The sequence below is a fragment of the Mytilus trossulus genome, chromosome 7 (genome assembly GCF_036588685.1).
Source record: "Mytilus trossulus isolate FHL-02 chromosome 7, PNRI_Mtr1.1.1.hap1, whole genome shotgun sequence".
Taxonomy (NCBI): domain Eukaryota; kingdom Metazoa; phylum Mollusca; class Bivalvia; order Mytilida; family Mytilidae; genus Mytilus; species Mytilus trossulus.
This window is the reverse complement of record NC_086379.1, coordinates 83,298,913-83,443,091: the sequence shown is the minus strand read 5'-3', so window position 1 is coordinate 83,443,091 and position 144,179 is coordinate 83,298,913. Positions and strand designations below refer to the sequence as shown.

General features: G+C 32.1%; 2 protein-coding genes across 4 annotated transcripts; both read right to left on the bottom strand.

Moving 5' to 3' along the window:
• Window positions 1-39,459: 39,459 nt before the first annotated feature.
• LOC134727295 (sialate:O-sulfotransferase 2-like) lies at window positions 39,460-49,797 on the bottom strand. The gene is made up of 6 exons (XM_063591672.1): window positions 49,749-49,797; window positions 46,100-46,131; window positions 45,000-45,143; window positions 43,554-43,678; window positions 40,459-40,597; window positions 39,460-39,838 (listed from the first exon to the last, which is right to left on the bottom strand). The coding sequence occupies exons 3-6, from the start codon at window positions 45,130-45,132 to the stop codon at window positions 39,828-39,830; spliced, it is 408 nt and encodes a 135-aa protein (XP_063447742.1). The 5' UTR covers window positions 45,133-45,143; window positions 46,100-46,131; window positions 49,749-49,797; the 3' UTR covers window positions 39,460-39,827.
• Window positions 49,798-78,084: 28,287 nt separating this feature from the next.
• Window positions 78,085-143,773, bottom strand: LOC134726016 (neuronal acetylcholine receptor subunit alpha-10-like). 3 transcript variants are annotated; one of them, XM_063590373.1, is made up of 8 exons: window positions 143,727-143,773; window positions 122,930-122,988; window positions 102,376-102,611; window positions 98,026-98,135; window positions 92,110-92,564; window positions 87,216-87,302; window positions 82,108-82,223; window positions 78,085-80,432 (listed from the first exon to the last, which is right to left on the bottom strand). In XM_063590373.1, the coding sequence occupies exons 2-8, from the start codon at window positions 122,985-122,987 to the stop codon at window positions 80,028-80,030; spliced, it is 1,467 nt and encodes a 488-aa protein (XP_063446443.1). In that variant the 5' UTR covers window position 122,988; window positions 143,727-143,773; the 3' UTR covers window positions 78,085-80,027. The 3 variants fall into 3 exon arrangements, with proteins under 3 accessions (XP_063446443.1, XP_063446442.1, XP_063446441.1); XM_063590372.1 differs by lacking the exons at window positions 87,216-87,302; window positions 143,727-143,773 and adding exons at window positions 87,358-87,444; window positions 130,490-131,248; XM_063590371.1 differs by lacking the exon at window positions 143,727-143,773 and adding an exon at window positions 130,490-131,248.
• Window positions 143,774-144,179: the final 406 nt, after the last annotated feature.

Here is a 144,179-nt window from a genome sequence, read left to right as displayed (position 1 = left end):
CAGTTCTCAGCTCAACTTGTTAACATAAATAAGTGGTAAAGTTGCATTATATCCAACCTTGTGTACTTGGTAGTGTGTACTTGTTTAGTTATTTTCTAAACTTTCCGACTTTCAGAAAGTGTACTTGTTAACTTCTTCTGAACAAGTTGACTTTGACAAAGTGAACAAAAAGTATAGACTCTCCTTGTGTGCATGGTCTTTGTTCACTTATACCATACAACTAGTGTGCTAGTAGCATTGCAACATATCTTGACAGTTTTGTATACTTCATTTTGTGTACTTGTTTAGTTGTTTTCTTAACTTTCCGACTTTCAGAAAGTGCACTTGTTAACTTCTTCTGAACAAGTTTATATCAACAAAGTAAACAAAATGTTTATTCTCATCTTGTGGTGTTGTTTTTGTTCACTTTCCTTGCTAATAATGTTTACTTGTCGAGTTGTCTCTCACCTTTCTCATTTACTAAAAGTATACTTGTTTTGTTTGTATCTAACTAAGTGTACTTTTCACAAATACACTTGCTTTGGAAATATTGCAAGTTTATTTGTTGAAAGTCAAGATCAAAGGTGACCATGCATGAATCCGTGTCTAATCAGGACAGGGCATATAAAATGTGCAGCGGGTTTAAACGTTTTGACCGGCGCGCCAACCTTCAACCTAACGCGAGACAGTGTTACTGTTAAAGTATAATTTTTTGTGTTAGATTCAGCGAATCCGGCAAAAAGCCATAAAGATTCAATTTTTGAATAAAGTGAACTATCAAACAAAGTTTAATTTTTGGACCCTTTTGACCTCAAAGTGGACCAATTTCAAACGGGGCCCAATATCATAATAAAAAAAAACCTTAGCAATTCGAGTCTTTAAACTAATTCCCATTGCATTTTTATTTTTCAATTGGTTGTTGCGCAATTTCGAGTAAATTAGATTTCAGAACCTTTTTAGGTACAATTTTAAAGAAAGCAATACACTTAAACATAGGGAACTGTCTGGAAACCCGAAAACTAATTTTCACCGCTTGAATGTCCCTCATTCCGAAACGGCAAGGACCCCAATAATTGAAGTGTATTACAATGATTTTTACTCCTTGAAATTTCTTAACAGATTTGTATTTATTTTCAATTTAAGATTTCTTGCAATTTCGCTAAAAACCATGAGGTTGCTCAATGACGTGCTGCTACGCAATACTGAGTAAATAAGTTTTTTATAATGATCAATACGAATTGTTGGAATTTAGATTACCTTATTATGAAAGTTTAATTTCATTTTTAGTTTAGTGTGAAAATTGAAAGGTATCCATATCAGATATGATTTGAATTATATATCCAAGACCACCCATTTCATGTTATGAGGATGAAATAAATTTAAAAGTTGCATTTTCCTTTATTTGAACCATTTCTATCGATTTGATGAGGTTAAAGCTTATTGAATGGGTTACTGATGTAAATAGCTTCATTTTTAAATGAGAACACGTACTGAAAAAACGATAACATGTTGTGCTTTACTTCAAAAATGTCCTCTTGGTACCTGGAAATCTCAAGACTGACCGTCTTTAGTCGACCCTCTGGTCAAATATTGAACTGTTTTCCACTATTTTTCGAGATGAATTTTAAGATTATATTCCAAAAAAAAAATTGTAAATATTAAAAGAATATGCATCAATGTAAACTTATGTATGTGTTGGTATGATTGCCAATGAATCAACACACCGTGCGTCCAAGACCTAAACGGTTAAATTATTAAATATAGGCAAATATAGTGCAAAGTACATATTAAAAGTGGAGCCTTGACTCGCACCTTTTTTCGTTTTTCGTTTTTTCGAGCATGCGACTTTTATCGCTTAAAGCTCGACTTAGGGAAAGTGATCCGGCATCGGCGTCTGCTACGGCGGCGGCGATGTAAGATAACTTTTCAAAAGCTATATATTTTAGGTGGAAAACTTGAGTGCTTCATACTTTGTATATAGATGCCTTATGTTACAAAGTTGCCGACTGTCACGTGTCCATTGTCCTTGACCTTTAATATTTTCATTGTTTTGTGACTACTTGAAAAAAAATTAAGATTTTTTGTAATGTTAATTTCTCTCTTGTTATGAGTAATACAGTAACTATATTTGGTATGCGAGTACCTTGCAAGGTCCTCATGCCCGTCACACAGTTTTCAGGGATCAGTGAACAAGGTTAAATTTTGGTGGTCAAGTCCATATCTCAGATACTATAAACAGTAGGTGTAGTATATTTGGTGTATGTAATGATTGTAAGGTGTCGTCTGACCTTGACCTGATTTTCATCGTTCAATGATTATAGTAAAGGTTTTGTGTTGTGGACTGTTTCTACTGTATGCAATAGTCTACTATATTTGGTGTATGGTTTGATTGTAAGGCGTACATGTCCAACTGACAGGTGTACCCTGACCTTGATCTTATTTTCGTGGTTCAGTGGTCAAAGTTATGTTTTTGATTGTTGGTCTATTTTTTATAATGCTACAGTTGGGTGCAGACCAAGCATTACATAAAGTAAACGCAAGTTGACGCCGCTTGCACATATTTCGTTAGTTCACTTCAAATCTCCCGTTTACTAGTAAACGCACGTTTACTATAATTACGTTAACGTGGCTGAAATGGAAATTTTGAATGTCTTCCTTAGTAAACGGGCGTTTACTATGTGTCCGTTTAGTCAGCAGTAAACGGGCGTTTACTTCAGAATTCTTCAAATTTATTTTTACGTGCACTTAAAAGTAAATTTTTAAACGGGCGTTTAGTACAGATTTTACAAGTATATTTTTACGTGCACTTGAAAGTAAACGCACGTTTACTTTTCGCGTTAACTGATTGGGTAAATTTAGAAATAAACTTGAAGTTCATTTGCACATTTATTCTATAAAAACGACCTTTAGTCTTAATATTTTACGTATATATGTTTCAAACCAGAACAATTCAAAAACTCTTTTAATTCGAAATATTAAATTACACAAACTCACTTTTATTAAGTCCATTAACTTTAATGATTGGCAGATTTTCTATATTTTTCTTCCAAAAGTTACATGTGCAAATATCGATACGAAAAGAACGGTTATTCGAGACATCGGGAGAATATTTGAATATGATGGGATGTAACATCATGGTTTACGTTGTTTCGTTCCCCATTCATAATTATCTCTTCCAATTCCTACTATAACTCGGGGTATTTAATACATTATTTTTAATCGAAATTCACCTTGTTTGCCTTGGATTTACATGATAAGGTTCTGTTTTGACAAATGATAAAAAAAGACGTTAATTGTACAGTGTATTTAAAGGAATATCAATAAAGGGTAATATAAGTATGTACATGTGTACCGGTCATCTCGTCAATTTAAATGTTCAAATTTTGCTATCTTTACATGGATAAAATAAACTAATTTACTATGCAGCTATATATAGTGCTTACATGGTCTGTTTTGGTTAAAATTCGAGTCTGAGGTTAGAAAACTACTGAAATTTGTTTCAATATTCAATATTTTGAATAAAAAAAGGACATGCTGGCCCTCTAAATTGATGCAAACAAATTTTTTTATTCATAATATTCAAATATTGCTACCTATTTTATTATACAATCAATCATTACATGAACATATAACTCATTTACTATGCGGCTATATAAATTTAAATACTAGAATGCTTATATGGTCAGTTTTGGTTGTTGAGGACAAATAATTTTATTATATGAGTCAGTCTGAGGTATGAAAACTACTGAATTTGGTTTACGATTCAATATTTTGAATAAAAAAGGGACATGCTGGCAACCTAAATTGATGCGAACAAATTTTTTTAGTCATAATATTCAAATATTGCTACCTATTTTATTATACAATCAATCCTTACATGAAAATATAACTCATTTACTATGAGGCTATATAGATATACATAATAAAATGCTTATATGGTCAGTTTTGGTTGTTGCGGACAAATAATTTTATTATATGAGTCAGTCTGAGATATGAAAACTTGAAATTTGTTTAGGATTCAATATTTTGAATAAAAAAAGGACATGCTGGCCCTCTAAATTGATGCGAACAAAATTTTTTATTCATAATATTCAAATATTGCTACCTATTTTATTATACAATCAATCATTACATGAAAATATAACTCATTTACTATGCGGCTATATAGATTTAAATACTAGAATGCTTATATGGTCAGTTTTGGTTGTTGTGGACAAATACTTTTTATTATATTAGTCAGTCTGAGGTATAAAAACTACTGAAATTTGTTGATGATTCAATACTTTGAATAACAAAGTACATGCTGGCCCTCTAAATTGATGCGAACAAAATTTCTTAGTCATAATATTCAAATATTGCTACTTATTTTATTATACAATCAATCATTACATGAAAATATAACTCATTTACTATGCGGCTATATAGATTTACATAATAAAATGCATATATGGTCAGTTTTGGTTGTTGCGGACAAATAATTTTATTATATGAGTCAGTCGGAGATATGAAAACTATTGAAACTTGTTTACGATTCAATATTCTGAATAAAGAAAGGACATGCTGTCACTCAAAACTGATGCAAACAAAATTTTTTAGTCATAATATTCAAATATTGCTACCTTTTTCATTATACAATCAATCCTTACATGAAAATATAACTTATTTACTATGCAGCTATATAGATTTACATAATAAAATGCTTATATGGTCAGTTTTGGTTGTTGTGGACAAATAATTTTATTATATGAGTCAGTCTGAGGTATAAAAACTACTGAAATTTGTTTACGATTCAATATATTGAATAAAAAAAAGACATGCAAACACTCTAAATGGATGTGAGTAAAAAAAAAATGTCATAATACTCAAATACTGCTATCTTTTTCATTATACAATCAATTCTTACATGAAAATATCACTCATTTACTATACGGCTATATAGATTTAAATACTTGAATGCTTATATGGTCAGTTTTGGTTGTTGCCGTCAAATAATATGAGTCAGTCTGAGGTATGAAAATTACTGAATTTTGTTTACGATTCAATATTTTGAATAAAAAAGTACATGCTGGCACTCTAAATTGATGTGAACAAAATGTTTTAGTCATAAATATTCAAATATTGCTACCTATTTTCTTATACAATCAATTCTTAAATGAAAATATATCTCATTTACTGTGTGGCTATATAGATTTACATAATGAAATGCTTATATGGTCAGTTTTGAGTGTTGCAGACAAATAATTTTATTATACGAGTCAGTCTAAGGTAAGAAAACTATTGAATTTTGTTTGCGATTCAATATTTTAAATGAAAAAGGACATGCTGTCACTCTAAATTGATGTAAACATTTTTTTTATGTCATTATATTCAAATATTGCTTCTTTTTTCATTATACAATCAATCTGTATATCAAAATATAACTCATTTACTATGCCGGCTATATAGATTTACATAATAAATTGCTTAATATATGGTCAGTTTTGGTTGCTGCGAACAAATAATTATATATTACGCGTTAGTCTGATGTATGAAAACTACTGAATTTTGTTTACTATTCAATATTTTAAATAAAAAGATGTCATGTCCGTCAGGCTGGTCCAAAAATTGCTGTCAATTGTATTATTTGTTCAATTATGGCATGAAAATATAACTGAATTACTTCTATGTAGAATAAGATAACTTGTTAAGAGGTAAATACTGTCAGTTTTGGTTAATGATATCAAATAATTTTGTTTACGAATCATTCTGTCTAAGATGAGAAAACTATTATTTGCGAAGAACAAGACATTTACTATAATTATTGTTCAATTAATTACAAATGTGTGATATTTTTAAATAACTTTAATCGTCAATATGTCAAGCAGAAATGAACGGTTGGTCAATTAATTTTGATGTTCCTTATCATTTCATATTCTAGGTCAGTGTATTCAGGTTACGATGACAATCTATGTTAACGGGCGTTTACTACAAACAGTAAACGCACGTTTACTTATTAGGAAAATAGAAGACGCGCATTTTTCCACGATAACGCGGAGGTAAACGGGAAAGTAAACGCCCGTTTACTCTTTACAAAATTAGAAGACGCGCCGTTTTTGCGTTAACGCAGAGATAAACGCGAAAGTAAACGCCCGTTTACTTTTAATGTCTACTGCAATTTCGGAGTTAACGCACAGTTAACGCGGCGTTTACATGAAGTGCATGCGAGTAAACGCTGCGTTAACTTTTTCGGCCCGTTTACATGTAATGCTTGGTCTGCACCCAACTGTATATGCAATTATAGGTCAACGATATTTGGTGCATGTAAGGATTTTAAGCTGTACATGTCTGTCTGGTTCTTCTGACCTAGACCTCATTTTCATGGTTCATTGGTCAATGTTTAGTTTTCTTAGTTAAGTCTGTTTCTAAGAAAATGTAAGCAATAGGTCAACTATGTTTAGTGTATTGATTGATTGTAAGGTGTACATGAATTTCTTGTTTGGTTTATATGGCCTTGACCTCATTTTTTTGAATCGTGTTAAGTTTACGTAATAGTTGTAGTAAGACTTTCTTGTTAGGACTATCAACATAATGTCAATGGCTGGTAAATAAGAATAGACATTTTTGTATGCACTTTTGTTGGTATAAATCTGGCCGTTGGTTGGTCCCGTCTCATATGTTTTACTCAAGTCATTTCGGGTCATTTTAGATGACTTCGCAGTGCGCCACTTTGAAAATCGTCTCATTGGCAATCCTATCATATCTTCGTATCTTTGTATCATCATTTTACACAAGAGTTAAAAAATATATCCTTTATAATATAATAATTTTTTATGTCATTATTATATACTACTAACACAAGAATGTCGTTAAATGTAATTGAATACCCTGCATTTATCATGTTTTCCAATAAAATGATGACAAAACTGCTGAAAGACCAGCCCCCTCATGCATTATAGAATTCTATCATTTACATTGATTATAATATTTAGGTATACATTAGATATACTAACTCGGGATAACAACGCCCTCAAAGTGTATCTAATACTCACAAACCGTCAATAAAATTGAGAATGGAAATGGGGAATGTGTCAAAGAGACAACAACCCGACCAAATAAAAAAACAACAACAGAAGGTCACCAACGTATATATAGCTAATTTCGGCAAATATTACCAGAGCAGAACGAAACGTTACCTCGATCTGTTACCCATCATAGTGGAATCGCATACCAAACATTGCCCAATATCTGGAGGCGTTTAGAAAAAAGTCTGGTTAACTGTTTTTTTCAATGTCCAAAGCCCAAAATTTCGGCAAAAATCAGAGGAGCACAACGAAATGTAACTCATCACAGTAGACTCACATACCAAAGATGAACTCTTTAACTTTAAAAAGGCGTTTAGAAAAAAATTAAAGAATGTTTCCATTGGCGACAGATGCCCCCGCCTGGAAATATATATATTTTTTTTATTATTTTTTTTATAAAAGAGGCATTACTCAGGAACAGTTTAATTGTGACCCCCAATTTTGAACTTGATCTGTGTTTTATGGTAATATTAAAGCATTTTATATACGTTTTATAAAATTTGGTTGAGGCAACTAAAGTTAGAGAATAGAAACGGCAGATTTAGCATTTGTTATGTTTATAAATGGCCATAACTCAAGAACGGTAACATAGACACTCCCAAATTTCGCACTTGATAATCTTTTTATGGTAACAGGCATAATGTTTAAGTTTCATAATACACATATTAAGTTTTAATTGATTTTTGGCCCATTTGAAATTGATCCATGTTGTGGTCAAAAGGATTCAAATTAGCTATGTTTGATAGCTTATTCAAAAATTAAATCTTTGTGGCTTTTTGCCGGATATGCTGAAAACAAAAATTTATACTTTAACAGTAACACTCTAAATTGCAGACGTTGAAGTTATATGCATTTCATTATGATATGTTATATTTTAAACTACTGTCTCGCGTTAGGATGAAGGTTGATCCGCCAGTCAAAAGGTTAAAACCCGCTGCACATTTTATATGCCCCTGTCCTGATTAAACATGGATTCATGCATGGTCACCTTTGATGAGGGGGGCAAGGGGGGTCCCCATAACAGCAAAACAGTGAATTGATTTTGTGAAAAACAGATAACAAGGAATTGAAAAGGGATAATAACAGATAACAGTAAATGAAATATGAAAATAAATCTGTCCAGGGCTAAACCAGTAGATGACTCGTAGATCTTATTATATAACTTGTGGTATGGACCTAGAAAATTGTTAATTGTGTAAACAAAGCGTTTCGGCCGTTGAGGCAGTTCTGCCTTGGTTGATTTTTTTCCGTAACTTGTACAATAACTGAATAAGTTATAGTATGCATGTTGAATTTTTCTAAAAGAAATTACTAGTTTTTGTTTTTGATATAGGGATATTTTTGATCTAGGGCATTTGAGGGATCAATTTTTAATGATTTAGTTTTTTTTTAATTTATTTTTTGAAAGTAGTACGTGCAGCCAGTGACACTTTATTATCAATTTGATTTCTTTTTTCTTCTGAAAAGCAATATATATACTTTACAAGTATTAAATAAAAAACATTGATGCACAATATTTTTTTTATTTAATGACCTCATGATAAAACTTACTTATTAAAAAAATACCCAGATCAGTGGAGACAGGACATGTAACTGAAACACGCATGCCAGTTATGCTTATTCTGATAATAAAAATTGACTCAAGTGACAATTCTGATAGTATAAAAGAAATTCATCGGGACCAAGTGAAAAAAAAGTGAATCACCAATCATGTATCGTATGTGAAATTATAGAATACGGAAAATTTGGTACAGCATTGGAGATCAAAGCTGTAGAATTTTAAAAAGGGTATTTGTCAAAAAATTAAACTGAAGAAGCATCTGTATTTGCATCAATGGTTTCTGAGCTTCAATGTTCGCCATGTGAAGCACATGAAGCAGTTAAAAAGCTTTTAAAAATATGGTGGTCATGGTTCTCTTTCACGTAAATGAAAAGAGAGGGAGTTGCACTTATAATATAAATGCTTAAAGAAAAAAGATGTTGTATAATTCCCAAAGCCATGATTCAAACCCATAAACTGTCTCATTTATCCACAAAATAGTGAACAAGAAACTTAGTAACACAGCAACAAACTACAACCACTGAGTCCTGGCTCCTGACTTGGAAATAGGCACATACAGAATGTGACTGCGTCAACCTTAGCATGCTAGTTGGTGTCAAATCCTCCCCTGTAATCAGGGACAGTGGTGTAATAGTACAACATCAAGATTATTATGTGGCCATTGAATAAAAAAAACAGATGCTCCGCAGGGCGCAGCTTTATACGATAGCAGAGGTGGAACCCTGGACGGTTGGGGCAATTATGGACACAACATTCAAGCTGAATCCAGCTCTAAATCTGGATTGTGATTAAATAGTTGACATAGCATAAGTTTCTGACACAGAATGAATGTGTTCTAATGAACTTTTTTTTTTTGTTTTCTCTTAGGGCTTCACTTTGCTGTTGAATATTAATCCTCTCAAAAAAATGTTTGAAGAATTTTTTTTTTATTTATGAAATTTCAAATGAGAAAAATTGAACCCAATTTTTTTTCTTCACACCCCCCTTTCCCTTATTCCAAAACTGATCTCAATTCAAATTTCTAACTACTCATTTTTAAATACATCATAAAATATTAAGATGTAAAAAAAACTGCTTGTTAACTAAATGGTAAAGATTGTTTTAATCTATCAGTTGGTAGCAAAAAGTGAATATACATTGTATATTGAATATAACAAAGATTTAAGTTGATTCTGGACAAAGAAAGATAACTCCAATTAAAACATTTCTTGCTATTGCACAATATTGTGCAATTAGATATTTCTTGCTTACTATTTTGGACAAAGAAAGATAACTCTAATGAAAAAAAATTTGCTATTTCACAATGTTTTGCAATTAGATATTTCTTGCTATTGCGCAATACTGTGCAATTGAAAAGACTTGCTATTGCACAATACTGTGCAATTGAAGATTTCTTGGTATAGCGCAATACTGTGCAATGGAAAATTTCTTGCTATTGCACAATACTTAATATAATAATTTTAGATCCTGATTTGGACCAACTTGAAAACTGGGCCCATAATTAAAAATCTAAGTTCATGTTTGGATTCAGCATATCAAAGAACCCCAAGAATCAATTTTTGCTAAAATCAAACTAAGTTTAATTTTGGACCCTTTGGACTTTAATGTAGACCAATTTGAAAACAGGACCAAAAATTAAGAATCTACATACACAGTTAGATTTGGCATATCAAAGAGCCCCATTTATTCAATTTTTGATGAAATCAAACAAAGTTTGATTTTGGACTACGATTTGGACCAAATTGAAAACTGGGCTAATAATCAAAAATCTAAGTTCATTTTAGATTCAGCATATCAAAAAACCCCAATGTTTCAATTTTTGTCAAATTAAAACTAAGTTTAATTTTGGACCCTTTGGACCTTAATGTAGACCAATTTGAAAATGGGACCGAAAATTAAGAATCTACATACACAGTTAGATTCGGCATATCAAAGAACCCCAATTATTCAATTTTTGATGAAATCAAACAAAGTTTAATTTTGGACCCTTTGGGCCCCTTATTCATAAACTGTTAGGACCAAAACTCCCAAAATACCAACCTTCTTTTTATGGTCCTAAACCTTGTGTTTAAATTTCTTAGATTTCTATTTACTTATACTAAAGTTATGGTGCTAAAACCAAGAAAAATGCTTATTTGGACCCCTTTTTGGCCCCTTATTCCTAGACTGTTCGGATAAAAACTCCCAAAACCAATACCAACCTTCCATATGTGGTCATAAACCTTGTGTTTAAATTTCATAGATTTCTATTTACTTACACTAAAGTTATGGTGCGAAAACCAATAAAAATGCTTATTTGGACCCCTTTTTGGCCCCTAATTCCTAAACTGTTAGAATCAAAACTCCCAAAATCAATCCCAACCTTCCTTTTGTGGTCATAAACCTTGTGTCAAAATTTCATAGATTTCTATTTACTTTTTGTCTTTTACTTAGGTTACTGTGTGAAAAACAAGAAAATGCTTATTTGGGCCCTTTTTGGGCCCTAATTCCTAAAATGTTGGGATCAAAACTCCCAAAATCAATCCCAACCTTCCTTTTGTGGTCATAAACCTTGTGTCGAAATTTCATAGATTTCTATTCACTTTTACTTTTAAAGTGAAAGTGCGAAAACTAAAAGTATTCGGACGACGACGACGACGACGCAGACGACGACGCCAACGTGATAGCAATATACGACGATTTTTTTTTTCAAATTTTGCGGTCGTATAAAAATCTATAGGGTGTACCATTGAATGCTTTTTTTATAACAAAATCCATACTATAAGTTATTGTAAAAGTAAATAGGTTTATTATAATTTGTACAAAATGCTACATGTTAACAGACAATGGAATTTCTTACAAAGGATAATGATAATATATACTGGAATGGTCCTGGGTCCAATTGATTTGATATGTTTATGTTACTGAAATTCTTCTGCAAATACAGGGCTACCCGATATCACCAGTAGAAATACCCCAATAGATATACATTGTAAGAAGATGTGGTAAGCGTGCCAATGGGACTATTAGCCATTCAAATCACAATTTTCAATTATCTTCAATTTCTACGGAAGATTGGCTGTCAAAATGCTAACATTCAAATTTTCAATAACAGTTAACAGCAAATAGATTCTCACAATAACAGAAAACAAAATAGAAAATAGTCCTATAACAGCTAACAAAGAATTAGACAATAACGGCTAACAGTAAATACATTTTCAGAATAACAGATAACAAAGAATTAAAATGCCCCATAACAGCCTAACAGTTAAACCCCATGCCCCCTCTTTGATCTTGACTTTCAACAAATAAACTTGCAATATTTCCAAAGCAAGTGTATTTGTGAAAAGTACACTTAGTTAGATACAAACAAAACAAGTATACTTTTAGTAAATGAGAAAGGTGAGAGACAACTCGACAAGTAAACATTATTAGCAAGGAAAGTGAACAAAAACAACACCACAAGATGAGAATAAACATTTTGTTTACTTTGTTGATATAAATTTGTTCAGAAGAAGTTAACAAGTGCACTTTCGGAAAGTTGGAAAGTTTAGAAAACAACTAAACAAGTACACAAAATAAAGTATACAAGATGTGTTACAAGGCTATTATCAGACTAGTTGTATGTTACAAGTGAACAAAGACCATGTACACAAGGCGAGTTTATAATTTTTGTTCACCTTGTCAAAGTCAACTTGTTCAGAAGAAGTTAACAAGTACACTTTCTGAAAGTCGGAAAGTTTAGAAAATAACTAAACAAGTACACACAATCAAGTTCACAAGGTTGGATATAATGCGACTTTACCACTTATATTTATGTCAACAAGTTGAGCTGAGAACTGTTCAACTCGTGACTATTATAAGCTTCCATAGTTATCAAAGAAGTTGACATGAAATAAAACGTGTTAGTTTATGATTAAAATAACTACCAAAAACACAATCAGGCAGGCAATAATGAATGACATGCTTAATGTCGGTTGTTTCTGTGTTATATATTTGTTTATCGATCATTTTTTTGTATACATAAATCAGGCCGTTAGTTTTCTCGTTTGAACTGTAAATACATTTTGTATCATTTCGGTGCCTTTTTACAGCTGACTTGGCGGTTTGGAATTTGTGCATAGTTGATGTATGTTCGGTGACATACAATTTTAAAAGTCTGTGTCATTCGGTCTCTTGTGAAAAGTTGCCTCATTTGCAATCATACCACATCTTCTTTTTTACAATTGATTACAGTTACTGACTTGGTAAGCAAATACTTTGAAATAAATCTGGTCTTCCATATTGTTAATTACTAAAATTTAATGGTAACTGTAGAAGCAAAATAACATTCCAGAAAAAATCTGTTGATAAGTTGGAAAGGTATTAGGAGAGCAACTACTGTAAATTTATAAAACATTACAAAATATAATACAGCTTCAATTCAAGAATACTGAAAATAATCACTATAAATTACACATTAATGTCTGTTAATGTTATTTCATTATTCCATTTTTTTGGTGCTCAATATGTATCAAAATTTCGTAAAATATAGATATTTGTCGATCAAAATAAAAACGTAAATTAGATGAAATATCATAAAATCAAAACTATATGTGAAAATACGGATATATTTATCGATATTTTGCATAACTAATACATTCGATTAATTTAAGCTATTAAACTATTTGTCAAGTATAGTAAATTAAAGTCTTGATAAAATGCAATCAACAAAAGAACTTAAGTTCAAATTATAATTACTATCTAAATGGTTTCACTCAGTCTTGTTTTTTGTTAAATGTTTTGCTTTAAACCTGACTTGTATCATACTTTACGATTTATATTATGGGGTTTGTTCATATAAGGCTGAATAATTCTCTATAGCTTCTGACACCCGGTTTCATTTGATTACCGGTGATATTTGTCTCATTAATCATTACTTTTATAAATAAAAATATGCTGCTAAAAGTAAAATTATAAAAAGATCGAGCTCTGGGGAAATTCGAAACGGACAGTCCCTAATCAAATTGCAAAATCAAAATCTCAAACACATTAAACGAATTGATAATAGCGGTCATGATCCTGACTTGGGTTAGACTTTTTTTAACTAGACTTGACTGAGCTTAACAAAAACCCAATCAAATAAACTAACAGGTTGATGAATAATCAAAGCTCTTACGTTGAAAAAAGAACGAGACACACAGAATGGAAAAGCAACAGTCCACAAAACACGTAATTAACAGATTTTGATACGCATTAAATTATTATAAATTTTTACATTCAAACGCATCAAAAATACTAGTCACTTTTTTATGTGTTTAGTTTAAATGTTTAAAATTTACAGCTAGTTGACAGAACATGGCAACATCAACTATAGTTCATTCCACCATGGAAGCTCTTACTAATTTGTTAGTATCTATCAAGAACTAAACGTACGATAGAAGGTGTGGCACTCAAACATCGATAAAAGAATTGCATAAAAAAAAACAATTGGTTACTTTATAGATTCATATCAAATCCACATTCTGTGCTTGAATCAAAACAAAAGAAGGCAAAATTAAGTAAAAAAATAAAAAAAATATGAAAATTACAAATGCATTATTTTTTGCCAGATATAAAAGACTTATATAGTCGACATCGTAGACGTGTTTTTATTTTGTACAATATGTGTTCCTATTAGAGCTTTCTTACAAACTGACGAAAGGTAGGCACGGACGTAAAGGGAGCACGTATTTCATTTCTACATTAACAGTTAAAAGAGTCTTTGTTTTATCCAGTAAAACAGATTTTTTTTCTAAATCAAGTTTATTTTAAAAAAAAAAAGATATCGCAAATTATACACAATTTTCATATAATCAAACAGAGAAAAATAGTGTCAAATTAGTTACGTCCGATACGTTACTTACGTTAACCACGAGTACACACATTTCCGCGGGAATTTTTTAAGCACGACTTTCACGATTAACATTTCAATGACATTATTGAAGTACGTTTGTCTAAATTTAACGACAAGATTCACATTTATTTTTAAGTGTTACTCTACACTTTAAGCAAATTGTCAAAGTGAAATATTGAGATTTGCTAAAAAAAAATGATGCTACAATGTTTTTAAAAAGTAATGTTGACTAAATCTAGAAAAAAACTTTGTTTATCAAGAAAATAAATCTACAATTTAGCACCATATATATTGTGGATTTTATAATGACTATTAACAGTAGACATGTTTGGAAGATAGACGCGAAGTTGTCTCTTATCGTCCAGTGGCTAATATTTCATGAATGTTCAGGACTACAGGCAAAACGCAGTAATACGCTTTAATAACCGTTCCATTGCTCCGGTGTATCATATTTACACATTTAGGGGGTCAATGAATATAACCATGGGGGAGGCGATGATTCAAAATTTATGAAACGAGCACCAGCATATGGCATAGTATGAAGATCTTTTTTTTTCTTCCGATCTCCATTTTATTATTTTGAGCGTTGCAAATTTTGAATCAAGGAAGTATTCTTCGTGTTTCTGATAGGGAAGAAGACAATGTATTTGCTTTGGCATTTTATTAGGTTAAACAGTGCAACATTGTTATATTGAAGAGTGGGGGAGGGGCCGGTTTTTAGTCCTCTAGGGGGCATTTTTTTCGTCTGACTACTCTGTATCTAGAATATTTTGTAGTGGTATCTCCCCTGACCTGGTGGTATCAATAATCATATCCTTACCTATCGTACCGAAAACCTAAATATATCTCCAGAAAAATCCAATTCAATAAGTTTCGTTGCATGCACGATATTTGTCCGAAGTTACACGACTATTATTTGAATATGTCAAAATAAAGGATCCCTAAAACGAGTCTTACGTATGATTCGTCAATCATACGTACCTTCCGTCAATTTGTAAGAAAGCTCTACTATACTGCTATCAGTTTGTAGGTTAGAACATTTGTCACGTAAATGTGTCACTTTACAAACGGTTGTGACAGTTCGATGGTTTAATTGTAAAACTTTTGGCGATGTAACATTTATATTTAGATTCAAAGTAGCTTTACAGCAATGTGACAGTCTTTTCTCTGATGTATCAGTTATTTACCAAATCAAGAGGATCGCTTGTGAAATACATAATACAGAAACAGTACAGAGATAAGTGTTAATAATTGTGTTTTAAAGGAGGGGCGAAAGATTCCAAAGGAACAGTCAAACTAGTAGATAAAAAATAAACTGACACCGCCATGGCTAAAAATGAAAAAGAAAGACAGACAACTAAAAGTACACAAGACACACCATAGAAAACTAAAGACTAAGCAACACAAACCCCATCAAAAACGGGAACTATTGAAGTCATTAATAAATAGGAAAAGTTGAACCAGGTCGTACATGAATACTAGTATGAAAATGTAAAAAAACAGTTATCAAAGCGTACATATATACTTTTAAAATGAATTTTAAAAATTACGATTTTGTTCTATTTTTTCCTTAAATGTGGATCTATTTTCTTTTTACATATATATTAGTTTTATAATTTTATTAGTGTTTCAATTTCGATGCGGTTGCAAATGATACTTTGATATAATAAATTGTTAATTTTTTATCTGAATAATCAAATATGAAAGTGTATTAAAAGTCGACATTGTTGTACTCTTATATCAATTTTATACCCAAGTTATGATAAAACTAACTCACCTGTCAGCAGATACAGCAGTAAAAAGATTTTCCTCATTTTAAATCTTTATTTAAGGTCCAGAAAAAGTTAATACTGAAACTCACACAATGCTGCTCTCACTTTATATATTGAGTATGGTAAGTCATATGCTATGAATATTCACTTTTTAAATGAATATTGAATTTTCAGGCGAACCAATAGCTCTCTTGTGCAAGTGATAATTAAGCCATCTCATTATTAAAACAAAATTTACAAGCATAGGAAACACATGTTGTAAATGTCAGTTACATTTGATTTTAATCACACTTTTCGAAATTAAAAAAATGATATTCAATTATTAAAGCACATTTGATTGGTGACTGTTAACTTTGTTCTTTATTTGGCCTTTAAAATTATTTAAATTCGAGCGTTCATGATTAGGCTGTTGTGAACGAAACGTGCATATGGCGTTTCTATGACGAGTGCATTACATTATATTACATTAGGCAACAAATAGCTGTCTAAATTTGTATTTACTTGTTGGAACAACTAGAAAAATGTTCACTAAAGAAAGCGAAATTATGATCAGTACAGGAAACACATAAAACAACAGCACAAAATAAGGTATAACTGGAAGTAATTTTTATGTATATTTCTGGCGTCCGACATCTTTGCAAGTTTAAATTCCGCTTGTCATGTTTAGTTTTACAAAAAGCATAAAATTGGAATATTTCAAGGTAGCAATCAAATAACTTCCCGTATATAGACAAATAGCAGATTTGCCACAAAGAAAGAACTGAAAAAAGCTTAAAGTTTACCAAGAATTTACAGATTTGTTTTTATTTTGTCTTCCTTCAAATATTCTTCATTGATATCAGTTTTTAATACAGACAAACTTCAAGCAAATATATTCTTGGTTTTTAGTATACGACATTGATAGCTTGATTTTCACTACTCAAAATTTAAATAATATGTTTTGTTTATTCGGTTTTCGTCAATTGTTGGTCCTTAATTTATGCATTTATTTAGGGAGCCAGGTTTTATTCGGATTTTATTTTGTACAAATCTATTTTGTTTTTCAATTTTTCATTAAATGATTTTGGATATTTTTCTTGTGAATAATCTCTATGCAAAATGAAATAAAATAGCAAAACAGCCATTTTCATCACTTATGTCATTTTTGGTTCGTTATTTTAATGTGTGTATGTCTCATTAACGATTACACTAAATCTCCTTTCAGAATCATACGCTTACAAATATACTACACTTAAAACACAATAACCCATAAACACATACATACATTTTTACATAACAAATATATATGTTAATGATTAGTTATTATACGAATCTCAGTATCAATCAGAATAAGTCACACTCATTGAACACTCACTGAACGTCACACCTTCGAAAGCCTTTATACCTAACTATCCATCTTATTTGAAATAAAAGTTCATCTAAAACAATTTTAAATTGAAAGTTAAATATAAAATGCACACCTTTTTAACTACAGTTAATCTCTCGAGTTTTAATGGGAACTATATAACAATCAGCTATAATTTTGTCAATTTGCACACACCGGAAAATTTTAATATTATTTTCTTGTCACAAATATATCAATTTAAAAAAATTTATTGGTTTTCTTTCGAAACACTATTGTTAAAATAGATAACAGCAAAATACTGAGTTGACCCTAAAAACGAAAAGCACGTCACGTTAATCAGTTTTAAAAAGAGTCCAAGATAAGAGAGATAATTACTCATTAATGTTGTTTATCGCTTTTTTGTGCATTTTTCCTTTGATCTTATTTTGTGATAATTTTCATATCATACTACTCGCTTTAGATGAACAATTATCGCTAGAAACTAAGCATACACGTGGCGTTGCTAACGAAATTGACATGAAATTGACAACGTCGTTATAGGTAAAATAGCGATAAAAGGATTATCATCGTTCATCTCAACTCGATCGCCTTTCTCGCTTTCGCCGTACCGGCTCAAGCGAGAAAATCAATCTCGTTGAGATGATCACCGATAATCTATAAATATCATATTTCAGAACCATCTTAGTTGTTGTTTATTTCTGTTTTCTGTTTTAATGAAATATATGTATACACAGTTTGGCCTGCTTGGTCCTCATTTTTGTCATATTAATTACATATGTCTGTTTGAGTTGATCACCTGCCTTTGTCAATTTAACGATACAATAAACAACTGTAATACAACTGGGAGGTATAGCTAGCTATAAAAACAGATTAAACTAACGATTTTCTTCTGGAAATACCGGAAATAAGCCAGGAATATGATAGAACTTTCCTTTTGTTCCGTTGTTTGATAAAGTCTAAGTTTGATTATAAAATTGTTATGGATTTCTCTCCTTTTCAATTCACCTTGATTACGCTACTTTTTAATTGTTTAATATTTTGTCTTAATTTATTTGAGAAAATACATTTCCCTGTCTAGAGCTTTATAGCTGAGGTTTATCCGCAAACTAGTTGCTTTGATTTAATTTCCTTAGTTTTTATATCAGAAGTGTATGCCGTTTGTAATAGAAATCGGTTGATAAATGAATATATTCAATATGAGCAATTAAGTACTGTAAATTCAGAAATAATTACGATGTTGTTATAATGGCGAAAAATGCAAAATATTTATAGTCACAATAATTTAAACCTTCTTTTTGAAATTTTTCATATGAACAACAGAGGATTTTTCTCAATATCGCAAAATAAAAATTGCTTTTTGGTCTAAAATGACAAAATCGCAATTATAATAAATGCACGCAATAATTTCTGAATGTACAGTAAATTGAGGCAAGGCTACTAAAAAACATCGCTCAAAAAATACACCCAAGCAATTTGTGGTCTAAAAAAGACAACCCTTATCAAAATGATGATTGAAATAACATAAGAGGTGCACATTGACATTATTTGATTATTATATATCAGAATATTTCAATAAATCTGATAGAAGGTTAAGGACGTAAAGGGGTTACAAATGAGAAATTTTACAAAATAGTAAAGTAAGTTTATAAGATAAGATCCAAATAATGCCATGGTTGACAAATAGTTGTTGAAATGAATGAGGGGATACAAGTATGTTGTAGTAAGTAAATTCTTATTCTTGAACTCCTAGTTCCAAATTTGACAAACATTTTGATGTTTGTTATATATTATTATCATGTCAATTTACGATTGTTAGAAAAGAGGGACGAAAGATACCAAAAGGACAGTCAAACTCATGAATTTAAAATGAATTAGAAAGCCTGTTCAAATTATAGCATTATACATTTTTCTCATAGACTACGAACCATAGGCATTTGTTTACTTGTATTTTGATGTGTTAAACTTTTTTGACGAATGTCATCAATGATCATTTATATCAGCTGTTCATTACGAGTACAAGAACATATCAACGTTAAAAAAAAAAGGGTGTCATGACAAGTTGTTTATCAAAATCATACAAAAAAGACCCAAATGCTTTGGCCGGTAGTTAAAAACTATACAAATATTTTCGATAGTCATGTATTCAAATTTCCTCTGGTCTGATCAATTTAACAGTTTGTTATTAAACCATACAATAAAAATAATACGGACAGCAGTATTCTTCATAGAACATCTGTCTGTGGAACCAAATATGTCAGCTGTAGGTTTCATCTCCGTGAATAATAAGCTAAGGTTTTTCCGACTCTCAATTATAGGAATTTCATAAACTATTGATATGTACTATGATATTTCACTGTGATATGATATAGATAATTGCTGAACTAGGTCAAGTGATCAGGATGAAATTTACGAAACACATAATTGATTTTCGCCATTTTTGAGACGTAATAAATTATAAATATGAGACATGATGAGTAGATGACCTTGTTGCACAATACCACAATAATCGAAAGACAAGGAGTTAATAATGATACGCATAAGACGCAGAGATAGTGACAACAACGAAAGTGAACCCTCCATTGTTTTTTCAATTCTTATAAATCTGTCATATGGAATGTAAATGTTAACTTTTTACAACAAAATATCGTTTATATTAAGAGCGAAAGGCAAATAAAGTTAACAGTAGTATACCGCTGTTCGAAACTCATAAATCGATAGAAAAAAGAAAAAAAATTAATCCGGTCCACAAACTAAAACTGAGGAAAACGCATCAAACCTATGAGGAGAACAACGAAACAACATTAAAATGCGACACACACAGAAACGAAATAAGCATTAGACAAACTCCGATAAGAATAACAAATATAACAAAACTTTTCTATTCTTTTACCTATGATATGACACTGCAATGTTCAAATACAATTACGAAACTCTGTTTAATTTAACGCCTCATGTATTCAGTAAATCTGTATTAATAATTTGGCACATCACATCAACACTGCGGTGAACAATACTATATATCCAATAGGCAATCTATTTAAAGTTAACGTAGATGATATATAATGTAAAACAAAAATAACAAATAACGTGTTTTGAACAGTTTTTCAGTTTCCATGACAGTAACTGTTATTCAAAGCAAGTGTTGAGTGCTTATAAAATCGCTGTTATCCCATATTCTGTTAATTTGCTTGCCCCAATTAATTAACTTTCTATTGAGGTTTTATAAAAAAAATCCTAATTTCTAATGTTGTTTTGTTTTACAAAGATTTTGATGTTGATAGTTATGAGACCTACCGAATTATACTATTTACTGGATTTGTTATCACATAAGCAACACGACGGGTGCCACATGTGGAGCAGGATTTGCTTACCCTTCCGTAGCACCTTAGATCACCCCTAGTTTTTGGTGGGATTCGTGTTGTTTATTCTTCAGTTTTCTATGTTGTGTCATGTGTACTATTGTTTATCTGTTTGTCTTTTTCTTTTTTAGCCATAGCGTTGTCAGTTTATATTAGATTTATTAGTTTGACTGTCCCTTTGGTATCTTTCGTCCCTCTTTTATCAAAGGTACCAGGATAATAACCAAACGTGCGTTTCGTCTACATAAGACTGATCAGTGACGCTCAGATCAAAATAGTTATAAACAAAGTTAAAGAGCATTGATGACCCAAAATTCCAAACAGTTGTGGAAAATACGGCTAAGTTAATCTATTACCAGTTCTTCATGTAAAATTTTGTGTTATTTTGTTCTGGACAATTGTCTCAAAAAGAAAATTTAGCAAAAATTCTTACATATGTATATAATGTACGTACAGAACAAAGACTAGTCTCTTATTTGTGTGGTAAGTGGTCTATTTCTTGTTTACAGATATATTTCGTGTATCACACTGCACGTTGTATGATACAAAAAGTGATACAAAAAAAACCCCGTAAATACGATTGGCTTAAACAGCATCATAAGACGATAGTACGCCAATTTCATTCGATATTCGATAAGTCAGTGATTGATTCCAAATGTAAAGTTGATGAACATTTTGTCCATGGCAACAAAGAAGTATAATTTTGTCAATTATATACACAAAAAAAAAATTTTCACCTGAAATTGCCAAGATCAATAATTCCACGGAATATTTAATTCTAAAGGTATAAGAGTGTTGACTCGAAGCAAAACATGTCATTATAAAAACCTCGTGATAATTGGATTCTGCTTGATATCAACTCTCAATATTAATTGAAAAAGGAATACTGAATATATTAAAATTAAATATCTCGATTTGATATCAAGCGTTTTCTACTTCGTTCTCGATTAAACCTTTGTATTTTACAATTTTTACCAAATTAAACAAAGATACAGTGTTCCCAAGTCAAGAGCCTCTGGCCTTTGGTAGTCTTGTATTATTTTTAATTTTAGTTTCTTGTGTACAATTTGGAGTTCAGTATGACGTTCATTATCAGTGAACTGGTATATATATTTGTTTGGGGGCCAGCTGAAGGACGCCGCCGGGTGCGTGAATGTCTCGCTGCATTGAAGACCTGTTGATGACCTTCTGCTGTTGTTGGTTCTATGGTCGTGTTGTTGTCTCTTTGATACATTCCCTATTTCCATTCTCAATTTTAAAAATATTGGTGATAATGACATATACATATGATTTTATATCAATGTGTCTACTGGCACAAAGTAACACTTTTTGGGGGCATTGGTTCAACTCTTATTTAGAGATGCAAAGTTTTAAGATGGCCAGTGAGACAAAAAAAACAGCGACGACAACAAGACAAAGATTGGAAAACCATAGGTCATCGTACGGCGTTCAAACATGAGGGACCTCTATGCCGTATACACGGACTTTCTAGCATAGAAAGTCCCTGGCCGTATAGTAAGCTATAAAGGGTACAGACTTGCAAATTGAAGAAAAAAAACCGAATTCAACCGATTATTTTTACATTAATAATGATTGATAGAAACAAATTTCTGAACTACAAGCTGCTAACTTGGGACTGGCACATACGTTGGCATGATCACACTTCTTTGCACGCGCTAAATCTCAACAGTGGTGTATCAGAAAATCATAAGAGATAAACTGCAAACGTCAGTTCATTAACTGAATACATACATATCCTATGAATTAAGTGTAGTTATAAATAGTCTGAGCAATATGACCATGTACAGTGCCAAAATATAAGTATCGACGTTTTGTCTGGCAGTAATTTTTCATTACGATATAGGAATTCATATTCAGTTGTTTTTTAAAATTAGAAAATTTAAAATCGATGCCGGTACCACTAACACGATAGTCAAATATTTTATTACAGTGTTAAACTCTTAACCTTTTAGAATATAATTATTTAAAAGTTTGATCAGTTTACAGCGAGTTTGTCTAAGTTTTAAGTATCTCATACATATTGTGTTATTTATTAAATAAAAGTTACATATATCTGGGGTAAAAGTACATACATATTAAATAATTTGCAACATCTGTTTCAACTAGAGGTATTAGAAATACCCAATTGTATTAGTTTGACTGTTTGAGAACACAGCGAAAGTTAATATAAAAATTGTAAATGCTTGCATGCTTTTATGGATCTTGTATTACGTAACTAAACATTTTTAGATCAATCGATTCGTGACATGGTCTCAACATTTACCCTGCAAGGAATTTGTGAAAGAACTGAAATCAATGCTAAAGCTAACAATATATGATAGAACCATAATACTGTTTAATAAAATGGACCACATCTCCTTTTTTATATACTTAACTGTTTTATAGATATACAAATTTGAAGTAGATGTTAATTATATTATAGGTATACAAATTGTGTTAAAGGGCTAAACCTGTGGCAAAGCAAAAGAAAAACTATTAGTTATTTTACATCTTCTTTTTTTAAAGTTTATTACGCAGTTTTTATCCGAATTTTTATATTTATTGTCTAATTACATGTTTGGCAAAAGAAACACGTAGAGAGAAAAAAGATGCATGTATTGAACAAACATTTAATTAGGAAATAACAATGCATCTGTTTTTGATAATGTCGATATCCATTGTACCTATTGTAAGCTGTGTACATACAACTGCCAATAACTATGATTACAATTGTTGGTTTTGTATCAAATATCCTGATCAAATCTTTAAATTATTGCTCAACGGACACCAAATTATTCAAAGATATCATTTAAAAAAAACGTGACTGGTAAATTATATTTAACACCTTTTCTCAATATGATTAATTATAAAAATGAAGATATGGTATAATTGCAAATGAGACAACTCTCTACAAGTGACCAAAATGACATAGAAATTTTACAACTTTAGGTCACCGTACCACCTTCAACAATGAGTAAAGCCCATACCGCATAGTCAGCTATAAAAGGCCAGGTTATCTTTGTGAACTTTCAATGTAGCAACATTCCAGCAGCGCCTGCATACGGAGTATATATCTCCGATTTCATGCAATTGATACGATATTCCCGGGCTTGTATTTCTTAATATGATTTCCTTTATAGAGGATTGCTACTCACAAGGAAGTTATTAAACCAAGAGTTCCAAATGGTGAAGTTGAAATCATCCCTTCGTAACTTTTACGGACGCCATCACGAGTTGGTTGACCGTTATGGAATAACCGTTTCACAGGTGATATCGGATATGTTCCTTTTGTCGTAACTACAATTCCTTTTCCCTTTTCAAGAATGTGACCTACCAAAATATACCATTTACCGGATTTGTAATAACATAATCAACACGAAGAGTGCCACATGTGGAGCAGGATCTGCTTACCCTTTCGGAGCACCTGAGATCACTCCAAGGTTGTGGTAGGGTTCGTGTTGCTAAGACTTTAGTTTTCTATGTTGTGTCTTCTGCACTGTCATTTGTCTGTTTGTCTTTTTATTTTTAGCCATGGCGTTGTCGTTGAATTTTCTATCTATGAGTTTGATCCTCCCTCTGGTATCTTTTGTCCCTCTTTTTTATCCTATTTCTAGTTTCATTATTACATTGACAGTAATTGGAAACAGCTTAATTTGATACTTAATATATTGAATGGGGAGTCTTGAATCGTTACAGCTTTAAACCACCATTATGATCAAGCTTTCGTTTAAGATAACCACAAATTTAAAGAAAACCTCTGTGCGGTACACCGGTTTTCAGAAGGACTGTTGTTTAAATTTAGTACACACAGATTAATGGCTCGTATAGTGAAATTGATTGTTGCATGTACCAAAATAATATTGCTTAACTTTTTTTAATCATATGCAATACTTTATGTAATTCATTTTTCTAATTCATATTTTGCAAGCCGATTAAAATTCTGCACCAATCTATTTGAGCTTCACACAGGGTCATGACATAGTACACCTGTTTATAACGTTGTCGTGTGAATTCTTCTCCACAGATAATTGAGATAATGTCATGATTTAATTTGAGCATTTGAAGAACTTTTAGATTTCTTTCCGTCCATGAATCCCTCATACCGTACCGTTTATTATAGTTAACATTACGCTTTTATTTTTATGTTCTGTTATTAGTGTAGGTTTGTAAATACTATTGGTTTTTCCATTGTATGAAATATCGAAGGAAGCATGTGTTCACAAAATATACAACAAAACATATTTTAAGAAGTCTCATTTTAGATGTATCCAAACCAGAAGACCAGCGTTCGGTTCTGTTAATGATATCTAGCTATATCATTACTGCATGGCAGAACTGATCAGCTGTAGCTGAATTTATTGAAATTTAGGTCGACATTATCGTAGTAAAAAGTAGCAAATGAAGGTATATTTTTTATTACATATTTGATTTAATCAGGCAAAAAACAGCCTATATGTAAATTGTCAGCAACATTTCAATATGGGAACAAAACTGTATCGTATGCCCTTAATATTGAAGGAACGGTTATAGAATTCATTCCACCTGAAACATTCGACTTCATGCCAGTTAACAGAGTCAGACAACATCTGGCTCTCGTTTTACAATCTATCCATGTGTATTTATACAAATCATTCAGAAGTAGACGTGATATGTTGTAGTTGACAACGAATTCTGCTATGTATCCATCCCCACCATAGGTAGAATGGGGCCAGAAGTTCCCAAATATATACAGACGACACAAAATTCCAGGTCGCATATGGCATGTGACCTCTGACACACGAGCGATACTCCCAGGCTACGCAATAGTTCCTATCCTCCTCTCCGGAAATAGAATATTCATCATAACAGGTAAGGTTATCCCATGACTGTGTCCTAAATGGCTATGAAAAAGTTAATAAGAATTTTTATATCAAATGATTTTCAATAAAAAAAAAATGTAAGGGTTCCGCGGAACCCAGTGTCTCGCCTATTTTTGCTGTAAATCGCAGGCTCAACAACATTGAGGAATAAAAAATAATAATAATATTCCTCTTGTTACTATTTGATGATTGTAAGAAAATCTAAGTCCATTTAAAAGTACAGAAAAAACGGAGTAATCTTTTTACAAACTTAACTTCTGGATACAATCTTATGATCATAAATAAGCTTCTGTCCAAGTTTGGTACAAACCCAGGATAGTCTAAGAAAGTTATTAAAATTCTAAAAACTTTAACCACAGAGTGATTGTTTTGTTTCCCCGCAGAAAAAACTAAGTCCATTTATAGTAAAATACGGAAAAATGGAATTTTATTTTTAAATAAATTTACTTCTGGATACTATCTTATGATCATAAACAAGCTTCTGTCCAAGTTTGGTACAAACCCAGGATAGTTGGAGAAAGTTATTAAAATTCAAATACTTTAACCACAGAGTGAATATTTGTTGACGCCGCCGACGACGACGGAATGTAGGATCGCGTAGTCTCACTTTTTCGACTAAAGTCGAAGGCTCGACAAAAATCACCTTTCTGATGCGAAAAGGACAACGACTAATAACATTGTAGAATCTCAGTTAAAATCCTTTGATGGCTTGCTTATTATACAAGTTTTGTCTTTTCGTATTCAAGTTGCGGCTTTTTTAAGTTGCTTTCTTAACTTCACTCTAGAATGATATAATGTATTTTGTGTTTAGACTGCCAATCTAGATGGTCATGTCTCGTTTTTCATATTCTTGAGTATATGTTAACGTTTGTATTTATTATGGCTTTCAAGTGTTTAGGTTATAGAATTCATGATAAAGTTAAAGCTGGTAAAGGCTTTAGATGCAACCAACTTATTCCATATTAGTTTTTTTTATCAGTTTTCGAACACGAATATTGTTGGAGTTAAATATTCGAAATCATTAAGGAACAGACACATCTACTACGATATTTGATGCTAGAGTAAGCTGCAATCTTGAATTTCATCAGTAGGAACTGGTAATTAATTCATCACAGTAGTAATACAAATAAAGATGTTTGTATAATTTACCTTGAACTGCTCTTAGTTGTCTTAGTCTCATTGGACCAACACGAACATTTACTTGATCGTGTACATATAATCTCCTATCGGCTTTCAGTTGATTTCCATTGGAATGGTATCGTGGAAGCAGAAATGGAATACGGTCTCATCGATCCATGTATATAAATTAGATGCAGTTGTAACCTGTAAAACATTCGAATAATATTACAGCTTTTACATTAATGCTAGCAAGAAAAATACTTGTTTGGCTTGCTTGCTTTGTTTGTATCAATGTTTGCTCAAGCATGGCAAATAAGATAGGCGGGGCTTCAGCTTGTATACATCATACTTAAATTTTATTGCACCTTACGTTTGAGGTTAAGGACACTAAATTTTAAAACATCACAGGATGAGAAATATAAAGCGCAATCGTAGAAATGGAAGCCAAAAACTTGTATTTTCTTTCTCCAAGATGTGCATTTTCATCATCCAACTTTAAAGACTGTCGATAAGTACATTTAGTAAAACAAAAAAGCTATTCGAACACACCTACTCGGAATTTGTGATTGATTACATAGGTATTTCATTTGACCCATACATTTTATCGTTTAGTGCTGTGATTTTTTTATATTATAAAGTCAACCTGTAGCTTTGCTATATAAATATGATAGAATCTGAAGCGAGATGATGTATCAAATATTCTTGCTTTGTACGTTTTCAAGACAAAATATTCAGCTCAAGCACACCCTCACATTAGAAGGTTCACTCGATTTTCTCTTTTTGATACAATTATTACCAATTTTTTGATTTTTTTCTTGAGGCACATAATGGAAGGCCAGACACGGAAATAACTGAACATATCGATTGATATGTTCTCCGTCCGTAGTAATTTAAATAAAAAATCGGTGGTTATGCATTTTCTTCATCCAACACGAACCTGATAGTTAACCATGTCGTCGACTTGATATCTGATTCTTCTGATTAACTATATAATAGATAAATTGAAAACTTAAACACTTCGTATTTGGGAAGAAAATTGTTATTTTATTTATTTCTATTCACTTTTAAAAAAATCTGTTACTACAGTAAACATAACAGAAAACATTTATCGCCTTCTCTATAAACAAAGAATAATCACTTTGAAGTAATGAAAATGGACATAATAAATAAAAGTAATGAATTTAGTCATCCCCCCTTCTTAAATTATCCCTTTTATTAGAAAATCAAGTGCAACTTCTTATGAGAGGGTGTGTTTGAGACGAATATTTTGTCTTGAAAACGTACAAAGCAAGAATATTTGATACATCTCGCTTCAGATTCTATCTTTTTTATATAGCAAAGCTACATGTTGCTTTTATAAATTAAAAACATTACAGTACTAAAAGATGAAATAGGCCTGTATGGGTCAAACTTTGAAATACCTGTGTAATGAATCACAAAATCAGAGTCGTCGGTTCGAATAGCTATTTTGGTTTACTAAAAATACTTGACGACAGTCTTTTAAGTTGGATGTAAAAATGCATATCTTCGAGGGAAAAAAATACAATTTTTTGGCTTCCATTTCTACGATTGCGCTTTATATTTCTCATCCTGTGATGTTTATTTAGTGTCCTTAACCTCAAACATAACGTCCAATACAATTTAAGTATGATGTAGTATACAAACTGAAGCCCCGCCTATCTAATTTCCATGCTTGAACAAACATTGATACAAGCAAAGCAAGCAAGCCAAACAAAGATTTGTCTTGCTAGCATTAATGTAAAGACATCTGACAACAGAAGTGTTCAGATTAGTTATATAATGTGTGTCTTTTTTACACATACTGAATTATAAATAAATAGCATAACCTACAGATGTATTTGGTTATTACCTAAAAGAAAGACTTTATTATTTAATTTGGATAGCATAAAGATAATAACAAGAAAAAAGAAAGATAAGAACCTACAATTTGTTTTCAATTTTTACAATTAAGAAGCTTTCAAATTAACCCTGAGAAAAGATCTATAACTCTTGCGTGATTACGTTCAAAATGGTAAAATTGAAAACTATGAGTACCAGGAAAAATATGTTTTCAGTTGACATATAATCTTAAACAGATTTTGACATCGTCTTAAAATGTTTTGTTTTAATGCTTTTCCATAATTCGACTGTTTTTAATTCAATATGACGGATCAGTCTTTTGTAGATTAAACGCCATTCTGCTCTGTGTCTAAAACTACACCGGCAAACATTGTTCGGACTCGATATTATCTAACATCCGGCACAATGACGGAACATCAATAGATAGAAAAAAGATAGGTTTCTCTTTATTTTTTTATTTTTTTTATGATATCGAAGAATACATAAACATATACAACTATTTTCTATTGTGTGATGCAATATTTTCTACATCCGTTCTATATTAAGGGAGAAATAAGTAAAAATGCTCGTCAAAATGACGAATTGAGTGAACATTGCCTCGAAATTGTTTAATTTATCGTTAAATTGTTCACATTGTACGGAGAGAAATGTACGGGAAGATAGTTACTGACACGGAGATTGCAAAACTTGTCATTATGAACATCTCAATAATTGTATTTCTGAGTATTGAACGAAAGAAATGGGTCATGTCAAATTAAAATACACTGGTTTTGTCAATGTTGTTTACTACACAATCACCCGGTTTCGTCTATATATATATCACCCGGTTTAAAAATAAATTGAAAACCAACAATTTATGAAAAGCAACGTTTACACGGATCTGAACATTGTCTTTGGAAAGAATTTGATTATATATTTATTATAAAACAGACTTGGCGTGTTTAAATTTAATTTAAACGGGCACTTTTGGATGTAGGTAATTATAGTTATACACATTTTACTGATGAAAGGCGTATCCCTTATTTCACTTATCTTCAAATTAATTTTAAATGGAATATAAATACTAAATAGCAAACACTGATATCTTATTATTTTAAAAATTATGATATTTGTTTATAAATGTTTTGAGATACATCGCAATATGTGCACTTCCCTTTTTTGAACATAAAAACTAAATAACGCTCAAACAAATTTTAAAACATCACCAAAAAGTATGCAGAAGTTAAGATTTATATAACTAAGAAGTGTGTAAAGTTTGATACAATGATGATAAATCGTTTTTGAGATATGGTGGGACATGTTAACAAACCACACTCCTTTTTTACTTACAAAGTCCTGTAACTCACAAAGATTTAGTTTGATTTTCACTAAAAGGTTTATGGATCGTTTGACCATTATAAAAAAATAACTTTGTTAAGTTTCATGAAAATTAGATAAGCTGTTCTCAAGTTACGGTGCGACATGTTTACGCTGGACAGAAGGGCTTATTCTCATTTCGCCTTAGCTGTCAAAATCTTCATATAAAATTAATTTTCAGGTAAAAGATAATTAACTAAGGCGAAATGGGAACTTGTGTAAACAATGGAATTAAGTCATTTTTTGTTTGTATTGCAATTACTTGATATTTGTTATTTTAATGTAAAAATCTGCAATTATACTTGTATTTTTTTCCATTATGTGATATACTTCGTAAATAAAATAAAGTCTTGTTGGTTCTTATTAGAGATAAAAAAAAAATCTGTACGAGATATTTCATATTTCAATAAATAGAATAAAGACAAATATTATACATTCATAACAAATATTTCATTTCTGAATCTGCATTCAATTACAAGCACAATTTTAGATTATATATTTTATTATCTTAAGATTTACAGCTTATCGGTGTAAACAAGAAATAACAAATTATAATTGCAGCAAAACATGTAGACAGAGACTGTTAACTATTTTGTAAATTACTGTCCTGACTATCCTAAGACATCCTAAGTAAGGACCCCTTTGAGAAACCCACTAACCCTAAGATATGTTGTAAGCCTGTTCTTAGACATGTCTTAGTCCTAAGACAGCTTCATGAAATGGGCCCCATGAAAATAAATTTCCCTATTTCTAAGCTTGTTATGTCAGCCCTGTTAGTAATTGTTTGTCCTCGGTATTGTGATGGTATTTGGTATTTGTGGGACAATTTTTGTCTGTCACGTAGAGTGTTTATCTCCTGTTTCGAATGCAGTCATTTTTTTGGCAGTCTCAAGGGTCTAGGCCATGGTGAACTGTACTTGGTAATTTGGGCCAATCTTGAAGGAGTCAAGAATTATATACTAGTATCATGGATTTTTCTTATTGTATATAATGATCACAATTTTAAATGTTTCTTTATTGTTATACATCAAATTTTTTGTTATATATGGAATAGTTATCAAAGGTACCAGGATTATAATTTAGTACGCCAGACGCGCGTTTCGTCTACATAAGACTCATCAGTGACGCTCATATCGAAATAGTTATAAACCAAACAAATACACAGTTGAAGAGCAAAAATTCCAAAAAGTTGTGCCAAATACGGCTAAGGTAATCTATGCCTGGGATAAGAAAATCCTTAGTTTTTCGTAATATTCAAAGTTTTGTAAACAGGAAATTTATAAAAATGACCACATAATTGATATTCATGTCAACACCGAAGTGCTGACTACTGGGCTGGTGATACAAGACTGTTGGAAAACATATGTTTTGCTCTATTGATTATTTTGTGTTACATATATATAAGGGATAATTGAAATACGTAGATTTTTCCAATTGCATAAAATTTCTAAAATTGCAACTTTTATTAAATGAAACATACAATATTTCAAGAGAAGCAACTTTCCTACAGACAATTGTTTTTATTGTTGATTTTTTCTGATTTCACAGCTGTAAATCATAAAAATTGTCACTTTTATTAAAGGAATATAAAAATAAAAATTCACCACTTCCCTAATTACATGTTATTTAGATATAGGAAGATGTGGTGTGAGTGCCAATGAGACAACTCTCCATCCAAATAACATTTTAAAAGTAAACCTTTATAGGGTACATTCTTATAAAAGCACTGATGTTTAATTTATTTATTTAAAATTTTTATCTAAATTCACATTTCGCTTTAGTTCAATTCCCATATCGCCTTAGTATATTTTTTACCTTTTTTACCTGTAATTCACAACTAATGCGAAATGGGAACACACCGACAGAAGGATAGACGGACGGACGTACAGAATGACTGATAGATGGAGGGAACGGACGGATGGAAGGAAGGACAGACGGACGGACGGACGGATGTATACAATAATACGTCTTGTCAAAATTGTTATGGGCGTGTAAAAACGCAAAGAAATGAAAAAAACTCTTAATTAAAGGTTAATAAGTTTTATACGGATATCAGCCAAGTCGACTTATTTGTATATCTTGTCATTTTTGCTATATTACTTTTATATGTTTGAAAATAACAGATGGAAATTAATAAAAAGAACTTCAAATTCGTCGTTTGTGGGCAATGCAATTACTCCTGTAAGATGTAATGTGAGAATTTTGAAGTAAATGAACAAATGGTAGAGCTCAACATTTTGAAGATAATCATCTGGCCCTTTTGAATTTTCTATGTCTACGGCTGTTTTAAAATAATTGACATCATGCACTTGCATGTCCTCCGCTATGTTAATTGTTCAGCCATGACTAGTTATGTCGGGAGAAATGTAGGGGTTTCATATATATTTATGTAGGACTACCGGTTAGCTATGTCGAGAGCAATGCCGTGTTTTCATATATGTAGACCTACAGGTTAGTTATGTCGGAAGCAATGTCGCGGTTATGTATATGTAGGACTACAGATTAATTATGTCGGAAGCAATGTCGCGGTCATGTATATGTAGGACTACAGGTTATTTATGTCGTAAGCAATGTCGCGGTCATGTATATTTAGGACTACAGGTTAGTTATGTCGGGAGCAATGCCGGGGTTATGTATGTAGGACTACAGAATAGTTATGTCAGGAAAACGTCGCGGTTTTTGTATATAGAACTACCGATTAGGTATGTCGGGAGTAAAGATGCGGCTATCTATATGTAGTACTACAGGTTATGTATGTTGGGAGCAATGTTGCAGCTATAAAAATGTTGGACTACAGGTTAGTTATGTCGGGAGCAATGTCGCGGCTATAGATATTACGACTATAGGTTAGGTATGTCGGGAGTAATAATTCGGCTATATATACGTAGGACTACAGGTTAGTTATATCGGGAGCAATGTCGCGGCTATATATATGTAGGAATACAGGTTAATTATGTCGGGAGCAATGCCGGGGTTATCTATATGTAGGACTACAGGTTAGGTATGTCGGGAGCAATATTGCGGCTATATACACGTAGGACTACAATTAAGGTATGTCGGGAGCAATGTTGCGGTTATGTATATTCAGGACTGCAGGCTAGGTATGTTTGGAGCCATGTTACACTATATAAATGTAGGACTATTGAGTAGGTATTTCGAGAGGAACGTCGCAGCTTCATAAATGTACATCTTTAGGTTATTAATGTCGGTACTAATGTAGCGGCTATATATATGAATGACTAAATGTAAGTAACGTCGGGAGAATTACGGCGACTCAATATATGTAGATTTACAGTTTAGTAATTTCGGAAGCAATGTCGCCAGGTTATTAACGGAATTGACAACAATAAGGAAAACGATACTTGTAGCTGACTGTGCGGTATGGGCTTTGTTCATTGTTGAAGGCCGTACGATGAACTATTGTTGTTAATGTTTGTCTCATTTTGGTCTAGTGTGGATAGTTTTCTCATTGGCAATCATACCACATCTTTTTTTTTAATACTTGTAGACAATTTATGATGATTTTGCATGAGATAAAAAGCTTTTGTAAATCTGGTATCCTTGATTCATTATTTAAGGGGGATTTGTTAGAGTTATATCATTTCGGTCAAAAATGAAAACAGTTAGCTTCTATAAGGATCAATAACATTTGTTTACAAAAAAATATTGGACCGAGAACAACAACAAAGATAAAAATCTTAAATGGAAAAAGGGAATGTGTCAAATTGACAACGCCCAGCCTAATATTTCCATACTTAAATGTTTTTCGGTGTTATAAATTTTTCTCATCAGTTATAGCATGTTATATAAAAAGTACAGATTCGGGTTAATGAATAGATAACTAAAAAAAAAGTTTGAAAATATTAGACAACATTCATATTAATCCATATATTTAAATATTTTGTTGGCATTTATCCTTTAATTGCAACTGCACACAATTAGTGACGTTCTGATGTGTTCAATGTGTTTGCGAGATGAGCGATACAATGGGCGTTATTGTATTCATGAGTATGACCAGGTTATCGAGCGTAAAGTGTCACAATACGTTGATACTTAAATGACATAACTTGGATTTTTATAGTTTGTAATAGTAATACTGGTATTTGTTTAAAAGTGTCAATTACAATTAATTTTTATTAATCTTATTAATATTGTGATATATTTTTCTCAAATATTAATATCGTGAATGCATAGGAAATGTTTGTATGTTTAAGTTTAATGGTCAGTTATGTTTGCTTTTTATCAAAACAAAAATAAGTATACATTGGCATCATCAGGTTCATCGTCTTAAATTTTTGTCATAAATTGTTTTAAAGGCTGGCAGAGAATGTTTCTGTGGTAATGAACTGAGTGTCAACAGGTATCCACCTAAACAAGAATCGGAATGCAATTGTGCATGTTCCGGAGAAAGTACCAGAAAGTGTGGAGGAACTTGGAGGATGTCTATCTATACAGGTATAGCCCCTTTTTTATTTACTGATTTTTGTTTGTTTTCAACTGTATGTGTTAAAAATAGACAAAACTGGATGTAGCAATTTTTGATTATGGACTTCTGTTGACGCACAATTAAAAATTATGACAATAAAGCATTAACGAATCGACGAAAAGACAAATCACATTCGAGAAAAAGGGTAAAAGTAGTATACAACTGTTCGGAAGTCATAAATCAATTGAGAGAATAAAACTCTGGGTTTTCAAACTAACACTGAGGGAAACACATGAACTTTAAGAGGAAAAAACGGAACAACAGAAAAACAACCAAACGACAATGCAACATTAGACGAAACTATCGGGTTAACAGATGCTAATTTCCTGACTTGATAAAATACATATATAAGTAGCAATGACTGTTGTTGTGCAATATGATAGATGCTTTTTGTGCTTCTTTGTTAAATATTTTTGTTTGTTTTTGTTTTAATTGAGATTGTGACCTAGTCATGACTGCTGTACCCCTTTTTTGTCATTTTTAGCTACTGGTATTATATATAAAACAGAAGATGTGGTATGATTGCCAATGAGACAACTATCCACATAAGACCAAAATGACACAAACAAAACAACTATAGGTCACCGTTTGGCCTTCAACATTGACGTCTGTTTTGATCACGCATCTTGTATATATAACGGAATGTAATGCGAATGTCATACAAGTGAGAGGTTCAGCACTTTAAAACCAATATCAAATCATTTTACGTTTGGAAACGAATGTACAAAGTCTGGAATATGACAGTTGTTGTCCATTTGTTTTATGTGTTTTATCATTTAATTTTAATTTTTAATTAGGAACTTTCCGTTTTGAATTAATTTCGGAGTTTTTGAAATTACTTTTCACTGGTACTTTAAGTGGTAATTTAAGTATCGAGTAAAGGTACTATTTTATGTATAATATCTTGCTATTTTTTTTTTATTTCAGTGAATATTTAAGTTTACAGAAACATAGGAAAACATCCTGCAGTTGAAGATCTGTTTACAGACTTTGCTGCAAATGTTTAAATACTTTGAAAAGACAATATTGATTAAAACAAGACATCATTCAAAGTTGATTTTACTTTTTAATTTGTTAAAAGCTAATTTTGTGACATTTCTATACAACTTAACAATGTACGTTAAGTTGTAAGGAGAAGGCCTATTGGTGACATTCTGCTGCTCTCTGTTCTATGGTCGGGTTGTTGTCTCTATGACACATTCCACATTCCAATTCTCTATTGTCTAACAAATACTTATTCAGTGATGAATCTGCGACGTTGGTTTATTTATAAATATCGACAAAAGGAACGTTTTTTTATGTCAAAGAGACAACAACCCGACCAGAGAAAAAAAAAACAGCAGAAGGTCACCAACAGGTCTTCAATGTAGCGAGAAATTCCCGCCCCCGGAGGCGTCCTTCGTCTGGCCCCTAAACAAATATATACTAGTTCAGTGATAATGAACACCATACTAATTTCCAAATTGTACACAAGAAACTAAAATTAAAATAATACAAGACAAACATAGGCCAGAGGTTCCTGACTTGGGACAGGTGCAAACAATGCGCCGGGATTAAACATGTTTGTGAGATCTCAATCCTCCCCCTATACCTCTAGCCAATGTAGAAAAGTAAAAGCATAATGCCAGCTCCGGACTTCAATTAAACTGACTGAAAGATTATGATTTCATCATATGATCGTCTATATAGCGAAAAGTAATGTTAAAGGATAATGTTAACTTCTAATCTTTCTTCCTTATAATGTGTCATTCTTTGTTGTGATGTTGCTCTATAAATTCAGATAAGGATGAAAGATTGTATTCATTTAAACATTTAAAACCGATGCATTTGTTTGCACCTATCGAACGTCAGGAATCTGCTGTTCAGTAGTTATCGTTTGCTGTGTTTCTCGTTTTTCGTTTTTATATAGATTAGACTGTTGCTTTTCCCGTTTGAATGGTTTAACAACATAATTAATGGGACCCTTAATAGCTTGCTGTGGAAGGGGAGCCAAGGCTCTGTGTTAAAGACCGTTCTTTGACCGACAATGGTTTACCTTTAAGAAAATGTGACATAGATTTAGAGTTTACTCATTGCCACTCATACCACATCTTCGTATATCTACAAACGGTTGTTTGTTTTCTGTTCCAATGATTTTACACTAGTAATGTATGGATCCCTTTCTAGCTTGCAGTGGCGGGTGAGCCAGAGCTCAATGTTATAGAACGTTCTTAGATCAATAATAGTAATGTATGGATCCCTTTCTAGCTTGCAGTGGCGGGTGAGCCAAAGCTCAATGTTAAAGAACGTTCTTAGACCAATAATAGTAATGTATGGATCCCTTTATAGCTTGCAGTGGCGGGTGAGCCAAAGCTCAATGTTAAAGAACGTTCTCAGACCAATAATAGTTATGTATGGATCCCTTTATAGCTTGCAGTGGCGGGTGAGCCAAAGCTCAATGTTAAAGAACGTTCTCAGACCAATAATAGTAATGTATGGATCCCTTTCTAGCTTGCAGTGGCGGGTGAGCCAAAGCTCAATGTTAAAGAACGTTCTTAGACCAATAATAGTAATGTATGGATCCCTTTATAGCTTGCAGTGGCGGGTGAGCCAAAGCTCAATGTTAAAGAACGTTCTTAGACCAATAATAGTAATGTATGGATCCCTTTATAGCTTGCAGTGGCGGGTGAGCCAAAGCTCAATGTTAAAGAACGTTCTTAGACCAATAATAGTAATGTATGGATCCCTTTATAGCTTGCAGTGGCGGGTGAGCCAAAGCTCAATGTTAAAGAACGTTCTTAGACCAATAATAGTAATGTATGGATCCCTTTATAGCTTGCAGTGGTGGGTGAGCCAAAGCTCAATGTTAAAGAACGTTCTTAGACCAATAATAGTAATGTATGGATCCCTTTATAGCTTGCAGTGGCGGGTGAGCCTAGCTCAATGTTAAAGAACGTTCTTAGACAAATAATAGTAATGTATGGATCCCTTTATAGCTTGCAGTGGCGGGTGAGCCAAAGCTCAATGTTAAAGAACGTTCTTAGACCAATAATAGTAATGTATGGATCCCTTTATAGCTTGCAGTGGCGGGTGAGCCAAAGCTCAATGTTAAAGAACGTTCTTAGACAAATAATAGTTATGTATGGATCCCTTTATAGCTTGCAGTGGCGGGTGAGCCAAAGCTCAATGTTAAAGAACGTTCTTAGACCAATAATAGTAATGTATGGATCCCTTTATAGCTTGCAGTGGCGGGTGAGCCAAAGCTCAATGTTAAAGAACGTTCTTAGACAAATAATAGTTATGTATGGATCCCTTTATAGCTTGCAGTGGCGGGTGAGCCAAAGCTCAATGTTAAAGAACGTTCTTAGACCAATAATAGTAATGTATGGATCCCTTTATAGCTTGCAGTGGCGGGTGAGCCAAAGCTCAATGTTAAAGAACGTTCTTAGACAAATAATAGTTATGTATGGATCCCTTTATAGCTTGCAGTGGCGGGTGAGCCAAAGCTCAATGTTAAAGAACGTTCTTAGACCAATAATAGTAATGTATGGATCCCTTTATAGCTTGCAGTGGTGGGTGAGCCAAAGCTCAATGTTAAAGAACGTTCTTAGACCAATAATAGTAATGTATGGATCCCTTTATAGCTTGCAGTGGCGGGTGAGCCAAAGCTCAATGTTAAAGAACGTTCTTAGACCAATAATAGTAATGTATGGATCCCTTTATAGCTTGCAGTGGCGGGTGAGCCAAAGCTCAATGTTAAAGAACGTTCTTAGACCAATAATAGTTTACTTTTTTAGAAAACTTGACTTAGATGTAGAGTTGTCTTATTGGCATTCATACCACATCTTCGTTTATCTATAGACGTTTTTTTCTTCTTCTGTTAAAATGGTTTTACACTAGTTATTTATAGGGCCCTTTATATTTTGCAGTGGCGGGTGAGCCAAAGCTCGGTGTTAAAGACCGTTCTTAGACCAATAATAGTTTACTTTTTTTAGAAAACTTGACTTAGATGTAGAGTTGTCTTATTGGCATTCATACCACATCTTCGTTTATCTACAGACGGTTGGTTTTTTTTTCTGTAACAATGGTTTTACACTAGTTATTTATAGGGCCCTTTATATTTTGCAGTGGCGGGTGATCCAAAGCGAATTTCTTAGATCAATAATAGTTTACGTTTAAGAAAATGTGATTTAGATGTAGAGTTGTCTCATTGGCATTCATACCACATCTTCGTATATATACAGACGGTTGTTTTTTCTGTTACAATGGTTTTATACTAGTTATTCATGGGGTCCTTTATAGCTTGTATTTGCAGGTGAGCCAAGGCTCCGTGTTAAAGACCGTTCTTTGACTAATAATGGATTACTTTTTAGAAAATGTGACTTAGATTAAGAGTTGTCTCATTGACACTCATACCAGATTTTCTAATATGTGCTAAGTACAAATTCGTGAACAATCGATGTTTTTCTAAACATGAAATTATTTACTGAATTTTCTTTTTTTACTGGAAAAGGGACTACAAATTAAAGCGACAGTAGTTTAGAGCAAATCGAGGCTAAAAGCAAACACTGATATAAATTGCATGAACTTAAAAAGACGCCAACCAATAATAGTCGACTGAATAAGCATCAAAAATCTTACAAATAGTGATTTATAAATCTTAGTCAAATCAATAAAGAATAAATAAGATTTAAAATGGAAATGATTAATATTTAAAAGAGACAACAACCCGACCAAAGAGCAGAAAACAGCCAAAACCCACTTTCTGCGACGCAGCGAGAAATATCGTACATGGAGAAGGACCTAAACTGGCCGCTCAATGAAAATGTGACCTAGTTCAATGGAAAAAAACACTGTAAAACATATAAATATTGGAAGACAGTTGGTTTCATTAGTAATGCTTTTTTCTTACATAAGTTTGTTAAATTGTTTTTTTTTGTCAAATAAATAAGTTATCCAGGTGCAGCAAAGTCGGAAAAGGTGCAGCAAAATCAGCAATAGTACAGCAAAGTCAGCAAAGGTGCAACAAAGTCAGCAAAGGTAGCAAAGTCAACAAAGGTGCAGCAAAGTCAGCAAAGATGCAGGAAAGTCAACAAAGGTGCAGCAAAGTCAGCAAAGGTGCAGCAAAGTCGGCAAAGGTGCACCAAAATCAGCAATAGTACAGCAAAGTCAGCAAAGGTAGCAAAGGTGCAGCAAAGTCAGAAACCTGCAGGCTGATCTTTTATATCTCTTCAAACTCAAATATTAACTGAAATGATAAATAGCAAGATATCATTCATTAGATGTATCCAAACTTGATACGTACATTTCAACCTATAAAAGATATATATTTAAATGTTTTTTTAGTCAATGACAATAAATCTCAGTTTAATTCTTAACTTAAAAACTATCAATATCATATAGACAAAATTAGTCAAAAAAGAAATTTGTCATTCGAACGTATGCTTGGATCTATAAACGTTGTTTAGAAAAATCTTATATGTATTGTGACTTAAAATGATACATATTGCTGTTGCGCCCGTTTTGTTTTATATAACTACACCGTGATTTCAACTAAAACATTCACTTCGATCAAAATATTTGAACAGGAGAAACGCAAAGGACGACACTAATGGAATATGAACTGTAGATCTTTCCAGATCTCTAATATCCAAATTGATATATTTGGTTTACATTTAGTTTATTCTTGGGTTAATGTGTCTTTTCTTCAATTCTTTTGTTCCCCTCTTTTGGGGCTAAATTTCCATAATTTGAAATAGTACGGAAACAAAAATCATTATTTAAATACGTTGCTTCCAATATTTGCGGTATTTAACACATACAGTTGAAAACAAAACACATTTAGTAAAGGGAACAAAATGTCTATACCTGTATAGATGGACGCCCTCCAAGATCCTCCACACTTCCTGCTGGGATCACCAAAACAATCACGATTGCATTCCGCATCTAGCTTAGGCGGATAATTGGTAACATCCAGTGTGTTGCCACAGAAACATTCGTTACCATTCTGTGAAACAATTTATAACAAAACTTTAGTACTATGAGACTGTATATATTCTTATTGCTGTTTTGATAAAAAGCAAACATAACTGGCTACTCAACATGAACAAATATTTTACATGCATTAACGATCCCGATATTGCTAATCAAAATTCCTACATATATGAAGCTGCGACATTGATCCAAACATTACTAACCCAAAATCCTGCATATATGAAGCCGCGTCTTTGATCCCAACAATACTTACCCAAAGTCCTGCAAATATGAAGCCGCGTCTTTGCTCCTCAAATAACTTATCCATATTCCTACATATATGTAGCCGTAGCATTGCTCCCGACATTGCTAATCAAAATTCCCACATATATAAAACTGCGACATTTCCCCCAACATTACTAACCCAAAGTCGTACATATATGAAGTCGCGTCTCTGCTCCCGACAATGGTTACCTCAAGTACTTAATATATGTAACCGAGACATTGCACCCGACATTACTAACCAAAAGTCCTGCATACATGTTTATATAGGCTTACTACTGCTCCCGACATAACTAACCCGAAGTCCGATAAACATGTATATGACGACGCGCCATGGCTCCCGAAATTACTAACCCAAAGTCCTACACACATATATATATATATATATGTAGCGCCCAGGTGGTCGTGTGGTCTAAGTTGATCCCAGGTGGTCGTGTGGTCTAGCGGGATGGCTGCAGTGCAGACGATTTGGTGTAGCAGAAGCATGGGTTCGAATCCCGGCGAGGGAAGAACCAAAAATTTGCAAAAGCAAATTTACAGATCTAACATTGTTGGGTTGATGTTTAGACGAGTTGTATATATATAAAGTGCAGGCGATTTGGTGTCACGATATCACAGTAGCATGGGTTCGAATCCCGGCGAGGGAAGAACCAAAAATTTGCGAAAGCAAATTTACAGATCTAACATTGTTGGGTTGATGTTTAGACGAGTTGTATATAAATTATGTACACAGCCATGTATCACCATCATTGATGGCGATCCGATGGATACATCTGTTGTAGGGTTGTCACTGACTCAGACGTACTTATGAATATAATTATTTTCTGTGACTGTATCTTACATTAATTTGTAGGATCCTTTACTATAGATAATTTAGCTGATCTGTAACAATAACATCTTCATGCCTTATATATCATGTACTGTAGTAAGCCAATAGATTAAAACTGACGTGGAAAGGTAACATATGGCCACCGAAAGCTCTTTTTTGAGAGCCCAGGTTGTCGTGTGGTCTAGCGGGACGGCTGCAGTGCAGGCGATTTGGTGTCACGATATCACAGTAGCATGGGTTCGAATCCCGGCGAGGGAAGAACCAAAAATTTGCGAAAGCAAATTTACAGATCTAACATTGTTGGGTTGATGTTTAGACGAGTTGTATATAAATTATGTACACAGCCATGTATCACCATCATTGATGGCGATCCGATGGATATATCTGTTGTAGGGTTGTCACTGACTTAGACGTACTTATGAATATAATTATTTTCTGTGACTGTATCTTACATTAATTTGTAGGATCCTTTACTATAGATAATTTAGCTGATTTGTAACAATAACATCTTCATGCCTTATATATCATGTACTGTAGTACGCCGCTAGATTAAAACTGACGTGGAAAGGTAACATATGGCTACCGAAAGCTCTTTTTTTGAGAGCCGAGGTGGTCGTGTGGTCTAGCGGGACGGCTGCAGTGCAGGCGATTTGGTGTCACGATATCACAGTAGCATGGGTTCGAATATATCTTCATGCCTTATATATCATGTACTGTAGTACGCCGCTAGATTAAAACTGACGTGGAAAGGTAACATATGGCCACCGAGAGCTCTTTTTTTGAGAGCCGAGGTGGTCGTGTGGTCTAGCGGGACGGCTGCAGTGCAGGCGATTTGGTGTCACGATATCACAGTAGCATGGGTTCGAATCCCGGCGAGGGAAGAACCAAAAATTTGCGAAAGCAAATTTACAGATCTAACATTGTTGGGTTGATGTTTAGACGAGTTGTATATATATATATATATATATATATATATATATAATGAGTCTAAATTGAAAACTACTTTCAAACCTATTGAAATATATATAGCCGAGACATTGCTCCCGAGATAACTTAACTGATGGAAGTTTTGAACGACATTGACTGGCTTTTCAGCCCTCATACGGTCGGCTCGGTGCCCAAAGATGTTTTGTAAGCTTCAAATATTTTCTGCAGTGGGCCAGAAACGGTGAGGACGCCAGGTCTTTTAGTAGACCGCCATCTTGGTTTACGTGATTTGTTTTGGTTTGATATTTACTATTTTGATGTTTCTTTTCTAGCTAGACTCCACAACGGCTGCTGGCAGGACCAGGTTGATCAGCTTGGCAGCCTGCTAACCACCACGATATGTTGTTAGTAGATAAAGTTTTTACTATGTAGTAGATGACTGCAAATTGCACTTAAACTACGATATACAAAGCCCTCGGACGTCTGCGCAGCATATGACACCCATCCATTCACAATGGGTTTCAGAGTGTCGCTGAAGCTCATAAATTAGTTTGTCGTTGGACCATCGGAAGAGCGTAACAAGTTGTAGACAATGGATTATAAGGAGGTTATTCAAAACGTCCTTTCAGCTGTACATGTAAGGACTAAGACGTGACTGATCAAGTGGAATGTGATTTACGAAATTACTTACCTGTACTCCTACATATATATAGCCGTAAGGGGGCTTCCAAAATAATTAACATGTAGTCCTACTTATATGAGTCCACGACATTGTTCCGACATTACTAACCTGTAGTCCTACATATATATACCCACGGCATTGCTCCCGACATAACTAACCTGTATTCCTACATATATATATATATATATATACCCAAGGCATTGCTTCCGACATTACTAACCTGTAGTCCTACATATATATACCCACGGCATTGCTCCCGACATTACTAACCTGTAGTCCTACATATATATACCCACGGCATTGCTCCCGACACATTTTAAGAGTCATTTCCATGCTGACAAGTTTCAATGTATCGAAATGTCTGTTACCATTGTCAAAAAAACAACCAACATATCCTGAAAAATAAGAATATACACTATTAGCTTTTTGATTTACATATCAAATACATCAATTACAAGTTCTTTTTTTTATAAGGTTATATTTGAGATACTTAATCAGCAACGTTCAAAACTGAATATTTGAAAGCCATGTTTGTGTAAGAACCTAAACATTTCACGAGTTTTATGATGAAAAAAGGCCTTAAGATATATATAAAAAAAATAGTTCTATTATTGTCCATGAGATACTGTCCATCAGTAGCTAAATTATTAAAAAGTTAAGGGACCAATATAAGTTTATTTTGCTGCACAAAGGAAGAACGGGTTAAAGGGGCTTTCGGTGTTGTTGACTGAGTTCACATTTATATTAAAGCATCATCACCTTACATATTTTCAGCACACTCTGTTTTTTAATATATAACTTGATTATCTTTTACTTTCACTATCTTTTTAAAAAAATAGGTTTTTTTATATGATGAAGAGGAAATATCGACATTATTTGGAGTATAATTTATAGAGATTAAAATTGTGGTTTGTCTCATAAACTCATCATAGATACACGATATATAATCAAAACACAACTGTCAAACCGCGAACATACTATGATATAGGGAGGCTCAGTGACTGAGTGGTCTAAGTAGTTACTGGTAATCACTAGCAAGTCAACACTTAGGTTTTGAGTTCGATCCCCGCTCGTTCGGGTGCACTCGACTCCTATCTTAATTGACTAGGATTTTCAGTTTTCCTATCGAAGGTTCGTGGTTTTTTCCGCGCCTTCCGGCTTTCACAACCATCAAAAACGGTTTGTCACAAGATAGCCAAAATGTGATGATTAAACGTAGCGTTAAAACACAAAAAAATCCCAAAAATCCAAATCATAACTATGCTTTAGTACCAATAAGCAAAAACTGCATTTCTTCTGCCACAACAATCAACACTTAAAACACAAACTATTATTAAACAATGTCAACAAATATATTTAGAAAACATGATACTGACATTTTAAAATCTTGCCATTTTTATACATTAACTGTTTAAAAATCCTAGAGTAGAGCTACATGATCTCTATTTCGCACACAAATCAGAATTTTACATTCTAGTTGCTGTAAAGAGTGGAGAGAAAGATACCAAAATAATATGCACAAACAAACTAAAAATCCTTAACTTTTGTTTATTCGAAACTCGAAAACGAAACGTTCTTCTCGATTGCAACAGTATAGTCCATGTATCTTACCATTAACCGTTGTATCGTTAACCTTTTAATAGCAGTCTCTTCTGTATAAAGAGAATGTGTATCGATTATATGCATTTCAAACATTTGAACTAAAGAGTTTCTTACCTAGATTGCCTTTCAATTCTGCAATTTTTTCGTCAACACATTTACATGCTGATTTACACTGGGCAGCAGTTGAGGAGTGGTTGCATACCAATATAACAAGGAGAAATACGTATACACTTGTAGGTTTAATCATGATGTAACACGCTAAAAATAAACTGTTAAATCATCATAACGCACAAGAATATTTTGATAAACATATGTCTGAATCTTATATAATGGATTTAATAGTTTTTAGATAGTTACCAAGGTCAAATCTAAATTATGTACCTCATATAACCAGGTCAAATATAAATAGTTACCTCAAATAGCCAGGTCAAATTTAAATATTTCATGACCCAGAAACAGATTGTTACTCTTATGGCCATCATTATACTACGTTTGTATTAAGAAAGAAAAATACTTAAGATCTGCAAGTTTGTCGATATTGTCAAGGATTATTAATTTAATATTTTTGTCATTTAAAAGAGACTAAATGAAGAACAGACTATGCCTTTTTCTTCTTTCAATGGTCATTTGTCAAGGGAAATTTAAGCAGTTGTCCTCATACTCGTGTAAGTATAGTTTAAATTGAACGCTATGAGTTTTTCTAAAACGTCATCAACTTTACCTTTTCGGCATAATTTGAAGATATAATTTTTTATATTTTTCGGTAGTACCATTTATAAACACAAAAAAGACCGAAATAACACAGAAACTAACAACTATAGGTCACCATACGGCCTTCAGCAATGAGCAAAGCCCATAATGCATTGCCAGCTATAAAAGGCCTATAAATAACAATGTAAAACAATTCACAAATAAAACAAGAAAACTAACGACATAACTTATTAGGATCCCATCCCTGGGACAGTGGTGTAACAGAACAACATAGAAACGAATTATACAAATCAGTGGAAAAGGCTAATCTCATTAGATGAATACAAATATAAAAAAATCTTTCAAAATCCCAGAGTGGCCGTGGCCGGGTACTGGTATATCCTAACAACAGAATGCAGTAAGTATATAGTACCGGCAGATACTGACAGATACATGTTTGTTATTCAAGCCAAAAACAACTACAATGTAAGTAAGAAGTTATTTGTATAAGACTATATTCTTACCAAGATTTCTGTCAAAGTTGATAGAGACCACACTGGAAAAAAATGCACCACTATTATTCTGTGTAACAAATTGTCATTTGCGTCAACAACATTTATTTTTTTTGCAAAATAGTTAGTATAATAGTCCCAGCTTGCATGTAAAAAAACACGGATATTATTCAATCTGTGTAACAGATTGACATTGCTGAGTCAATAATATTGATTTCTCTTGCATTTAATGTTTTACGTCTTTTGAATTTCACAAGTGTTAGTAAAATTGATTTCTTGTCCAATAATACCGTGTGTGGCAAATACTTTTCTGTTTTTAAAACATGCATGTTTTGGAGTGACAAAAATTCGTTGGAAGTACTTGATAGATTGCATGCCCATATTAGTACCGGTGATTTTAAATCTGTTCACAGTTTTGATCTTTCTACACTATATACCACATTGTCTCACATTCTCATTAAGACAAAATTAACACACCTAATCAAATGGGCATTTAAAAAGTCAGAATGTGAATAATATACGTTCAAACTCTTTCAGGTCATTTTAGTAACAATTAACATAACAACTATGTCCATTGAAAATGCTTTGATACTATATCTGCCCTTAAATTTTTACTAGACAATATTTGTGTTCGCTTTGGAGATTCTGTATATCGCCAGGTTATCGGAATTCCAATGGGGACGTATTGTGCACCACTTATTGCGGACTTGTTTTTGTATTGTTGTGAGTTACAATTTAGGACAAATATCAGCAAAGACCCATAAAAAAACAACATCTGATACACAAATTTAATAATACTTTTATATATTATAGCTGGCATGTCAGTTAACTGCTAGTAGTGTGATGTTATTTATCTATTATTGTCATTTCGTTTATTTTCATCGGTTACATCTACTGACATCAGACTCCAGCTTCTCTTGAACTGAATTTTAATGTGCGTATCGTTATGCGTTTGCTTTTCTGCATTGGCTAGAGTTATAGGGGGAGGGTTGAGATCTCATAAACATGTTCAACCCCGACGCATTTGTGCGCCTGTCCCAAGTCAAGAACTCTGGCCTTTTTTAGTCTTATTTTTATATATAGTTTCTTATGTACAATTTGGAGTTTAGTATGGCGTTCATTATCACTGAACTAGTATATATATTTGTTTAGGGGCCAGCTGAAGGACGCCTCCGGATGCGGGATTTTCTTGCTGCATTGAAGACCTGTTTGTTGACCTTCTGCTGTTGTTTTTTTTATGGTCGGGTTGTTGTCTCTTTGACAAATACCCCATTTCAATTTTCCATTTTATGTTGTTTATAATTACACGGTTGTCTTTCTATGTGACAAAAAAAGTATAATTAAGTATTTGCAGTTTATTGTTGAACTGTAATCCATAATAAAATACCCATTTGAACAATGCGTTATCGAAAACTACATGGAAAATCAGCCTTTTATCCTTGGTCGTTATGAGACGCGTTAGTTGTTGCTAGGGTGCTCTCCTCGAGGTCCTCCCTCTTTGTTTATAAAGACACTGAAGCATTGTGCAAGATCGCTCATTTGTTATTTATCTGTTGATGGACAAACATCGGAGAGTGAATACCATCAAATCAAGAAGTTCTAAATAGGAAGTATGACTTGAAAGCGTTTGAGTTTGAATCAAGCGGTTTAGAAGTCATTACGATTGTTGCAGGCTACCGGTTTGTGTCGAAACTGTAATTTCCCTCGAGTATGGTCGCAGCCACTCGAACAGGTAGCTTGTAATAACGTTATGAGTAAGATGCTCCGGAGACTAGATGTTTCGGGAACTATGTGCCTCAGAGACTAATCGTTACAGAACTAGGTGTTTCGGAAAATGGGTGTCTCAGAACTAGGTGTTTCAGAAACTGGGTGTCTCAGAACTAGGTGTTTCAGAAACTGGGTGTCTCAGAACTAGGTGTTTTATGAACCTAGGATTTGTGAAGCTTGTTATAATTTAAAAGTTGGTTGAATGGTAATGATATAATTGTTGAGAAAATCAGTTGTTAGGACCTCGGAGACAATGACATGATTAAGGATAAATTGAGGTTATAGTTTTTTTGTTATTACGTCTTTTTGATACAAAGTTATTAGTGTAAATATTGTTGTTTCTTTAATAAGTTTCAAAGATTAAACGGTGGTCTCGTAGTTTTCAGTAAATCCTCAAAATTATAGTCAGGTTTTGATTTAAAAGATTGATATTGGAGTATCTCAGATTCTGTAAAAACGGATACGAGAGATAGTTAAGAATCCAAACACGTTACTGATAAACATTCAAACATTAGATTAATAGACCACTTTCGAGTTCATCCGTCACCGGAAAAACTCGTCAATTATACCCGCCTTCATGACGTCATTTAAGCGTTCATCAAGCGTCTTAGTGATCGTCATTGTGCAGGGTAAACTAGACTTAATGATTGTTCTATAGGTACTTAATGGCAATTTCATAATGACAGCAATGCTGATTGTCAATTTTGAGAATTCAATTTGCCGAATAATTTTCACAATATAGAATTATATTTTTCCAACCACTCGCTCAACATTGGAATGGAAGTGATGACGCCCCTAAACGCACAAATGACGTTCACTAAAACCAGACTTTTTGACGAAAATGCATCGAACTCGAAAGTTTTCTATTGTATTTATTTTAAACGGGTCAGAAAGCATAGTACTGTGAAAGAAAAGTTAGAGTATATGCAGTTATTTCTGTAAGGCTATGGTATTGATAAACATGCAATGGGTACACGAGTAGAACCCCCCGCAAGCGCGCAATACAGTTGCATTGAACAATGACTTACAAGTAGAGTAAACTCCTCAAACCCTTCAATAGTTAAATAAATGTTTTAAACCGATTATGTGAAATATCATTTTTAAGTGTTCTATCTTATCTATCTATACGACACAAAATGATATGATTGGTTTGTGTTAATAAATTAAATGTACATTTTCAAAGTCCTTTTCAAAAGTAATTATCAAAATTATCTCTTTACAACGAAAGTGGCAAAATAATAGTTGTTGATATTTCCAGCGCCGGACAAATGCCTTTTTTGTCGAATGTTATTGATTTTTACCACAAATGACTGAAAAATATGCTTTTGTCCCAGCTCTGATTAATATAGTTACTTTTTTATAAAAAAGAAAATGTTGTATGATTGTCAATGAGATAACTCTCCACAAGAGACCAAAATGCCACAGAAATTAAAATTATAGGTCACCGTACGGCCTTCAACAGTAAGCAAATCCCATGCCGCATAGTCAGCTATAAAACGCCCCGAAATAACAATGTAAAACAATTCAAACGAGAAACTAACGACCTTATTTAACAGGATCCCACCCCCTAACCTCGGACGGTAGTGTAAGAGTACAATAGAACTGTAGGAACGAACTATACAAATCAGTTGAAAAAAGGCTTAACTCATCAGATGAATAAAAATAGAAAGGCATCTTTCAAGATCAGAGAATGGCCGTTGCTGGATACTTGTACATCCTTACTACAGAAGGTAGTGAGTACAGATCTTAGAGTACTGGCAGTTAATGACAGATATTTTTGTAATTTTAAACCATTAGATAAAGGCAACAGTAGTTATATGAATTCACACTCAAATATAAGAGGATTTCATTAACAAGTAATTAAAAAGTCATGCGTCTAAGACTAAATTCTTACCAAAATGTCAGTATATGTTGATTGAGACCAACTGGAAAGAAATGCAACACTGTTATTCTGTATAACAAATATTATTCAATCTGTGTAACAGACTGTCATTGCTGAGTCAACAATATTTTTCATGCATGTAATGTTTTACTTCATTTGAATTTTAAAAGTGTAAGAAAAAATGATTTCTTGTTCCAAAGTACCATGTGTTGCATTAATAAACATTTCTTCCTTGTTATAAAACATGATTTTTTCCTTGTTGTAAAACATGCTTCTTTTTATATTAATGTTTATAATTACATAACTGTATAAATTTTTAGACAATAGAAATAATTGAATTTATTTTCAAAGTGTCAGAAATCATGTATATATGTGGATTAAGCTGACAATATTTCAAGTGAAACAGGGGTTGGGGTATCCACAGTAATGTGGAAGAAAAGTAAAAGTATATGCAGTTATTTTCTGTAATGCTATGGTATTGATAAACATGCATTTGTTACACGAGCAGATCCCTCCCCGGTACACTTCCATTTTATGTCCTTGGAAGGTGTAAACTTTTCACTAACACCATACACTTTACACCATACACCATTACACCATACACCATTATACCATGCACATTGTACCATTACACCATGCACATTGTACCATTACACCATACACGTTACACATCACACCATGCACAATTACCCGTTCTATCTACAACATCATAAACTACCCGTGAGGCAATTTAATTTCAAGTATTAAGATTGTTATTATAATTGTTTATGTTTACAATCCGAAAAAAATAAAATAAAAAGAACAGAATCACACCATTCCTCATACACCATTCCCCTTACACCATACTTCATAGAACTATACACCTTTACACCATATGCCATACACCATTACACCATACACGTTTTTTTGGGAAGTTTACAACTCGGGTTACTTTGGTAAAATTGCTTACGTTACCATGCAAGCACGTATAACAGTTAAATCGAATAATAACTTACAAGTCGAGTAAGCTCTTCAAACCTTTCAAAATAATTAAAATAAATGTTTTTAACGATTATCTGAAATATTCATTTTTTTAAAAAGTATTATATCTTATTTATCTATAAGAGTTACAATATGATGGTTTGTGTACATGAATTTAATGTCATTTTCATAGTTCTTTACAAAATTAGATATTAATATGACTCTTTACAAAGAATGTGGCAAAATAACAGTTCATGATATTTCCAGCGGCGGTAAAATGGACATTGCTATAGCATAAGCCTTGTTTGCTGGATTTTATTGGCTTTTACAACAAATAAATTAATAGTTATCAAAGGTACCAGGATTATAATTTAGTACGCCAGACATGCGTTTCGTCTACATACGACTCATCAGTGACGCTCATATCAAAATATTTATAAAGCCAAACATGTACAAGGTTGAAGAGCATTGAGGATCCAAAATCCAAATGTTATGCCAAAATACGGCTAAAGTAATCTATGCATGGGATAAGAAAATCCTTAGTTTTTCGAAAAATTCAATGTTTTGTAAACTGGAAATTTATAAAAATGACCACATTATAGATATTCATGTCAAAACCTTTAATAAATGTTTCCATAGATATTAAGATTATTATTTGAAGTTAGTTTGTACCTGTAGAAAATTAAATTCAAACGGGGGCAAATGTAATCAAAAGCTGCGATCAAACGTTATGATTCATGCGCGCTAAAATGTAACGGTCATACACGCAAATATTATGCCCCGGTATAGATAGTACATCATCATATTTACAACAGTAGTGTTTACCGTGCCCGGAAATTTTGAAACGATCCTGATAAACCTATCGATTCTTTAAACTTATTCAAAAGTGTTCCCAATTCAACGCTATAATTATATCATTGAATAATGTGTTTATTGGTATTAATATTGATTAAACTGTAAATTAAAAGGAAACTAAATATTATTTTTATATACATCTACACATTCATGAATCTAAAATCTGTCGATGTACAAGTACCCGGCTACGTCTACTTGTATTTGTTTTTTTATCCATCTGGTGAGTTAAGCATTTTTTTAACTGATTTGTACAGTTCGTTCTTATATTGTTCTGTTACATCACTGTCCGAGGTTATGTGGAGGAAAGGTCTGTATGTATGTGTCTGTCCAAAGTCAGGAGCCAGTAATTCAGTGTTTGTCGTTTGTTTATGTGTGTCATATTTGGGGTTTTTTTCATTTATTTTGTACATAACTTATACCGTTAGTTATCTTTTGTTTAAATTTTGTCTTTTCGGGGCCTTTTTTAGCTGACTATGCGGTAAGGGATATGCTCATTGTTTACGGCAAAACGGTGACCTATAGTATGTAATTTCCTTGTCATTTGGTCTCTTGTAGAGAGTTGTCTCATTGGTAATCATTCCACATCTTCTTTTTTTTATAAATCAGTAGTGGTTAATATGTACTCGTTTTAGATTAATTAGATAAAGTATTTTCAGAAAAGCATTTTCCCATTAGTTCACACAGCTATTTATTTTAATTCCTTAATGTTTCTACTTTTCATGTTAAAAAGAAAACACCCCGACTTAAGAGCAGATAAACATATTATATCCCGAGGCATTGTTGCGTCTGTCCCAAGTCAGGAGCATCTGGCCTTTATTAGTCTTGTTATCATTCTTTTTAGTTCATTCAAATGTATAAGGGTTTGAACTAGTACACATATGGTTGAAGGGTCAGCTGAAGCCCGCCTCCTGGTGCGGGCTTTGCTCGCTGTGTTGAAGACCAATTGGTGGCCTTCGGCTGTTTTCTGCTCTTTCGTCGGATTATTGTCTCTTTGACACATTCCCCATTTCCATACGATTGTTCGGTTCAAATGAAAATTAGTTCCTTTAATCTCCTTGAACAATTAATGTAAATCATTCATTGCTTTAGGAATACAATTTACTAAATAAATAAGGGCAAGAGTAGTATACCACTGTTCAAAATTCATAAATCGATAGAGAAAAAACAAATCCGGGTTACAAACTAAAACTGAGGGAAACGTATCAAATATAAGGGAACTTCGACAAAACAAAGACACATCACCGAAATGTAAAACACATAAATAAAGACAACAGTAGTATACCGCTGTTCTAAAGTATGTCAGAATTTTGACTGAAAACTTACACTGATCAATTTGATCTATGCCTTATGTATTTGGCTTACAATATATCCTTTATCAAATTAAAAACAAATTTCCTTCATCATATTAAAAATAGAATAATTTAGTGTTTAATTGTGGTTGTCAACTGTTAAATTCAAACGGGAAAACTAAAGGCATTTAAAACGTACAAAAAAATAAAACGGAAAACAAATATGATGCACAGAACAACGACAACCACGGAATTACAGGTTCCGGCCTTACACATGAAATCTACATAATGTGGTGGAGTTAAACATACCTGCTGTTATTACCTCAAATTCAGGGTTGTAATGAGCTCTTCTGATGTTTCCTGGAGAGTGAACCGTTCCTCCGCCAGTAAATGCTACCGTCGTTGTGAACATAACTTATACTTATACGGTGATGAATCTCCGACGTAGGTTAATTTATAGATATCGACAGAAGAAACGTTTGTATGCACTACTTGTACAGTTGTAAAATGAATCTCCGACGTAGGTTAATTTATAGATATCGACAGAAGAAACGTTTGTATGCACTACTTGTACAGTTGTAAAATGAATCTCCGACGTAGGTTAATTTATAGATATCGACAGAAGAAACGTTTGTATGCACTACTTGTACAGTTGTAAAGAGATGGAAAGACATGCAAAATTCATTAATCAAGGCTAACAAAAACGCGATGAACAAATACAAAAGACAAAAAGACAAAAAAATCGAAAAAAAACCATTAAAGAAACACGAAGATTTAGCAACTCGAACCTCACGAAAACGGTGTTTATCTAAGTTTTCTGGAAGGGAGAAGATCTTCTTCTAGATGTGACACCCGTCTGGTAACGCTGTTTAAAAATATATGTGAAGTCGGATAATTGTTTTTTTTCTAACTTTCGTCCAAATAGCAAACCGTCTATGTTTTCTTTATTTTTATGATCATCATACTAAATATCTTTACATACTATACAATCGTTATACATATTATATTTTCAATATTATGAAGATACATGTAGTCCATACAACACTACACACATTTCTACTCTGACACATTACATCATTATCACTTACATTTTGTATTTTTGTTCTTATCTTTAAAATCAAAAGAAATTAAATAAAAACTACCTAAAACAGTCACACGGTTCATAATAATTGAATATATGCAGATGGTTTTCCAATTGTGTTACATATCAACTTTATTTTGACATTATAAGCTGTTTACTAAAAACTTGTCAGTTGAAAAATTACAGAAAAGAAAGTTATTAAAAATCATGGAAATCAATAAGATTTATCTTTTATAAACATTAATCAGTTCATACAAACGAAAAGTTTTTTTGTCAAAGAAAAATTTAGCCATCAACATAAGTTTGTCGTTAGTATCATCCGGACGAAATCCATAAGTTCTTACATCCACAAAGTCATGTTCTACGTTTTTCTTATATATTTGATACTCAACATCATTTGTATTCACTTGTTCTACTTTGTCACACCCTCGATCATATTCTATAATGTTCCCGGTTCCTTACAATTTCAAAATGAGCTTATCAGGAAACAGTCAACTTTTCTTTATAACCGCTTTTGAAATAATATCGTCGATAATCTGTTTTCACGGTTTCAAACTTTTTCGGAATGCATTCCTTGTTTTCCTGTAATTTAAACTCAACATTTTCTACTATAGCGTATGTTTCTATGGAAAGCCAACAGAGTCAAAATTCTTAATTCGTAACTTGTCAATTCGTAACTTGTCAATTCGTAACTTGTAACTGTGAAATTCATAATGCTTAATTCGTAAATTGTCAGTTTGTAACTTGCACCTTTGTAGTTTCAACATTCTTAATCGATAAAGTGTCAGATTGTTACTTGTAACTGTGCAATTTCATAATGCTTCATTCGTAAATTGTTGATTTGTAACTTGTATATTTGTATCAAAATTCAACATTCTTTATTTGTTAATTGTCAATGTGTAACTTGTAACTTGTAGATTTCAAAATTCTTTATTGGTAAATTGTCTTTTTGTATATTGACGTTTTGTAACATGTAACATGTGACTTGTCGATTCGTGAATTGCCGATGTGTGAAATGTCGAAGTGTTAAATTATGCTAACGATCATTATGACGACAGATGGCGCTCGGGTTCTTCTTCGGTGTATAATTCTCCTGTAAGTCGGAGTACCTCCATGTGGAATATATACCTAAGTAATTTTAATCCATTAATTACAGCAAATGCGTCTAAAAAAAGCAAAACCAAAATTGCATGTTTACAGGATTCAAGTTTTATTTTGTTTACTGACATGAACTTTCGTTCAAGAACGGAAACTATGTAAAAAACGTCCCGAGTAGTTCAGTCCCTCAACCGGTAATTAAGGCTCTCCTAATTACAGGGTTAATGAAATAGTCCGGTTGGTCAGTTGGATATTACGACTGGATTATTCAAGTATATACAATAAGGAGATGTGGTCATAGACCGTATGATTGCCAATGAGACAAATATCCACCAAAGCGAAGCACAAATAAAGTCGATGCAAGCAACAATAGGCAACCTACGGCCTCCATCAAAGACAAAACCTAATACCATTATAGTCGACTTTAAAAGGCAACATCATTACTGAAAAACTCAGGTACCAGGAATAAACTATTTCTATTAATCATAAAATGCTATTATTGGACCATTTTATTGTGACAGGAAAGGGCTGACGTATATATTCTATTCTGCTGTTGTCGGTTACATGGTCGGGTTGTTTTCTCTTTGTCACATTCCCCATTTCTCAATTTTATGTATTAATATATATCATATGCCTACTGATTTTTTCTGGTCAAAAAAAATATTCACGAGTCCGTCCATCTCAAAAGCTGTTTAATGCCCCGTACTCCCGATATGAACCCCACGTGGTGCCACACCTCCTTATAGTCCGGCAACCTTACTAAATCTAACATGTTGTCAATCGTTAATTTACTGAAATGATTCACGATGTTAATCGATACACCTATTTTTTTGAAATTTGCATGTCAAATATGAAATTAAAAATCAATTGCAATGAATTCGTAACAATATAATCCTAATCCTATTGACAAACCCGGTTGTATTCCGCCTGGCTCTTCTGTCGAGCAGTCAGCCTGGATCACAGGCTATCATTTTACTCTAAAACATTACCAAATACATACTCCTTTAGCCAAACCCCAAATAATGTGCAAAAATATTCCTGGAGAAATAAAATTAAAGAATCTTAGTGAGCGCGCTAACATGCCCCACGTACCCACATTGTCATTGGAGAAATAAAATAAGTGTAAGAAAAAAAAGTTGTATAAGAAACAAAAAAAGAATCATAATTTGCTTTCGATATGTTAATCTACATAGTATATATGTCCTTATTGTCTACAAGGTTTCATGAAATTCTGTGGTGTGGTTTCAGATGAGTTGCGACGATAAACTGTTGCAGAGGTATATCGAAGCACATAAGTTCAAAGGGCGTAACTTCTAGAAAAAAAAATTGAAATGTAATTTCTTGTCGATATGCAAATCTACTTAGTATGTCCTTATTATCATGAAATTCTTTGTGTGGTTTGAGATGAGTTATGATGACAGGAAACAGGACCGATGGACTGACGTACGGACGGTACGACAGACAGACAGTCAGACGGACGGGGCAAAACATTTCACCCTCCGCAACTTCGTTGCGTGGGGTATAATTAGTGTAAGCATATAAGATATAATTGCCTCTTTCATGCAAATGGCGATATGGCAAAGTCTTTTCTCTGACAAGTCGGAGGGAGAGGGCGTCAATTTTCTTCAAAGTGGGAGTGTTAGGAATGGGGGTTTGATATTTCGAAAAAAACACTGGCCTTTGTTAGTCTTGTATGGGTTTTAATTAAATTTTTTTGTGTATAATTCGGAGTTCAGTATGACGTCCGGTATCACTGAACTACTATACATATTTATTTAGGGGTCAGCTGAAATACCAGCTTTTTTGATTGAGTTAAGTCTGCCAATTGATATTTTATCGTATGTTTTTCTATGTTGTGATGTTATGCTATTGTTTCAGAAAAAAGGGAGAAGGTTTGGATCCATTAAAACGTTTAATCCCGCTGCAAATGTTTTTTCACCTGTCCTAAGTCAGGAATCTGATGTACAGTAGTTGTCGTGTGTTTATGTAATATATACGTGTTTCTCGTTTCTCGTTTTGTTTATATAGATTAGACCGTTGGTTTTCCCGTTTGAATGGTTTTACACTAGTAATTTTGGGGCCCGTTATAGCTTGTTGTTCGGTGTGAGCCAAGGCTCCGTGTTGAAGGCCGTACTTTAACCTATAATGGTTTACTGTTTAAATTATTATTTGAATGGAGAGTTGTCTCATTGGCACTCACACCACATCTTCCTATATCTATTTAATATAACGGTAGATATTACCATCGATGAATTGACAACTTTAGATATAAACCTATGGTTTCAAGAAAGGCATTACTGTTATTGATTGATATTTGCCTTCAGACCACATTTTGGAAACTTTTGGGACATGTTCATCCCTTTTTTTTGTTATATTTTGTATTAAAAAAAATGCAGATTGTTTCCATGGTTACACCCAACCGGGATTATATTTCACCATCATGACCATTAGAAATCAAATCTATGGAAGATTTTCTTTCTATAAATATATACATACATAACACAAATATTAAGCCTTATTTTTCAGACAGGAGGAGAAAGTGGGAGTTTAAAAATTATGAGTGTCAATTTTACGTCTTTTTTCTAACTGTATAACTACCTGTTTCAGGTCAGGAAAATGACAGTTGTTATCTTATAGTTCCTTTTATTTGGGAGTTGTATTGTCGTTTGGGTTATTTGTTGCACTGACAACGGTGTTCTACTGTTGTCTTTATTCATAACGTTTCAAAGAATGATTGTAGTTACGAAGATCAAACTAAAATAATTAAATGTGTTGATATAAAACAAATATTATTAAAGATACTTGGTTAATAATTGTGTATACTAGACGCGTGTTTGGTCTACAAAAACGCCTTAGTGAAGTTCGACCCAACAAAATGAACACACAACTAAATTACGACGTTGTATAGCATTGAGTGCCAAAATTTCGACAAAAAAAGCTAAGGTATATCTCAGTCATTTTTAATATCCCTCCGACTTTTTCCTGATAAACATTTAAGAAATCATTATTTTGCTAATCAGGATACTCAGCATAGTAAAACAAAGGATATGAGGTATCTGTCCATGACACAACTACATTCACAACAAAAAACACACACAAAATATGTATGTTACGTTTTACACGGTTTATTTTTATCACGTTTATTATTTTGACTTGTCTAGATATAAATAAAGGCAACAGTAGTATACCGCTGTTCAAAACTCATAAATCCATGGACAAAAAACAAAATCGGGGTAACAAACTAAAACCGAAGGAAACGCATTAAATATAAGAGGAGAACAACGTCACAACAGCGAAACGCAACACACACATAAACGGACCAAGCATCAGATAAAACACCACGAGAATAACAAATATAACACCAAAACCAAATACATGAATTTTGAATAGACAAGTACCGTGCCACGTCTTATCTTAATATCTCAAAAATAAGAGAAAACACAAACGACTCAACGTTAAAATCTAACACACACTCAAACGAACTATAATATAACAATGGCCATTTTCATGACTCGTCCATTAATACAGCTCAACAGATTTAATAATAAAACTCTATAAAAAAAAGACTTCATCAAAAGTTAAGATGAGATATGAGCTGAAGAATAACTTTAACACCCAATATGTGTATCTATGAAAAAAAATGATGTATTTTTTTTAAATAATCTAAATTATTTTCTACTTTCATATTCTTTTTGTTTTTAACCAATAAAAAAAGAAAATCAATTAAAGTAATCAGGAACGGCGGGACTGCATTTTACAACCAGATGTTAAACGATCACAAGATTTTTAAGTGATGGAGAAATTATTAGAAACAAAAATATGAGGCAAGGCATTGATATAATTGATAAGTATACAGTAAAATCATATCAAATACTGAACTCCGAGGAAAATTCAAAAAAGGAAAGTCCCTATCAAATGGCAAAATCAAAAGCTCAAACACATCAAACGAATGAATAAGTTTAAAGTCCAAAAGTTAACATATAACCTAGAGTTATCTCTCTCCCTCCATCAAACCTTAACCCAACTAATATTTATATACTTTGAATAGCAGTAAATTTATTTCAAAACATTTATAATACCTATTTTTGAGGAACATGTTTAAATAATTGTTTAACTTTGTTACATTTAACTTATTACTACAAAAACACTTAATATTATCCAAAGCGAATGTTATATACTCCTCTTATATTTAATGCGTTTCCCTCAGTTTTAGTTTGTTACCCCGATTTAGCTTTTTGTGCATGGAGTTATGAGTTTTGAACAGCGGTATACTACTGTTGCTTTTATTTATATGGAGGAAGCTAAACCGTAAACCGTAGCTAGTGTATTAAACCGTAGCTAGTGTAGTTCATGATTATTTGAACGTAAATGTCTTGAAACTTATCAATGCACTTCTTTATTATCAAGATGACATTTATGGAATACTAAGTTCCCAAATTACCCTAGATATAAGGCTTCTGTGTCTGTTATTGAGTCGAATGTGATTCATTACTGGGAGGAACAGTGTCATGCACAATAAAATGGTAGCGTTCACTGTAGCATGAACTGCTTACCATTGAAAAATCCTTACGACACATCTGATATTTGGGAATAGAGAGTGTATCTTTTGTGTTTGTGTTTTTATTGTATGTTTTGTTTTGCAATGTCTGTGTTCATTATACACAAGTGTTTGTCCTGATATACTGTGTAATTTAAATTCTAAATTTTAATGATCGATTAATTAAAAAAAAATTAAATGCATTGATAATTTAATAATTATATTATGGCGTTGAATTTTTAAACAATTCAAAACACCATTCACAAACAGTATGAAGCCTTAACACCAACTTCCGCTTATAGGTAAAATAACATTAGCAATGCGGGTGTCAATTTAGTAGCAGGGATTGTTTACTTTTACGGGTACATGCGACAAACCCTATGTGAGTTGCTTAATATTTTAAGTAAACTGTTATATTGAATTGCATTTGTCATTTTGGCGTTTTCATTTGATCATGATGTTTTCAACTTGTGTTTTTTGTTGTCCCCTTGGTATGTTTTTAATGGAGGGGCATTCGTAGACAGTGATCCATTTCTTGATACACATTGTTTTACAAATGACCGGCGATTAGTATAGTCTTTCTTTAAATATTTTTCATTTATTAGAATTTCACTTGAAAGAATGATTGCATAGTTTGGATAAATGAACAGAAGTTGACGTGATGTCTGTGTGCGTTTATCAACATTGGATCTGGTGTTGAATGTGACAGTTTGATCGGCACATCAATTATATATTACATTTACACTTAATGAACGGGGATATTACAGCGTCAAATAATCTACATGCAGACATGGCTATCTTTTCAAAACAGTGAATTGACTTCAGTTAGAATTTACCAATAATAAAGAGAAAAGTTCAAAGTGTATCATATCTATCTAGTTAGGTAAATTATGCAACAGCAATCAGCAGGTGTCATTTCACTATTGACTACTTTTAAAAAGTAAAAATATGTAATTATATTTATAAACAAATGAATACAAACTATCATATGATCATTAGAAAAAGTTAAATCATAAAGAACTGAACTCCAAGGAAAATTCAAAAAGGAAAGTCCCTAATCAAAAAGCAAAATTAAAAGCTCCAACACATCAAACTAATGGACAACAATTGTCATATTCCTAACTTGATACAGGCATTTCCGTATGTAGAAAATGGTATATTGAACCTGGTTTTGTAGCTAGCTAAACCGTTCACTTGTATGATAGTCGAATGCAGATATAATTTAAGACACAATTTCTCTTTGTCATGTTCTATCCTCATTTTATACCATCAATAACATGGGTAGCCATTATTTTTTTCGATATTTTTTCTCTGAGCATTTGCGAGAATGTAAACTCGAATTTGAGGGCATGTGTCAAATTCATTATGTGCTCGAATAATGCCTTTGTTTTCTAAGCGAAATAGAAACGTCATATGATATGTTGATGCAAAGACGATTTAAAATACACATCTTGTTTGTAGAAGAGAAGTTTATAAACTATCGAAGGGTTTTGATTATTGTGTTAATGATCTTTTGGATAAGTGGTTCTCTTAAACGATCTATATTTTTAGTTGAACGTAATTTATAAAGATTATTTCAGACACAAGTGGTGAGTGCATTATTATTTGTTTCCTCCGTTATTGTACCACTTGGTCGCAAGTGATTAACAAATGTAGATGGAAAATTAGTTCTCAATCCGTTAGCCAGTGCATCGTTACTTGAAGGTTTTAATGAATTGTTTTATATTTATTCTCTCAACTTTTTTCTAAAGTTTGACTTTCTTTTATTCAAATTCGCCTGTTATTATTGTGAAATGTAATGATTGAACTAACAAATGTAAACTTCGAAATGAGAAATGTTATTTTAAAATGTCATATATTCATGTTATTCATATAACAAATGTAAATACTCAGTAATGTCTTTCTTGTGTAAGACTTTTGTGGCTCAATCATCAGTCGAACCAATGTTACTCGTATTTGAGATATCCATACCAAGTCAGCGTTATGACAGAAACAAACATACTATACTTTTTTATCTTTCCCGTTTACCACTTTAATTTTATACTTTGGATATTTTATACTTTCTTTGAACATAAAATATTTATCATTCAGGTTCCATTAAAGAAAATGTAATGGAAAAATAGAAGCTAACAATGTCTGAATTAATAGCAGATGAGGGTAATGGATTTTTATTTATATCCTCATAAAGGCGTATCAAAATAATTTTTATCATCGACCTATACTTTGAACATATCTAAAGGAGAGACTGGTAAAATGTAAAAGTAATTATAAGATGATCCTTACAGCTGTCCGGCTTATTTGGGAATGGGCGCCTATGTTTAAAATTGATATACTTAGATTTTATTGTCTTATTCTTATTCTTAGCTACTTCCCTTTTCTCACATATAATAGTTGATCAGAAACTACATTTTGATGATTGTTCGCACCGCCGATGGCTCGGTTTTTATTAACATTTTATCTTTTGAATATTCGGCTTTGCGCGATCATGACTAACATTTGACCTCAGTTAAAACACAAGAAACCATCTTTTTTAAAAAGATTACATTATGTTTTTTTTTTTGTTTTGTTACTTTTTCGAAATTTTTCTTCGTCTTTAACGGTATTGAAAATGTAAGGTACAGTCAATTGCCTAAGTCATAGATTTTCGTAAAACTTTGCGTGCAACTTTGCCTTTATGAATACTTACTGAAAGTAGAAAATGAGATGCAATTGTCCTATTTACTTTTTTTCCATCAAGAATAAATGATTTTTGTTTACATAAAGACTAAATGATTTTTTTTACATACAGACTAAATGTATTTTTTTTACCTCAAGACTAAATGAACTTTATTACTATTGATAAACATTTATATCGATTTAACATGAAATTGACGAAAACGTTTGGTATTTTTGCCTTCAAATGAAAACAAAATTCCAATTTCAAACATAAAGTCATCTTAAACTCCAGACTGATTGAGGTTTTCTAGTCACCTTTCGTTTAAGCGAATTTATAAATACTCAATACTTTTTTGTGTTTATATCGATATGTACGTCAAATTTCGAGAGACTTGCAGCTTCAAAACTTAAGTTTGCAATTTGATAACACAGGTGTCAACGTGATGGTCGTAACTGCAATTACGATCATCCCAATATGGCGGATACACATTTAGGGAAATTTTATATTGCAAAATTCTCCACTTTAACAACTTACTTTTATATTTGTGTTATATCTAGAAACATCTTTATAAGAATTGCCATTGAAATTTTTTTTCAAACAGGATGGAAAAGCAACAAGAAGAATGAAAATTGAGAAAAAAAATCACATTGATGATCGTAACACGACGAGTGCCACATGTGGAGCAGGATCTGCTTAACCTTCCGGAGCACCTGATATTACCCCTAGTTTTTAGTGGGGATCGTGTTGTTTATTCTTTAGTTTTCGATGTTGTGTCATATGTACTATTGTTTGTCTTATTCATTTTTAGACATGGCGTTGTCAGTTTGTTTTAGATTAATGAGTTTGACTGTCCCTTTGGTATCTTTCGTCCCTCTTTTATTTATTTTTATCAACGATGATCGTAACTATTATTTACGATGATCGTAACTGTCTGTTCTAACGAAGAATTTTCTGATTATAAAGCTGTCTGGTATGTGGAAAAGTGTACATTTATTATTTATCAGCTCATATTGTGATAATAATGAGGAACGATCACAGAAGGGAGGGTAATGTCCTATTGGTCAGTGCACAAATTGTAATGACTTCCCATGATTTGTTTTATCTAGTCCAATATTAAAATGCATTGGTGTTTAACAAATCTTTATTGGTTACATATATCTTATATTGATAAGGTATAGGACATTTCATATTAATGACCATTTGGTGAAATTGGAGATTTTTTGTAAAAAAATTTCCCTACCCTTTTAGGGACAATTGTACCATTCGAGAACTTGGTATTTTTGGGGAATTCAGACTTTATATTTTCTTTTGTTTTTTTAACAGATACAGATTTTTAAAGGAGAGGTTGAAATTATATAGCATTTAGAATTGAAACCATATCTGTTGAATAAAAACCCCAAACATGAACCATCAATAAAAGGAGCTACTATTTGATCTTTATTGAGGGGAGGGGCTCGGATGAAAAGTTTTGTCCTGCATATTTTTAAGTTGAAATCTCTATTCTGCGTTTTTATTGTTCACTGTATACTGTCCTGATTTTTTATCTCAATTGTCACCCTGCCTTTTTGTTTGGCCAAGTTGTTTATCTGGCCTATTTTTTACTCAAAACTCCTGTCCTGGATTTTCCCCCCAAATTCATGAAAGTGTTAGGATTTATAGCTTAAAAAACATGGAATCTAATATGAACTTGCTTACCATCTATTTTTGCTTTTCCTTCTTTACAATATGCAACAGTAGACCAGTAGCGGATCCAGAGATTTTTATCAAGGTGTCGGGAATTGGCTGCCTAAGAGTAGGCCCGCTACAACCATGTTTCATTGATTCCCTATCTGATCAGCCACATTTTTCAAACAAAAAAAGTGGATGCACGCACCCTGGTCCTCCCTCTTAACCCGTCTGTTCAGCGTACTAGCGTTTAATGGTCAAAGTTTGATAAAGAAAATATAAGACCAGGCTACAAGTTAAAACACATCAAAATAATTTCATACTAAATAACTAATAAGAACAAAATATCGAGAATATTTGCATTTAAGCCTACTAATTCAATCTTATGTCATGGCAAATACAGCGGTGTTCATTAACGCTCATTTTGTTTAGTTTTAAAATCATACTATTTTCAGTAATACCCATATATCGTAACTGATAGATATAGGAAGATGGGGTATGAGTGCCAATGAGACAACTCTCCATCCAAATAACAATTTATAAAAGTAAACCATTATATATAAATAGGTCAATGTACGGCCTTTAACACGCAGCTTTGGCTCAAACCGAACAAAAAGCTATAAAGGGCCCCAAAATAACAACTGTAATACCATTTATACGGGAAAACCAACGGTATAATCTATATATATTTCCCTAAATTTGTGTCCGCCATATTGGGATGATCGTAATTACAGTTACGATCATCACGTTGACCCCGGTGTTGTTATACTAATTCCAGTAAAAGCAAAAGCTTAAATGCACCAAACAGATGGAAAACAATGTGCAGGGGTTTTCTTTATAGTTTAAGATGTCTATTATTTTTAATAGCATGTTGTTATAAAGAAAAAAAGGTTTGAGTTTTTGATTTTTCCATTTCATGACGAACTTTCCGTTTTGAATATTCCTTGAAGTTTGTCTCAATACTAACATGTGATTCAAAGATTTTCGTGTTCGTGTTGCTCAGTCTTTGTCTTTCTTTATATGTTTTGTATACTTTTGTTTGTCTGTGTGTTTTTGTCTTTCTTTATATGTTTTGTATACTTTTGTTTGTCTGTGTGTTTTTGTCTTTCTTTATATGTTTTGTATTCTTTTGTTTGTCTGTGTGTTTTTGTCTTTCTTTATATGTTTTGTATTCTTTTGATTGTCTGTGTGTTTTTGTCTTTCTTTATATGTTTTGTATTCTTTTGTTTGTCTGTGTGTTTTTGTCTTTCTTTATATGTTTTGTATACTTTTGTTTGTCTGTGTGTTTTTGTCTTTCTTTATATGTTTTGTATACTTTTGTTTGTCTGTGTGTTTTTGTCTTTCTTTATATGTTTTGTATTCTTTTGTTTGTCTGTGTGTTTTTGTCTTTCTTTATATGTTTTGTATACTTTTGTTGGTCTGTGTGGTTTTGTCTTTCTTTATATGTTTTGTATACTTTTGTTTGTCTTTGTGTTTTTGTCTTTCTTTATATGTTTTGTATACTTTTGTTTGTCTGTGTGTTTTTGTCTTTCTTTATATGTTTTGTATACTTTTGTTTGTCTGTGTGTATTTGTCTTTCTTTATATGTTTTGTATACTTTTGTTTGTCTTTGTGTTTTTGTCTTTCTTTATATGTTTTGTATTCTTTTGTTTGTCTGTTTGTCTTTTACTTTTTTAGCCTTGGCGTTTTCGGCTTGAAAATTGAATGTCTTTTTGGTATCTCTCTATTTTTTAAATAGAACATTTTGGATCCAGTACCAACTAGGAACGGACCTTTTATTGGAAACAGAAGTAACATGTTTTCACTGTGTACACGTGATCTTTTCTTTTTTTGTGGATTTGGTTGATTTTTCCATATTTAAGATCTAAATCTATTTGCATTATTATAGTTTGAGCAAAAACACGTTAATATGTTGCCATGAAAAATTAATTTATGCACCTACGGTAAACTTTTAAAGGTATTAGAAACAGAGTTAAACAGTTCAAGTATACCAACTTTACCATTTTTAAATTATCTGATTAATTGTACAACTCCTTTAAATCAAACTTTATATAATAGCCTGTGTTTTTGTCTCTGCTTTACATTTGCACTATTCCCAATCAATAAATTATTTTCCTCATCGTTAATGTTTTATTTGTTAGTAATTGAAGACATTAAGCATATTCAACTGAAATTCTAGTATTCAAATGTACAACAGATGTTAATACTTTACTTTCTAGAACCTGCTGGATGTCAATATCTATACAATAACGATAGTAATGTTTTCAAAATCTAATGAATTTTAGGGGGGAAATTGACAATTTCTATATTAGTAATGTACCAGAAACTTTGTTTTTTTAAGATGCTAAAACTTGTTTTGATAACATATGAAAATAGAGGATATGGAAATTTATACCAGATGTGATTTAATGGATGAATATTTTAAGTACAAAAAGACGTTATTAAATACTATAAATACTAAATAAAAATGGTTTTAAAAATATGTTACGGAATACTATCTGGCAAAAAACCCAAAGGAAAAAGAACTTTGATTTTATCAATGTCAATTTAAAATATGTTTACATAAAACATTTTACTTTTTTTTTTATCTCGTTGTGCATTTTATAATTGTTCATGCCATCGAACGTTTTACGGACGTCATCACGAGTTGGTTGGTATTGAGCAATATTTATGTTACAGACGATCATGGGTATATTCCAAGCACTCCTATCACAATCATAATCTTCTTAATTAATGTGTTGTAACCTTGATCCAGTGTTCTTCTGTTTGCGTTTGACTCTTTGATTTTCTCTTGTGTTGGTCACATTGTGTTATCCAGTCTTTTATGGCTTTCTATACAGTAGAAACTTTATCTCTTAGTAAAGGCCTGTTGTTGGCATGTATTCACGCACATCTGTGTCTTGTGGTGTGTAGTGATAATGGTTTCATTTCAAATCTTACAATATCTCCGTATTTGTATATTTTTCCTGTATATTTTGCTGTATCTGTGTAGTTCTCCTTTATTTTGGAATGTTTTCAAATACATTTTTTAAACACTTATCTCTGTTTGAGGTTCGGATTAAGTTCGAACATTCTTTGAACTGTATGAAATCAAAAGTAGACGTAATGGGATAAAAACACCAAAAAACAAATCAAGCCTGTGCAATAATATGCATCCCATGAAAATAAAATCTCTATCTACCAGTGTGTGGTGTTTAATTCTTCAGCATGGACAACGAATTGAATTAAGCACTGATCGTGGTGATAATATTAGTGTTGCCTTTCACGTAGAGTAAATAGATTTGTTTGATCTTCGATGTAAGTATGAAAGAGTGATGTCAATACCGTTAATTTAGAGTCTGTGTCTAGAATATTGAATATTTCTCACAGTAATTACAAATGAAGTATACTACCAAAAGATATTAATAATAAATAGCAATTCACTGTTCATTTCCAGGGCACATGTCACTTTTTCTGTAATGCCACTTTATATGTTCTTCAAATATTGTACGAAAAATCCAATTATATTGTAATACGATGTTATATGGAGGGCATTCTTACTTTAGAAACTGTGATAATATTTCACACATTATTCTATATAGACCTTAACATATGTCTATATGCAGTTAACATTTTGGAATGCTATTAAAAAAAGTGCAAATATAAAACCCAAAACATGTAATCCATATAATTAATTATTTTGTAGTACATGTAAAACAAGAAATTGCATGTTGAAATAAATAAATAGAAAGGTTAAACTTCAAATACAAAAACCCGCTTGAAAAGACAAGACAAAACAAAGAAGAAAAACAAGCAGAAAGAACGCAAAATGCCGGAGTCAAATAAAGTACCAAACTTTAAACGAGTTAACCAGTACAATAAAAATGACTGTGTTCATCCAAGAATATAATAATATGAAAGAAGCTGCACATTTGGAAATAATGAAAATAAATCAACATTCATCCGATTAAATTGCACATTAAGTGTTTCAATAACCACGATATCATATGCACGTGTATGTTTTGAATTAAAACTATTAATCTAAATTATTGATTTAATTAAAAGAAAGATGATATGAAGATGAATGCACTGCATATTTTAAACCACGTCAGAAAGAGAAATGATGTCAAAATGATCTATCGAAATAATGGCAACCTAAGAACATCAAATCCTGTTTTATGTAATGCAATATTAACACTCAAGTACTCAAAACAAATATAATTTAATGTAACAATTTTGATAGATGAACTTTAATTACTTTTGCAACATTATAATATAATTATAATATTTTACTACTTATTTTCAATTTTCATACACATTTATTAGTTGGTATGGTATTTGAACTAGCTGTTAGTAACTAAAAATACTCTAGGATCTGTTCTTTGTGTCTTTTTGTTATTGATATTTAGTACCCGATCACGTCCACTCTGTGTATTTGTCAAATGTATTTCTATATGTATATTCATGTATTCATCGGATGAGTTAAGACTTTTTCAACTGATTTTTATAGTTCGTTCTTATCTTGTACTGTAACACATCTGTTGGGATCCCACTTACATGATTAACCTCGTCACATCCTATATGTATGAATAAAAAAGAAGATAAAAGTATATAAAAAGTACCAAGCGTTTTTTCTCAATTTTGACAACCTTATTCTGTAACAGATCTTTCTAGAACATGATCAATGTATGTATGCTCTTTTGGGAATCGAATGATCTTCATGATTGACTTTTGTATTCTGAAACGTTTCAATGGATTTAAGTAAAAAACAAAATTGATACTTACAATTACGTGTAGATTTATTCCGAATTTCTGTTAATCCGTAACTATAAACTATGAGTATGTAATTTAAATTTAAACAAATTCACACACACATGACTAAAGTCTCTTGTCATGTACACTAACATATTTAATTTACAGTTCGGTGTGTTTGCATTTATTTCTTCGAAAAATAGGCGCATTCGATTGGTTATATTAAGTGGTAAATATCCATTGATTCGATTATAAAAAATGATATGTAATTTATTTTTATATCTTCATGCTAAAATAATAATTTGTTAAAGTCAGATTTATGTAATGTTCATTCATGTGTATATTTATGTATATATTGGAGAAGACGTTACTAAGTTGAAAAACTTGTGTCTAATCCATTTGTCTCTTTTTGGAACAATAAAATATGTTTAAACTAAAAGAAGATGTTTTATGATTGCAAATGAGACAACTTTTTACAAGAGCCCAAAATGATACAAACGTTCACAATGTTTGAGCATCGTACGGCTTTCAACAATAAAAAAAAACACCCATACCACATAATCAGCTATAAAAGCCCCCGAAATGACAAATGTAAAACAATTCAAACGAAAAAAACTGACGGCCTGATTTATTTACATGTAACACATCAACAAACGACAACCACTAAATTACAGACTCCTGATCTCGGACAGGCACATACTTTAGAACATGTAGAACATACAGAATATTTAAAAATATACAAAATTCTAGTTTGGTTGATTAGATTGTAATTTAAAACTTTAATCAATGAACACGGAGTCAAAAATTACAGATGTTTATCCTTTTTTTATTTTAGCTCCAAAAGTTATAATCTTTATCAAAAGTCTTCATCAAGTGCGTATTTGATTTAAGAAGAAAATTATTTTCATTACTTCAATTAAATTAATGTATTTAATGTTAAAATGTTAAAACAATAACATTTGGCATTTAAAAATAAAATGTATTTTGAGTGCATACAGATGTGAGTTTTAATATAAAATGTAATTCAGTTCTAAAGGTGATCTATAACAATAAAAAGCTATCAACATAATGGATATATAATGGTTCATATCTTTTTATTCAAAGTATTTGCACGTTTATGTTTAAACAAAAGATAACTATTCGTATGAACACTCATATAAATATGTATAACAGACAACACATTTGGCTTCAAAAATTAGAGACTTTATTTAAACTTATATTCAATTGAACGTTAACCAGAACCGAAAGAGTTAAAGTGATATGGTCGTTTGAACTGCCCGGGTCAAGACATTGAAAGTAATGCTTCCGATATGGCATAGAAGGGATAAATAAAGAAAGTAAAGGACATTCCTACCTAATGTTCGTTAATCCATATTTGACCCTATTAACAGTCAGTTATAAACACATGTACGATTTAGTCGGTAAGAAAGGGATCACAGTGTGATGCCACTGTTTGTTTAAAAAAATGTTCTAGATAACTAGATAACATACTAGATAACATTTTTGTTCGCTTTGGGGATTCTGTTTATCGTCAGGTTATCAGAATTTCAATGGAAACTAACTGTGCACCAATTATTGCGGACCTGTTTTTGTATTGCTATGAGTTACAATTTATGACAAAAATAAGCAAAGACCCATCGAAACAACATCTGATAAACAAATTTAATAATACTTTTAGATATTTGGATGATATGTTGGCTCTCAATAATGACGACTTCAGTATGTATATTAAAGAAATTTATCCTGTTGAACTTACTTTGAATAAAGCTAATACTAACAATGTCCACTGCCCTTTCCTCAATCTTGATATCTATGTCACTAACGGAAAGCTGACTACTAAAATTTATGATAAAAGAGATGGGTTTTTTCATTTCCTATCGTTAATTATCCATTTTTAGATGGTGACGTTCCCCTGTCACCATCTTACGGTGTTCATATATCTCAACTTGTACGATTCGCTCGTGTATGCAACAATGTTTTAGATTTTAACGAGTGAAATTTATGTATTACTGAAAAATTATTACACCAAGGTTTTCGGTATCACAAACTATTCAAAACATTAACTAAAGTTTATCATCGGTATAATGACATCAGTCGTAAATATAGGTCAACATGCATACTTCTTATACGTTCAGGTATTTCACATCAATTTTTTTATGAAAATATTCTTTATAAAGCACAAAGGTGTCAGTATTACATCAGAAACTAACAAACCCTTTGAAAAGACTTATTAGGAAGGGATATAGTTACAATTCTGTTGTCAGCTCATTAAAGATTGCATATTTTGGCGTTAATATTGATTCACTTATAGGGTCTTTGCATCGGAACTTAAGACATTTATTCAAAAAACAGTTGTTGGCATGACACGGGTTATGTTCTTCTCATATATCTTATGATGGTATGATACTAAACCCCTTGTTATTTATGTATTATTGTCATTTTGTTTATTTTCTTTGGTCACATCTTCTGACATCAGACTCGGACTTCTCTTGAACTGAATTTTAATGTGCGTATTGTTATGCATTTACTTTTCTACATTGGCTAGAGGTATAGGCGGAGGGTTGAGATCTCAAAAATATGTTTAACACCGCCGCATTTTTGCGCCTGTTCCAAGTCAGGAGCCTCTAGCCTTTGTTAGTCTTGTCTTATCTTATTTTAGTTTCTTGTGTACAATTTGAAAATTAAATGGCGTTCATTATCACTGAACTAGTATAAAGATATAGGAAGATGTGGTGTGAGTGCCAATGAGACCACTCTCCATCCAAATAACAATTTAAAAAGTAAACCATTATAGGTTAAAGTATGGCCTTTAACACGGAGCTTTGGCTCACACCGAACAACAAGCTATAAAGGGCCCCAAAATTACTAGTGTAAAACCATTCAAACGGGAAAACTAACGGTCTAATCTATATAAACAAAACGAGAAACGAGAAACACGTATATATTACATAAACAAACGACAACTTCTGTACATCAGATTCCTGACTTAGGATAGGTGCAAACATTTGCAGCGGGATTAAACGTTTTAATGGATCCAAACCTTCTCCCTTTTTCTGAAACAATAGCATAACATCACATATAAAATCACACGATATTTGTTTAGGGGCCTCCGGGTGCGGGAATTTCTCGCTACATTGAAGACCTGTTGGTGACCTTCTGCTGTTGTTTTTTTCTATGGTCGGGTTGTTGTCTCTTTGACATATTCCCCATTTCCATTCTCAATTCTATCTCCTAACGAAAAACAAATGTTGTCAATCAATAAATCAAGTATCTTGATAATGTCAGTTTCAAAAAATTATTTATTTAATAAAAAAATTCATTCAATCAAAGTGGTCTGTTACCAATTATTATTTATTTCTCCACATAAGACAAAGATATTTGTATCTACTATTTTTTTTCTAAATAAAACAAAGCAGGACTACTTATGTGAGTTTGTCTTTTAGTTTCAACTTTGGAATGGGAATACCTGTGTAAATTGCAGAAAAGTCAAATGTCATAGTACAACGGAGGTTTGTTTTGATATCTATGTCACTAACGGAAAGCTGACTACTAAAATTTATGATAAAAGAGATGGGTTTTTTTCATTTCCTATCGTTAATTATCCATTTTTAGATGGTGACGTTCCCCTGTCACCATCTTACGGTGTTCATATATCTCAACTTGTACGATTCGCTCGTGTATGCAACAATGTTTTAGATTTTAACGAGTGAAATTTATGTATTACTGAAAAATTATTACACCAAGGTTTTCGGTATCACAAACTATTCAAAACATTAACTAAAGTTTATCATCGGTATAATGACATCAGTCGTAAATATAGGTCAACATGCATACTTCTTATACGTTCAGGTATTTCACATCAATTTTTTTATGAAAATATTCTTTATAAAGCACAAAGGTGTCAGTATTACATCAGAAACTAACAAACCCTTTGAAAAGACTTATTAGGAAGGGATATAGTTACAATTCTGTTGTCAGCTCATTAAAGATTGCATATTTTGGCGTTAATATTGATTCACTTATAGGGTCTTTGCATCGGAACTTAAGACATTTATTCAAAAAACAGTTGTTGGCATGACACGGGTTATGTTCTTCTCATATATCTTATGATGGTATGATACTAAACCCCTTGTTATTTATGTATTATTGTCATTTTGTTTATTTTCTTTGGTCACATCTTCTGACATCAGACTCGGACTTCTCTTGAACTGAATTTTAATGTGCGTATTGTTATGCATTTACTTTTCTACATTGGCTAGAGGTATAGGCGGAGGGTTGAGATCTCAAAAATATGTTTAACACCGCCGCATTTTTGCGCCTGTTCCAAGTCAGGAGCCTCTAGCCTTTGTTAGTCTTGTATTATCTTATTTTAGTTTCTTGTGTACAATTTGAAAATTAAATGGCGTTCATTATCACTGAACTAGTATAAAGATATAGGAAGATGTGGTGTGAGTGCCAATGAGACCACTCTCCATCCAAATAACAATTTAAAAAGTAAACCATTATAGGTTAAAGTATGGCCTTTAACACGGAGCTTTGGCTCACACCGAACAACAAGCTATAAAGGGCCCCAAAATTACTAGTGTAAAACCATTCAAACGGGAAAACTAACGGTCTAATCTATATAAACAAAACGAGAAACGAGAAACACGTATATATTACATAAACAAACGACAACTTCTGTACATCAGATTCCTGACTTAGGATAGGTGCAAACATTTGCAGCGGGATTAAACGTTTTAATGGATCCAAACCTTCTCCCTTTTTCTGAAACAATAGCATAACATCACATATAAAATCACACGATATTTGTTTAGGGGCCTCCGGGTGCGGGAATTTCTCGCTACATTGAAGACCTGTTGGTGACCTTCTGCTGTTGTTTTTTTCTATGGTCGGGTTGTTGTCTCTTTGACATATTCCCCATTTCCATTCTAAATTCTATCTCCTAACGAAAAACAAATGTTGTCAATCAATAAATGAAGTATCTTGATAATGTCAGTTTCAAAAAATTATTTATTTAATAAAAAAATTCATTCAATCAAAGTGGTCTGTTACCAATTATTATTTATTTCTCCACATAAGACAAAGATATTTGTATCTACTATTTTTTTTTCTAAATAAAACAAAGCAGGACTACTTATGTGAGTTTGTCTTTTAGTTTCAACTTTGGAATGGGAATACCTGTGTAAATTGCAGAAAAGTCAAATGTCATAGTACAACGGAGGTTTGTTTTAACAAATTGGGAACGGAAATAGGGAATATGTCAATCATACTAAAAACACAATAACAATTCTCTTCAGAACCCTTTTAAGAAGTTTGATTAAAAATGAGAATTTATTTTTGCATTGCATGGTGGTTGTGATCTGTAATTCTGGCTGAACAAGTTCTGATTCTTTTATTTTTTATTTTTTTTTTTCGTTTTTTTTTAGCAGTTTAGGGTTATGAAATATATTTTTGAGGAATAATTGTGAACGTCGTTTATAATAATGGATGTTAAACCCACCTGTGTTATTCCAAACTGCTTCCAAACCCAAAAATGGATTGTGTTACTTCTGTCGTGTACTCTCTAGAGGTAAGCAATGTGAAATGTATGAGAATACGTGACTTTATTCGTATTACCCTCGTGTTAAGAGAATTATATGACTTCCATAATGTATACCATACAGCAACGCTTTTAGACATTGGATGATGTAGTTGCAGAAAATTGCCTATTCAAATGGATTCATTCCCCAAAATATCGTACATTCACTGGCCATTCACAGAACATAGTAAATCAACAAAAAGTAGCCGGACTGTACATGTTATGATTTAGCGACACACATACAAGGTCTTGGATAATAAAACGTAGTACACTCGTGATATGCTTTCAAACAATCTGGTAATACTGGTTTAGTATTGTTCTTATTCCTCGAAGAGTCGGTCATCTTCAGAAAGTCAACAATATATATTTCATTTTGAAAATGACAATATGTGAAAAACACGTTTACCAACTTGTAACGCAGAGGCAGATTTAGGTAAGGGAGGCAGTTGGACCAGGCCAAGTTTTTTTGGGGAACACTTGGTTGATTATATATATATTATATACTATTTTTAAAATCATAATAAAATTGAGAATGGTAATGGAGAATGTGTCAAAGAGACAACAACCCGATCAAATAAAAAAAAAAAAAAAAAAAAAAAATGTATGTTTTGAAATGTTCCCTTAGTTTCATAATGATTTCCGTGATGATTTGAGGTAATTACATGCAAACATATAATTTTCATTATGTTATAGTGTGTCAGTTGTTGGGCATGTTAGCAAATTTTATACATTTAATAGAAGTCCATTCACATTTTCGTGTAAGTATTTGGCCTGTACCGTCCTTTAAAATTTCGAATTTTGTGCTTTATAAAGTGTCTCCATTTTTGTACAATTTTTTCTATGGAACGTAATTAGTTTCATTTATTTTCGTTAATAAATTTTTGACAGCTTTGTAGTTTTTATCTTTTAACATCTAATAAAGATGTGATTTGAGAGCTTTGTGCGTCTTTTAAATGCATAATAGATTCAGAAACCTGATGTTAAGTGGTTGTGGTCTGTTGCTGTGATTAATAACATTTTCTCGTCTTTTTTATATAGATGTGGCCGTTGTTTTCCTTTGTGAATGGTTTAATACTAGTATTTTTGTGTTTCTACCTTGATTACAAGATTGAATTTGTATTAACATGGTCCATTCTATCTTTAAAAAAACTAAAATGTGCTAAATTCTTTGCTTTCATACTATAGCAGACACTGATTCCATGTTACCAACAAATCATAAGAAATCATTAAATACAAAAATAACACAAAACCATATTTATAATAAAATTGTAACTTTATTCAAACTTTTGCACTCCTCATGTTTACAATGTACAATGATAACACTAATATTTGCATAGAGTTTACTGTTATCATCTACATTATTACACTCCTCTCTAAAAGATATCAAGGTTCTTACCACAAAGTTAAAACGTCAAATATGTTATTATTAAAACTTGTTAGTAATGGCAGAAATAAGGATTTTGACATTTTGACATACAATTTATAACTGTGAATCCATTCACATAGTTTTGGTTTACTGCTTCGGTTTAGACAGAAAGTTTCATCAAAATGACAAAAGTAACATAAATACATCAACGTGCAGAATCATATACTGTACAGAATTTCATAGAACATGTTAACTTTTTGAATCAAGAGTTTAAAAAAAAGTTAATGAATTAAACAAACCCTTTAAACCCCGTCATTGTGCAAACTTGTTTCCTTTGATATGGATACATTTTAAATTCTAAATTGTAGATAGAAAGGTTGATCCGTAGTCTATGAGTCTCTAATGAACTAATTTAGTATAGAGATTATTTATCTTGCTCATTCCGTTTAAAAGAAAATATGGTTCGCCTACCAACCTAATGCTATCCTATTAAATGGCAATCAAATATGTTACTATCTAATTACATGTCAATGGAACTTATACTGTCAGATAAAATGCTGGTAAAACTTGATACCTTTAGATTCATATATTTGAACAATAATTCACACACGATTCTTTCATACATTTGATATTTACACACCAGGATTTTGCATTGTGTTGTGTTTTGGCTATGAATTTAAAAATCACTACATAATTTCAAGATAATAGTTTAAGGGTTATTTTTTTTGTGATTCGCAATTAATTGTTCTACAAACGTTATAACCTTTTGTCTAATATTACTCCCACCAGCACCTGTTATGCTTATCTAACTAAGGTTAATGTAGTAAGCGCTCATAAATATGTTTCACATGGTCACATTCTTTATATCCGTGTTCAACAGAAGGGCCCTACAGTCCAAAATTGTTCGTTGGTTGCGGCAGCGGTTTGCCATTTAAAGTGATTTATCCAAATAAGATAGATAGTGTAATTGTGAATTCTTATAATGTATGTTTCTACTAATTATTAGACGATCTACGATGACCTGTATTTGGTTTGCTTATTATCGAAGGGCTTACAGTGACCTGTAATCATTTTGCTTGCCATTGAAAGAACTTCGGTGACATTTTTTTTTTTATCATCAAAGGGCCTACAGTTACCTGTAGTTGTTTTGCTTATCATTAAAGGGACTTCGGTGTAGTTATTTCAGTTATTTTTCGTTGTTAAATGAAAGATAGTTGTGACTTTGGCATTCACAACAAATCTTCATTTTTTGTTTATATAAATTAAATGATCTCGTTTCGTTGGTTATCCTCAATTAAAATGATAAAAATCAGTGTTTTTTTTCAACTAATTGTACAAATCAATAATTTAGATGATTTTGTCTATTAGCAGGCTGCCAATGAAAAACCCTTATATGTTTTGTTATGTCTAAGACTTGGTGCTGCAGGTCAACTTATGGCATATTACTGTTGCCCTTATCTACTACATAGGTCTAACTTACGGTATACTACTGTTGCCCTTATCTACTACATAGGTCTAACTTACGGTATACTACTGTTGCCCTTATCTACTACATAGATCAAACTTACGGTATACTACTGTTGCCCTTATCTACTACATAGATCAAACTTACGGTATACTACTGTTGCCCTTATCTACTACATAGGTCAAACTTACGGTATATTACTGTTGCCCTTATCTACTACATAGGTCAAACTTACGGTATACTACTGTTGCCCTTATCTACTACATAGGTCAAACTTATGGCATATTAATGTTGCCCTTATCTACTACATAGGTCAAACTTATGGCATATTAATGTTGCCCTTATCTACTACATAGGTCAAACTTACGGTATACTACTGTTGCCCTTATCTACTACATAGGTCAAACTTACGGTATACTACTGTAGCCCTTATCTACTACATAGGTCAAACTTACGGTATACTACTGTTGCCCTTATCTACTACATAGGTCAAACTTACGGTATACTACTGTTGCCCTTATCTACTACATAGGTCTAACTTACGGTATACTACAGTTGCCCTTATCTACTACATAGGTCTAACTTACGGTATACTACAGTTGCCCTTATCTACTACATAGGTCTAACTTACGGTATACTACTGTTGCCCTTATCTACTACATAGGTCTAACTTACGGCATACTACTGTTGCCCTTATCTACTACATAGGTCTAACTTACGGCATACTACAGTTGCCCTTATCTACTACATAGGTCTAACTTACGGTATACTACTGTTGCCCTTATCTACTACATAGGTCTAACTTACGGTATACTACTGTTGCCCTTATCTACTACATAGGTCTAACTTACGGTATACTACAGTTGCCCTTATCTACTACATAGGTCTAACTTACGGTATACTACTGTTGCCCTTATCTACTACATAGGTCAAACTTACGGTATACTACTGTTGCCCTTATCTACTACATAGGTCAAACTTACAGTATACTACTGTTGCCCTTATCTACTACATAGGTCAAACTTACGGTATACTACTGTTGTCCTTATCTACTACATAGGTCAAACTTACGGTATACTACTGTTGCCCTTATCTACTACATAGGTCAAACTTACGGTATACTACTGTTGCCCTTATCTACTACATAGGTCAAACTTACGGTATACTACTGTTGCCCTTATCTTCTACATAGGTCGGTATACCTAATATATATCTAATATAGGTGCTGCATGTCAAACTTACGGTATACTACTGTTGCCTTTATCTACTTCATAGGTCAGAATACCTAATATATATCTAACCTAGGTGCAAAACTTCTATAAAGAAAACCAATTTGTTTACTTAAGGCAAAAGGTAAATGGCGACACGGTATTAGTATCACAGTGTATTCTATTCAAATAACAATGTCTTATATTCAAGCAGCCAAAAAATAATATAATTTAGTTATAACAGCATGATGTGATGATAAAATATTCTAAAAAGGTAATTATCTTGGTGGAAGACGTAGGCAGCATCTTATATAATTTAAAAATTCATTCCTATTTTATGGACTAATTGGAACAAATTTTAATTTAACTAACAATTAGAAGACTTCAAACATCGTTCTTCGTTCAAATGATGCACACGATAACACACAATTATCTATGTTCTCTAATCTTTTCTATTGTTTTTAATCACTTTCAATATTCTCTAATCACTTTCATCATCTTTGTTTGAAGCATGAAAATCTTATTATATTGAAGCCCAACTTTTTTGTTAACTGTGTGCATGGTGTTTGTAAATACTACTAAATTATTTTTTGATTATCACGAAACCTACCATGTTGTAGTTCAACAAACTGACCTAAAACAAACTTTTTTTTTTTAAATGAAAAATAGAACGAAAATATTCACCATCTAGAAATTATAAAAGTGAGTCAAACATATGTGTCGTTATTCTTTGTGTATGTGGTGTTTAGATTTCTACTAGTAAAAATAAAAATAAAAATTTACACGAAATATTATCTACAAATAACAGAAAAAGTCCTGCAATAATGCAATATGGTCATTTAGTTTCTTTTCCTCTCTTTTGCAGTAGTTCAATCAGTTAATCACGTGACGATTTAAAAGTGGGATACACACATTTATATTTGTGAGTTGTTCATAATAAAAAAAAAATTAGCTTATTTAAATTAATTCATTTTTCAAAATGTAACAATTGATTTCCCATTTAAAATATAAATACACAATTCCAGATATTTAATGATCCCATAATTTATTCTTATATACTTTTCGTACTTCGTAAAATATCTAACAAAATACAGCCTTGACAAACCAATAAAAATACCTGACATATTTACAATGTAAAAAATGGTCAGTGCAATTTAAATGACATTGTGGAATGGTGTTGTGCACGTGTTTATATACACTTAAAGTGAAACAATACAAATGTTAAAACAGTAGAAATGTCAAATTGTCACGTTCTTGTACTGTAGTGTTATATGAATAATAAATGTTCCACTGTAGTGTGATATGAATAATAAATGTTTTACTGTAGTGTGATATGAATAATAAATACTTCTGTCGGTAAAGGACACTTCTGTTAACAATAACATTATGCATAATAACAAACTGGGAATGGTTCATAGTTTTGATCCCGCATTCCTAAGATATTTACAATATGGTAGGATGAACTACTGAATAACAAGTGTCAATGTTAAGGCATATGTGTCTCGTACTAACTGTTAAAAGCGTAAGATTTCATTCCGTATATCAGGTTTTTAACGTAGAAGCAATTTTACAAATAAATTGCAACAAATTGTTAAATGAAATTTTCTTTTCATCTAATTGTCACAATGATACAAATGTCTTAAAAAACATGTTTTAGTTCCAGGAAGATCGTCAAATTATTATAAACTTTGAAATAGTTAAAAGATCTATACCTTAAACCATAAAGCTAAGTATTGTATCAATCAATTGATATCCATCCTACCATAGTGTACTACTATAGGAATTATCACAACAAAACTTCAGTTTGAGAAAATAAACACTATAACAATTGATAATGATACTACAATGGTCGTAAAGTAAATTATAAAAAATATTCTGTCAAAAACTAAAGCGAGTGCTTTCCATTCTCTCGTTACTTTTTCCTTTCTGTCTTTCTCTTCAAGTCGTTCTTTGTATAATTTGAGAAAGTTTCGTATTTCCGCCACCTTAGAATGAAGTTGTGCTAGTTGTGTATGGTTGTCTGTTATGTCTTTTTGTACTGTTAATAAACATTCGTTGGATCCCCGCCAATCATTTGACCATTTATTGTCACTATTCACTCCCATAAAATGTGGTTTTGAAGCACACGCCATTTCTCCTTCGTTCATAAAAGGTAACACTAGATTTTCCATACATAGCATTCTGGCTACCCATGTGAACATTATCTACAAGTATTATAGATACATAGTTAGTTGTGGTCGTTACTCTTAAAATATATAATAATATCTGGAGTTATTATGAAATTAAAAATACTTATGATAAAGTAAATACCAAACTGCAAGGTAAATTAAGTCTGCTTGTCTTTTTAATTTTTATCCATGACGTGGTCAGTTCATCTTCGATTTATGAGTGTGACTATTCATCTTATATCTTTCGCCCCTCTCTTAAAAAGGAGTAATCAACAAAACAAAATATAATCAGACGCTGGAAAACATTATCCAAAGAACACGTTGGATCAAACCTGGATTTATATCCAGCTCACTTGTATAATAGTTTTTTTTATAGCTTGGTTATGCTGATAAAATTGATTGAATGGATTTTGGAGCGCTCAACACATATTGCTGAAATAAGCTTTGACTAGTTTATCTAAAGACATCAATATCACGACATTATTTAACAACGGACATTTTGATCCTCAAATATTTGTTTCTGCTTTGTCAAACATAAGGTAAAATCGTTTCCTAAACTATATGGGATTTTTTAACAATTAACATTTTGCAAATATTCAACGAAATTTATCAAAGTTAGAATCGCATGCTTAATTTGTTGAAATTTATTTTTTCTATTTCAAAGTGTTGGTCATGATAATCCAAAAATATGTGTCTGTGAGTCTTTCAGGATATTAAAAAAAAACCATGTGCAATCGTAACATCTAATCAATGATAAAAATGATGATGATATAGACAATGACAAACATTATATGTAGCATAAAATACTATGTTTAAAACCAAAATCGACAAGTAGATATAAGAATATATGGAATGGGTGTCAATAAGACAACTCCCTATCCAAGTAACAATTTGTGAAAGTAAACTATTATATGTCGAAGTACGGTCTTCAACACAGAGCCTTGGGTCACACCATGCACACCGAACAGCAATCTATAAAAGCTCCAAATAAATACTAGTGTAAAACCAACAGTCTAATCTATATAGAAACAAATAACGCGAAACACTTATGTACCATATCAAAAAAATTCAACCACAAATTAAGTAATATATGTAGTTACTTTAAACTTAAAGAAAAACCCGAACAGAATGACATTTCTGAGATTTAGATAGATAAATCAATGTCAAAGCTCAAGGAAGTTGGAGTGCAACTCTATCCATTTCCAAGAGTCATATACATCCTTTTGTATTTCCCTTGTGTATATCTAAATATTATATTTGTCTGAAACTGGTGTAAAAAAATGTGCGTAATTGGTTCTGACTTGAGAATTACATTTGCTGATATACCACTGTTTCTAGATTGATTCTTTAAGGGACATCACACTAACTTGAAACAAAATATATAGTTCTTTCCATCTGATAGATCTAAATGTTACTTCATACCATAGAACTTTGACGTTATGTAGTACAACATAGAAAATGAATATGACTTATTGACAAGGCTACGTGTTTGAGGCCGTACTTTGACCTATGATTGTCATTTCTATACGTTGTAATTTAAATGGAGAGTTGTCCCATTATCAATCATATAATATCTTCTAAGTTAGATGAGTTATTGTTATTTATATGAACTTTAGACTCTAACCCATGCTAGTACTCCAAGCCCGGTGGTAATGTAGAGGTGCAATGTCTTGACGCTGACGCCTTTGTGCATTTAATATTTACAACTTACCCTTTTAAGTGCATACGGGACAGGTGCTCGGGCTCCAAAGAAAGTCATATTAACAACAAAAACATTTAGGAAAGATGATAGTGTAATCAACACCATGTTCAAGCAGTAGTATGTACCTACAATATAGTATGTAAATAAACAACACATATAATATTTCTTGTCCAACACTTTCTCATTTTTCGATTATATACATTGCGTATTTTTGATTTTCTGAAACATCACCAGAGGTAGTTCTAACATTGTGTATCAGGTATAAATTGACGTTAAAAATGCGAAGTCATCGAGTTAAAGCAATGAAACAAGCTAAAAGCAGCTTATAAAACTAAAAATATTACTGTGGAATCATTTATTCTTGTGAATACCATTTATTGCGAATACCTTGAATTGTACAAACAAATCATTGGAAATGTGTACTCATTAGATTTAAAATGTAGTTAATCGATTGCGAATTCTTTTCCAAAATTAATAGTATTCATTGAAAAATAATGATTCCAAAGTATGTTTTCCCCAAACTTCAATCTGTTTATGTATCTGAAAAATATGACGTATACAAAACATACATATATTAAATATAATAATGATTGTTAAACAATTGATAACATAATTTCACTAGGTTACATTGCCATTTGCGATACGACTTCATTGCAGTAAAAAGTGCAATATTTTATGGGAAATATAATTTGATAAAAAAAAACATCTTACGTACTTAAGGGTGTATGACAATTGGTAGGTTGTTGTCATAAGCTTTGTATCGACATGTATTGGATATTGCGAGAGGAATTATTAGTCAGAATACAGATTTACATGTTTAACATTCAAGAATCACCTAAATTATAAAAGAAAAAGCACTTAACATCCAAATAGCATTTGCTAGTAAATTCTCACAACAGAATTATATCGTTAGAGTTATAATGAGATGTGGTATGATAACCATAAAAGGTCAAAGTACGGAACCTTGGCTCCAACCAAGTAGTAAACAATAAAGGGCCCCAAAAAGTGACTAGTGTAAAACCATTCAAAAGGGTAAACCAACGATCTATGTTTTATAAAAAAGAGAAGTGAGAAACGAGAAACACTTGTAAACCATATCAACAAACGACAAATTCTGAACATCCGGACATATATCTAATGAAATGATTAACACATACAAACCTTGGAAAGGGATAAATAGAAAACATTAAATTGAAACATACAAACCTTGGAAAGGATAAATAGAAAACATTAAATTGAAACATACAAACCTTGGAAAGGGATAAAAAGAAAACATTAAATTGAAACAGACTAACACAATTGTCGGTGTAATACAAAGACAAACAATAATTTTAGGAAATATTTCGCTGATTCAACAAAATTGAAGGTTAAGGGTGAAAGATTATCTTTTCGTCAAGAAATCCGTAAACCATGTTTTAGTTAGCACCAATACCTAGCTATAAAACTGTTAGACTGGCTGATGTGAAAGACTTGCATAATAATGCAACTAATAGACGTGTTTCCATCACCACCTCAAAGATGGATAAAGCTGTGAAATAAAGCTCATATGAATTGTTGTTATATATTAAGAAGTCACAATGCAAATTCAGCAAATATTGCTTCTGTGAAATATAAAATAAATGCAGTTTAGAAAGAAAACATGCAATGCGAAAGTATGGACTTGCACCTAATGTAATGTTATGGCGTATTTTTATTTTCAATATAAATAATATAGGTTTGTTATTCTTGGATATTCTGTTAACGCACCTCAATCAACCGTTAAGTTGCAAAAATATTAAAAATATTAGTCAATTGACCAGTGTTTGAACGAAATTCGCAAACATTGTATCAGAGAGGCGTCATACAAATAGAGGACATCAATGCCACAGAGGACTGGCTTAGGGGACATATAACATGTATTAGCAGACGTTTCGTGTTCAATTAAATTCTAGAGCGTGAACGTTTTTAACCAAATTATATTTGTATTAAATTTTGTCAATATAATGAACTTGTATACCACTGTCATACTATTGAGAGTTTTAGCTAGCAATAACACTAGGTTTAATCCACCATTTTTCTACATGAAAAATGCATGTACCAAGTCAGGAATATTACAGTTGTTATCCATTCGTTTGATGTGTTTGAACTTTTAATTTTGACTTTTGCTTAGAGACTTTATATTTATAATTTTCCTCGAGGTTCGGTATTACTTTTTGTCGTAATGGCAAAATTTGAAATGGTATATTCTGAATGAGAGTTATCTAAACTTTAATTTAGGCTTTGAATAGTGATGTCTTTGTATTTATAGTGAAGGTGTTATATAAATAAATATGTTAGAATGTCAAATTGAAAAATCATGAAAAATATCCTGATCATATAGATATAGAATAATCAGTGGCTGTTGGATGTGCCTTTCCAATGACGTATTTTTCCTGTGTTGCTTAAACAGATAGATTTGTAAACAGAAGTAAAAGTGTCTTACATCCCTTTCCAAATTGAAAAGGATTGGGTGTTCAATATATCTCAAATTTTTAAAAGATAATTATTTTTAGAACAATTTAACATGACTATTCTGCTAAAACCCAATTAAAATAACGTTTATGATATCATGAAAAATGCATGCCTGAATCATCTTGAAATCTTCCAAACATTATCATCTAATTCCCTACATTTTTATTTACATACAAAAAAACTTTGGTTCAAACAAACATTATTTCCGATTTTACTACTATTATTGCTACCCAGACTCACTTTACTTTCAAAATATGAAATTGTTTCTACAAAGATAAGGTAAGTTTGCAACTGCAATGTGGGGAATTCGAGCTCAAAACCTCAGTGTTTACAGGCTTATGATATGGTAGTTCGACTACTCATATTTCTCGGACGCCGTGGCACAAACAATAATACCAGGTTTATTACTAGTTCTGTCACTTGTCGGTGTTGCACAGTCATTATCTAATGTTTATGTTCCCTTTAAATCTCTATTTTGCTTACATTGGTTTTTACACAGCATTTTGATTTTAAAAATGAACACACATAACTAAAAATTTCATGTTCATACAATTAAAACTAAAAACTAGAATATCATCTTGGCATTGTTGTTTTGTATAAAATTTCGAATGGAAATGCGAAACGTGCCAAAGAGACAACCCGACCATAGAGCACACAAAAAGCAGGGAATTTTTTTTGAGCTGGAATATAATTTTTTTTATTTAAAACAGGACTGTTCAAAACGTATCAAAAACATGAAAAAGTATTAAATATAATGCAAAATAACAGAATGAAATTATGTTATCAATATCGATATGAAATAACACTTTTTAATATGCATTGAAAGTTAGAGCACATATTTGAAGAATCGACGCTGTAATCAAGTTAGAAATTAAATTGCTATTGAGCGTTTTCAAACAGTTCATGCATTGCACATATGCGTATTTTTTAAGACATATCTGATTTTACAAAGACGTATTAAATCATTGAATTCACAAAATTATCACAAAGATTATACATACAATAAATTTGTTTTACAAATATAAGAATAGAACACACACATTTAAATTAAAGTATATATAGAAATGCACAATCACACACTAACAAAAGGTAATGAAAGTGCAAATAATGCAAATAATGCAACAGAAATAATATGTGCACCATTATTCAAACTACAATGAAGTTCCTAGATGAGGGGGTCACTAATGCAAAAGTTCCTAGATGAGGGGATCACTAATGCAGAATACTCACTTTAACAAAAGAGGGTTTGGGTAAAAACCCTAGCCAGAAAGAGGGGCAATGTAAGATGTTCGAAAGATAACTAAGAAGAATAAAGCACTTCTTAAATGACTGAAAGTGTTCCTTCCAATAAAAAGATAGGTATATGAAAGTTAGTGCAAATATTGTTGGTGATAGATAAAGCTAGAAACTTGAATTCGTGATGAATGTTGTTAATTTATACAAGTAGCAAATTGTGAACTGAAACGATTATTTGAACAGAAATATAAACATTTAATCTTATATTGCAAAAAACTAGCAAAGGATCGTCTGACAGTATTTCTCAGAATAAACTGAGTAAAAATTAATCTAGTAATCTTGATATTTTGAAATATCTACGCTTGTCAGATTTTCCCTTTCCTTTCTGGTTTTTAAAAATAGTACTTTCATTTTGCCCCTATGTACTATTTTTGGTCACATGCGTTTTATTTTCAGTTGACTGCGTGTAATGGCTTAAAGAGAAAACCTACCCAGGTGAGGCACAAATTATTTAATCTACCTACCAAAGATGGGGCATTTCAGATGATCTGAGAGTTGCATTTGCAACCAAAGATTCCTGAGATTCGCATTTTTAGATATGTAGTAGCATAAACTATGTTTAATCATTGTCCTCAAATTGTTTTTGGTAAAAGAAAAAAAGGCCTTGCATAGTAACAATAGTAACAAATAAAACTCTTCGAAAAAAATGATGCAGCTAAATTAGAAAATGTTTCTCCATGTTGTAAGTCAGGTTCGAAGTACTATCTTTAAAAAATCTGACTTTTCAAACAAAGCCGAATAGTACATGCAGTTGCTTAAAAAGTTAAATACATTGCAAAATAATTTCTTAACAAGACGCTTATAACTCATAACTAACCTTAAAATTTCACGAAACTACCAAAAGCTTAATCGTGAAAATATTTGAGATAATTTTGATTGAAGAGAATTATTTCAATAGAGGTCGCCAAGTAAAAATTATCACTTAAAGGAAATAGTATACCAGATTTACTTTAAAAAGATGAATTCTAAGTGAACAACATGACAAAAATGAAAAGCAAATGCAATATTCAATGTAATAAAATTTCTACACTACTTGAAATCTAAAACGTTATAAAAAAGTGAATCATCGTGGATGAAATGTGATAAAGAAAACTTTATATCTACTCAACGACAGGTGATTTAAATAACAGGCATAACAAACGTGACAAATTGTTCCAAAAGTGACTGGTTTTTGTGAGAGGCAGATAATTTCTATGATCATGCACTTTGGAAGAAAAGCTTGAGAAAAGTGTATTTTTCTTATTAATGTTTGCCAAGTGTTAAAATGTGCTCAGGTCACCAGTCTTTAAAACCCTATTGTCTAGAACACCAGCACTACAACATTTCCTTACCTAAGATAGGTACACGCACTGCGGCCGGTGGTAAATTAGCCTCAAACAACAACATAAGAACGAAGAACGCCATGAAAATACTCATCCCTGTTGGAAAGATAGAAAAGCATGGTTAAGAGAAAGCATCTACGTACAGGCTTACCTAATACCGGAATCGACCCTTCCGTCGGCGTCATGTTCCCGCTATACAGAATAAGTAATATGAAGAACGCCATAAAAAGGGTCATACCTAAAACAAAAGAAAAAAATATTCGATTTTGAGCTTTTCGAAATAGGTTTATTGGGAGACGGTTGCCATTTTTGCGAAATTCCTTTTTGTAGATAAGGTTTCAATTGTAATAAATTTCCCCTGCTAGATTATGATTTTTATGGTAATAGCCAAAACACCTCAAATTAGAGAAAATTGTCATTTAGGGCAAATTCCTTGATTATTTCGGCCATTTCCCGTTTTGTATATTATAGGTTTCATTTTGATGAGTTTTGAGTATTGAAAAAAATCTTAACTTCCTGTTATAGAGATATTTCACTATTTAAGGTTACTCTCTTTTTAGGAAAACCTATAGAATCTTTGAATTCACTTATAATTAAAAGTGTAAATATCTTTAAATCAGCGGCATGGTCTTATGAAAAACTTTAAGCAGGGGGTCTAATAAATGTAAAAAGGAATATCACGGAGTCTTATGGTTTATAATACCTTTACATTAGGTCAATGCTACACTGTTTATTGAAAATATTAATAAAAATAGGAGCTCTTCGCCAGCCACAAGTCCAGGTTCAACCCACCATTTTTGTCTTAAAATGCCCAGTACCAATTCAGGAAAATGGCCATTGTTATTTCATAGTTTGTTTCTGTATGTGTTACATTTTGGTGTTGTGTTTCTGTTGTGTCGTAGTTCTCTTATATTTGATACGTTTCTCTCAGTTTTAGTGTGTAAGAATTTTTTTGATTTTTTTTTTATCTCAATCGAATTATGAATTTCGAACAGCGGTATACTACTGTTGCCTTTATTTATCATATTTTTTTCTTACCAATATTATATACATATTTTTCCATTTATCTACAAACTAAACATTGTCTTACATTTATCAAAACAAAAGTAGTTACTTTCAAATTTGTTTTGTATTTATAGAATGAAGGGGGAAATATTTTGATGGAAGAAACCTAACTGATTTAAGATAGAAAAGATTTTAGTTCTGATAAATAAACTTTACTTTTAAAAATTAATCCTCAGGAATTTATGATTTTGTCATATATATACAAGAAATAGTTGCCAGTAAAAATTAACCAATAGTCAATCAATCTATCATATTGCTATTGTTTCATTTATGCAGGTTATTGAAAATTTGAACATACATTAGGCCGTTAGTTTTCTCGTTTGAATTGTATTTCATTGTCATTTCGGGGCTTGTTACAGCTGACTATTTGGTATGGGCTTTGCTCATTGTTGAAGGCCAAACGGTGACTAATAGTTGTTAATTTCTGTGTCAGTTTTGGTATCTTGTGGAGATTTGTCTCCTTGTGAATCAAACCGCATCTTCTTCTTTTTTTTTTTTTTTTTTTATATTTATAGACTTTTAAATTTCAGTTGAATGTAATTATTTCTTAAGTTTACATTCAGTTATTCATGTTGTGTGTTTAGAACTTGTACAATTCATACTTTAATTTATTTATTTATATTTTCCCATAACCCTATTCTGACTTACCGATGTTCATAATAAAATGTCGAATATACCAAAAAAATCGAATGAATAAATCGGGTAAAATACAATCTAGGGAAAACATAGGTACCGGATTTAATTGATAAAAAAACAAAACAATATGACAAGTCGACAGTATGCTATAAAATGAACCATGAGGAAAAATGCTATCCAAATATATGTTAAATTAATAGTGACACATATTAATCAAATCCAAACGTTCTACGTTCTATCCCGATTTAGTTTTTTGTCCATGGATTTATGAGTTTTGAACAGCGGTATACTACTGTTGCCTTTATCTAAGCAATGAACCTTCAATTTAATTTTATAAAACATGAATATCGATCAAACAAAGATTAGATATGATCTAAGTAAAATAAAAAAAAAGTCAAATTATATAGCAATATTAACCATGCATATCTAGAACACAAAACTAAAAAAAACTATAGTATAATGAAAGCAACAAAATCGGACAAAAATATAAAAAAAAATTGAAGAAATTAGTCTTAACCGGTATAAACTTGACAAAGGTAGTCTTAACCGGTATAAACTTGACAAAGGTGGGAAAATACGAAACGGGATCGAGGATAAATCAACCGATAAATAAATTGATAAAAAATACATCTCAAGAAGACAGGAAAATGATAATTCCAACTACAAATTCCCAAATTTGGAAGACATGATAGCTTTATAGATCCCAAAAATTGAAAATCATTGATAAAATCTAAGATGTGATATAACAAAATGACAAAGCAATACAAGACAGAAAATCTAAGGTTTTAACTACATAGAGCAATAAAAGAACAAATATCGAAATAAACAGATCATGCAGTATAATTAGAATTGTAAAAAATGAAATATATAACAACATATGAAACATGTATATAATAAATCAATATGTACGCGCTTACATTAAGTACTACTTTTTTTTACTATTAAGCATTTGTATGTGGAAGTCATAACTGATTTGTTTTTGTGTTTGTTTTCTATAAATTGTTATTCTTTTTACGTGGAGTTCCATAACACAAACATCGATTACCACTGTCCGAGATTTAACACAAAGTTAACCTTTTCATCATCTTAAAAGTTATGTTAGTTCACGGTAATATCTTCAGAATAATTGACAGAAAAATCGTTAATACTGCTTGATTTACTTAATAACGTAACTATATGAATAAATCCCCTGTTTACTAATTTCTTTCATTTCTAAAGTAAATAACACAGTTTGTAAACTGTCAATAGCAATATAAGTTCACCGTGGGACTGTCAGTTTACCAAACTTACATTATTACAATCTCAAATTATTTGTTTGTACAATTTACCAATCAATGAAAAAACAAACTATACAATTTGAAAATCTAATAGTCATATATAAAGAAAGAATCTTGATAAGAAAACATTATTTGATAGCCTCGCGATACAAATATCATCACACATCGATATTCAAAGGAATAAACAGCAGACAACATATCAATTGTATGATCTGTATGATCAATTTGACGAACTACTCTTAACTTATTTAAGGAGGTTATAATAACATAAACAGCAATATTCTACTGTTGCATTTATACAGTTCTATTTTTTTAAATATATTACATACTACAAACAGCTCATTTAAATGTGTAGTTATGCATATGTAATTTAAACAGATGCGCGAATTTTATCCGACATTATTTCTGGTCCCATAGTGTGTCGGATAACGAAGGTTACACTGTAATTTGTTTGTATTTCTTTTTTTTAAACTTTGTACTCGTTTATTACTGACACTGCACAATACTGTGTCTTCACGAATTGTTTTATGTAGAAGTCAAAATCCCAAGAATAAAACTAGATGCTTGAAAACAATCAAAGATCAAATAAATAGATAACAGGTGTACTGAAAAACAAGGAGGGAATTTCAAATTCAAAAGAAATTTTAAAGCAATACACAGATGTTGATGACTTTCTTGTGTTACATTCCGTAGTAGTACTCGAGGACGGAAAACTAACATTTGATTTGATTTGAATATGAATGATATTCCTAACCAAAACAGTTGCCTTTCAGATAAATATTAGGTAAAGGTGGCCAACGAGGTTGCCCGACCCAAATATTCACGAACACATGTGAATATATTCATTTATATTATGTCCATTGTTGGACGATACTAAAAGTTTTCATGTGAAGAAACGTGAAATATTTTGGTGCTTCGGAGACATGTGACACCCGTCGTGTTGCTTATGTTTGTACGAGACATGTGACACCCGTCGTGTTGCTTATGTTTGTACGAGACATGTGACACCCGTCGTGTTGCTTATGTTTGTACGAGACATGTGACACCCGTCGTGTTGCTTATGTTTGTACGAGACATGTGACACCCGTCGTGTTGCTTATGTTTGTACGAGACATGTGACACCCGTCGTGTTGCTTATGTTTGTACGAGACATGTGACACCCGTCGTGTTGCTTATGTTTGTACGAGACATGTGACACCCGTCGTGTTGCTTATGTTTGTACGAGACATGTGACACCCGTCGTGTTGCTTATGTTTGTACGAGACATGTGACACCCGTCGTGTTGCTTATGTTTGTACGAGACATGTGACACCCGTCGTGTTGCTTATGTTTGTACGAGACATGTGACACCCGTCGTGTTGCTTATGTTTGTACGAGACATGTGACACCCGTCGTGTTGCTTATGTTTGTACGAGACATGTGACACCCGTCGTGTTGCTTATGTTTGTACGAGACATGTGACACCCGTCGTGTTGCTTATGTTTGTACGAGACATGTGACACCCGTCGTGTTGCTTATGTTTGTACGAGACACGTGACACCCGTCGTGTTGCTTATGTTTGTACGAGACACGTGACACCCGTCGTGTTGCTTATGTTTGTACGAGACATGTGACACCCGTCGTGTTGCTTATGTTTGTACGAGACATGTGACACCCGTCGTGTTGCTTATGTTTGTACGAGACACGTGACACCCGTCGTGTTGCTTATGTTTGTACAAATGATTGAATGTCCCTGTAGTCCATTTGCCAATAACGTGTTTGAAACAGATGTTGTCATGCGCACGACAGTTCATAAACCATCGTTTCTATATCTACCACAAATAGCTAACTTGTTTTATAACAAATAAACAAATGTCCCTTTGTTAAAAGTAGACGTCCATAAAAATCATATATATAACAATAATTGATATAATTATCATACAAACCAAGCATCATTTTTGCAGGTGATTCAGGCGGGATCCAAAACAAAACTAACGTTAAAGAGGTCAATAACACACAGGGTAATATCAATATATTGGCATAAAATGTTGCTCTCCTTCGTATCACAAGTGTAAAGGTTAGATCTATGAACGCATAATCGCAACAGACATAATTCATCTCATGGCGTACGGCAGTAATGTCTTTAATTTCCCAAACATTACTTTCTGTATAGTCTGCCAAGCTAAAGTTTGCTTGTCCATTTTTAAACTGTAAATCGAGTTGATTACCACCGTAAGTCCATGATCCAAACTTAAGGGTACAGTTTTGTTTATCAAATGGAAAGGTCGCCACGTCTATGTTACACTGACTTTTAAATACTGCCTGTGGAAGCCATGAAATATCTCCTGTATGTTGTACGATAATTAATGCATCCCTGTACTCTGTAATTCGTTTATCAGCACTAAAATGGAAAATCAGTTTTGATCTAAGTACAAAATACAAACATTTTTATCAAACTTGTGTTGCCAAATAGAAGAAAAATATGTATACCAAAGGCAAACTGCAATAGTTCTTGTTTACTAATCACCAATTATTTATGTGCAAATCAAGTCAAGGAAAACAAACAAAAAGTCAAACAATAACACATGCTATATATAGTTACTTAAGGATATATTCTTCTGAAGTATCATTCTCGTTGAAATATGGTTCTGGAATCATTTCTAAAACATGTGATACAAGTTGGAAAAAGCAGGGATTTTAAAAATGTTCTAATAGTATTACCAAAAGATCAACGTCAACTAGGACTTCCGTCGTTACTTACAAGTGTCTGTTCAGACGTCCATAGAGCATCATTTAACTTGCATTTTAACGTTGAGTCGTTTGTGTTTTCTCTTATTTTTGAGATATTGAGATAAGACGTGGTACGGTACTTGTCTATCCCAAATTCACGTATTTGGTTTTGCTGTTATATTTGTTATTGTCGTGGTGTTTTGTATGTTGCTTGGTCCGTTTCTGTGTGTGTTGCGTTTCGGTGTTGTGTCGTTGTTCTCCTCTCATAATAAATGCGTTTCCCTCGGTTTAAGTTTGTTACCCCGATTTTGTTTTTTGTCCATGGATTTATGAGTTTTGAACAGCGGTATACTACTGTTGCCTTTATTTATATACATTTTTTTTAAATTTTTAACACCCGTTTATCTCAAGATTGTCGTCGTACAAATAACAACACAAAACAGTATTTGTTTTTTTACATTCTTGAACATACATCTATATAACATCATACCAGCAGCGATTGCATACGGATACGCTTTTCTCGGGCCTATTTTTCTGATCATAATACTCTTGATAGAGGATTGCTGCTCGCAAGGTAATTTGTATATCAAGAGTACTAACTGGTTAAAATGAGGTCTTCCATTTGTAATTTTTATGGACGCAATCACTAGTTGGATGATTTATTGAATATCCTTTTCACAGATGATAGCAGATATGTTCTTTATGTCGATCACGAATGTGGCCTACCGAGATAGACAATTTTTTGGGTATGTAATAACATAAGCAACACGACGGGTGCCACATGTTGAGCAGGATCTGCTTACCCTTCTGGAGCACATGAGATCACCCCCAGCTTTTTTAGTGGGGTTCGTCTTGTTAGTCTTTAGTTTTCTATGTTGTGTCTTGTGTACTATTATTCGTCTGTTGGTCTTTTTCTTTGTTTTGCAATGCATTGTCATCTTATTTGCGATCTATGAGTTTGACGGGTCTCTTTCGCCCCTCTTTTACCACTGGTCCAGCCAAGTTAATGTTTGAAGCTTCCCTTTTTTTTTTAAAGATATACAACAAGGACCATATACAACAAGACGGAACTACATATATATTGATTTAAAGTCTAATCTGTGTGTTCATGCTTAATAGCAAGTAATCTTCCTTCCGCTAATGTTAATTAACTTTGATGTCAAAATTGGTTATTCTTGAAGTCTGGCTGACGCTTTTATCACCATTTATAATGAACCTTAGGAATCCTATAGTCATTTAAAAATTCATGCCAATACCAGCAAGGACATACTGAATTAAAAAGCTGTTTTATCTTGTTAAGTAGCACGATGATGGTTGCGTGATGTTAATCTGGTTAAACTGTTAAAGGTAATGAATTCTGATGGAATATTTATAACTGTTTCATTATGAAACTGGAAAACATGAAACATGTATGTTCCGAAATGATCATATAATATGAAGATTATCTATTTGGAAACATGGATACTATAGGAATTTTTTATATGGATATAATATGAAGATTTTCTATTTGGACTAGACTCCTTGTTGAAGACCGTCCCTTGACCAGTATAATGGTTTACTTTTATAATTGTGCATTGGATGGAGAGTTGTCTCATTGACACTCATTCCACATCTTCTTATATCTATATATGAAATCTGGAGGCATATTTTATAGGCATATACTATAAAAATTGTCTATTGGGTACTATAGGAATATTTAAAAGTTAAACAGGTGTACATTTCCTAAGTAAACTAAAAGATAATGACATGTTCATAAATAATAAGGCCGTTAGTTATCTCGTTTGAATTAATTTACATTGTCATTTCGGGACCTTTTATAGCTGACTATGCGGTATGGGCTTTGCTCATTGTTGAAGGCCGTATGGTGACATATAAGTGTTAATTTCTGTGTCATTTCGGTCTCTTGTTGGGATTAGTCTCATTACTATCATACCACATCTTCTTTTTTTCATATTAACAGTTGGAAAATTGCAATGTTCCTATTGATGTAACCATAATCACGTTCCCTCTTCCAGAATGTCACCTCCCGAGTAAGACGTATAACCGGGTGTGTACTAACATGAGGAACACGCCTACGACTGATGCCATATGGGGAACAGGATCTGCTTACCCTTCGTGAGCACATGAGATCACCCTTACTTGCTTACACAGTCATTTTTTGTTTTTACTATTGAGGATGTCATCTCATGTACATTTCAAATATTGGGTATAAACCATTCAGTAAATTGAGGTTAAATTTATATTTTTAACAAATAGGTTACCGGACTATTTTAACACCAAATTCCTTAGAAGTTACTTCAATTACCAAAATAACGCAAAATTCATATGTATGCATATATATTATTACCAATAATCTCTACTTCCCTATGATAAGGCGACAAACACTTATATTTCTATATAGACGTTAATATCGACTAACAGTAAATGCTTTACAAAGCAATCAAGTAGCGATCTTTTAGTCAATAAACGGTATTCAATGTTTAAAGATGCTTACACGACAATAAATACAGTAGTTCGAAGGAAGTACAAAAGATAAAGTTGTTATATCTGGTAACATAGACAAATAATAGAAAAGGAAACTACATATAACAGTCAGCTGTATAGAGATTGCATTACGGGGTTTTTTATGGAGTTGGGTATAAAAATCAGCTGTACAGAGAATGCATTACGAGGTTTTGTATAGATAGAGTGGGGTCAACAGTACAATGTTCTAAGCTTATTGTTCACTAATTGTGGGATTTAAACGTTTATGATATGGAACAGTACTTAAAAAAATGCATAAGGGTTCCGCGGAACCTAGTGTCACCCTTCATTTGTTTTCAGTTAAACCCTCAACAAAAATTTGGAAAATAGTATTCTAATATGACGACCTATTGTCGTCAACAAGTATAATCACAATATATCTACCTTTATCGCAAACGCAGTGATACACAAAAAACGGCTGTTCCGCCTTACGACCAACTTATTTATACGGCAAAATATTCTCAAATTTCTACATCAAAATCCCCAGTTTACGAAGGCCTAGATTCAGATACAATATATTTATCTCTATTCTACATCAAAATAAACAAATCAGTCTATTTCAATTTATCTATCATGGTAAAATTTAAAAAAACGAAATTTCCGCTAAATGATGGTATTGTCTTCGCATAGCAACGGAACAAGGTGACGTCACAAGAATGTTTCCGTAAACCACTCCTCAGAATGAATAAAATTATACTGGAAGAAAATATATATCAGAGAAAAATGCGAGTAAAAAAATGTACTCATTGAATTATATAATATTACTAATATTATCAAAATTGTGTAAAACGGAACAGTCAAAACAGAATCGTATGTATAGGGCTATAACGGTTAACAAAGTTATCGAATTTGTCCTATTATAATCGAAATAATTCATGGCAGTTGTACATTTGCTAACGCTCAGGGTAAAATAATCGAATATAAATGCCCAACCCATGGTTAAATGAAAACAAACCTACGGCTGCAATAAATTATTTCTTAATTTAAATTTTTCCCTTAGATATTGTCTTTTTTTATTGTAAGAAGCATTTGTCAAAGTTTGGTAGAAATCCAGGATGGTTTATGATTGTGAAAAATGTTTTAAACACTTTAACTGCATACTGTATGAAATGCTAACTGGAAGAAAAATTCAGTCAATTTATAACTTATGTGCGGAAAAACAGAAAACACATATTTTACAACGTTTCCTTTAGGATCATTAGCTTTTGTTCATAATTAAGCTGCTGTCGAAGTATGGTACAAATCCAGGATAGTTTAAGATTTTTTTTTAAAGTTTTTTAAAAACTTTAAGCACAGAGTGAATGTAATGTAAACTCGCAGAAAAACTAAGAATACAGATAAACAGGATTTTGTTCACAAAATTTACTTTAAGATACTATATTATGATCATAGACAAGCTTCTGTCCAAGTTTGGTATAAATCCAGGATAGTTTTAAGAAAGTTTGTTATAATTTTAAAACCTTTAACCACAGAGTGAATGTTATGTTAGCTTGCAGAAGTATTTTTAAGTGAATTATAGATAGACAAGAATTTTTCTTCTCAAAATTTTATTTTTGGATACTATTTTTTTATCATGAACAAGCTTCTAAACAAGGGGTTGTCGAAGTCATAAGTAATCAGCGAATGGCATAAAAAAAATATGTATGGAGTCAAGTAAACTAGTGTTACTATTTTACGAATGCCAACAATCGGATCAGTGTCCTTGGGTATTACACAAGCAAACCATGAAGCATTTGTTATCAGTTAACTTCAAAAATATATGATCGCTAATTGCGGAAGTATTCTCTATTGTTGTGACGTCAAAAGGGCAAGTTGATTGAAAAAGCGTCATAGGTCTTGTTATGAAACAGTTTTAAAAGCAAGTGAACAACGCAGACTTAGAATCTTAGCATTTCAAGTTCATAAAAGAGTAGGTATGAGGACGACAAAGGCAAACAATGTCATCTATACACAATACAATGATCAAGGAGAGGCAATATAATCAACTTATCATTTCACTTACAATGTTGGAAGGCTTGTGAGTAAAAGTTCTGTCCTTTATCAAAGTAGTGAACAAGTAGTCAACATAGGAATAAAACACGTTTTGCAATATTTAAAATTTACACTAATATCACAATTGTTGTATAACTATATACTATACTTCAAAACAAATAGAAAACATACTCTTGTCAAGAGGTCTCTATTAAATGTTCCAAAAACTATCAGATATATTTTTTTAGTATTGTTGTGTTACACTATAGTATTTTATAACTTTACGCAAAGTATGTTTCGAATAGTTGGTGTTGACAAATCATAGTCAAAATAGTTATTAGGTTAACAATTATCTATGTTTATTACAATCATATGTGATTATGGTTCAATACAACATTACAGTACATACCGATTGAAAAACAAAATAAGGAAAACAAACGAAAATTTCTACCTCAAATCATTTATGTCATCGTTTCAGAGAGTTTGCCCTATTTTTATTGAATTATCTTTCAAATATTTTTCTTATATTAAAATCACAACCACTAATAAAAAAGAATTCTGTTCAAATATTCAAATTTTATATTTTCAGGAAATTGATTTGTTTTCTATTTAATAATACAAATTATATCAATACTCACTAATTATACAATTTGATATCAGGGGTCCATATTTTTGAAGACGGTAGATGAAGCTCTGTTACACCTTTATATTCAGAAACGTTCCATGTAAGATATCTGTCATGCCATTTCTGTAATGTAAAATAGCAAATCATTAGTATCATACAATATCTCATGTGTACATTATGCAGTCCTTGGATGTACTACAAGAAGCCTGTTCCTCTGGTATCTTTCGTCCTTCTTTTAAGGATCACCAATTACAATTGTATATTACAATTAACGGTATATTCCGATTAATATTTCCTTTCATAATGTCCACTCTAAAAATTCCATAATAACGTTGTTCTTTAGTAGATATGTCATGGTTATCGGGAGCCTTTTGAAAAGATCCAAAGTGAACTTTTTCCTCATACATATAATGATCACTAGAGATAAGACCCGTTTAATTTAGTGGACTTCGTGTTGTTCAGTCTTTAGTTTTCTGTGATGTATAATGTAAAACATTTAGTCACTTGTTTTGCCTTGGTCTTGTTAGTTCATTTTCAAAAAATGACATTGAGTGTCTTTTTGGTATCGTTGACCTCATTTCCACATTTAGCAAGTTAAACATCATAAAGTAAATTGTAGATAGCTCAGTATTTCGAATGTGAAATATAATCCAATGCGAAATCACACTTAGGAGATAACTGTATTGTATTTTAAGCTCCGACGGCATCAATTGGGGATTTGGTGGTCGCAAATTAAGTTTACTTAGCGGAGACAGTAAACGGGTATTTGCGACCATCAAATCCCAAATTGATGCCGTCGGAACTTAAAATACAATATTTGTATCTACATTCTAATGAAACTGAGAGAAAACAACGTTAAAACATGTATTTAAAATCTGTCATATGCCGTCTGCGCTTGCGCGTACGTCCCATAGCATCAATTGTCAATTGATGCCATGTAAGAAAGTGACGTTATCCAATCAAAATGAACGTTACAAACTTTGTTGCATTAGAATACTAGATTTACTCATAATATGAAATCAAATACTGTAAATATAAAGTGTAAAACTTTTAGACCTGTTTCCTTTATAATGAATATTTACGTAAGAGTTAAGGTTTTTTAAATAGTTTTGATTGGATTTCTGATTTCAGGAATATGACGGTTGTTATATATTCGTTTGATGTATTTGAGCTCTTGATTTTGACATTTTGTTATGGACTTTCCGTTTTGAATTTTCCTCAGAGTACAGTTTTTTTGGTGATTTAACTTTTTTACACTGCCTTCTGGAATACCAGAAGTTGAATGAAAAAGATTTTTCGGATTCAGTTTATTTCCTTTGGTATCTTATAAAGTAAAACTTTTATTTGTTTGGCTTTGAGATTTTTGTTTGTCTTGAGTGGGAATGTTTGAAAGATAGTTTGAATAACATTTTTTAGTAAATACGGCAATAATAGAACAAATGTTGTGATCAGAAATTTGTAAGTGAATTTATTATTGCGATTTGTTTTATATTGACAAAAATGCGAGATTAATACTTAGGTTTGAGGAAATCAGATAAGGTCTGTATGAATACGCGAATTCTTTTAATTGCAATATCTTCCAAGTCTTGCAAGTTTATAATTCGACCTCATTAAATCCGCATTAATTTGAACTTTAATTTAATCCTAAGCTATAGATGGGTAACGCATGCATTGTCCGTGTACTTGTTATTTAAAGGAAAAGAATGTCAATATTGAATGAGAAAGAAAGGTAAATCATTTGATTGACTTATTCGATCCACACATTTTTTTCCCTTATATATATAAAAAAAACGACGAGAAACATATATATTTCAAATCTATAATATCAAATTAAACATACCTATAAAAATCAAATTGCACGAGTTTCTTAACCTATTTATATCTATATTTATGTTTACATGGCTTATATGGTCCTTAGAGGTCAACGCGATAGTGAATTAGATGGCGGCTAGACTAAAATACACACAATACGAAGTTACATATTTTCTGCTTATGTCCTGTAAATTCTTTATTTTAGACTTTTGATGGTTTAAAAAATGTTTTACATTGTTATAAATAAAATATGAAATCTTGAGTCAAATCGGTGACCACGTTTTTGACAGCTAGTGTCCCTTAAATAATTTTGCAGATGTTTCCGAATTTCTGAGTATTACGTTTTAAGCTGCTGAATGATTTTCTATGCATTATGAATTATTGACATTTAGAAGTAAACAGTATATATTAACTTATATGTAGCTCCTTTTCTGTCGTTTACCATACGAGACATAATAAATATATATTAACAGACACAAAAATCATCAACGATAACATTTAGTCCTATCCTGGTCAGTGTTATTTATCATAAAATCAATTATATACTTTATTGTCTTGTAAAGTACCATACCATTACCCAGACTGTAAACGTTAATTGTTATCAAGTGATTTATTGCTGACCATACAACTGTAAGACTGGTTTAAGCAGCTTTGTTAAAAGAACTTCCTCTTTACATGAGATTATTTGTCTATTTCATTTCTTGTCAAAGTATGTTCACATGAAAGTAGAGCTATTATATGTCAAGTAATACCTATAAAAAAAACCGTACACAGTTGTTTTGCTTGACGCCCTTTTCCAAATTTCCTCCAATGTCAAAATGAGTCAAGGAATTTGATTTAGGTATATATTTCATTGTTAATTGTATTTGTCTTACTAAAAGAAACTGCACAAATTTTAAATATGCAATATGTCTCTTCAATCAGGCTATCACTTGCATAAAAATATATTATTTTATGCGTTCTATTGTGATAATCGTGTCAGCGCTGCTATGATAAAAAAAAGGGGGATATTATTTTAAGTGAGTGAGTCAGCAACTGAAAACACTAAAACAAAATATACATATCTAGATGTCAACATTTATATATTAAATGAAAAACAGGACATTAATATTGATTGACAGTGCAACAGACAACAGGAATTAAAATCTTGTGTCTATGAAAACATCAGGACCTGTCAGATACATGTATCGAAATTCAATATGATTGCTAACGGGCAATACACATGAGTCTGTTGGTATTATGAAATGGTAATTTGCGTTTCTTTTTCTGTTTATATCTTGTTTATCAATATATACCTACATGACTTACCACAACAATGAAAAGATATCTTGTTTATCATACCTACATAATCTACCAGACAATAAACATATATCTTGTTAATCAATATATACCTACATGATCTACCTAAACATATATACCTACATGATCTACTGAGACATATATACCTTCATGATTTACCGAGACATATATACGTACATGGTCTACCCCGACATATATACCTACGTGATCTACCGAGACATATATACCTACGTGATCTACCGAGACATATATACCTACATTATCTACCAAGATGTATATACCTACATGATCTACCGAGACATAGATACCTTCATGATCTACCCAGATATATACCTTCATGATCTACCGAGACATATATACCTACATGATTTACCGAGACATATATACCTACATGATTTACTGAGACATATATACCTACATGATTTACAGAGACATATATACCTACATGATCTACCGAAACATATATATCTTCATATCTACCGAAACATATATACCTTCATGATCTACCGAGACATATATACCTACATGATTTACCGAGACATATATACCTACATGATTTACCGAGACATATATACCTACATGATTTACCGAGACATAAATACCTACATGATCTACCGAAACATATATATCTTCATGATCTACCGAAACATATATACCTACATGATTTACCGAGACATATATACCTACATGATTTACCGAGACATATATACCTACATGATCTACCGAAACATATATATCTTCATGATCTACCGAAACATATATACCTTCATGATCTACCAAGATATATACACTACATGATTTACCAAGATATATATACCTACGTGATCTACCGAGACATATATACCTACATGATCTACCGAGACATATATACCTACATGATTTACCGAGATATATATACCTACATGATTTACCGAGACATAAATACCTACATGATCTACCGAAACATATATATCTTCATGATCTACCGAAACATATATACTTACATGATTTACCGAGACATATATACCTACATGATTTACCGAGACATATATACCTACATGATCTACCGAAACATATATACCTTCATGATCTTCCGAAACATATATACCTTCATGATCTACCAAGATATATACACTACATGATTTACCGAGATATATATACCTACGTGATCTACCGAGACATATATACCTACCTGATCTACCGAGACATATATACCTACATGATTTACCGAGATATATATACCTACATGAACTACCCAGACATATATACCTACATGATCTACCCAGACATTTAACGTTAAAACTTGTTCTTTCTCATCTAAGTCGATAATTTGTATCAGTTGTAGGCCAAACTCGATTTTCATGATATCGGTGAACTTTTCCACAGGTCTACTTAAGGTTCCCCGGTATTCGTATTGCTTTAACTTTTTATGGATTAATCTGTCTTCTTCTGTTAATTCTACAATATCATCATAGCACGACCTCTGGTTTCTGCTATGTCTCATCCTACCTATAATTGATACAAAAAATTTGATCAGAAAAATAGTATAATATGTATTTTTGCTAGTACGATAAACCAAAAAAAAATGTGTATATTATGTATCATATACACATTTGTCCACACCACTTTCAATAAAATATAAACGTTTCAAACAAAATGGTAGGACTGCACACAATGCAAATAAAATGAAACAATCACACGTACCCATGACATGGAAGAAATGCAAACCAACGTTACGGTAGCCTATAATCTGGTACGCCATACAATGATTTCGTCCACACAAGACTCGGCAGTGGTGTTTGGCTAGCATAGAAAACTATCAATTGAAAAACAAAAGAAAAAGAAGGGTAAAACTCATTGTTTAGTATATTTACGCTATTTTATAGTATTAACAAAAACGGTACCAATTCAACTGCACCAGATGGTGATTTTGACAACATAGGACTTTTCGTTGATACCCTAGGAGAAAAATAAACAATATTTTACAACAGAAAAAGCTGATCGTGTCAGATCAGAACAGGAGTAATGACTACTAGGCTGACGCGATCTTCCGTAATTCAATGATTACCAGGAGTGACATCGGCCCAGTGTCATTAAAAACTCATGTTGTATGTGGAGCTTATATTTCTACATAAGAAAATGCTGAAAGTTAGTAATAAGACAGTTGTTATATGGTTGAGCTCTTGATTTTGCCATTTCATTTCGGACTTTCCATTATCAATAATTTTACTGAAATAATTTTTCAGAGTTCGTTATTTTTGTTATTTTACTTTTAGTTCACCAGACACGTTTTTCGTCTACACACAACTGTGTTGAAATTGAAATGTAGTATCTATCATTAAGTTCAAAATTATTCTTAAATAAGGGGAGAATCCGAAACACTGAAACGAACAACCAATACTGTATAAAACGTCAAATTAAGAGATAACTGTATTGTATTTGAAGCTTTAAGGACGTCCATCGGTAGTTTTACTGTCGCAAATATAGTTTACCTGGCGACGCGGAGCGGAGACAGGTAAACGGGTATTTGCGACAGTTAAACTACCGATGGACGTCCGAAAAGCTTCAAATACAATACAGTTATCTCTATTCTAATGCAAAACAAGCTCATAATTAAATTTTAATCATAATGTCAGTGTAAAATCTTCATTAAAAAAAAATCCGCGAAAAGATGTTATCTTCTTTGGTCCCGGTACTAGGTGACGTCATAGGTATGATTCCAGCGTCAAACATAAACACCGGGCGTTTTCTGGCTTCTGTACCGCTTCAGAATGTAATAAAATTTGGTAAAAAGATGATTTTTAGGCGCAACAAGTGAGTTTTCTGCTTATTATTGTAGAAATAACATGTCAATACATTCCGAAATTCAAAATGTCGGCTTCCTTAGTTACAGACAAGGAGATAGAGAATTTTACGCTTGCTGTCATCCAATCAGAACAATTGTTACAAAATAATTGCATTAGAATTTCATTTGTTCTTGCTCGTCTCGATAGAACAACAGTTTTGTTTTAACGTTAACCTAGTTTTAATTAGAGGTATTATGCAATAACATTTTAGCGATTTATATGATAACAAGTGCAGGAAAGTCGCACAGAGTGTTCTCATTTATAAAAAAAAAAAACGTCTTATTTAATATCAATCAACCAGTACAACATATCAGTATTCCAATATTATGAAATTTGCGTCGGTTGATTTGTTATTTGGAATTAGTTTTGTTTAACTAGGACAAAACGTTCCATTGGGTTTTCCATTTGAATAGAACAAAACCTGTTTAATGATGTTAATTATGAAATTTCTTTTTGCACTGCGAAATAGACAGTTTGACATATACATCAACGAGAACACCCTCAAATGAAGAAATTTTCATTTGACTATTGTAACACTATTTATAAAAATCCTTGAATGTTAAGGTGTTAGCCTTACTATAAGGAAGAACAATTGTTTGGAGTGTTTTTGATTGGTATCTTTTATATTTATAATGTTATAAAAACAAACCATGTTATGCCATAATGAAAACATTTTCTTTATTTTAAACAAAATTTAATAAATAATAAAATGAATTGTATGAAAATTATAAAAAATAGCATTTTCTAAATAAAATGCATTGTATTCATCTAGTTACATAGAAATGTATAATAAGTAGTATTGATTAAAGGATGAAACATAAACGATGAATTAGGTTATATTTATGAGATGCTTAAAAAAACTAATTTGTCTGTGCGTTACACAGATGAGTAATTACTAATAATACTAATACTATAACGGTGATATGCTCGAAGTTTACATAGTATCCCCCTGGACTCTAAACACTCTAATATTTAACCATTCATAGTTAATATTCCGTTATTAATCGTATAATTTGGTTTATTTAATCGCTTTAGCAGCATGTTTCTTAATTCACTTAATAAAGTGGCTGCTCTTCTTATACGTTAATCAATTTTTACAAATAATACTCAGATAGCAGAATATTAGAAAATTAATAATACATTTGAGGTTTGCCATTATCTGTTTATTTTCAAAAGTAATCAATTTGTGTCAATACTGTATTTCACTTGCAATAATGACTATTCAAAAGTAGATTTGAATCTTTTATTCAGATCAAACAAAATACAACCATTGATTTATTTTAATTAATTATCAATCATTCAAAGTCATGTGATTATCTATCAAAAACAAGATTCCTTAGAGAGTTATTAGTGATTCACAGCAGAACAAATATCTTTGAATCTGTAATGTGATATTAAGAAAACAAAACTTTTAAATCTGATTGTTTTGATTATTAAAAAAATATTTTCACAATTGCATAATATCTTCATTAATGTTAAAGACATCATATTTGAAAAAAATACATAAATGTGACGGTATCAAACAAACCATAATATCAAAACATTTTTATACAAATTTGGCATGTGAGTTTGGCCTTAGATGCGCTAGAAAGACACTTATAATATATCAGGTTTTTACATTCCATTACTATTTCATGAGGTTGATTATGTGCATAAGAAGGTTAATTGATGTGTGCTGTATGCACATTGTAAGTACGTTGCAATAAATGAGGAGCTAGCTAGCAAGAGCCAACATTTAGACATCTGCAATTGACAAATAGTTAAATTCCTTATAATATTGTCTTCAAAATTTCTAGAATGTCACCAATAAATGAGAGTGACGATTCAGTTTGGTCTCTGTAGTGCATATACTACAACTGTTATACGGCTCGTATCAATAAGTAAAATGGCAAAGTTTAACATACTAAACTTCGAGGAAAATTCAAAACGGAAAGTCCCCAATCAAATGGCAAAATCAAATGATAAAAGACAACAAACGAGTAGCCAACAACTGTCATATTCCTGGATTGGTACTGTCATTTTCAGATGTTTTTGTTTAAAATATTTTGTGGCAAACTGTATGCACTTAACGTAATATTCTATTGAAATCATGTCGGCCTTATTACAAATAATTAATGAATTTGTCTTATATTGAGAACTTTTTTTTTTGTTTTTTTTTTTAATGTTTTATAATGACGAAAGGTATTTCTTACTGCAAAATTTTGCCAAGATTTGTTATTTACAATGAGAGTTGTATTTCTAAACTTATAGTACATACATTATTTGTAAAAGGGTGAGTTTCTGTCTTTGAGTACATCTAGTTTATTAAGACTTTTGATTGAGTAATTTGTAAATAACCTGTGTGTAATATTTCATATATGTACATGACTATACTTAAATGAAAGAGCTGTTTCGCTTTGATTGCTTTTATTAAAATGACAGTGTGAAGTCATAAATAAAAACGAAATTCGTAACTATTGAGTTCCATAATTTCATAGAAGCTATATCAGATTTAAAGCAGATCCATATACACATACATATATCATAGTTATTTGTATCTGCTGTAATAATGCATCGTAATAATGTATTCATAATTATATTCTAATTCAAATAGATAAATGTTTTTACCGGGTTTTTGGTATTCCCTCAAATTATCTGTAAACTTCAATTATCAGTTCTTCAAAACTTTTATTAGTTTAAATTGAATCGAACAAAAGTCTTGTATAGTTTTGGCAGGAATAATTGGGAAAATGTATAAACTTATCTAAATACCGGTAATTGCATGTTTTAAAAGTCTACAAAATCCTTCTAAATGTTAATCATGTTAATGGATTCATGTTAATGTTTCCCTCTATTAATGGAAGAAACTTTTCACAAGAAAGTGCATATTCATTATTACTTTTGTTGCTTCCCTGTTCAAAACACTTATGTCATAAATGACTGCATACAATCATTGGATAAATTCTGCATTACATAAATTAGAAAAATTCGATTCAACTAATGTTCATCATATCCTCCATGATAATTATTTTAATTTATTTTACTTTGTGTATCCATTTTGACAATACTTTATTATCAAGTATACGCATAATGACATTTTATAACTTTGGTTAAAGTTTGTAATCGAATTATTGAATTGGGTTGTTAGACCATTAGTCTACCGAGTGTTTATTTTTGTCCATAATACCATTTTACTGGTTCAAAGTCGATATATTTTCCACCTTCTTTAAGCCATTTATTATATTCGTGATTGTGCTTCATCTGTTTCTATTAAGTTGGTGTAAACGACGAACAGCTAAAGAAATAAACAAACTTCACTGAACGCTAAAACATTAGAATCAATATTGCTAATTTAATTTTGTCTTTTAAATGATTAATTATTTTAGATACTTTGAGCAAATAATCCAATATTAAGGACTTAATTGACATGTAGAAAATAGACAGCATTAGAAGAAAACAGTGCTGGACTGTCTGAAACTACGAACGTAAATGTCCGTCTGCTCAATGTCAAAAACAATAGGGCAATTAATGGCAAATCAATACCTCTATTTCCTTTTATTATTTACGTATATGCGTATATCACAAATATGGTTTGATATTGTTTTTGATTACCAGGAAGTACAAGATGCAAGTAAAATCTTTTCAGATTTTTATTGCAAATTCAAATATTTCTTTATAATACATATTATTAACTTTTTATAACTTCAGATCTTTATTCGTCACATTATTGACACATTCTGCTACGTCAGCATTTATATTTTCTAATTCTTAAAACAGCAGAAGATGCAGCTATTTTGTCAGCTTTTAAAATAATGGACAATATATTAAGTGTGACCGAGTTACGTTGTTAATTAAATAAGACCACAGAAAAGTAATCCCTATGGTAACGAACTAATGGTGTAATTAGTCTATATACTATCTACACTTAGATACCCGGCGTTTCATTGCATTTTATTGTAACATTTGCCTCCGGAAATCTATGACTTTCTGCTGCTTATCGACACACATAGTTGAGAAGAACCACACAAGATAATATCGTTTTATTTTTATTGAATTATATAGATAATTTACATATGATATTGACACCCTTATCTGTTAACTATCTAATCTGCATAAGTACAATTTCATCGGACGTTATTTTCCGTCATCCAGGGACTCTCTGTTCCCCAAGCACCTGTTGTCATGGGAGCATTTCCGGACCGTGTATAACACATAGACTTAAAGAATATTATGTCGGCGCGGATTGTAATTTCCGCTGTACACGACGACCTCGTCATGTAAGCTAATATCTAAGACGCATTGGGTGCATTGATTCATGACACTAAACCTTAAAAGGTCTTGTGAAAGCTCCTAGCACCAGACCGAGATGAAATATTTTTTGACAGTGAATATGTTTCACCTGAGAACTAAAGATTGACACAGACGAGGTTAATGAGAAGACTAGGAAGAAATCTTCGTTAGGTATGGATATGATCACCAGAAGACATTTTTGTAAGCTATGAATATGCTAGACCTGTGAACTAAAGATTGACAAAGACGAGGAGCATAAATTATAAAATACGAGAAAAGAATAAACGAAAATAAAAAATAAACAGGATTATTTCCGAGATAATGACCTAGTTAAACCCATACACAGCGAAAAAATACAGGTATAAACATGTTTGAAAACACAGGCAAATAGCTTTTAGTGATTTTTATTTTTAACTAGAAAATAACGTATGGTATATTAGTTAGTGAGCGGAATATGAACTTTTTCCTCAGTGTTAATAACAGAACAATGTTTGAAGTGGAAATGTCGAATAACTTAGACCAACTGAAACATAGACACATGCTAATGAAGTATCGCACACTCATACTATTTGCAGGCTTAATTAGCCGTTAACGTTAGCCCTGACATCTAGTAGACTCTACCCAAGAAGATTATTTTCCAAGAATTGATATTAAATGTATATCTCTTGACATTTTAAAGGGTATTATTGTTATATTATAGTGCAGTCTTGTAAAAATTATCTGACATATTGAACACAGCGATGCTTTAACTATATTAACCAATAGAAATATATTCTGATTGGGGCATGTAACATTTTCAAATGTACAAAGATTGTAACTGAAGAAGTTCTCTGATTTCCCTTTAGTATTTGAAGTGTTCTAATGTTACATTATCTCTGTAATCTCGTGTAATCTCGTTGTGTAATTTTCATTTATCCATTTCAAGCCTGAATACAATCCGATATTAGTGATTAATACCAAAGAAACAATTTATATGCAAAAGTTTACGTATTGTTTACCATTAAGTGGTTAAGTAAATTGATGTCGTCGCATGAAAACTCCGATTGTAATCACTAAAAAAAGCATTGTACACGTTATGGGATAATCAATTGTAATAAATAAGACTGGCTATATGACAGTTATATCTATCTGGTCTACCCAAGAGAGGAGAGGTATATTTTACATAGAATATACATGCTTAGACTAGACTTTAATCTCATTGTTCATACAAACTTTTGCCCTCTTTGTAAAAACTAAATTGAAAAGAAAAGATAATATTGTCTGCTAGGTTAAATTATCCAATAACAGGAATCAATTGGTTATTGTAAAAAGAAGAAAAAACATTTATCAATGATACAATGCGCGTGGTAAATGAAGGTGTAAACAAAAAAGAAATGTACATCGTTTTGATATTGCTCCTTAAATAAAATAATATACAAACACTTCTTTGTACCAAAAGTGAATAAAAAGGATATGTGGAGTATATGCCAATGAGACCACAATCAAACGACAAAAATTATTAAAAGACATCAAGAGGTGTCTATACAACTTGTAATGCTCTAAATCTGCATTAAAAAAAATACTGAAAAACGCAAATTTTCCGCTTTGATATAACACACCAAATTTTAATGGCACATCCATAAAAATTAAGTTCGGTTATCGACAATATCTCTTATATGACCGAAGAATATATTTACAAATATACCAATCTTTCAAGGAAGTTCTAAAGAGGGAAGTATATAAAAAAAATTACGGAACTAAACGCTCGGCCATATATAGTAACATGACGGCAAGACATGAAATCTTAGGATATGCGTCTTTCAAACAAAACAGTGGGGGGAAAATGGTTTCAAGTTAGGTGCAAATACAAGCCACGGTAGTATACCGCAGTTCAAAAGTCATAAATCAATTGAGAGAAAACTAATCCTGGTTAAAAAAAAAACGAGGGAACACATCAACTATAAGAGAAAAACAACGAAACAACAAAACATTGAAGTACAACAAACACTGCAGTGCAACAAACACTGAAGTGCAACTGATATTTGTATGACATTTGATTATAGTTATATTGACAAAAATGGTGTGAGCAACCCATCCAGACATAATTGATTAACGAGACAATAATTGAGATCCAGCAGTCAAAATAACATAACTAAATTATATGTGTCTGTATACCCTGTTGTGTTGCTTTGTTACATGTGACGTAGCTCTGTACTTATACATCCCTCCATTGTTTAATTATTTTATCGTGAATGTGTTGTATCCTTGTGCTTTTGCTAATGTACTTTGTACATATTCCTTTTTGTCTGTCTTTGTTACATAATTGTTTCTTTTTATAGTGACTAAGATTATAACACAATGCCTGTACCAAATCAGGAATATGATAGTTGTTATCCATTCGTTTGACGTGTTTGAGCTTTTGATTTTTGCTTTTTATAACGGACTTTCCGTATTGAATTTTCCTCTTAGTTCGGGATTTTTGTTATTCTACTTTATCGTATAATTAAAACAAGAAACACAACAATCTGCAATGGCTGAATACAAGTGTAGCAAAGACACCAACAAAATGTGTTTTTGAAAATGGCCGAGGAATAAATCAAAGTATGAACTTCGAAAAATAATTTGTAAATACAGTTTAATCTCCCCTTAACGCGTTGCTCGGTTTTGTATTTATTGTATTGTTTTAAACTGGGTGAGGTATTAAACGTCTACAGTTAATGAAATATAGAAATAATAAAATTTATAAAAACAAAAAGCCGAAACGGTACCACTTTTTTTTTCTATGAAACAATATATCTTTCATAGACGTAAGTATACCCAACATATTATTTGTATTGTATAAAAAAAAATAAAGCAATATATAACTAGTTTTAATTTGATTAACATATGCATTCGAGAAACTTTTCAGTGATCTTCGAAAAAGATATTTGGGAACTGAGAGTCAATAGTCCGAATAGTGTTAAGATAAAATCATATCATTTCTTCATTTAAATAAAAAGTATTACAAATTATTTGCATATGAGCATCAGAATTAGATTATTTTTTGATTGAAAAATCTAAATCGATTATTTTCTGTCTATTTTACAAGATGGCAAGAGCCCCATTATCTCACTTAATTTCATAAACTAAACCCAATGAACCCTCAGGACTGATTTTTAACATTAAATATTGTCACCATAGTTGAAAAGGAAAACGTCTGTTCCAGAAAGGCTTCAAGTCATCAATATTCTTGTCTTTTGAGCTTAAACAATAACACATAAATCTCTGGGTAATTCGTTGACAGAAGAAACTAATATTTTATTCTACCAGCAAGTAATCTAGACAAAGAAACCATAGCGCTGCAGATGGCATATGAAATACATTATAGTACGTCGGATTATCAGTGTAGCTCCATTAGACTTTATCAATGAAAGATGTCACATAATTCCTTCTCATCTCTTGTGCAGCTTCGGCATTTAAGATAAAAATCACTGTTGATTAAATTGATAAGGTTTGACATATGTCAAATACTTTTATATTAAATACTAACATAAGGAACGAAAACAACAGTAAATAAGTTCCATTGATCTTTAACGAATTTTTTTTCTAGAACTGTTTGAATTATAAACTCTCATTATAGCTATATACATGGAGATGTAGAAAAAAGAAAAAAAACACAAAAATACTGAACTCCGAGAAAAATTCAAAAGGAAAATCCAAAATCGAAAGGCAAAATCAAAGTCCAAACACATCAAACGAATGAAATACAACTGTCATATTTCTGACATGGTACAGGCATTGTCTAATGTAGAAAATGGTGGATTGAACCTGGTTTTATAGCTAGCCAAACCTCTCACTTGTATGACAGTCGCATCAAATTCCATTACATTGTCAACGATGCATGAACAAAATAAACATAATCAAAGAGTAAAAATGTCAAAAATAGAATTGTCTACAGCAGCAGCAGATATTACAAACCAGGTACCTTTTAAAATTCGGTCTGTGGATTGCTGCGCTATTAATTATTGCTAAAGAATATCATTTTGTTCTACTGAATTCTATTTCTCATGGTAAAATAAATTTATATATAGCTTTTCAATGCTGTCATTATCAAGATAATTGTTTTGTTTGGTATTGTGAAAATATTTATAGGAAGTTCAATATTACATAATCGTAACAATAGTGCGTCACTGTTTGTGGTGTTCTGTGCTGTCTGTCGTTGATGGAAGAAGTTCGTTGTTGCTCTGTGGTTTGCATGTTGTTTCCACTATTATATTATTTGTGTGCGTTTCTCTATCATGAGTGTTTTGAGTGTGTGTATTGTATTTCTGTTACGTAGCTGTGGAATTGGGGCTATATTTTGTAAAAGAGGGACCAAAAATACCTAAAGGGACAGTCAAACTCATAAATCTAAAACAAACTGACAACACCATGGCTAAAAATGAAAAAGACAAACAGAAAAACAATAGTACACATAACACAACATAGAAAAATAAAGAATAAACAACACGAACCCCACCATAAACTAGGGGTGATCTCAGGTGCTACGGAAGGGTAAGCAGATCCTGCTCCTCATATGGCACCCGTCGTGTTGCTTATGTGATTACAAATCCGGTAAATAGTCTAATTCAGTAGGTCACATTCATGAAAGGGAAGGGTATTGTAGTTACGACGTAAGGAACATATCCGATATCATTTGTGAAATAGTTATTCCATAACGGTCAACCAACTCGTGATGGCTTCCGTAAAATTTACGAAGGGATGATTTGAACTTCACCATTTGGAACTCTTGGTTTAATAGCTTCCTTGTAAGCAGCAACCCTCTATCAAGAAAATCATGATAGGACATGCAAGCAAGTAACATTTAGGTTTTTCTAGCTATAAAACATGGTTCAACCAACCATTTTATTTGTGTATTTCTCTGTACTGAATGTTCGTCCATTTATTTGTTCTATAGCCTTGTTATATAATGTTGTCATGTTAGTGTTATAGCTAACATTGCCAAAAAAGCGCGAGGTTGCCAAAAAAACAAAGTTCAACCAACCATTTTTCTTAAAATGTCCTGTAGCAAGTTAGGAAAATTGCAGTTGTTATCTTATAGTTTGTTTCTGTGTGTGTATTTAGACCACGACCATCACTGAAGAGACATGTATTGTCGAAATGCGCATCTGGTGCTGAAAAGTTTGTACCGTTAATGTTATTGCATTGTCATTTGGTTGGGTTTTTTTTTGTTCTGTTGCACTTCCGTGTTGCTTTTGTTTCGTTGTTTTCCACTTATACTTTATGTGTTTCCCGTAGTTTGAGTAAGTAACCCGGAATTGTCTCTCAATTTATTTATGACTTTTGAACAATATACTACTGCTGCCTTTTTTAAAAGCATCAAGACCACCCCCTTCCAGTTTCATAATGATATTGTAAAAAAAGAAATACTAGGTTAAACTGATGAGACATATACTTATAGATGTAAAAGTACTCTTGGAAACTCGTCAAATAAAAATGGAAACGATATCAAACAAAAAAGCCGTTTAAATTGAAAGTATTACTGAAAAATAATTATTCTTTGATTGAGTTACGATTATTTTGTTTATTATATAACAATTGATATTATCTGTTTATAAGTGGTAAAGAACATTAAACCACTTGAAAGGTTACATATTGAATGTGTTAACTTTGAGTTGATGAAGCTACTTGGAGAAAATTAGAAAAAAAATCATTTGCATAAATGTTTCGATACAATATATCCTATAAATAATATCATTTGACTTAATATCATCATATTGTTTGTTAATTTCAATGCCCATGTATATTTTTAATGCATTGGATTCATTAAAGAAGGCTAAGCCTCGTACATTATACTTTCAATGATATCCTCCCGGTCACTAAACTGCTACACAGTACTCAAGTCCACGCAGATGTGTTACTTTGTTCCAGAAATTAAATTGAGAATGGATATCCTTACATTTGCTAGACAAGATACAGTACAATGGAAAATATTAAATAATCCATTCTTCGTCTGACTTTACATTCAGAAAAATACCGTCATCTTTACCTAGCGGGTAGTTAAAGGGAAAGCCAGAAGTTATTTATTGTTTCTGCAGCAGCATTAATAGACGTGATGAAGTCTTCCTCTAGCCAATACCATCATCTTTACCAAACAGGTAATTAAAGGGAAGCCTGAAGTTATTTATTGTTTATGCAGCAGCATTAATAGACGTGATGAAGTCTTCCTCTAGCCAATACCATCATCTTTACCAAACAGGTAATTAAAGGGAAGCCTGAAGTTATTTATTGTTTATGCAGCAGCATTAATAGACGTGATGAAGTCTTCCTCTAGCCAATACCATCATCTTTACCAAACAGGCAATTAAAGGGAAAGCCAGAAGTTATTTATTGTTTTTGCAGCAGCATTAATAGACGTGATGAAGTCTTCCTCTAGCAATTGCCATCATCTTTACCAAACAGGTAATTAAAGGGAAAGCCTGAAGTTATTTATTGTTTTTGCAGCAGCATTAATAGACGTGATGAAGTCTTCCTCTAGCAAATACCATCATCTTTACCAAACAGGTAGTTAAAAGGAAAGCCTGAAGTTATTTATTGTTTCTGCAGCAGCATTAATAGACGTGATGAAGTCTTCCTCTAGCAATTACCATCATCTTTACCAAACAGGTAATTAAAGGGAAAGCCTGAAGTTATTTATTGTTTTTGCAGCAGCATTAATAGACGTGATGAAGTCTTCCTCTAGCAATTATGTAAAACATTGACTAATCCATATGATATGTTTATGTAGCAGACGCATTCTACTTTCCAATAAATGACTAAACGTTTACGTTTTTAAAACAATTTTGTAAAACTGCTATATTTTGGGTCCAAAAAGGGGTCTTACTGGTAAAATTGAGAATGGAAATGGGGAATGTGTCAAAGAGACAACCACCCGACCAAAATAAAAAAACACAACAGCGGAAGGTCACCAACAGGTCTTCAATGTAGCGAGAAATTCCCGCACCCGGAGGCGTCCTTCAGCTGGCCCCTAAACAAATATATACTAGTTCAGTGATAATGAACGCCATACTAATTTCCAAATTGTACACAAGAAACTAAAATTTAAATAATACAAGACTAACAAAGGCCAGAGGCTCCTGACTTGGGACAGGCGCAAAAATGCGGCGGGGTTAAACATGTTTGTGAGATCTCAACCCTCCCCCTATACCTCTAACCAGTGTAGAAAAGTAAAAGCATAACAATACGCACATTAAAATTCAGTTCAAGAGAAGTCCGAGTCTGATGTCAGAAGATGTAACCAAAGAAAATAAACAAAATGACAATAATACATAAATAACAACAGACTACTAGCAGTTAACTGACATGCCAGCTCCAGACTTCAATTAAACTGACTGAAAGATTATGATTTCATCATATGAACATCAGGCACAATCCTTCCCGTAAGGGGTTTAGTATCATACCATCATAACATATATGAGAAGAACATAACCCGTGTCATGCCAACAACTGTTTTTAGAATAAATGTGTTTAGTTCCGACGCAAAGACCTTATCAGTGACTCAATATTAACGCCAAAATATGCAATCTTTAATGACTTGACAACAGTATCGTAATTATATCCCTTCTTAATAAGTCTATTCAAAGGTTTTGTAAGTTTATGAGGTGAATACTGACACCTTTGTGCTTTATAAAGAATATTTCCATAAAAAATTGGATGTGAAATACCTGAACGTATAAAAAGTCTGCATGTTGAGCTATATTTACGAATGATGTCTTTATACCGATGATAAAATTTAGTAAATGTTTTGACTAGTTTGTGATATCGAAAACCCTGGTGTAATAATTTTTCAGTAATACATAAATTTCTCTCGTTAAAATCTAAAACATTGTTACATACACGAGCGAATCGTACAAGTTGAGATATATAAACACCGTAAGATGGTGACAAGGGAACGTCACCATCTAAAAACGGATAATTAACGATAGGAAATGAAAAATCATCCCTTTTATCATAAATTTTAGTATTCAGCTTTCCGTTAGTGATATAGATATCAAGATCGAGGAAAGGGCAGTGGTCATTGTTAGTATTAGCTTTATTTAAAGTGAGTTCACCAGGATAAATTTCATTAATATACATACTGAAGTCGTCATTATTGAGAGCAGAAGGACCTACTCCTTTCTGCAGATGAGCACAAAATATGACAAAATAAAGGAAAAATGAGTCTATCGTCTTGTTATGTAAAAAGGGGACATTACTTAATGATAAGCAATACTATTTACCCCGAAATGAATACAGCAGATAACACAAAAGTCGCACAAGTTATAATCGACGGTGACCTATAGTTGTTAATGTTTTTGTCATTTTGGTCTTTTTGTGGGTAGCTGTCTCATTGGCAATCATACCACATCTTCTTTTTTAATATTAGCAATAAAAGTTCCAAAACTTGTTACAGAAGGTCTATTTTATGTAACAAGTAAGGTTATTCTCTACAAACTTTCAATACTTATAGAGGGAAATGAAATATCTTACAACGAAAGTCGAAATACAATGGGATGTGTAACGATCTTTACTACACATGAGGGTATAGCAAGGTCGAATATTTCAGTCAAGCATATTTATTTTATGTTTCTTATTATTCTACGAAATCACCAATACTGTTAAAAAAAATTGTCAAGTTGTCCTTTAAAATATTACATGGTTTCTTTTTGCAAAGATTTGTTTGATCATCATAACGTTTTAAATGATTTTCTAGAGAATTATTTAACGCGCAATTTGTTGGCGAAATTTGGAAATACCAAACGGTGAAAGCCATTAAATATTGTGATGATTTTCTGTATTGTGTGCCAACATTACATTATAGTGTTACTATGTAACTATGAGCTTTTAATTTTATATCTTGGTTCATCTAATGTAAAAGAGTGGAATGCTTATGTAATATTTAAATAGCTGTAATAATCATGTTCTCAATCAATTAAAGCTATTAAAAACATGTTACGGAGATAATTTACCTCAATTACATTCGATTTAATAGCAGTATTGTATATTAATGTTCCGTCTTTTGATGTACTAATATTTTCTTGTGTATAGACAATCATTTTCAACATTAAAACACAAATTGCATGTTCCGTCATAAAATTGTTAATGAAGCAATTTATATAAATATTTATTATAGCGCAGTATCGTCCCAGACCAATCCTCTGTCCTTTATGTTAAAAGGTTTAAGCGTGCAGTAAGACCTTTGGTAAATCTCAATGTTCTTTAATGTGGCATGCAGACTGTAGTCTATTTTCTGACTTTTGATTTCTGTAATATTACTATATTAACAATGCAAAAAAAGAAAGAAAATTTCAGCTCTCAATTTTCTGTTTTTTTGTAATAGGTCATAGCCATTTACGTCATGTGTCTTACAACTTTCATAGCGTCAGTGACACGTGATCATTGTCGCGTTCGTAACGTCATGCCAGAAATACTGTCGTTAGGTGCTCGTTCTTTAACTACGATCTTTACTTAGCTGTATTTGTAAAAACCTTTAGAAATTTTTGGTCCTTAATGCTCTTTAACTTTGTACTTTTTTTGGCATTTTAACATATTTTTATTCTGAGCGTCATTGATGAGACTTATGTAGACGGAACGCGCGTCTCGCGTAAATATCTAATTTGAATCCTGGTATCTTTGATGAGTTTATTTATTGTTGGTTATCTTTCTATCAATAAAACATGTTCTTACTCAACACGCCTATACCGAAATAAGAAACACAGCAACTCGACCAACAAACAGATACAAACAAAAATAATTGGTAATATCAACAAGTAACAATCAACAACAGACGATCTGACAAATAACGTTACAATGTACCCCATAGTAAGGTATAATACAAAAGTGATATGAACATATAGAAAACCACGGGGCATATCACGGTATTCGCTAAATAACTTGGCAGGTAATCATGTTTCTATTTTGTTTTAATTGTATATATCTATGTCTGTCGAGTTTCTGTGTTTGTGTTGACGGTAGAGGCGTATGCAAACATGTAGCTTCATAGACACCTAGTGAATATTTCCGATCAGACCAATGCTATAAGCCGTGTTGAAGAACTCGATATAACTTTTAATTAAACAGTAAACAGTCTTAACTACCATTATATCTATAACTTACTGTACACACGTTGGCTCGCGTGGCTTTCACTGTTCAAGAAGTCTCCTTTTTGCAGACGGTTAACATTATTATTTTGGTTGCAAATCATTTTAGATGAAAGATTGCGCAGTAAATATTGAAAACACGTAACATTATAGTAGTTGTCACTAAAGGCTAGTGGTCGAAAGCAAACAATGGTGTTGTTTTATTAATTTTTGTGGCTTTTTCCAAATATATAGTTAAGAAGATACGCGTGCTCAATGATTTGGAGTGATCTTAAAGAGAGGTTTTGAATGCCTTGATGTATTAATTTATCATTTCTGTATAATGTACTTTTCAGGTACGTTGTGACGGATTATTAGAATTGTTCTCCTTGTATGGTTTGCAATTTTGTGATATAATCCGCCATTTTTTTTTTTGTGAATCGAATTAAGAAGTGTCAGTTTCGGCTGCAGTGTGTTTATTTCTTGACAAATCCCAAATACAATCGAACCAGTCAAAATTCAAGACCATTAACAAGTAAGATATACTTAAACATATTACGTTAATTTTGGTTAAATTTGGTGTCAAATACGCACATATGAGCACAAAAAAATATCAAATTCTAACATCAATTTATTTCAGAAAACTGGTAAAATATAATTGGAGAGGTTTGTATTAAGAACAGTTCTAAGTGACAATTTGTTAACATCGTTCACAACTTGTCTTTACAGGAGGCTAAAAAAGTATTAACAAAATAAACCGAACTCTATGAAAATTTTTAAAGGGGGGAGATTAGTTGATAAAACCTGATAAAATAAAAACGTTTGACTATATAAACCAGCGGAACAAATGGAAAACAGCTGGCATATTCTTAATTTGTTACATTTTGGCATTTTCCGTTTAAAACATAGTAGGTTGAAAACGAACTTCTCCTTGAAAGACAGTTGTTTACAGTTTCCTTGTATTCACTAAATTGATGACAATCCCAAACAGACATATTTGGTAAATGTGACAATAATTAGAACCCAGCAGAAAAATCAAACAAACATATAAATAAATATGTCAAAGACGCCTACGTATATTTTTGAAAACCTGTTTGTTGTTTAATTTTTAATTTTTTTAATTTTTTTTTCAAATCAAATGTTTTATTGTCATATAAACTTTACAGTTTGTGACCAACAAATATACTATAGCTATTTGTTGACCTTTTTGGTTATCTATGGCGTTGGTTCGGTGTCTTGCTGAGGTGTATCCCACGTCTGTCCTCATTCAAACGGTCGAGGTTACCAATCATAAAACAATTGGTTCATTTCCTTTTTATTTTTGGCCTTATTCATTTCATTCATATTTTTTGGGAATTCTTCTTTCTCTCGTTACAAAGGTCACGATCCGAGTATTTAATATTTGCCGAAAGGGACGGATAAGTGTGGTATCAACAAGAATTCAATTCAATATTCCATATAATATATTATATATTAATGTATTTTGTAGAGAATTTCGCCTTATCATTTACACGTTTTGTCGTGTAGGCGTTAGTTTTTGTTTATTCTCTATACTATCTATTCACCAATTACTTGTTTAAGTTTGTCACATGACATCATCGACATTATGTTATCCACTTTCCCAAAGCGATCTCATTCCTATTGATATTCAAGGTTATGAAACATGTATATTATAGAGAGAGAGAACAAAATTCGATTGATGGGTATATAATGGTAACCCTGTGTCTGGACTATAGATATTGGAAACCTTTTATCCAGAAATGGACAATTGGTAATTTACTTTTGATATACAAGCATGGTTTCTATAACCAGTCGATGAGGAAACGTTCTATCTTGATATCGACAAATAAAACTGGTTATTTGTGATGTTTATTCTTTATTATACTTTTAATTCACTTTTCATGATAACGTGTGATGTTAACGTTTCGATTTCTTATTTATGATTCCATATAATGTCAAACATTGTGTGACTCCAATATATTCATAGATTTTTCCTTCCAATACCAGACAAGTCACTGTTTAAAAATTTAAACCATTCTGTGTAATGATGTTTAAAATTTATTCTAAAACATAATGGCGAGCTACGTTCTAGACACAATTATCATTGAAAATATTCAGGACAAATATTCGCACATTTGATGCCATTAGAGAGAAGATAAATTTTGCTGGGTGATTGAGAGAAGAACATATCAGTATTGACCAATTTTTGCCTCTATCCACTTTTCCATACTGCTTGCAGTGAAAGTCTTCATATCAGTCAAATCATAAGTTCTAGATATGATAAGGCGTGAAAAATTAACTACGAGACGTTAAGGAAACAACAATCAAGTACTCTTGAGATCTTGTATTTATGTTTGCTTATTTAAGAATTGTATGTTTATTTAGTTCATAACTGATAATTGAAGCCTATTTAAATTATATGGATAATTCAAGGGGGTATATAATTGAGAATGGAAACTTTGAATGTGTCGAGAGATACAAAACCCTCATCAAAGAACAGAAAACAACCAAAGGCCACCAATGAACCTTACGCAGCGAGAACACGCCTTCACCCGAAGTCGGGCTTCAGCTAGCTCGCACCTGAACAAAATAGTATATTCTGGATCAGCAAAATGAACACAGACCTGAACTCCGAAAATTATATATGAACCAAAATTTAAAGAATAAAATCACACACGGACGTACGAATGCTAGATGTTTTTACTCGAGACAGGCGCAGTTGTGCGACAGGGTTAAACAAGTTAAGGTGTTCTAGTTGAAAATATATACTGTGGATACTATAATTATATATCGTATATTTATTGCTGTTTATCTTATCTTCACACGAAGTATATACATTCTTAAATTTGTTGTTAAATGTGTTTTATGATAATTGTATATTATAATTATAACTAAATGATTTCTAAGTGAAGAAAAAAACACCTGCTTTATTGAGTTGAAGAAAAATATAAAACATTAATATTTCAATACAGCAAACTGTTTTTGAATAAAGCTTTACATCCTAAAAACATAAAAAAAAACTCCGAAATAATTACAATAGATGTATGCTTCAGTATAATACGTTATTCTGATTGGCGAACTACAAATCACGTGCTGTTCTCAAAGCAATTTCATTACACAATAAAACTTTTTGATTATGATAGCACGAGGTCAAACAATAAAGTGCACAGGTGAATTAAATAAAAAAAAAATGATAAACTTCGTGTTGTCATGTTCATAGCTAAAAAATGTAATTGTAAGTATTGAATGCTTCTTTTTGTGACTTCATAGGGTTGTAAACGCGTTGACCGTGCGTACATTTTAAGAATGAAGCGTTTCCGCGCTTTATACAAAATGTACTTCGGTCAACGCTTTTACACCCCAATAAAGTTACAAAAGAAGCATTTTTAAAATTCTTAAATAAAAAACACCAGTACAGAAAAAAGCAAATGTATGAAGAAACCAAACTAGACCTTACATAGGTGTGTACATAAGAAGGTGGAATATGGAACTGTTATAAATTGTTAATTAAAGCATTTGTATTAAAATCGTATGTAGAAAGCTTTTATATTTCTTTAATGCTGATTAATTCGAGCAAATTTGGAAAATAAAGTGTTCGTCCCTTAATGTCCAGTGGCAAACGTTTGCACCATAAACAACACACGAGCAAATTACAGTTTTAAGTTTTAAACATGATACTGTAGTACTACCGTTGTTTTGACCAGAAACAATTGACTTAAAAATCAGAGACAAAATGACCTATAACAAAGCAATATAAGGTTTGTATTAAAACATGATTATAAATTGTACAGGTTTTCTTTCTTGTGAATTTATTCTTCCTTTGTCCGCTTGTTGGTATGTTCTTCACATTTCCTCATATTCTTGTTAACTTTTAAATCGGTGTTTATTGTTATAAGAGGATATGGTATGAACGCCAATAAGACAACTCTCCATCCAAGTCAAAGTTTGTAAAAGTAACCCATTATAGGTGATCATGTTTCTTATTTTTTCGCCATAAACGGAAGGGTTTATAATAAAGATATGTTTCTCCGTTTTCATATAAAATCAGCGGGGAGGGGCACTTTTTTTTTTTAAATCCTGTCTTTGATCAATTGATTCCTTAGTCTAGTACATATGAATTGTCAATTTCATACTGCCGTTTTGCAGTAAGCTTTACTATATATATTACGGTCAATGTCCCTCAGAAGTACAGATCGAAGTGAGTGAAAAATAACGACTGGATTATTCGGGTTTATATATGATAGGAAAATTTAATTTCCTTCTTCAAAAGTAGAGATAGAAGTGAGTTAACTATAACGACTGGATTATTCGGGTTTATATATGATAGGAAAATTTAATTTCCTTCAGAAGTAGTATCAAGTATATTAGAAAGTAATTGACTATCCGAGGTGAGGTGTTGTACGTGGGTGGCACCAGTCGTGCTGTCGTCCACTTATAAGTTTAGGAGAAGGGAGTTTGTCGTCGAGTCATAGATTATAGAGAACCGCGTCTGTTTGTCGTCCAGTAAAGGTTTAAGAGAAGCAAGTTAAGTTCGTATCACTTCAAAACTCTCAAGTGGTCGACCTGTTGTTGTAAAGTGGATGGCAGATAAAAATTGAACGTGCAATTAGGCAATAATAAAGAGTAGACAACTTACCCACACACCATGGGGCTGTAAATAACAGAAACACTGCTCGATACATCATCGTCTTCATACTGAAAAATCAATCCAAAACATAGTCATATGGTTTTTGCCCTGTAATAGAGTAATAAACTTCATTGATGAACTGATTTAAATGTCGATGCCACTGCTGGTGGACGTTTCGTCCCCGAGGGTATCACCAACCCAGTAGTCAACACTTCGGTTTTGACATGAATATCAATAATGTGGTCTTTTTATAAATTTCCTGTATACAAAACTTTGAACTTTTTGAAAAACTAAGGATTTTCTTATCCCAGGCATAGATTACCTTAGCCGTATTTGGCACAACTTTTTGGGAATTTTGGATCCTCAATGCTTTTCAACTTTGTACTTGTTTGGGTTTATAAATATTTTTGATTTGAGCGTCACTGATGAGTCTTATGTAGACGAAACGCGCGTATGGCGTACTAAATTATAATCCTGGTACCTTTGATAACTAATTATAGACGTAACAAGACAACACCAACCCTAAGAACGTCCACAATACACAGGAAAAACACTGTGTCAATAACATGTATGGATATGAGTGACAGTTTGAAGATTTTGTAGGGTGTTGTTGTATGATTACTTGATTCCACAAGGGAGGTTACCACGTGCTTCAGTGCCATATAATAGTGATATATCCAAGGGGAGGTAACCGCGTGCCTCAGTGCCATATAATAGTGATATATCCAAGGGGAGGTTGCCGCGTGCTTCAGTGCCATATAATAGTGAAATATCCAATATTGATTAAGGGAAGCCAACATTACTTTAAAATCAAGATCATATTCACAAGGGAAACCAAATGCCTATTTTATGGGAATTTCAATTAATGTCAAATTTTATCATACAAATTGTGCTTAACATGGAAAAGCATGTATCTGTTTTTGAAACATTGAATTTTACGAGACAAATCTATTAATGCATTAACTGCTAGTTTTTATATAGTGAAGCTACTGCTATTTAGGACAAGATAAATCACATTTCAAAAACCCAATATTCAAGAAAGATGAAATGAACAAGATAGTATACGTCATAACGAGGCTTCCGGTTTTACCAAACATAGTACTTGACTGAATAAACTCAAAATACTCAATATTGAGAGGCTAACAATAAGTTGGTTCAATTTTTGTAATATCATTATCAATGAGTCTATCAACATCGTTGTTTTCATTATCATGATTGGTGATTGATTATGTTGTATGATGTTTTTTGAAAGATGTAGTTTCATATTGCTGTTCTTGCATCCTTGTCCAGGTTTAAACACAACGTGATCAATGTTCATGTAAATACCAAAAAATAGTTATCTGCTATGGTTTGCACCAAGGCTTGTAGTTTTACATATATAATACAATATGCAAGAGAAGAAGGTAGCTTTCCAACATTCTAAGCTGTAACACACGGCTGAAAACATGGGTGACCATCGGCACTAGCTAAATATGTCTGTCATAGTTGTTTTTTCCGACAATATTGTTTTTAAGTATGTAATTTGTTTTCTCGTTTGAATTATTTCACCTTTATCATGTCATTACATTTGATGGCTGACTATACGTATTTGAAGTATGTTGGATAGTTGTCTCGTCAGCAATCATACATAAACTTTCTTATTGTTCTTACATTGAACAAAAGATCCTGAAAACTATAGGAGTTTGGACTAAACTATTAGTTTACATGCTCATATTATCAGTATCATGAAACAAAATGGATCAAGCGTATTTATTTATGATTCGAAATCATCTATATACAAAGTTACTCAAAGTTTAAGCAAACTATTAGTGGTTGTATTGCTGTTCTTCATTTAAAGCATTTCATTAATGATCAATGTATATCAGCATTGTATTTAACATTTGCAAGATTCTAAGAACATTAACTTATATATGAACCCCTATCCACATATGACGTGTTTTAGCCTTTTACTATGTATGGGGAAAAACAATGAATCAAACGGGCCTCTAGTATTTTGCTATAATAATTATAAGCGCTGTTGTAGTGACCAAGATTAGTAGAATGTCGACTCATATGATAATTTGATCTTATAAGATGTATTATCATTATGAAAAACAAATGAATGTAAACGATCATCCAGTATTTTGCAATTACAATATGTGCAACAGTAAGTTTTGAATCAAATATGATTACAAATTCAATATCTATATTAGAATTTTAAGTCAGAAAATTATACCGAGATTATTCCAATGATAAATGTACATTGTATAAGCAGAAAGCTAGAAACATTCGACGCCATTAAAAGTTATGATGCGTTAATAACTATTATCTGATATCTAAGTACAAAAGAAATGTCATAATCAACTGCAACCAGCCGTGGGACCGTGGGACAATGAACTATTGAAATATTTACAGTCCAATACTACAACAAAAAGAGAATTACATCTAATTTTAAAAGTACAATCAATTATATAAAGTGATACAACTCTCACCATTTCTTTTGTTATATATTCAATATTGAATAATTTTAAAATGTTTTCATTTATAAAATGATTTTACAAAAAGTCTTTTGATTCACACAAATCAATTTTGTTTTATATTTTATAAATATACTGTTAAATATTTGCATAAAGTGAAGTTGTGCTTGATGATTACGAATGAGATAACGAGATAAGTTATCAATACTTTATATAAATATGTAAAACGACCAATGAAAACACATTACAAGGGCTTTGTTCTGCTATTGTTTCAAACTTTGACTTATTTGATCTTTTCAAATATTGTTTCTTTAATTAACTTTTAGAAGCCTTCGAATTAAACCTTTTAAAGTATTGCTTTTAAATCTTTGCGATTCTATCAAACATGTGCTCAGAAACAAACAATTTAAAATCAATTTAAAGTCTTGCTTTTAAGATCTATGTGATTCCATTACACCACGATCAATGCGATCAATTTTTCCTATGCAGATGATACTGATGCACCCTACTTCCTCTTTGTATGATAATGGTTCCATTAATGCATTCTTATCATTTTTTTTCTATTTTAACCCTAAATTGATTCCGTATTTATACCTACTTTTTAAACTTCAGAAACAAATGTATTCTTTGTACAAGGTTTAAATAAATGTATCACAGAACAAGATTACTTTATATTGTCTTGATTTTGATAAAGCATCAGCGAGATGAAAATACTATATGCAGATTTACTTAATTTATTTATCTTATCTTATAGTCTTATGTAAAATATGACAGCTTCACTCTCTAAATAGAGATTTTGGGAATGCCGAATAAAATAGACGACAAAAAGAAATGGTCTAAACCTTTGGTCGGGAAAGCTTTGGTGAACTAGCGAACATTACATATGGTCATTTCGGTTGTTAAATGCAGTTAATAGATAATGCATGGTTTACTTTTTGTTTTTACAATATCCTGGTTCAGTAATTTACATTATAGCTCCCTCCTACCATGACCATGCCTACAGCTACACTGTGGCCTGTCTGAAAGCTCCAACACGAAAAGGAGCAGAATCGACAGATTAGATAAAAAAAACTGACTGACATTATTATCTGTGTATTGGAATTTTAGTCCCTAAACTGGCAAACATAAACTCTATCAAAGCCACGTCATTGAGATCTGTCAATGGTCATTTATATCACTTCACTGTGTAACAATCAATTATATTTACATTTCTCTTCAGTTACCGGTTACAGGACAGAGTGGAACTTGACTTTAAATTATCATGGATTAGGGAACCAGGACAAACGGAATCTTCCACGATAAAATCAAAGGAAAGGGAATAAGTAACTATATCGAACTTCAAATGCTACCTGCTGTGGATAAAAAAACAAGGTTTTAACAGAAAAAAGTCTTAGACTCAGTATTTAAGCAGTTTAACAAAATTATCGAAAATTGAACAACTAAGGTACTTTAAACTCAATTATTTTCCTCAAATGAGAGTCTGTCAAGTACCTAATCAAAAATCAATTTTGAGTTGTCTCTTGGTGTACGGTAATGTGACAAGATATATGTTTTAGCTTAAGTTGTTGAAGATATTGATTGCCACGAAAAAATATAAATAGATTATTAAACTATTATCTGGGGACGTTTGATTTAAAGAGAGTGTCTAGGATCCGTATCACATATAGTTTTACTTTTGGCGTCTTTGTATTGATCGTCTTCGAACCCACTGTGTAATTACGGGACTGACTTCATGGTTTTATATTTCTTAGATCATAAACCATTGCACGTAATTTTAACTTTCAACCCATGACGTCATCTTATCGCTTTTGATCCAACTGATATGATAAAGTACATTTTGAAAACACGACCTTTTTATCGTTTAAAATTAATCATTTTAATATCTGATACATCTTTTATCAATATTTCATATCAAACTTTACACGGGAATACTTGTACGTGTAATAATAAAACATGATACCAGCATTTCAAAGAGAATGTTTTGAGACCACTTCTCTGCAACGAGGATAGTAATGAACTGTACTTTAACCCAATATATTAATAATTTATATGTCAGCAGAAACTAACTATAAATAAAGGGTATAATCAAAGTCACGTGATAAAATATAACACAGAACCGAATTAATATTTAAAATGATTGCCAGATACATGTAGTTGTATGTATACGTCACGTGGTATACGTGGTAGTTAAAGAAGAAAATAACTACTAAGTGCGTTACAATAATTAGGACGAGATATCAAATATCAAAATATAAAGTAAAACAAAAAAAGAGAACAAAAACTGTTTCAATAAAAGTATCTTTATAAAAACAAAGAAGATTGTAGTATAAATTTCAGTGATACAACTATCCACAAGAGTCCAAAGAGGTGGATCATTGTAACCAAATATAGGTCAACGTACGGCTTACAGGTAAATGACGAAAGCCCATACAAAGTGTATAGTCAGTTATAAAGGTCCGGCATGACAAAATGTAAAAACTTTTCAAACAAGAAAATGAAACGACATGAGTTTCATTGTGTGACAAAACAATTTTAACGAAACTATAACCGATATTTTGAGCAACCAACGACCAATGATTTACCGTTGCTGACTGACGTAAAACCAAATGTTCATTTAAACATTTAAAGCTAGATTTATAGATATAGAAATATATGGTGTGAGTGCCAATGAGACAACTCTCCATCCAAGTAACAATTCATAAAAGTAAACCGTTAAAGGTCAAGTATAGCCTTCCACGCGGAGCTTAGGCTCACACCGAACAGCAAGCTACAAATGTATAAAGGGCCCAAAAATAACTAGTGTAAAACTATTCAAACGGGAAAACCGTATTTTTATGTATTGAATGCTGAAAAGTAACTTTGTTTGAAGAATAAATCCACATCAAAAGTAAAAGGTGAACGGAGACATTATAACCCTAGAATCGTATGGTTCTGCCTGCCATCATAATCTTTTTAACAGGTGAATATAAAAAGAAATAGTTCATGATTAAGGTGATGGTAATGAGGTTCTTACATCTTACAAAAATACCAAACTTTCTTTTATTGCTTTTTCATCACATTTATTTTCATTCATTGCTGATCATTTTTGCAGATGAAAAATGGCAAACTGTTATCAGTGATGCAAGATCTTATCAAATAAAACAAGCATGCTGACTTTGTTATTTCAAGGGATATAATTATCTTATTCTCAATTCTTTAAATTACTTTATTGAATTTCCTGTGTGTATTTTACATTTTAAAGCTGAAGACAGTTACATATTCTAGCTATAAAACCTTGTGTAACCCATCAAGTTCTTCAGAAAATGTTGAAACCAAGCATTGTGTGTTTTCTGAATATAATGTAGCAATAGAATACAGAGGTATATAACTACTACATAGAGACATGTATATCTTAAAGTGTTAGATGTCCATGTTCGTATAAAAGGTTGATATATATATATATACATCACTGAAGAGACATTTATTGTCGAAATTCGGATATGGTGTACTAAAGAAATATTGACACCGAATGTTTGTGGCACAACATCCTGTCCACAAGTTTTTTTTCTTTTTTCTGTGACGTATTAACTTTATATAAGAATCCATTTTGTTACATCTTGTGATCAATTTTATTTGGCAATCGCCAATGGCAGTCAGCAGGGTTAAAGAACATCAGTTGTTCGACCTGTTAGTCAAATGCGTTTTGTTTAAATATACTTTTTCACTCTTTTGGTCTTTTGGAAAATGTTGTTTGTGCTGTTTTTATACCCTTCTACAACGAAATTTGTTTGACATGCACACGTATAAAAACTGCGGTTTTTATCCAACGCAGTCATAGGTTTGAACGTAGTTTTCAATTTAGACTCTTTTATATATATATATATATACTAGAAAGTAAAAACACAAAAATACTGAACTCCGAGGAAAATTCATAACGCAAAGTCCCAAATCAAATGGCAAAATCAAAAGTTCAAACATATCAAACGAATGGATAACAACTGTCATATTCCTGACTTGTTACAGGCATTTTATTATGTAGAAAATGGTGGATTGAAACTGTGATTGTATAGCTAGCTAAACCTCTGACTTGTATGACTTGTACAGCAGTAAGCTGTTGATATCCAAGTGAAAAGGTATATTTCCCTATATAAAAGTATACATAAAATGAGATTTCGTTGAAGAGGGGTGTAAATACAGCACAAGCAACATTTTCCAAAAGACCAAAAAAGTTAAAAAAAGTATAATTTAACAACACGCATTTGACTAAGAGGCCGAACAACTGTTTTAACCCCTGCTGACTGCCATTGGCGATTGACAAATAAATTGATCACAAGATTTATCAAATATGAGATTTCTACGCTCTACGTGAATAACACTGAGTCCACACTCTCACTTGATTATTATAAAAGCTTATACGTCTAACGATAGTTAGTTTAGAGAAAAATAATTTTATTCTCTTGTATATCTCTACTACTTTTTACTTATTTTTGCCGTAAAATAATTGTTATTAACCTTATCTTTGTAGCTTGCCTAGATTCATTTTCAATTCAAAGGAAACAAATATGTATATATTTTAAGATAATGTAATTTTTCTTTTACATACAACGGAAAAGAGTAATATTGAACAGATATATCATGTTATGGAGGGGTATTTGCGAAAAATACAAGTCGAGGGACTTAAATTTCCCGAGCCGCTAGGTAAATCATACCAAAAGCTCCCTAAATTCGCTTTACGACGCTCAAAAGCAAACCAACAAAGTAGCACAAATTCAAAACCATCTCAGATCTGTATCTATGCATAAAAAGCTCACAAAATGAAACGATGTCAATTTTTTATAAAGCAAAACAGGAAGTCTAACACATAATGTTGTCGTAATTGCCTGACACTTTCGTTATAAAATACGGAAACATTAAAACAACTGTGTGACACTGACATTATGATATCATTGTTACTTTTTTAAACAGATTACAAGTGGATAGTCAATCAACACTTCCACTTACACAGTTTTAATATCGTAAATAAAATCAAATATTATATATATATTATTTTGGAAGGGAAAATGGGTATGAATTTTAAAATTACAAAATTATTTTAAAAAATATTTTTACGTTTAAATGAACATTAAGAACATACCTTTTCGTCAAGAAGTGCTTGTGTAATATTTCTAACATTTATCCAGATTATTAATAAGTACAAAAATATACTTTGTTCCAATCCATTGAATTTAGTAAGAACAATTCCAAATTAAAATTATCTTTATCCAGTGATTAAAAATCCAACCCTCCTCTCTTCATGAAGTATTACTGATAGAAAGTAAATCCATTATGTTATAAAGGCTGCTAATAACTAACAGAAATATTTGTCTTTTGTTTATCCGACTGTTAAATCACTGTACACGATTCCAGATAAATAAACTATATGTTCCTCTGTCCATTGGTCTGAAAACTTATTGTGTACACTTCCCTACAAATACTAAATTCAATTTGCCATGCCGTTGCATCACTCATCGATATTTAGTAATGGACAGTTAGCCGTCCGTATTCCTCTGCCAAATTTTCACTGTATCAAACATTTTAAAAGGAAAACTTCGCCGTCTTTTGTTTTTTTATTTCATTAATGTAAAGACAACATTATCTCGTAAAAATTAATTAACAGCACATTTGAAATGACTGGTAAAAGGATAAAGCCGTTATTTTCAATAGGAGTTAATGGTTCAAAAAAGTAAGGATGAACCTATATTGGGATATTGATAGATCCCATAACTAAATCACCACTATGTTTTAAATTATGCAACATTTTCATAGGAAAGTGAAAATCTATTTGGCTATGAGTTGCATTACGCTTTCTATTATTCAGGAGTCTAGTAAATAACTGGCGGCTAATTCACCGAGCTGATCGACTGCCTGGAAAAAGTATACATAGATAATGAGAGATGAAAATTAAGGGGAGGAACCGCATGCATGATACACTAACATGTAATATTCTCTATTATCCGTATGCATCAAGTCACGCCTGATTGATTAAACATAATTACAGGTGCGCTTTACTGTGAATGAGAAATAAGAAAAAGTAATTTGCTATTCTGTTAGTAGTAAAAAGTGAAAGACAATCATGATTCATGATCTATATTTTAGATCGTTAATATGATATGGGAGATTCTAAAGGGACACATTCAAACCATGCCACAGCTTCTAAACAATAGCCTGATGTAGGAAACATTCTCCATAACTGAAAACCCACCAGAAAACATAAACAGTAAAAACAATGGATGCATACACAGTGACTAGTTATACTAAACTATTCTATTATACTTCATTTCTTCCATGGCGTTTCGGTTTCTCTCAATTATTCAGTTTCGAGTGTCCACTCGGTATATTCCGCCTCTATTGCACATCAGTCCAGATAGGAATTGTAAATAAAAGACCATGTATTTATATAATTCATTAAAGAAATACAATGCTTGAGAAATACAACTCTGAGGAAAGGCAATTCTGGAGAAATACAACTCCTCTGAAGAAATACTTTCCCTAGAGAAATGCAATTCTGTATAAATACAACCCCAAATTAAAATCTGGTAATATTCAACTCTAAAGAAACTCTTGAGAATAAAACTAATGCTAAATATACATCTCTGGAAAAAATACAACTCCGGAGAAATACAACTATGGTGAAATACAACTCTGGAGAAAAACGCTACTATAGAGAAATACAACTCTGATTAGATACATCTCCGGAAAAATAAAAATCTGGTTTTAATACACATCTATATAGAAATACAAATCTGGAGAAATACAAATATGGAGAAATACAACTTTGGCCGAAGAAATACAAATCTGGAGAAATACAACACTGGGAAAATACAACTCTGGAGAGAGATAACTCTGAAGAAATACAACTCTCGGGAAATATCGCTCTGATGAAACTTAATTATGGAGAAATACAACTCTGGAAAAAATACAAATCTGGAGAAATATATCTCTGCAGAAATACAATCCTAGAGAAAATACAACCCAGGGAAGATACAACTCTAAGTAAATACAACCCTGAGGAAATACAACTATGCAGAAATACAACCCTTGCGAAATACAACTCTGAAGAAATACGACCCTTTGGAAAATAGGAAATACATCTATATAAAGAAAAACAATTCTGCAGAAATACAACTCTGGAGAAACGTTTACACAACTCTGGAGAAACGTTTACACAACTCTGGAGAAACGTTAACACAACTCTGGGAAATACAACTCTTGAGAAATACACCTCTATAGAGAAATACAAAATCTGTAAAAATACAACTCTGCAGAAATACGACTCTGCAGAAATAAAACTCTTGAGAAATACAACTCTATAGTGAAACACCACTCTAGACAAATACAACTCGGAGAAATACAACTCTGCGGAACCAATACTCTGGAAAAAATACAAATCTGGAGAAATATATCTCTGCAGAAATACAATCCTAGAGAAAATATAACCCTGGGAAGATACAACTCTAAGTAAATACAACCCCGAGGAAATACAACTATGCAGAAATACAACCCTTGGGAAATGCATCTCTGAAGAAATTCATCTATATAAAGAAAGGCAACTCTTCAGAAATACAAATCTCCGTAAACACAACTCTGGAGAAACGTTAACACAACTCTGGAGAAATACAACTCTGTAGATATACACCTCTATAGAGAAATACAAATCTTGAAAAATACAACTCTGCAGAAATACGACTCTTCGGAAATAAAACTCTTGAGAAAAACAACTCTAGTGAAACACCACTCTAGACAAATACAACTCGGAGAAATACAACTCGGAGGAAACACGATTGGTGAAACACAACTCTGAAATACTACACTGGTACGATGTTCTCCTATCAAACCGACAAAACACCGGCAATACAATCAAATGTTAGCTGTTAGTTTTATCAATTTTAAAATATCTAAGAATACAGTAGACATAATAACGGTTTATTCCTTGCATAAAATTCAACTGTATTTACAGCCAAGATATAAACTTTAAGTTATATCTTGAGTAAGAGAAAAAAGGAAATTAGATTAAAAAAAATGTATATTTACATAAGACAGAAAAGATGTAGGCTAACACCCACTATTCCTTATCACTCATGTTATATAAACATTTAATTTACTAGTAAAAATTGACTTGGCGACAGGGAAACATCTTCCGTTAAGATCATGTAAATATAACAATATTTTCTTAGAATGTATACTGTTTACTTGTACTTAAGATAGAATCGTTTTCCTTTTATCTATTTATTTTAACTCACTGTCCGCCATCATTGAGTGTTATATAGCTCTTGAGGTATGTCTACGACTCAAGGGGACTAACAGTATGAATCCCATCATCGGTGATGCTTTCGTAATATTACTTTAATACAAAGGGTAGTTGTTCACAAATTCAAACCCTTCTACGGATTGTCGATGTGTTCGTATATAGCTTTATTATTGTGAAGTTTTTAAAAGTTACCACCACTTTAAAACAAGTTATATGTGTTTGGTCTTACAAGAGTGTAGACATACAATTCCAGGACTACATTTGCAGTGCATTATTGCAACCTATTTTCATTTCAAATTTAAGCTAAAAAGGTTTGAGTTCGTCTCATTTTGTTCATGTTGCTTGTTTTTATAGAAAAATTAACACTCATTTAGGAGAACACTTTTTAATTAAGAAGTACAACTTAATTTTAAACGTTTGAATGAAACGTGAGCTGTACCCGAAGATATATAATGTTATTTTGGACTCTGCGACAAGGCACATTGGACGTTCTGGAATGTGTTAATTAAGATGCCAGTCTGCTGTTGAAATTGTATGCAATATATATTTACCTTTTAAGTGGTTTTTTTTGTTGTTATTGGTGACATTGTGGTTTTCTCCATATCACCACAATTGTTTTTTGGTATGTTTCAGAATTCTTGGTAACTTTGTTTAAAATCATCGAATTTTTAAATATTTTTTGTACTTCTATTTCTTTACTTTTTTTCTTATATTTCTCATAAATTTACCTAATGTATACATGTATTTGTATTGCCACGACTATAATGATGTTTATGCTGTTTTAGATTTCTGTCAGTGTGTTGTTTTGTTATTGTTGTTTGTCTTCCCGTCCTGTTTACTTTGGCAATGGTGTTTTCTGTTCAGATTAAAATATTGACCAGTACTTCGTCGACGTCATAATCAGCCTAGTTAAAGCATGACCTTGCCCAATGCCAAATTACACATTTGTGTAAGTATATAAGTACGATTTATATCATCTACCAGAAATCGAGACATTATATCGATATAGACTATGAAAGTACAGCTATATTAGCGATTGAGTGACTTTTTCTCTTATCATACCCACAGGCTTTCCATACATTTCACATTTTGTTCTACGAAAGACTGATAAAACGTTTGTTAACTGTTCCCCTGATATTGTTTTGGATTTACCGTAAACCAGCCGACAGATAAATGCTTCCTGTCAGCACATGACGGACGATACGAGGTTCCGATCGATATCTGGTGACATCAACATCAAATAAGGAGAATTTGTAACATTTTTATTGTTTCTGAAGCCTCGTAGCCATAACTTATATCCTAATTATAGACAATATGTTATCAACCTTTCTCGCTTTGTCTTTACTGTTTTTTCTAATTCAAGTATAAACTCTTTAGGTTCTCATGATTTTTAAAGAATGTAAACAAAACTTCATTCATTAAAGTTTAACAATATTTTACTTAGTTGAAGGTGTTTTAATCAATATAACACTATCTCCGTCTGGCTGTCATAGATCAAACAATCTTGAGGAAGTAACCAGTCTGAACAAATATTGACCAATTTGTGTATATGCCTCCAGACAAGTACACTGTATTGTCCACGCTTCATTTCTGAATGAAGACAGTGCAACGTTTGCTATACAAACAATAAATCAAAATCCCATAATATTCAATGCAGGAGGACTCTTCAAAGTCTATGAAAAGTGCAGCACTTCATGTTTGTTGCGAAAACTTTGGGTTTTGCAACATAACAAAATAACCTAAAATAGTTAAATCTTCCAGAGGCAACTACACGTTTATTTACCTAGATCTTAATGACGTCACATAAGCGTTCTCACGAGGGAGGAAGAAGAAGAAATATGCTAGTTTTGTCACCAAATAATTGTTCGAGGGGATTGTATTAGACAACATTTCTTTATCATTATCCAAATATTCTGGTTTTCAACTATCATTAAAGAAAATGTCCGCTTCATTAAGTTTGGAAGCAATGAACAGTAAATAGATTATATATATATTCATCATCGCAATTTTGTGTCGTATACTCGAAAATAGTCCCGGATACCCAGTACATGTAGTTCATTGCAACATATATATTAATACACTGGGTACTATTACAATCACTTTGTAGTCATTCCATAAAGGCGTTTGTTCAGATAAATATCGTTTATCAAGCATTAGCTGGTGGGTGATACAAATGTACACATCATGCAGTTTTACTAATTTCTTGAAAGCTGATTGCGAACACTTAAACCATTAATGCACTTACATTCTCTAACTCGGCCATTATACGCTACCAAAATAGAATGTTAGTTTGATATATCGAAAAAAGATTGAATTAAAATGTGACAGGCTTTACACTTTTGAATGAGGAGAGAAACATCGTAACATAGTTAGCATGGTTAATGTCGGTACCATTCGTTTGTTAGAAGGATATAAACACAATTTTAAGAAAATTAGATGGTTCCAATACATTTAAATTTGTTCTGCGATGTTAGTTCACACAAAACGGTTACGATTATCTTAAAGACATCAGTTACAATTAAGTTTTCACCAAATTAATCTTTTTATTTAATTTTTTCGTGAAGTCATTTCCAGTAAAATCTCTTAATAACAAAATATTTGAAACCCATATTACAGAATTAAGAGCAGCGTTGATATAATTAAAATTCGAGGAATGCCAATTTCATTTATAGTTAATTTGGTGTTACGACACTCGTGCGTCGATTTGAAAAATAAGCACCACATCAAAGAGCGCCCATTATGCTCAGATCGTATCTCTATTACAGAGTTATCGGTCCTTTAAATGAAATTATTTCAATTTTATAGATGCTTCAGTTGACAGCCTATTAAGAAAAACATAGGAAGGGGGGAAGTTTTATGTTCTATCTGAATACGTTGATGATTTTTTTCTGATTTATTTGCAATGAAGCAAAGTACAATTGGTGAAAATTCATTTGCTAAGAGTTCCCATCATTACAATAAAGTGTCAAATGATGCTGAAAGACGTAACAAACAGACGTTTTCTTACATTAACCTGATGAGGTCAGACTAATCTATAACATGATCAACACTATACTGTTAAAGATGGAACAAAGCAGTGTAGACTAATAAATAACATGATCAACACTATACTGTAAATGATGGAACAAAGCAGTGTATAAATATCATGATCAACACTATACTGTAAATGATGGAACAAAGCAGTGTATAAATAACATGATCAACACTATACTGTAAATGATGGAACAAAGCAGTGTATAAATAACATAATCAACACTATACTGTAAATGATGGAACAAAGCAGTGTATAAATATCATGATCAACACTATACTGTAAATGATGGAACAAAGCAGTGTATAAATAACATGATCAACACTATACTGTAAATGATGGAACAAAGCAGTGTAGACACAATACATGATCAACACTATACTGTAAATGATGGAACAAAGCAGTGTAGACACAATACATGATCAACACTATACTGTAAATGATGGAACAAAGCAGTGTATAAATAACATGATCAACACTATACTGTAAATGATGGAACAAAGCCGTGTAGACACAAACATGATCAACACTATACTGTAAATGATAGAACAAAGCAGTGTAGACACAATACATGATCAACACTATACTGTAAATGACGGAACAAAGCAGTGTATAAATAACATGATCAACACTATACTGTAAATGATGGAACAAAGCAGTGTAGACACAAACATGATCAACACTATACTGTAAATGATGGAACAAAGCAGTGTAGACACAAACATGATCAACACTATACTGTAAATGACGGAACAAAGCAGTGTATAAATAACATGATCAACACTATACTGTAAATGATGGAACAAAGCAGTGTAGACACAAACATGATCAACACTATACTGTAAATGATGGAACAAAGCAGTGTAGACACAATACATGATCAACACTATACTGTAAATGACGGAACAAAGCAGTGTATAAATAACATGATCAACACTATACTGTAAATGATAGAACAAAGCAGTGTAGACACAATACATGATCAACACTATACTGTAAATGACGGAACAAAGCAGTGTATAAATAACATGATCAACACTATACTGTAAATGATGGAACAAAGCAGTGTAGACACAAACATGATCAACACTATACTGTAAATGATGGAACAAAGCCGTGTAGACACAATACATACTAAATAACATGATCAACACTATACTGTAAATGATGGAACAAAGCAGTGTAGAAACAATACATACAAGAGGCAAGATAACAAAAATACCGAACTGTGAGGAAAATTCCTAACGGAATGTCCCTAATGAGATGGCAATATCAGAATCTTAATCACACAAAACGAATGGATAAAAACTGTCATACCGTATAGCAGGTTATTTTCGCGGGGTGTAGATTTTCGCTTATTTTCGCGGATAGAACAAAATCGCCAAAATAAATTCCGCCAATTTAAAAGTGTACATGTAAAGGTATTGATAAAAGTTTCGAAACCGCCAAAATAATAACCGCAAAAATATTTCGTATACCTTATTCAATGAAAATCGCGAAATTTTACACCTGCGAAAATAACCCGCTGTACGGTATTCATGACTTCGTAAGACATATTTTCGAATGTAGAATTTGGTGGATTATACCGGGCAGTTGTATCTGAACTAAGCATTTCGGCTCTGAGTCAGCAGTTGTCTCTGAACTTAGCATTACAGCTTTTTTTCACACCAGTTGATTGAATTGATTTGTTTGCCGATCGATTTCGACCAAAGAATGAAAAGAAATTTACGTCGTAAAAATCATAAATATATCTTAATTATCAGCTTAATCAACTAAATGACAGAAGTCACATGAAAAGTATATCTTTCAATATTAAATTGATTTTAGTAGTCATAAGTCTTTTAAAATTATATGGTGATGACACGGTAACATGATCATATCTTTTAGTTACTTAAGAAGCCAAGAATATGGAAAAAGTTATGTTTTATGAGTAAACTAATGGAAATATTAAGGCTGAAAGGTCATTTTTTGAAAGGCACAAAGGACTCCGAGGCAGCAAATAAAAAGCCATTAGTCGAAGAACTACAACATCAAGACCAAAGAAGAAAAACGACGAGAAGATTACCACAGTCAAATGGTGATATAGAAAACTTAAAAGATAAAGATTGAAAAACACAGATTCAATTTTAAAGTTCATGTGCTCCGAAAGAGTATATTATGTATTAAAATGTCCTCTGGTACACGTGTTTGACAGAGGTTTGAAAATCTATTGAATATTATTTTTTCTCTCAAATATTATGCATTGTAAAGCAAAACTACGTCATAAATATTCACTGATTTATATATTTTTTGTATTGGAACATCAATATAAATAATTGTTAAATTTATCACATTAACAAATGTTTCAATATGAGAGTACTCACGTTTACTGCATTTAATTTTTAAATAAATGAACAGATTTTTATTAAATATTATAACAAACAATTATTTAAATATTTGTACAACCTGTGCCATTATTTATTTTCATCAAATAAAAGGCATCCTTTCACATTTTATAAATATTAATCAAATGATACACTCAATATTTGTTTATAGAAAACTCGCTTTCAAAAGAAGAGTATTGCTATGTGTACATTGTCAATATTTTGTAATGTATTTAAAATTAGTTGAACACTTCATGCAATAAATAATCCAAACAGTGGTTACAATTTGTAATCTCAAGTGTATAATGTTACAGGACTATTTTGTCGACAATACTTCTGATAAAAAATATTTTTAAAATATTAGAAATAGCTTAATTTGTACTAGTATAATAATTGAAATAAAATGAGAATTATTTTAATGATATAATTTCCATGAAATAAGCTCGAAGCGCAATCTGTATTATTACTGTCCTTGTTTTGAACCGTTCTTTTAACCTTTAACTTTTAAATCTAGCCAACATTGGAGTATTCTTAAAAACGTGACAAGAGAACATCTGTATAAACTTCAAGATTATAAAAAAACGGTTTTTTTCTAAAGTGAACATTGATTGGTTAAATATTTCTCAGTGTGTTTGAATTTGTTTGTTAGCCTTTTGGTCATGAATGTTTGTCTCTAATATTTAATTAACTGTGCATTTGTATTCAGATATCGCAGATCAAATTTATTCGTTCATTGTGTTATCATACGTTTTTTGATTGAGGTAAGTCTGCCAATTGATATTTTATCGTATGTTTTTCTATGTTGTGATGTTATGCTATTGTTTCAGAAAAAGGGAGAAGGTTTAGGCCAATTAAAACGTTTAATCCCGCTGCAAATGTTTGCACCTGTCCTAAGTCAGGAATCTGATGTACAGTAGTTGTCGTTTGTTTATGTAATATATACGTGTTTCTCGTTTCTCGTTTTGTTTATATAGATTAGACCGTTGAGTTCCCGTTTGAATGGTTTTACACTAGTAATTTTGGGGCCCTTTATAGCTTGTTGTTCGGTGTGAGCCAAGGCTCCGTGTTGAAGGCCGTACTTTAACCTATAATGGTTTAATTTTTAAATTGTTATTTGGATGGAGAGTTGTCTCATTGGCACTCACACCACATCTTCCTATATCTATTTAATGCAACATATTTCAAAGCATAACTATGCAAAAACACTGTTTTTGTCTATTCTATGGTCGGGTTGTTGTCTCTTTGACACATTCCCCATTTCTATTCGCAATTTTATGTAAGTAAAGGATGGTTTAAACGACTTTAACATGTAAATTTTACAACTTTAAAGAATGATGTATATGATTTAACATGTAAATTTTAAAATTTGAACGGATTGTTTATACTGTTTTTACATGTAAAATTAATATTATAGTTCTAAGGGATGGTTGATTAAAAATAATTGACGTAAATATGCTGTGATTTGCATAGCTATGCTTTGAAATATGTTGCATTAAAGTTCTCTTGTCACGTTTTTAAGAGCACTCCAATGTTAGCTTGATATTGATAACGAACTCTGGTTACGACAGATACTTTAATTCATGGCCATGTATAAGTTGTTGTATAGTTAGTTGGCCTTGCTGTGAAGAAACTCTGATCACTGTACAGGTGGTGATGCAATGGTTTGGTCATTAATAAGTTAGTTGGCCTTGCTGTGAAGAAACTCTGATCACTGTACAGGTGGTGATGTAATGGTTTGGTCATTAATAAGTTAGTTGGCCTTGCTGTGAAGAAACTCTGATCACTGTACAGGTGGTGATGTAATGGTTTGGTCATTAATAAGTTAGTTGGCCTTGCTGTGAAGAAACTCTGATCACTGTACAGGTGGTGATGTAATGGTTTGGTCATTAATAAGTTAGTTGGCCTTGCTGTGAAGAAACTCTGATCACTGTACAGGTGGTGATGTAATGGTTTGGTCATTAATAAGTTAGTTGAAGTAACATTTTATTAATTTTGTATTGAGTATACATTTCTTAACTCATACGATATGTAAGAAAGCTACTACTTATACTGTGTAATACGTCATCGGTATCAGAGCAAAAAACTAATGTGATGGAGTTGGTCAAAGAACGTCTTGTCTTTTTATCCCGAAAAACAGGAAGGTACAATGACTAAATGGATAAATATAATTAGTATCAACTTCACAAATAATACAGGATTGCCTTGAGATAAATATTCTAGGCGCTGACGTTATGAATCATTTGCTTTGCATTGCAGTTTTCTCTTTATTTGTCCAAAAACTTACAGAGAGACGATAGATACTAAAAGAAAACGTTCCTGCTGGTCGTATGATTCGCGACGTGGCTCGTTTTCTGTGTATTTAGATTTTGGGATTTTGGCATTGGGTGGTATGTACTTATCAATTTGTGTCGTATACAATTGTAATATTGTCGTACGACAATCGTGAGTTGTTTGGATATATTTTACAGGCTTTCATGTCATGGGATTCGTGTTTAATACTGTGTCACGACAAAATAATCGTGGAACAAAAAAAAATTGCTTGTCCAATTTCGTCTCACGACACACGTCAGCGTCACGATGCTCAAAATATCGTGCGACTGTCGTACTGCGATCACCGATAAATTGCATGTCGTGATGCTGCATATATGTGCCGTGTGTTCGTTGTGACCAGGCCAGGGCTATGATGTTCACCACACAAGATCTATTTCTAAATCCATGATGTTCATTTCACTTAAAGTAATTGTCATTAAGTCAACAATTAGCTATTTTAATACATTTTTTTTTGTATAATAACTCAGGTGTCAACATCATCAAAACTGATAAACAATCTTTTTTTTTTTTCATTTATGATTACATCCAATTAAAATTGTTGACTTTAGATAAAAAGAGATGTGTTTTTTGCTTCATGATGTTTTTGTTTGATTAGTTTGCATCGCGTATCAAACAAGTTTATGGTACTGCTGGTTACTGCAGAGAAGTTGTAATGAAAACAAATCAACAAGGTGTTTCTTTTCATTTGGACGGATTTTATTAATTAACATCGGTATAAATGATTCATCAACAAGTTGATTGGTTTTTTCATGAAACAAAAAACTGCTTTGGGAATACACTGCGATATCAATTTCACTGACCGTCTTATTTGGTGCAAGAATTTGGGTAGTAAATGTCAAGAACCAGAGGTTGTAAAAAGGTTTTTAATTTTCATTGGAATGTTTCACGTTTTCCCTTCGGTGACCATGCATCAGTTGGACTTACTGTGTACTAATTAAACCATTAGACTAGATTGCCAATGAAGTATATTAAGATTATACGATATAGGGTTAAATTAAAATTAAAAACATACATGGATAAATGAGACATTGTAACAACATAGGCAAACGATGAGAATCCGGTAACTTAGTCATATAGTAAATTAAATACAGATTTACTCCAATATGAAAAAAAATACATTGCAATATTTCACGTGTTTAAAGATAACTCCGCTGATAAATCTTCAAAATCACTTGATCATAACTGTTAATTTGACAAATATCGTAAACAGTTCAGAAAATACAAACAACAAAAGTGCTTGCAATTCCGGTAAAAATGTAAACGATTTGCACGGATTTAAATATTTTCCACCGAACATAAAGCTTCACTATCTTTCAGATATAGCATATGAAACCAATATTAAAAAGAGGCTCATAAAGCAGTCTTGATTCCTTGATTCAATACACTGACTGATTCTTTCAAAAACGCATTCACAACATTCGTGAACAGAACTTTGCGATATGACTATTAGGTGTATAAGCAGTTGTCTGCAGGAAATGCAGGAAAGTAATAATGACTACACAAACATTGACAATGATAAGAATTTTATATAGTGAATACATTGTTTTATCTTTTGGTAAAGGAGCATAAATTTCTTCAAGCCATATTACATTATGCTCATATTAAATGTTCCATTGTAGAACCATCTTAATACCACCATTGACTTGCAGCATATTTATCTTTGTTAAACTAAATGGACTCGATTGATACCAATATTAAAAAGTCCGTTTCTACAGTTTAATGATAAAAAGATCTACAAATAAATTTCAACCACATTCATGTATACAAACATATACACACTTGGGGAAAATAAATTGACTATTCTCTCTTTTCCTAAAAACAAAAGTATGATTTAAAGGTCACGTCAATTAGAGTCAAATCTAGAGGCCAACATAATTTATCTAGAGGCCAACATAATTTACATGAGGTCAAGCTCTAAATCGCATCAATGTTATGTATAACATGAATCTATCTAGCTCTCTCAGTCAAAATATGTAACAATATCTTATAACTTACATGAGGTCAAGCTCTTAATCGCCTCGATGTTAGATATAACATGAATCTATCTAGCTCTCACAGTCAAAATATGTAAGCAACCAATCGACTTCACCTAAGGAAACGACCATCTAACTGCAATCGGGGCTAGGAGTTTATGTTTTCTTCTTCTAACAAGCAGATGATCAAATAAAATATTCTGAATTCTGATTTTCCCCATACAAATTTGAAAAAAATAATTTAATTCGTAGCGTCGAAAAACTAAAAAAAAATCTGACTCCGACAAAAAAATAAATTACTTTCACTTTTATTACTTTTTAAACTTAAATGTCAACCTTCCAATATACCTAGTTCACACGTTTATTATACAATATGATAGCCCTACCTGAAACAGCTTCACAGTTTTGATGATAAACTGAAAGTGATTTAAAGTAAAATGTAGACTGAAAGTGGTTAAAGGAAAATAAATTGAAATTATTTACTCTAGATTTTCTAGTATATAATTAGGATAATTAAGTCTTTTATGCGAACTTGAGAAAATTAAACATTGAACATAAAAGAATTCACTTACCTACCTTTCTTCGTGTTTACTTTTTGATTTACACTAATTTGTACCTTACGTGTGTAACAGGTGCCCGTTCTAAAGATCACAATTAAATTACTACCCGTGAGTCTGCAATTCACATGCATCACTCAAAAAATAACCAACACATATAATAAAGAAATGTTTGCATCTAACAAATCAATTAATTGTTGATGTGTGATGTGTAGAAATATTTAACACATGAAGTTCGTCCCTGTGGACCAAACCTATAGATGGTATATACATTCACAGTCA

What these genes read in the sequence shown, in the direction of transcription:
- LOC134727295 (XM_063591672.1), bottom strand. Translation starts at nt 45,132, where the DNA reads ATGATTAAACCTACAAGTGTATACGTATTTCTCCTTGTTATATTGGTA. An exon ending in AGAATTGAAAGGCAATCTAG is followed by an intron (nt 43,679 to 44,999) that starts GTAAGAAACTCT and finishes CTTATTTTTCAG; the next exon opens with GATATGTTGGTTGTTTTTTT. An exon ending in ATATATATGTAGGACTACAG is followed by an intron (nt 40,598 to 43,553) that starts GTTAGTAATGTC and finishes ATTGTTTCACAG; the next exon opens with AATGGTAACGAATGTTTCTG.
- LOC134726016 (XM_063590372.1), bottom strand. Translation starts at nt 130,527, where the DNA reads ATGTTAGAAATATTACACAAGCACTTCTTGACGAAAAG. An exon ending in TAAATGTCTGGGTAGATCAT is followed by an intron (nt 98,136 to 102,375) that starts GTAGGTATATAT and finishes TTTACATTACAG; the next exon opens with AAATGGCATGACAGATATCT. An exon ending in AGGGTCGATTCCGGTATTAG is followed by an intron (nt 82,224 to 87,357) that starts GTAAGCCTGTAC and finishes ACTATATTGTAG; the next exon opens with GTACATACTACTGCTTGAAC.